Below are 121,274 nucleotides of genomic sequence, written 5' to 3'. Positions count from 1 at the left end.
ATGGCATCCAGCAGATGCTTTGTGTTGGATATTCTAATTTTTACAAAGCTTTGTGTTGGATATTCTAATTGTTTGATACAGGGTCTTGCTACATTGCCCCGGGGCTGGACCTAACCTCCTAGGCTCAAATGATCCTTCAGTGTCAGCCTTCATAATACCTGGGACAAGAGGTTTGCACCACTATGCTGACTGGTTTCAAACTAGGACCCTGCTCATGCTACGAAAGCACTTTATATCCAGCTCAAATACTTTTTCTATCTTTGAGATGACCATGTAAGTTTTGTCCTGTACTTATTGTGGTAGTGTGAACATAAATGGCCCCATAATCTCACAAGGAGTGGCACTACTAGGAGGTGTAGCCTTGTTGGAGTAGGTGTAGCCTTGTTGAAGAAAGTATGTCACTGTGAGGGCAGGCTTTGAGGTTTCCCAGTGTTTCAATTGACTTCCTGTTGCTTGCAAGATGTCGGACTCTTGGCTAGTCTGCCTGCACACTGCCATGCTCCCTGCCATGATGATAATGGATTGAAACTCTGAAACTGTAAGCCAGCCACCCCAATTAAATGTTTTCTTTATAAAACTTGTTATGACCTGGGCGGTGGTGGAGCACGCCTTTAGTCCCAGCACTCCGGAGGCAGAGGCAGGTGGATCTCTGAGTTCGAGGCCAGCCTGGTCTACAGAGCGAGTGCTAGGATAGGCTCCAAAGCTACACAGAGAAACCCTGTCTCGAAAAACCAACAACAACAACAAAAAAAGAGTTGCGGGCTGGAGAGATGGCTCTGAGGTTAAGAGCACTTGCTGCTCTTCCCAGAGGTCTTGAGTTCGATTCCCAGCAACCAGATGGTGACTCATAACCATCTGTAATGAGATCTGGCGCCTCTTCTGACCTGCAGGAATATATGCTGCAGGCAGAACACTGTATACATAATAAATAAATAAATAAATAAATAAATAAATAAATAAGAGTTTGTTTCATCAATAAACATGAAACAAAATTAAAAAAAAAGTTGCTATGAAAAAAAAAAAGAAGAGTTGCCATGATCATAGTGTCTCTTCACAGCAAAAGAAATCCCTAACTAAGACACTTATTTATTTAATTTTTTTTTTACGGCGTTTCTCTGTATTGTTTTGGAGGCTGTCCTGGAACTCACTCTGTAGACCAGGCGGGTCTCAAACTCACAGAGATCTGCCTGCCTCTGCCTCCTGAGTGCTGGGCAAAGATACTTATTAACCTAGAGTTTCAAATAGTAAACTAGTCTTGCATTCTTGTTAAATTAAATACTATGTAGTTGTGATGTTTGATCTACTTTACATGTTGCTAAATCAGATTATATATTCTGTTGAAAGAGTTTTTGTGTCTGTATTCATAAGGAATATTGATCTGTAGATTCCCTGTGATGTCTATACCTGGCTTTGATGTTAATGTTGAACTTAGTAGAATAAGTTGGAACATCTTTCTGACATTAGTCAGACTTCACAGCTGTGACAAACTACCTGGGACTCTAGGTATGGATCACAAATTCAAACCACTCTATACTACATATGAAAAAATATCCTGGAAAAACACTGATGGAATATGGTTGTCAATTTGAATGTCAGGCAGTGGGGTGTGCAGCAAGGTGTGGTTTTGTACAAATCCAGGGCCTCAGAAGCTTTTGCCTCAAACAGATGGCCTGGCAATTTCATGTTCACCACAGAAGGGAATGATGGTTCAGCAGTTAAGAGCATTGACTGCTCTTCAGGAGAACCTAAGTCCAGGTCCCAACACCCACAGGCAGCTCACAACCATCTGTAACTCCAGTCCCAGGGGATCTGACACCCTCTTCTGACTCTGTGAGTGATACACACACACACATGATGCATACACACAGGCAGAACATCCATAAACATAAAATAAAGGAAACTCTTTTTTTGTTTTTTGGGTTTTTTTTTTTTTTTTTTTTTTTTTGGTTTTTCAAGACAGGGTTTCTCTGTGGCTTTGGAGCCTATCCTGGCACTCGCTCTGGAGACCAGGCTGGCCTCGAACTCACAGAGATCCACCTGCCTCTGCCTCCTGAGTGTTGGGATTAAAGGTGTGCACCACCAATGCCCGGCAAAGGGAAACTCTTTTAAAGTCACTCCACCAGTAAATATTTTCCTTCTATCCAACCCAAAGTTCAGTGACGATGAGCCATATTTATCCTGGAGCCATAGGACCAGGAATTGGGTCATTGATCACCAGCATAGAGCAAAGCTATTGAAAACTGAACTCTGAAAGATCCACTATGTAAATAAGTTAAAACCCTGGGAATGTGAATGTAGAGGCTCTGAATTAGCTGGGATGGATGCACCTTGAGCAAGGCCCTGAGACTCTGTGTCCAGCTTCCTCATCTGCCAAATAGCGTCAGATCAAGGTGGTTGTGACAGGAATAAGTTACACTGTAAACATGCTTTGTAAGCTCTATTAAGAGGATGGCTATGGGGCTGGCAAGTTAGCTCAGTGGGAAATGGTCCCTGCCACCAAGCTAGGTGACCTGAGTTCGGCTTCTGGGAACAACAGTAGAAGGAGAAAAGTCTCAAAGGTTATCCTCTCACCTCCACACACATGTTGTAACACGCAGACAACCATACTCAAATACACACATAACAGCAATAATTTTTATAAATAAAAATGCAAGTATTGCCGGGTGGTGGTGGCGCACGCCTTTAATCCCAACACTCGGGAGACAGAGGCAGGCGGATCTATGTGAGTTCAAGATCAGCCTGGTCTACAGGAGCTAGTTCCAGGACAGCCTCCAAAGCCACAGAGAAACCCTGTCTCAAAAAACCAAAAAAAATGTAGGTATTATTAATCATGGATACAAACTACTATGGTGAACTTGAAGTTGCCAGGCCATCTGTTTGAGGCAGAAAAAGCTCTTGAGGCTCTTGGTATTGAACAAAGATACACACCTTATTGCTGGTCTTGTCCTCACTGCCTGACATTCATATTCTATTAGTGTTTCTCCAGAAACCCATGCATTCCACCTGTGCCTCAGCAGAATTTCCAAAGGGGTGACATCTGAGACCGTGCTGACTCCAGGGTCAGGGACTACACCAACTTCAGAAAAGCAAAGTATGGCTTGCAAGGCCATGATTTAGAATGGGTGAGTAACCTTGGTGGGCATTTGGCTGTGGTCTGAATGCCAGCCTTTGATTAGGCTTCAGCTAGGCCCTAAACACCATGGCAATTTGCTGCCTTCCTGCTCCATTGTGGCCTGTTTGTTTAGAGGCAGGCTTGTTCCCAGCAGGACTCAAGTCAGCCAAGGGCATCCATCACATGCCCTCCTCTTTGTCTGCCTTGTCCCTGACTTGGCCCCAAGTCACATGGGTAAGCATGGTGGGCCCTGGAGCTGGCCTCATCCTCTCACACTGCCCTAAAGTATCTCTGTAAGGCACACCTTTCTTCCTGAAGGTGTAGCCTTAGCTCACTCCTCTATGATACTGCCAGTGGCACCTGTCTGGTGAATAGTTACTTCCTGCCTATGTTTAATTCATGGCTGGGGGTTTGGGATGAGCGTCCTAAGAAAGGAAAGAACTCCCCTGGGGTCTTGCCCAGTTCCTGCCTGCTTTGTGGGCTCACTGCCAAAGCCCCAGCTTCCTCCTCATGAGTGGGGCTGGGAAATAGAAGCTGTCCATGGGCTTGGAGGACATTGTCCCAGCCAGGGTACAGCCATCGGTCGCTAATCCACAGTCCTGGAATGTCTGTAGGCCAATCAGCAGGGTCTTTGGGGGCTCCCCGAGGGTGCTAATAATCCTACAATGATTAGCAGGGGCCACAGGGTCAGTGCACACTGCTCTGCTTGCTGTTGTGGAGCAGACTGGCCAGACACTGAAGCTGGAGTAAGGCGACATTTAGAAGGGCTCTATGTGTCCTTTGAAGCTGATGCACCACTGAAGGGAGTCTGTTTGGACACAGTGATGATTCATTGGCCTCCTCCTTTTGTCTGGCAGCTTAGCCTGACTCCTTGAGGCCATGAATAGCTTCAGGAAGCCACGGAGGCTAGTTGGATTGCTGAGAGAAGCCATGCCTGCAGCACCAGGCAGGCCAAAGATTCATCCAGAGCCCTCCCTGGGTCTGGGAGGCCAGAGCCGATGGCTTGGTCACCTGCTTGTGCTCCTGTCTCTCCTTGGCATCACCTGGACAGAGGTGCAGACACCCCAAATGCCAAAGCAGGGTCCAGCTCTCCAAGGTAAGGGATACATGGGCAAAAATGGGAGTAGAGGTGCTGTTGTGAACCTGAAGAAAGGATGCCAAGGGGTATCTAGTATCAGGTACCCAGGACTGATGTGATATGATGGGGGTATGGTGGAAGGATACTGGGGAGGAAGAAGATGAAGCAGATGGGTCCAGGGTTGGAGTTAGGGGAAGATACTGGTGAGAGCCTGCAGCTAAGACGTGAGAAGAAACACAACAGTAGGAAGGAGCCGCAGCTAGGACTGCTTCTAGTCCAGGGCTGGGTCTCCTATTTCCCCGCATCATCCCCCACAAGTCAGTCACTCACAGCATTGCTGTATACTTGGTCTGTTCTCACGTACTTTCCTGTCTCTCTCCTGGCCTCCCTCCATCTCTCTGCCGGGAGTTCTCCCCTACACACCTACCATTGTCCCCCCTCATCTGGGATCTGTGTCCCTGGGTGGGCCTGCACTCTCACCTGGCTATGGAGATGTCCCAGGTGCTACTGGTCATCAGCTTAACCTTCTCTCTTGGACTCCAGCCCTGAGCAGGAAGGAGAGTTTCTTAATCCTCTCCCTACACAACCGTCTTCGCAGCCAGGTTCAGCCTCCTGCAGCCAACATGCAGAGAATGGTGAGTATGCCTAACTGCTTTGTATCAAGAGGGCTGCCAGAGGTACTGAGCCCCAAAGTGAGCTCAGGAGGCCTTGCCAGTGTCAGATCCCCTTTCACTGGGGGCACCATGGTCTTGGTTGCTGGAGAGCTATGTAGCTTTTTCCTTCAGGGAAAGCCCTTAGTATGGAGGTCAGGGCCCTCAGCAACTCACACTCAATAAGGACCAACCTGCCTTTCCTGGCATCCTGTTGCCACGGAGATCAACAGATATGGAGGAGCTAGGCTTCCCTCCTCCAGGGAAAAGGAGCTACACAAAGGAACAGAAACAGAGAGGTGAAGAACAGGGAGGGAGAAGCATCCCACTGGGCTGTGGGGGACCGGTATGTGACCAGGATTTGTCTAGCAAGTATTAGGGGCCTCTCCCAAGTTCTTCATTCATTCACTTATTTGCAATTTGGAAGCTCCATGGTTGAGGCTGCAGGGTTGGGGCTGATCATGCTGGGGGCTCAGACATACTGTCGTCATAGTCTGGGACCCCAATAGATCCAGCCCATGTGAACAGGCCAGGGAACAAGGGTGGAATGGGTAAGGGAGGGCAAGGTTCCCCATCGCTGCCTCCCATAAAGTCCTCTGAGGCTGACAGCCACAGTGGGTGGCGACCTTGAGAGCTCAGGGGTCAGTTTCCCAGGAGGTGGGGGAGGGCCAGGAGGGAGCGGTTTGCTTTTCTCCCCTGCCCTCCTCTGCATGGCTCTGTCTCCTCCTCTGCCTCCTCCTCTGCCTACTGTCCTGAGCAGCCAGGTCTTCCAAGTGGTAATACCTAGCAGTGAGTCCTTCCACCCCCAGGACCCTGCAGGGTTATGATTAGCTGGCTGGTAGTTTGTCCCTTTCTCAGAGCCCTTTGGTCAAAGGCCTGGAAAAATCACATTTGGCCAGATGGGAGCAGCAGAGTTCTGACTGTGGCCAGGGACAGCTCTTAAAGAAAACACAAAGCTAGCCATCCTGCAAGTCAGGTACTGTCCGGGCTCATATTACAAGATGGGGAACATGACAGCAGAAGTAATTGCCTTGCCTGGGCTGGTGATATTCCCTAGGCAGAGAGCCTAAGGGTGTTGTTGCAAGACTCAGGAAAATGGAGGCACAATTTGCTTTCCTGACGGTTACTTTTGATTCTGTCAACTTGAATAGAATCACCTAGAAAGGAATTTCACTGAGTAATTGTTTAGATTAGGTTGGCCTGGGCATCTGTGGTGGACAGTCTTGATATGTTAACTGACATAGGAAGACCCAGTTTAAAAATGGGTGGTACTAGCTGATCACATTAGCACTTACGCCTTTCATCCCAATGCTCGAGAGGCAAGGCAGGCAGATCTCTGTGAGTTTTAGGCCAGCCAAGGCTACACAGACAGATGCTGTCTAAAAAATACCAAAAGGGGCTGGAGAGATGGCTCGGTGGTTAAGAGTACTGACTATTCTTCCAGAGGTCCTGAATTCAATTCTCGGCAACCACATGGTGGCTCACAACCACCTTGAATGAGATCTGGTGCCCTCTGCTGGCATTCAGGCAGAAGACTGTATACATAATAAATAAATAAAACCTTTAAAAGAAAAAAAAAAAGAAAAAAAAAAAACAATCGGTGGTGGTGCATGCCTTTAATCCCAGCACTTGGGACGGAGGCAGGCTGAACTCTGAGTTCAAAGCCAGCCTGAGTGAGTTCCAGGACAAGCTCCAAAAATTTACAGAGAAACCCTTGTCTCAAAAAAAAAAAAAAAAAACAAAAAAAAAAAAAACACAAAAACCGACCAACCAACAAACAAACAAAAACAAAATACCAACAAAAAAGAAAAAGTGGGTAGCACCATTCCCTGGGTTTGAGTCCTGGACCGTAGGACTGAGCATGCCTGCCTCATTCTCTCTCTGTTTTTGACTGGTTGTGACCAGCAGCTTCAAGTTCTTGTCTCCTTGACTGCTCTGCTGTGATGGATTGTAATTTGAGCCAAATAAACTGTCTCTCCCCTAAGTTGCTTTTGTCACACAGCAACTGGAAAGGGAAAAAAATGAATGGACCACCTGAGGATGTCTTTGTGCCACTCCCAGGACTGGAGCGAGAGCCTGGCCCAAATAGCTCAAGCCAGAGCAGCCCTCTGTAACACTTCAGTCACCCCCAACCTGGCATCTGCCCCACGGCATACCCCACAAGTGGGCTGGAATGTGCAGCTATTACCCAAGGGCTCAGCATCCTTCGTTGAAGTGGTTAACCTCTGGTTTGCGGAAGGACTACAGTATAGACATGGGGATGCTGAGTGTGCCCCCAATGCCACCTGCACCCACTACACACAGGTGAGTGTATTGCTGATGAGTCTAGAGCATGGTCTCCCCAGTCATCTTAGAGGAGGCTAACTTTATCCCTTCAATTTAATATTTTATTTGTTTGTCTATGTGTATGCCTCCACACACATGCAGAGGTCAGAGGACAATTTGGGGGGGTTGGATCTCTGGCCTTTTTCATTGGTCCCAGAGACCAAACTGTCAATTTTGTATAGTTGGCACTTTTACCTCCTGAGCTATTCTCTGGCCCACTGTTTGGTGTTTGTTTGTTGTTGTTTTTTTTAACATTTTGTTTGTATGCTTATTTGTGTGGGTGCTTGTGTGTGTGCACATGCCACAGAGTACATGTGGAGCTCATGGAGAGTCCTCAGAATTAGCAACAGGGGTCTTTATCTGAGGAGCCATCTCCAGACCCTTGTTTTATGTTTTGAGGCAGTGCTTGCTGTTTTCTTAGGTAGACCAGATTGGCCTTGTACTTGTGGTGTTCTACTTGCTTTTCCCTCCCAAGTGCTGGATTACAGGGGTGAGCTACCTTTCCTGCTCCTCTTTGTCTTCTGATGTGGATTTTCATCTCATTAATATGAAATCATTTTGGTTTTGTTTTGTTGGTTGGGGTTTTTTTGTTTGTTTGCTTTTTTGTTTTTTTTTGTTTGTTTGTTTGTTTTTTCAAGACAGGCTTTCTCTGTATAGCTTTGGAGGCTGTCGTGGTACTCACTCTGTAGACCAGGCTGGCCTCGAACTCACAGAGATCCGCCTGCCTCTGAGTCCAGAGTGTTGGTTTAGTTTTTTTTTTTTTTTTTTTTTTTGAGACAGGGTCTCAAGTATTCCAGGCTGGGCTGAATTTCTGGTCCTTTGGTTCCAAGTGCTAGGGTGACAGGCAAGTGGCACCACATCTGGTTTTACAATGCTAGGAAGGCACTCTCCCAACTGAACTACAGCCCCAGCCCCATATTAAGTCTTTTTAAATATTTCTGTTATGTGAATTTAAGATTTTTGAACTTTCAAATTTCTTTCCTTTCCTCTCTACCTTTCCATTTTAAATAGGGTCTTCCAACATAGCCAGACTGGCCTCAAACTCACTTCAATCCTCCTGTCTCAACCTCTCAAGTGCAGAAATTACACCACTCTTTGTTGTTGTTGTTTCTTTTGAGCAGGGGTCTTACTATATATCCCAGGATGACCATGAGTAGGTAACCCTCTTGTCTCTAGCCTCTGGTGCTGTGTCTACAGGGGTGCTCGTGGTCATGGCCAGCTTCATCCCATACATTTTTTTTTTAATGTATGTTGGGGTTTTTCCTGCATGTGTGTCTAAATGAGGATGCCAGATCCTCTGGATATAGAGTTATATACTGCTATGAACTGCCATGTGGGTGCTGGGAATTGAACCCTGGTCCTTTGAAAGAGCAGCCAGTGCTCTTAACTGCTGAGCCATCCTCCTGCTCCCATCCCATAAGGTTTTTTTGTTTGTTTGTTTGTTTTTTGAGACAGAGTTTCTTTGTGTAGCCCTGACTGGCCTGGAACTGGCTCTGTAGACCAGGCTGGCCTTGAACTCACAGAGATCTACCTGCTTCTGCCTCCCAAGTTCTGAGATTAAAGGCATCAGCCACCATCACCTTCACATCAGTGGTTCAAAACCTTCCTAATGCTTCAACACAGTAACACAGTTCCTCATGTTGTGGTGATTCCCCAACCATAAAATTATTTCATTGCTACTTCATAACTGTAATTTTGCTACTGTTATGAATTGTAATGTAAATATCAAATACGTCATAGGGAGAAGTGAAGGCTTGTGGCCATTTTTCCAATTTTATACAAAGTCCTTGATATTAAAGTCTTTCTTTTGTCACTCTTTCCATCTGCTCATAATCTTCCCTCCTTACAACACTTAGTAACCTTCAAAACCCTTCCATTCCTAAAGCTTACCTCAATTCTGATGGCTCTGCTCAGCATAGCTGCCGTTCCTTGGGCCACAGGGAGGTAAAGGAGACATCTGTCTGCATGGTTGAGACCAAAGCCTTCCCAGATGTCACTGCCTGTGCTGCAATCCCCCAGATTGAAGTAAGGCTCACCTGAAAGGGCCTCTGCACCATTGTGTTCTCTGCAGCTTGTGTGGGCCACCTCCAGCCAGCTGGGCTGTGGGAAGCATCTATGCTCTGTGGACCAGGCAGCCATGGAAGCCTTTGTCTGTGCCTACTCCCCTGGGTAAGCCCCTCACCAAAGCCTGAGTGATAACTCCGGGCGGGGTGGGGTGAAAGGACAGGGAGCCTGGGGCTGAAGAGGCAGAATGGATGGATGACTTCCTCTCAGGGTGAGCTATGCACACAGCCACCCAAAATGCATTTGCCCCTTGGTCTGCACGAGAGAGAAGTGGATGAAAGGAAGAAGATATAAAAGATCTTGGCCATGAAGAGCAGGCTTTGTCCATGAATGCTCCTTTCTGCTCTGGGGGAATGTGTCCAGGATTGATTGACACAGAAATCATGTTTTGTTTCCTCTCTGGTCTCACTACCACATCCAACCCCCTGAATCTTTAATTGGGCCAGAGGTGCTAAAGGAGCTCATGGGGAAGGCAGCTAGGACCCATTCCTTCCCCCTCCTTAATTCTGTCCACGGCTGCTGCTCCTGCCCTGCCCAAGGCCGGGTTCTCCAGACCCTCTGATGCTTGCTTTCACAGAGGCAACTGGGATCTAAACGGGAAGACAATCGCCCCATATAAGAAAGGGTCCTGGTGTTCACTCTGCACTGCCAGCGTCTCAGGCTGCTTCAAAGCCTGGGATCATGCAGGGGGTCTCTGTGGTATGTATCTGGAACAGCAGGGGCAGAATCGGTGGGATCGAGCAGTCTGAGGGGCTGTCCCGGAAGCCATGGTCTCAGCAGCCAGGAAAGATCCTGCCTGACCTGCTGGAGAGAGGCCCCCTCTCAGAATTAGCTACTCTTCTCACCAGAGGTCCCCAGAAATCCTTGTCGCATGAGCTGCCGAAATCATGGACTTCTCAACATTAGTACTTGTCACTGTCACTGTCCCCCTGGCTACACAGGGAGGTACTGCCAAGGTGAGGACTCAGCGCCTACTCAGGCTGCCCTGAGGGGTAAGTGGGGGGTTGGGATGCATCTCGGTGGGTGTACATTTGTCCTGTGGTGTATACTGGAGCTGGTACAGCGGGATAGCTGGAGGGCTGAGGTGGCCCGAGATTCAGAGTGTTCTGAGGGTGTCTCAAGTGCATTTAAAGTATTGAAACTACTGGGTTTTTGTACTTCATGCATTCATTCATTCATTCATTCAAAAAAAAAAAAAAAAAAAAAAAAAACCTCACTAGGCCCAGCTGTGTGGCGTACCCTAAGCTATATATACAATTTTAAATGCTTAGGGCTATAATCCTAGTACTTGGGAGACTGAGGCAGTAGGACTGTCATGAGCTCCAGGCCAACCTAAGCTATATGCTCAACTATAGGTCAGCTAAGGCTACAGAGTAACACTCTGACTTAAAAAATAAATAAAAAGAATCAGACTTGTCCCTTTAGACTATCTATTGAAACTAAGATAGGATTAGGAGACAGAAGGGGTCTGTCTTGTCCCACTGCACCTGCTTCCTGGCCTTCTGAACCTCAGTCTGCTTCTCTCTACAATGAGAATCAAACCAAAGCAGCCAAACGTGGCAGTAGCTGGACGCCCCCGCAGGCTCTGTCTCTGGGAGGGTCTTCTTGTTGTGGTTGGCCTGTTGAGGCAGCGTGAGCACCAGGCGGTTAGAGGTTGAGTGCTCTGCACTTCTGCTCTGTCTTGGCAGTGCGGTGTAGTGTGCAGTGTGTACATGGTCGATTCCGGGAAGAAGAATGCTCCTGCATCTGTGATGTCGGCTATGGGGGAGCCCAGTGTGCCAGTGAGTTCCAACTTGAGGTTGCTTTCAGAATCCTCTTCAGTGGAGGGCTGCATCTGACTTTACCATCTCCTAAGAGTCCATGTGCCGAGCTATTACCAACTCGTTGCTCAGGAGAAACACAGGAATATCCTCAAATTGGCTACAGTGGGGTATTTATAACAATGGAATTGGCAAATGCTACAAGCTATAGATTTTTGTGTTGGGGGGCTCAAGACAAGGTTTCTCTGGGTAACCCAGGCTGTCCTGGAGCTCACTCTGTAGACCAGGCTGGCCTCACTCAGAAATCCACCTGCCTCTGCTTCCTAAATTCTGGGACTAAAGGTGTGTGCCACTACTGGTCACTTTTTTTAAATGACATTTTATTTGTGTGTGTGTGTGTGTGTGTGTGTGTGTGTGTGTGTGTGTGTGTGTGTGTGCCGCACAGCAGGTATGGATGTCAGAGGACAATTTGTGGAAGTTGATTCTCTCCTTCCACCATGTGAGTCCTGGGAATTGAACCCAGAACATCAGGCTGGGCAGCAAGTGCTTTGCCCATTGAACCATCTCAGCAGCCCTAGATTTCCCAGCCCCTCGCCCTTTCTCTCTTTTGAGATTCTCATACTTGCAAATTTACCAGCACACTACTGACTTCTTCCCACTTCCAGTTTGGAGTAGTTAGCTGGAAGTTGAGGTACCTTGAACTTAGCTCAGCCTGGTGGGAAAGGATTCTGCAGTCAGCATACAAACTCGGGCTTTCCTGTTCCTCCTGCCAGCCAAGGTGCACTTTCCTTTTCACACCTGTGACCTGAAGATTGATGGAGACTGCTTCATGGTGTCTTCCGAGGCAGACACCTATTACGGAGCCAAGATGAAATGTCAGGTGAGGGCTGACCCTTGCCTTCCCAGGGCTCAAACAGGGTCGTAATTGGGTGGCTTTGGAGTTGTAGATTCAAGGTTCATACAAGCCAGGAGCCCACTTAACACCCAGGAACAAGGCTCTGCCCCACTCCTATGGAAGGAGTTGTGTTGACTCAGCTCCAGCTTGTGGTGGACATGCTGGGATGCCAGATCAGGAGGGCTAGAACACAGGGTTTTCTGAAGCCAGAAACCCAGGCTTTCCTTAGTCTTTCTTTCTTTTTCCTTTCTTTCTTTCTTCCTTTTAAGATTTTATTTATTTATTTATTTATTTATTATGTATACAACATTCTGCTTCCATATATATCTGCACACTAGAAAAGGGCACCAGATCTCATTAGGGATGGTTGTGAGCCACCATGTGGTTGCTGGGAACTGAACTCGGGACCTCTGGAAGAGCAGCCAGTGCCCTTAACCTCTGAGCCATCTCTCCAGCCCCTCCTTAGTAAGTATTTCTTGACTTGCTAATATTGACAATTGGTCTAAATATATTCAAGATGCCATGGTATTGAGACAAAACTCTTGTGAGAGCAGGACCATGCTTGGGCTATGAACTACCAACTGGGCTCATGTGCACACACACAGGGCATTCTGGCAGGGAGAGGAAAAGGATTTCCATTCTGTTTTTTTTTTTTTTTTTTGGTTTTTCAAGACAGGTTATCTCTGTGTAGCTTTGGAGCCTATCCTGGCACTTGCTCTGGAGACCAGGCTGGCCTCAAACTCACAGAGATCCTCCTGCCTCTACCTCCCGAGTGCTGGGATTAAAGGCATGTGCCACCAACGCCCAGCCTAGGATTTCCATTCTTAAAGGCAGGATGGTTGGTAGGGATGGAGGTAAAGACAGCCCAGCCAGTACATACATTTGGGATCCTGGCCACGGTGGGACAACAGAATGGGTAGACAGTTCTGGGCTTGAGCTCTACAGTGTGTCCCATATGACCCAGAGTGGGGTTACAGGGAAAAGGTGGGGTGCTAGCCCAGATCGAGAGCCAGAAAGTACAAGACATCCTTGCCTTCTACCTGGGCCGCCTGGAGACCACCAATGAAGTGACTGACAGTGACTTTGAAACCAGGAATTTTTGGATTGGTAAGTGCTTGGCAGTTGAAGGATGGTAAAGGGGAGGACTTGAAGTTCCACAAGGCTTCAGGTGGACTATGGCAACCCACATCATCCACTAACAGATAGCAAGAGTATGGAAAGGGTTTGGAGGCTGGGATGGGTCAATAGTCAGGATGATTTCCTTCCATGGGAAGAGGGCTGCAAGGAGGGAAGAGCCACAGGGTGGGGAGTGTTCTGGGAAGAGAGAAGTTTAACAGCTGGGAGTGTAAAAGGTGCTAGGCAGCAGGCTTGTGAACTCTCAGATGGTGGGCAACCTTGGCTACCCTGGTCCAGGACTCACCTACAAGGCAGCTAAGGACTCCTTCCGCTGGACTACTGGAGAACACCAGTCCTTCACCAGTTTTGCCTTTGGGCAGCCTGACAACCAGGGGTGAGTCTGGGATGCTTACCCTCCTCTGGGCCCACTTCCCACTTGGGCCTGTCTGGTTGAGCTTCAGATGCCGCTGAAGAACCTTCACCCAGCCTACGAAGGTTTAGCCTTTACCTGGTTTTAGGTGCCAGGGAAGCCTGGGCCCAGCTGATGCAGACACGGGGCTGAGGTAAGGAAGGCATAGAAAGCGCATTACATAGAAGAGGAGACTCAAGAAGTTTCTGACCTAATCCCAGCACTGGGGAGGCAGAGACCGGCGGATCTCTGTGAGTTCGAGGCCAGCCTGGTCTCCAGAGCGAGTGCCAGGATAGGCTCCAAAGCTACACAGAGAAACCCTGTCTCAAAAAACAAAAAAACAAAAAAGAAGTTTGCGACCATATGTCATTAGCATATGCACTTGCTGTCTGTACCCACTCCCTTACCTGCCTACTGCCTGCATCAACACACCATTTCTGGCATCCACCCATCTGTATTCTTCATGTATACCTCCACCAGCTGTTCTGTTCAGAGAACATTCTGGCTATGTGGCATTGCCCTGATCTTCAAAGCCCAGGAGTGCCATAACAGGGACAGAGGTGGTGAGTCTATAGAGTCACCAACGGCTCCAAATATCTCTCTCAGCACACCCTCATTGCAGTCAGGCCTGACTGGACTTTTGGCATACAATCTCTTGGTGGCAGAAGGATGTGGGCTTGTCTATTCCTGCTGTGGCTAAGTGCTAGACTGAGCTGAGTGGGGTGCTATAGACTTCCCAGTCTTTCTCTGGAGAGCTGTGGTGTTCTGGGAACAGAAAGGCACTGCTCCCAGCAGCCCCATCTGCATGTGAAACACCTGGGTCTCACAGGTGCAGGTGGCCTAAAAGGGTGTAGGGTTGAAGACTCTACTAGATTCCCAATTTCATTCCTCTACTTAAGCACTCTTTATCCTGGGTCCTCAGGTTTGGGAACTGTGTGGAAATGCAGGCATCTGCTGCCTTCAACTGGAATGACCAACGTTGTAAAACTCGGAACCGCTATATCTGTCAGTTTGGTGAGACCATGCTCTCAGTTTTCCTCCTCTGATACCTGACCCCTTATGTGCTAACGGTCTGCTCCATGTTGCTTGGATATCCAAATCATAGGAATAGAGTGTGTCTGGGCACACAGAGTCAGAGAGTTTCCTGCTCTGGGCCTTGTATTTACAGTTGTCCGAGGCTGAGAGGATGATGATAACCCAGCACTGCATACCATGCCCATGCAGAGAAACAGGACTGGGCCCACATCTTGCTCTTGAGTTCTCCAGGGTCCTTCTCCTCCTATCATGAAAGCTATCACCTGGGAATCTATCAGATTCCTTACTGTTCCCTAATTGTCTACAGCCCAATAAGCTATGGAGGAGGGGCAGAAGTGAAACCTGGACCAGCCAAGCCCCCAGCATCCACCTATTTGAATTTGGAGTTCCCCGAGAGAACACAGCCATGGCTACTTCTAAATGAGTACAGCAGAGTCCCTCTCCTAGGAGGACTCACTCTGTTATGCTTCCTTTCCAGCTCAGAAGCACATCTCCCTGTGGGAGCCAGGGTCCTGAGCCTGGCCAAGCAGCTCTTCTGCCAGCACCTGAGTTCACAAGTCAGTTTGTCTGATTGCTCAACTGTGTGAAACAAGGGCCTGGCTGGGACTGAATGTCCAACATCTAAAGAGGTCTCAGAACTTGCATAATGCTGGACATTGGGTATTGAAGCCCCATGAGAAATGTATAGGGGGTCGTAAAGGAGTCTAGGGTGGGAAGGGAAGAGCCAGGGACCCTCATCCTGCTTTTGAATGGAAAGATGGGTTTCCATGGGCCCCCGAAGCAAAAGCCAGAGCCAGTTGCCAGAAGCTGTTCTGCTCCATCTGGACCAAACTCCCCTGGGAAGCTGGAATTTTCCAGACCAGAGCCTTTACAAAGAATTAAATGAAGTTATGAATCAGTTAGCTTTGCAATTGATCAAAATTTTCCTGTTTTCCCTGTGTGTATTTTGTTTTGTTTTTGTATCATTGTCGTCATCATTGAAGCTATTGTTTTGTTGTGTTGTGCTGGCCAATTTCAGGCTGGCCTTGAATTTACTATGAGGCCCAGGGTGGCCTCCAACTCACAGCAAGCCTCCTTCCTTGGTACAGGGACTTCCTGCCTAGCCAGCTGCTGGCTTTGAAGGGGAATTCTGATGGTGGAGAAGATATCCCTGGGAAGATCAAAAGGGATTGGGGCTGCACTGTCAGTTTCCTACTAGTCCATCCTCAGGACCTAAGCCACACTCTGGGTGTTTTCAGGCTCCCTGGTAACTAGATTCTTTGCCTCAGAGACTTCTTCCTCCTCTTTTCTTTTTCTTCTAGCAACTCCCAGCATTGTGCCTTGAGCAGCAAGGTTAAAACCAACAAACAAAACCCCTGAAAATCTGGGAAACGGCGTGTGTTGTCTCCACCGTCATCACATATCATTTTACAGTTGAGGAAATGTCAGCAGAGAGGTTGAGTGACTTGCCCAGCGTAACATAGCTGAGAAACAAACCTACTCAATGTGGGTATCATTTAATACTTCTATTTTTTGCTGGGCGGTGGTGGCGCACACCTTTAATCCCAGCACTTGGGAGGCAGAGGCAGGCGGATCTCTGTGAGTTCGAGACCAGCCTGGTCTACAAGAGCTAGTTCCAGGACAGTCTCCAAAGCCACAGAGAAACCCTGTCTCGAAAAAACAAAACAAAACAAAACAAAACAACAACAACAACAAAAAACTTCTATTTTCTTTCACTGATTTAACCTGCTTAATGAAGCCAGGAAGGCACACAGGAGGAACTGACTTCTGATGTTCCCTCACTCACAGTGGAGACACTTGAGGGATCTATCATATGCCTGTATGTGGGATTTCATCTGGGGACTTCATTTTTCCTTGGTGTGGCAAACTCTTCTAGGTCAGCTTATCTGTTTTCCCCAGTCTATAAAAGTTCATTTTGCTGCCATGTCTGCCAGAACCAGGCCTGAAGCACTGCCCACTGCTTCCGATGCCTGCTTGGAGGCAGAAGGGCCTTACCTTCTTGCGTTGGCCCCCAGGCCTGTAGTTGGAGGCCTATTGGGGCAACAAGAATGTGAAGCAACTTTAAGCTGTTCAGGATTCCTATACCTAGACGACAGCTGGATAGGAAGAGGCCCCGCCCACGGCCTTGGCCCCACCTCCCCCGTGTGAGATAGTCCCGCCCACCTCTCGGTAATTCAGTCCCTCCCACTGCTCCTTGAGTTTGTCACCTAGCCTTAGCTCTTGCTTGGTGCATCATTGGGAAGTTGCATGTTGCAGGGTGGGTCCTCGGTGGGCAGGTGTGTTGGAAACCGTAGCGTGCTCATAGAGACCGGAGAAAGGGGACCCTCAGGCGCCAGATCCTTCCACCTCAAGCCCTGTGCTCAGGAGACTGATTGGGTTTTGAGAGGTGGCAGATGTCCGGTGGACACTGCTAGGGTCTCATCACGGGGTAGAGACATATAGCCCATTTAGCCACCAATCCTAGGGAAAAATACAGGTTTGAATAAGCATGTGTTGGCTAATAAATCAGAAAGATTTTGTGCTTCATAGTGGATTTTCATAGTAAATTCTGGAAAATTTACAGGACTTGGCTTACCATATGCCTATCTCTGTGGAATTTCATCTGGGGACTTTTATTTTTCCATGATGTGGCAAGTTCTCCTAAATCAGGGTGTCTGTTTCCCCAGAATATAAAAATTCACTGTGTTGCCAGATGTGGTGGCACAATCCTGTAATTCTAGCACTCAGAAGGCTAAAGCTGGAGGAATTCAGTTATCTCTAGGACAGCCTGGGCTTTATAGCAAAGTCAAGGCCAATATGGGTTATGGCGTATGATTCTACTTTAAAAATAATAAATAAATAAATAAATAAATAAAATAAGTCAGGGCAGCAAGATAATTCAGCAGATGAAGACACTTGCTGTTAAGTCTGGTGACCAGAGTTCAATACCTGGGACTTGCATGGTGGAAGGAGAGAACTGACCCCTGCACGTTGTCTTATGACGGCCACATGCACACATACGTTGTATAAATATAAACAGCCACATACTTCCTTTCTGCACTGGGGGAACTGATAAGCAGTAGGAACTGGATCTGATTCTTCCAAAAAGTTCTGCTTGTAACCTGGGTTTAGTGTCATATATCTGTGATCTGTGTTTGGGAATCTAAGGCAAGAAGATTTTGCATTTTGGGCCAACCTGAACTCCATAGTAAAGGAGGCTGTGTTTCTCCAGGGAAAAGAGAGAAACAACACCGGCTAGGTGTGGCCGAAACTCAGAGTAACAGGTTCAAGTCCAAGGGCAGAAAAAGAATGTAGAACAATAGAATAAACCAGCTGAGCTGCTCAGGAGAAAGATTTGTTTTCCTCAGAAGCAAGCAGACAACAAAGCAGATACTTTGTGGCTCTGGACCATAGTGGTGCACACCTTTAATCCCAGCATGCAGGAGGCAGAGGCAGGCAGATTGTTGAGTTTGAGGCCTCCAACGGGAATTAATCGTGAAGTCAGACTAGATAGATAGCAGGTATTTAGTAAGGTAAGTAGAACAAGCCGAAGACGAAGGGGAAGAAGGGGCTCCCTCGTGCATGCTCCTCAGTTTTAAACCTCCCTCACATCACCCTGACCATGTTCTAGTGGGCGTTGCCAGGCACACCTGTAACAAGCTCTGAGCAGGCATGGTTAGGGTGTCCCCTAGAGAGGCAAGCCTGGTCTACAGAGTAATTTCCAGGACAGCCACAGGTACACAAAGAAATCCTGTCTCAAAAAACCAAAAACAACCAAAACAAAGAAAAAAAACCTTAAAGGTTAAATATGAAGATTTGTGTAAATGTCTTAATTTTTTCTTTTAGTACTGGATCTCAAACCCAGGTTCTCACACAAACAGGCAAGGACAATATATACCACTGCACTATGTTCCCGACCCACTTACTAATATTTTTGCTTTGCACCTGAAAAGACTGTCTTGGAGTGTGCTTGGGCAGTGTTTCTTGTTTCCTGGAGGCTATGCATAGATAATCTGAGCTTTACTAGCCTAGGGCACCTACAGATTGAGGCCTCCAGTGGGCATCACTTTACTAGATATAGCCGTTAGCACAATCACCCTGACTTGATTTCAGTATGATCTTTGTACACTTTTAGGGCAGGAACCCCTAGGTCTTGCAAAGCTTAGCATTTGTTGGGTTCTTTACTCTAAGGGACCACAGGATTAACTGTCTTATCAAAGCATGCCATGAACTGCTGGAGTCTTTTCCCTTAACACTACCTGGATTTTCACTATCCTCTAGCTACTTACTAGTCTTAGATTGACCACTATTTTCTTTTTTAAGATTTATTTATTCATGTTTTTATGTATATGAGTGGCCTGTCTTCATGCTCACCAGAAGAAGAAATCTGATCCCACTACAGATGGTTGTGAGCCACCATGTGGTTGCTGGAATTGAACTCAGGGCATCTGGAAGAGCAGTCAAGTGCTCTTAACCTCTGAGACATCTTTCCAGGCCTTGCCCACTATTTTCTACTGGGCTTCTTACTCCACATAGTCTTGGTCCTTTTTACCTATCTGTCACCATGTGCACTTTATTGAATACACTGTGGACAGATTATGAAGGTAACATTTGCATATATGTAGGGTAAAGAGAGGGTCAAGGCTTAATTAAGGCTGGGGTGGGCAGCTTTGAACTGTGGAGCACAGGGCAGGACTATAATTCAGAATGTGGTATTCTTTGTGAAAAGACTTGAAAGACTGTCACAGAGGAGACAACAATGATGCAGGCAATGACTGTTAGGATGCTGAAGATCAGGCATCTGATGTTCAGGTATTTGGCAATGGAGGCATAGGTCTGGGCTCAATCACATTGCCCATCATCTCCTTGTTCCTGAACTTCACAGAGTAGGCACAGACAATGAAACCCAGGCACATTCAAGAAGAGTGCATTGAACAGGGACCAGACCATGTGGTCAGGCACAGAGACCTCTCCAGGCATGTTGATCACTGAGGTTTTCACCACAGCTGAGTTGTACTCCCCTTTATTGTCTCATAGCTTGGGAAAGTTCTCCTCATGGGACACCTGTGTGACCGCACAGGTTAATGATCACAAAACCTACCCCTGTACTTGAGAGTATGGGATGGGATCCCACCTGTTTTTGTTATCATTCCACACCAATGAATCAAAAGGGCCCCAATTCAGAGGAGCCCCAATTCAGAACCTTGGTTGCTTATCCTACTATCAATGTAAATTTAAACACTGCTGCAGAGACCCAGCCCCTTATTGAACACCACCTTCCAGGTCACAAGAGAATCTGTGGCAGAACTGAGACCACACACACCCTCCAGATCCCATCTGTTCAGATGATGAGGGGGAATCCATGGTCCTTAGCACCCTCCTCCCAGGTGTGTCCCAGTTCTTCGCTGTTCCTTGAGCTCAGCCAGCCCCACAGGTTCCAAGGGCGCCATCTTCCCACTATTTCTAGGCGGAGAGGTGGTCATGTCAGCAGTACCAAGAGGCATTATAATCAAAACAGTAACTGTGGGATCTTCCTCAGTCAAGAACTTTGGTGTCTGCTTCCTTGACCCTGGCATATCCACTAGGAGCAGGCTGCACAACTCAGAGCTTCTTATATTTTGTTCTTTAAAATGCCTCCAGCTGCTGCTTAATTGGTATGTTTAATTGGCAATGCTAATTGCCTCATAACTATAGCAAGAACGGTTAGGATATCATTATTCAGATAAACACCAGCCAAACGCAAGCCAGAGCGTGCCCAGAGGCAGCAAGCTAGGAGGCCAGAGCCAAGGGGCCCTCCACGTACCTACGGCCCCTTAAAATTTCCCCCACGGCTGGGGGTTTGGTGGTGCACGCCTTTAATCCCAGCACTCCGGAGGCAGAGGCAGGCGGATCTCTGAGTTCGAGGTCTCCAGAGCGCCAGCCTGGTCTCCAGAGCGAGTGCCAGGATAGGCTCCAAGATACACAGAGAAACCCTGTCTTGAAAAAAAAAAAAATTGCCCCCGCGTCATCCTTGACCTCCCCTGACCACGCCCTCATGGGCAAGGCCAGGCACACCTGTAGGGGCTCCTAGGAGGCGGGGCTACAGTGTCTTCCTACACATAACCCTTTTACAAATGTGTGTTGGGGGGTGGTAGAAAGATAGATCAGAGGGTCAGAGTGATTCCTGCACTGAAGGCGTCCCTGAAAATATCATGGCAGACAGGAAAACAAACCACAAAGAGGTGAGAATGATCCAGGCAGTGGTGGTGCACTCCTTTAATCTCAGCACTAGGTAGGCAGAGGCAGGTGGATCTCAGTGAGTTTGAGACCAGCCTGGTCTATAGAGCGAGTTCCAGGACAGCCCGGCTACACAGAGAAACCTTGTCTTGAAAAAAAAAAAAAAAAGAAGAAAGGAAGGAAAGAAGGAAGGAAGGAAGAAAAGGGTGAGAATGAAAACTTGGTTCAACCCGACTTAATAATCAGGCTGGTCAAAATTCTAGAGAGTCTAATGCCAAGCAGTTTGTTGTACACATATTTAAACACAACAGAATTTGGAAAAAGTTTCCAGGCAACAGTCATTCCAGTTCCAGGTGCACAATAAATAAGTTTAAGGCATAACTGCATAGAAACACCTTTACTAAGTAAAGGTCAAGGACAGTGATTCTCAACCTTCCTAATGCTGCAGCACTTTAATGCAGTTTCTCATGTGTGGTGACCACAACCATAAAAATTATTTCATTGCTACTGTTATAAATTGTGATGCAAATATCTGATATTCCACCTCTGTGAAAAGATCATTCATTCCACAGCCACAGACACAAAGGGGTCAAGACTCACCAGTTGAGAACCATTGGCCTAGGATCTGGTATGATCTCTGACAGAGATAGTATAGAGGTCAGCAGACTATGAAAGTACACATGACAACTCTCTAATGATGGGTTCTATTGACTGAAAGATAAAGATAAAGGGCTAGGGAGAGAGCGTCTGGGATATTCATTCTGAGGGATTTTGGTGAGGTCTGGCTCTACAGATAGCAAAAGGTTACCGTGTCATTAACAATAACTACTCCCAGCTTTCTGGGTGAAATGCAGGGTTTTTATTTCCTCCATTGAGGAGACATCCCTGAGTGCTTAAGTTTGGATCCCAGCATCCACATGGAAAAAAGAGAGAAAAATAAAAATAAATAAACAGGAGTTGGAGAGATGGCTCAGGGGTTAAGAGCACTGGCTACATTTCCAGAGGACCCTGGTTCAATTCCTAGCACCCACATGGCAGCTCACAATTGTCTGTAACTCCAGTTCCAGGGAATCTGAAACCTTCAGACCAATGCACATAAAGTAAAATTTTTAAATGATTATAAATAAATACTAAATAAACAGTTATCACCAGGGCTTATAGTCCCAACACTTGGGTTGGGGGGCAGAAAAATTGCTGGAGATTGCTAACTTCTAGCCTAGCTCCAGGTTCAGTAAGAAACAGTCTTTTTTTGTTTGTTTGTCTGTGTTTGTTTTTGGAGACAGGGTCTCTCTATTTAGCCCTAGCTGTCCTGGAACTCCCTTTGCAGACCAGGCTATCTTAGAATTCACAGAGACTGCTGGATATTGATGGCTCACGCCTTTAATCCCAGCACTCAGGAGGCAGAGGCAGGCAGATCTCTGTGAGTTGAGGCCAGCCTGGTCTCCAGAGCGAGGACAGGGCAGCGAAACCCTGTCTCGAAAAACCAAAAAATAAAAATAAAAATAAAAAATATTTTCCTTGTTATGGCAGTCAATGCCTGTGGCTTTCTGCTGGCTAACTAAGGGGAGAGGGTCATGAATTAGAGGCCAGCCTGGTCTACGAGGTAGAGCAGAAAGGTGAGGGGCCCAGAAATGGAGGCATCCGCAATCGGCATTCTCTATAAATTTAACTATGGGACTTGATTACATATGGGCAGAAGGAGCCCCAACTCTTAGGTGATTGGAAAAGCCAGTAATGTTTATGAAATATTATTAAATTATAGTAAATAGATCTGTAGTCCAGGTTGACCTTATATTCTCCATTCTCCATGTCCTGCCATCAGAGTGCACAGGCACGTGCCTCCTTTGAGTTTAAAAACAAAAACAAAACAAAAAGCTCTGTCTGAAATCCGGGAAGCTATTCGACTGAAGGCAAAAATCCTATGAACTTGGGACTTAAAGGGAAAAAAAAGTTCCTTTTTCAGGCCAGTAAGATGGCTCAGTGGGTAAATGTTCTTGCTGGGCAAGCTTGACAAGCTGGGCTTTATCCTTGTGACTCCAGCAAAGTTGTCCCACCACCTCCATATGCACTCTGTAGTGTGTGCCTCACCCCCACTAATAAAAAAATAAGTTTCTAAAAGTTCCTTTTGCTTCTGGCTCCCAGCAACCCTGGCTCTTTGAGGCTTAGCACAGAAGCAGGTGCTGGGCGTGGGCCTGGCAGGGGCAGGCTAGTGCAAGGGTGGCTGGCACAGGCACTCTCCATCCTGGGCTGGTCGTGGGAGGACACTCAAAAATTACCCGGGTTCAGCACTGGGTATCTCCTCAGAGGACACAAGGACCACAGGTATTCTTCCTCCCGTCTTTTGATGGTACCACCCTAAACTCCAGGGCCTGGGCAATGAGGTGGGTTTGGGTCTGAAGGAAACAGTGAAACCTTTCCAGCCCTAGGAAACTTTTGTTTTGAAAGATGAAAAGGGAACCCTTAGGGGACTTCCAGGATGACTCTCTGGAGCTTGAGTATAGCCCTAGATAAGGGTTGCTAGGGTTTTTCCAAAGCCAGGCTGCCTATTGTTGTGTGCTTATGACCCATCCTTCTACAGTCCTTTTTCTTTTTCATCCCCCCACCCCCCGTCTCTGCCCCACTCTTATCTCACCCTCAGATTGAGCATGGCTGGAGAGTCCAGGCCGGGCTCTGTCCATCCAGGCCAGAAGAGGCCACAGGACACGACCATCTTCCGGTGAGTTCATGCTATCAGCAAGGAAGGCTGATCGTCCATTTGTTTGAGATGGAAAAGGGAATCTAGAAGGCTCCCTAAGTGTGCTGCCCACCCAGCAACTCAGGCTGCTTGATTCTGTGACTCATTCTTGAGCCTCAGGTTTTGTCTGTTACTGAGGGAACTGATTCAGTGCATTCCACTTTATCAACCCTATGTAACCTGACATCCTCCAGCCTAGAGTCAGGGAGTCCTCTAAGGAGAACCTCTCCTGTGGGGAGTCAGAAAATTTTTTTCTAAATATAGATGTCTAGGGACATTTCTGGATGACAACTTGTCCTTAGCTTGGCATGGCTAAAACAATTTCTAGGAAAACTTATTTATTTAGTTAGTTAGTTTTTGGTTTTTCCAAACAGGGTATCTCAATGGCTTTGGAGGCTATCCTGGAACTAGCTCTTGTAGACCCCACTGGTCTCAAACACACAGATATCCACCTGCCTCTGCTTCCTGAGTGCTGGGATTAAAGGCATGTGCCACCATTGCCTGGCAGGAAAACTTATTTTTTGTTGTTGCTTTAGAATTTAAAATTTACATTTATTAATTTGTATGTGTGTTGTTCATGCATGTATATACGTGTGTGTGTGTGTGTGTGTGTGTGTGTGTGTGTGTGTGTGTGTGTGTCAGTGCACACAAGTGTATATATTTCATGGCTCCTGTGTGGAAGTCAGAGGACAACTTCAACTTGTAAGAGTTAGTTCCCTTCATCTACTATGTGGGTCCTGGGGATCCAACTCAGGCTGTCAGTGTTGGTGGCACACACCTTTACCCCCTGAGTCACTTTATCCATCTAGTTGTTTTGTATGTGTTTATCTGTATTTTTGTTTTATTTATTTATTTTTGTTTTGTTCTTTGAGACAGGGTTTCTCTGTATTGTTTTGGAGCCTGTCCTGGAACTTTCTCTGTAGACCTGGCCTCGAACTCACTGAGATCCACCTGCCTCTGCCTCCCAAACGCTGGGATTTTGTTTTTTTCGAGACAAGCTTTCTCTGTTTAGCTCTGGCTGTCCTGAAACTCGCTGTGTAGATCAGGCTGGCCTTGAACTCACAGAGATCCACCTGCCTCTGCCTCCTGAGTGCCAAGATTAAAGGAGTGCACCTCCACCATGTGGCTGTTTTATTTAAGACAGTATTTTTATTCCTTGAAAGTTTCATACCTTTATACAATGTACCCTGATCATATCCATCCACCACTAACTCCCTTCAATTACCCCTAATGCTCCCATCCCATCTCTCTCCCTTCTACTTATTTATTTATTTATTTAATATTTAGACAGGATCTCCCTACTTAACCCTGGCTGGCCTGGAACTAACTCACAGAGATCTTCCTGCCTCTGTTGCCCAAGTGCTGGATTAAAGGTTTGGGTGCACCCTTCCTGGAGATAATGAGTAGAGCAAGGGTTATCTCCCTAAACCAAAAATCCATTTACTGGATTGAGGACAAATCAGATATTAAAATAGTTAAGAACAGGCGCTTGCCTTTAGTGGCACTTGCCTTTAGTCTCAGTACTTGGGTAGTAAAGGCAGTTGGATCTCTGTGAGTTTGTGACCAGCTTCGGCTATATACTGAGTTCCAGGACAGACAAAGCTACATAGTGAGATTCTGTCTGGAACAAAACAAAACAAAATAACAAACAAACCAACAAACAAACAAAAACAGAGCTGGTGTGATGATTCAGTGGGTAAGGGTGCTTGCCACCAAGACTGACAACTTGATCCTAGTTCCTGGGATACTAGGCTTCTCTGTTAAAAGGCTCAGAAGCCATCAATCACACTTCTTTGTTTTTTTTAACAAGGCCACTTTGAGGCTATTGGGGGCCTGTACAACTGGTCAGTTCTTGACACTTTTGTAGTTAAATTCCCTATTTTTCACTCCGACTTCTGGCCCACGAAGCTTGAATCCAAGTTTGTTAGCCTCTTTCGGAGCGCTTTAAGGGAAAGGTTTGCACGTGGACCGATGGGGACTCAGGCTCTGTTCAGAAGGGCTTCTGGGCATTCAAGATGTGGGCAGGAAGCAAGCAGAAGTGGCTTTCACTGAGACTGGGGAACTTCTAAGAGGTCAAACAAGTTTTTCCCAGTTGATGGGAACAGCACAGTTTGACCCTCTTGGTTTGGATTGCCCTCAGAAGAGCAGGTTTCTAGCATGCGCTTCTCTGAGCACTAAGAAGCTGGACGTGGTCCATGTGGAGGATGTGGGGAAAGGAGTGGTCCACAAGGGCTCCTTTCTGCTCCAAAGTGAAGCCCTGGAAGATTGGGTTTTGCCTATAGAGCCCTCTCTCCTCCCCGCCGCTTGCTCCCCTTTTCCCCCTCCTTTCTCCCCTCCCCCCACCCCTTTGTGTGTGGGAAGTCTCAAGTTTTTAGACAGACTGCAGCAATTAGCCCCAGTGCAATCAGATTGCTCCCCTTGGGAGAAAAAAGTCAAGTACCGGGGTCGCTGCGTACCCGAAGGAACTAACTCAACCCTGAGGTCCCTTCTTGCTTGCGACAGGCGAGACTGCAGGAGTGAATGCGGTAACCCTGCAGTCTCATATCTGGACGAAATAGTCTCTCTTCACACACTCATTTTTGACTATTTAGGAAAATCATTTTAGAAATAAAGGATAAAGACGCAAAGAAAAACAAGTCATGCATTGGCCGGGAATCGAACCCGGGCCTCCCGCGTGGCAGGCGAGAATTCTACCACTGAACCACCAATGCTGTGCTGTAGGATAGTACCTTATTGGTTGGGATGTTTAGTTTCTTCCCCGTTTAGAGTGGAACAGATATTTCTGAAATTCATCATCTGGAGTCCTGGACACACAACACTCCTCTCTCTAATCGGACCCACATGGCTGGGGAGGGCTGCACGCCCCCCACCTTGATCTGCGCCAGCTCGCTCTTTCATTCTCCTACCGGCCGGAATCCGAAGCAGCTCTGAATGGCCTCAACCACCCACCCAGACCTCCAGCAGCCAGGAAGCAGAGGTGGCCGGAAATCTCATCACAGTTCTGGGAACCCTGAAAAGGCGGACCCGCAAGCTGTCCTTCCTTTGGATCTTGGAGTCTGCCTTTGAGCTGTGCACGAAGGCGACAGCACCTGAAGGGATTCAGTTGCTTAACTTTAGACCCTATTCCCAACTCAACATGCTCACCAGCCTCATCCCCGATAGGACTCATTGCGTTATGTATTCGCACCATCCCTTCTTGTACCGAAGAAAAGGAGGGAGAAAGGGAGGGAGGGAACTGCATACTTATTCTCCCGGGTCTACACAGATCTCTTCGTGTGAAGCGGGGTGAAACCGACCTAGAGCCTGGTACCTTTTAGGAGCTTGCCGTTTTCCATGACCAAGGATAGATGGCTTGGCGGCAGCCTTAACCTTTCCTGCTGGCCCCGAGTTTGCTGACCTCTGCATTCTGGTAGTTTCCATGTTAGGACTAAAGTCTCCATACCCTCACTGAGACCTTGGGCTCTGGCTTAGGTTTTCCCTTTCATCCTCTGCCGGACTAAGATCCCGAAGATCAGCAGTGCCTGGCTCAGGCAGAAGAGCCTTTGGAGGGCCAGGCTCTGGCTGAACAGCGGACTGCAGGCGATTGTCCCTCTACTGCCACCTGCGGGGGCGGGGGTTGGGGGTGGGGGTAACAGAGTCCGATCAGGGAGAAGCTGGTTTGCTGTGGTCTCCCAAAATGACTTTGGGCAAGACCTAGGGTGTCTTCTGGTGAAGAATCCTGACATTCAAAGGAAGAGTGGCAGGTGGGGGTAGGATGGTCAGGAAGGAGTTCAAGGTTAGCCTCAGCTACAAAGGGAGTTTGAGGCCAACCAGGGCTATGTAAGACTGTTGGAAGAAAAGGAGGGAGAAAGGGAAGGAGGGAACTGCATACTTATTCTCCCAAGTTGAGCTGAGGGACAGGTGTCCCTCATTTGTTGCCACAGCAATGGTAACTATGAATTGAACTATGAGTCAAACAGAGAAGGCATACCCTACTAGCTAGTGGGTGGGTTTTTCCTGGGGAAGTGGGAGATAGAACTAGTTGACTTGACTGCTCCCTCTTCTCCTGTCTCTTTAGGGTGGATGGAAGCAAGAGAACCCCTCTATTCATCAACCCGGTGCCTGCCAAGAGCCGCAGGGCCCACCTAAGTCCGAGGGTCAAGAAAACCAACAGTCCTTACAAGGCCTGCAGGAACAGCCATCTGCTCCAGGGCCATAGAAAGAGTGAGTGGGGGACACAGGTCTCAGTGTCAGTGCTAGGGAGGAGTTGGGTGTCCTGATCTGAAGGGAGGGACGGTTGAAAAGCCCTGGCAGTGTTGCTCTCATTCCCTGTGGCCTTTGTGTTCACGTGGGCATCAAACCTGCCCCCTCTCTCAGCAGTCCAGACCGAGGAGCTGGATTCCATCAGGATGGAACTGAGTCAGATCAAAGCCCAGGTGGACAGCCTATTGGAGAGTCTGGAGTCCATGGAGCAGCAGAGGCACCAGCACACAGGTCAGGTACTCAAGAGGGTGCCCAGGTCACACTCGAAGTGGGTCCCGGTTTTCCCTGCTCCTGAAGATACCAACCAGCATTGGGGGTTCTGTCTGTGGCTTTCTCTCACCGTAGGCCTCCTTTACCAGTATTACTTCTCCTTCATTTCACCTGACCTTTCCCATGGCCAGAGGACCTCTGTGACATCTAGGTTGTCCTAGTTACACGTGCTCTCCCCCCCACCCCCATGTCTGGAGTCAGAGCAGCTGTCTCATTCTCTCTTGTTCTCTGCAGTTCTAGATTACTGCTAGGCTCCTGGATGAGTCAGCAGGGACCTCCAAACTGACTCCTATTGACTCTCAGAACAGGAACAAAAGATAGTGACGAGAACAGGTGCCCTGGAAGCAAGGCTCCTCCTGCACAAATGCTGAGCTCCAGCAAGGTCTCCAGGGGCCAGAGGCCTACCAAGAGGCTGCTCAGTGGAAAGCACAGACAAGGGGCCACCAGTGAGTGGCCTCTCTCTGAGCAAAGAGAGGGCACTTTGGCTTCTCTAGGAACCTACAGTTGTAGGGTCCAGACAGTGACTTACAACCTTTACCCAAGAGCAATGCCTAGGACAGCCTCCCCCGCTTTAACTCTGGTATGGTTATCTCAGCTCAGCTATACCAGGTGCTACTGCCAGGCATCTGGACACTTAGGTCAGTCTTGGTTTGAAATATCTTCTAGAAAGGAGGCAGAGGAAATCTGAGCTTTGTAGGATACTGTAATTATGTTCCATATTCCAAGACCCCTGATTAGCTTGTTAAAATTTGAATTTCTGTCACTTTTCTGGCCTCATCCCATTGGTTGCCTCTGCGTCTTGGGGCCGCATTGTACCATGCTGCCCAGGGAAGCTGTGGCATACTAATGTGCCTAGGTTGAGATAATCTTAAATCTGAACTGATAAATGACTATTATATCTATGTAGCAGTAAAGGGCCTAAGTTTTCTCTGCCCTCCCATCTCTTCCTCTGCTACTCTTGTCTCACACTGCTTCCCGAGTCTGCTCATCAAGATCAGGGTTGGTAATGGTGAATTCCCTCATGACTCCCTGCCTAATCCAGGCTGGATGGGCTCAGGAGAGTCCACGATGCTGCCTAGGGTCTAAGTCAAAATTGTCCCAGAAAAAGAATGGGCTTCAGGGAAAGAATGTTTGCTCTTGCTTGCTGGTTCTGGGTTTCCAGGCTTCAGTGGTAGTGGGTATGCTTAGCATGGACAATCACCAACACCCCCTCATCCCCCAAAGAATCTAGAATAGTCTCTGACTTAGCAAAGGTCCCAAGACGTAAGAGTAGAAGGGGAATTGGGGGAACCTAGATTTTGGTAGATGACCTCCTCTCCTAAACTATGCCTCCCACTCGCTAAGCCAGCCTCTCCTATTAATCCTACAGGTGAAGAATCAAGCATTGGACCCGGATAGCCCAGAGGTGGGGACCCTTCCAGGCTCCAGTGTTACTTCTTGGATGGCTTGTTTCCTTATTTTGTGTTTTTGGAAGACCGTTGGTCACACCCATGCAACCTGAAGTAACCTTCCTGGGGCTAGGGCAATGCAAGTGGAAGCATGGTTCTGGCAACCCACCCAGAAAACCTCCCAGTGGTTGTGGGTTTAACGTTTGAGGTCTTTTCCATGAGTCCAGGGGTGGGCAGGGTAGGAAAGTCCCACAGCCAGCAGTATCTCACCATCCTCAGTCTTGCAAGAGGACCCCGACAGGGCCCTGAACCCAAAGAGCACTATTAGCCCTCACTGAATGAATGCAGACTGCTTATTTTCCTTCCCCGTGCACCACTAAACCTGGTGTGGAAGCTCTTTTCTTCAGCCACAGTAGTAAACACACTTGTGTCCCTGCACTGACACTGAACTGTGAGATTATGTGTGTACCTACCTAACCAGCCCCTTTTGGTTAAAGCCACCACAATGTGCCCTACAAAGCCATAAGCTACTCTTCAAAATAAGCAGATAAGTTTTATGTCATTTTTTTTTAATCTTGATTTTCACTGGTATACTAACTTCAGATTTGCTCTACAAAGAGTCATGCCAGAAGGGAAAAAAATAAAAATGTATTTCTCCCTCCTGGTCAGGGGCTCCTATGAGGTCCTCATAAGAGGCTGAACAGACCTCTAGGATAGTTACCTGTAACAGTCATACACAGCTGCCTTCAACTCAGCCTCAGTGAAGATCAGGAACCCTACACTCCTGGTCAGTAAAGCCAGCTCTGCCTAAGGAATAGCCAGGCTGTAAATGTGCCACAGTTTTTAGGAGTTCTTCCTCCTCGTAGTTCATTGCTGCCCTAGCCAAGACTGGACAGGAGACACCATATAATGAAGCCAGACCAGGACTCCACTTTTTTTTTTCTTTTTTCCTTTTTTGCAACAGGGTTTCTCTATGTAGCTCTGGCTGCCCTAGAACTCAGAGATCCACCTGCCTCTGCCCCACCAGTGCTGGGTTTTAAAGGTCTGCACTATCACTTCTGCAAAGTCATGGAAACCTCCAGTTATGCTACCCTACTGGCCAAAGAAGGGAGTGACAGGGCTTCTTTCTAGAGCATAATCCTTTCCAGTTACCCAACTCCTAGACATGATCTTGTGCTTCAAAGGAGAGGATAGGTGTGCACCCAGATTTCTGAGGCTATTTAACTCTCCTGTCGTTTTGTCGGAGACAGGGTTTCTCTGTGTAGCTCTGGCTGTTCTGACATCTCCTCGGTCTTTTCACCTCAGACACTGCTCCTAGGGCAGGAGGTTTCTCCTCTAAAGCACGTTACTCCTTTTCACTTACAGTGAGCTAAGAGACAGGAAAATTTAAGATAGTACTGACAATACAGTCAATACTGGCAATACAGACTCAACACATGCCCAGTTCAAAACGGCATTGTTTCTAACTGTAGTACCAAGAAAAGCCACAAGATGTATTTTCAGGTATAAAAAAGGTTTTTATGTTTTAGTTCGGGTAGTGAGAAGGCAAAGTCCCTTGTCCATCCTCTCAAAAGAAGCAGTTTATCATACACTGGAGCCAATGGCTGGCCTGCACAGGGTCCATCCCTTACAAGAACACAGCTCATTTACCAGGTAATCCAGCCGAAGTCCTTTCCAACTTGGGAGTAAGGCTGCTAAGGCCCTTTAAACCGTTCCAACACAGCTGTCCAGCGCTTCGGTTCAGTGCGCGCTGCCTCCCACTCTCGTTTCTCAGCTCGGCCAAGGCAGGCGACCAGCAGCCGGGCCGTTTGGGAAAGAAGGACATCAGCAGTCATCCGCATCCTTGTTGCTCGGGTTTTCCAATCAGGACGGGGCGGCGGCGCCCCTCCGGCGGGCAGCTCGCACCAAGCACTGCTGCAGCACTGGGTAGAGGCGCTGGCAGCCTTCCAGGCCCAGGCGCACCGCGTCCGTCCAACTCTCAGTCTGGCCGCCTTCCCCGCTGCCCAGCAACCCGGCCACCTGATTGAGCACCGGCATGAGCGCCACCGTGAGGCCGGCTGCGGAGTGCTCCTCCTCGAGCCGCGTGGGGTCCAGCAGCCAAGTGGGCGAGGGTCCCGGTGCGAGGCTCAGGCCGCAGCCCACTACCAAATCATACATCTCCACTCCCGCGTCGGCCAGGGCGAGCGCCGCGGCCGTGAGAGCCGCGGCCAGCGCAGAGCCGCCGTCCTCCAGCAGCAGCGCGGACACCTCGAGCTGGGCGCGAGGGTAGCGCCCCAGGCGCACCGCGGGCTCCAGAGCCTCCTGCAGCGCCAGACTCAGCTCGCGCTCCTCGCCGCCGCCCTGGGGGGCGCGACGCCGGGGGCCGGAGAAGGGCGCGCGGCGGAAGTCACAGAGCAGGCGGCCACGGAGGGCGGCCGGAGCCTCGCCGCCCGCTCCCGCAGGGCCGCCGCCGCGCTCGCCGCCCTCGGCCTGGCGCGGGCCCGACACGGCGCAAAGCACCTTGGTGCCTCCGGCCTCCAGGTAGGCCGAGCCCTTGGCCTGGCTCAGCAGCCCGGCGCGCGCGTACACCGGCCGTAGCCGCGTCGGGTCGCGGGCAGCAGGCAGCTCGTCTTCGTCGGCCGCGTACAGCTGCGGCGGCTGAGACTCCTCCGGCCCGCGGATACGACGGTGGTCTCCCGGCATGGCGGCTACCGGCGCACGAGCCACTTCCGCCTGCTGGGCTACCTTGCGCACCGGCTCTTCCGCTTACTTAAAACAGGCGCGCCCGCGCGCAGCCTGTCGGGAGAGCGGTAGGTGGATGCACTGCCACCTAGAGGTGTGGAGGAGGTACAGCTGGACTTGGCCCGCGCTGTGACCTGGCCTGATCTTAATGACTCTTAACCTGTTAAGGTTATTTCTTGAATTTTGCATTTACACTTTCTTTTTTTACATAAACTTGCACAACATCAGGGCTTTTTGTTCACTCCTGTACTCAGTCCCCCAGCTGGCTTCAACACTTGTTTAATAAACTGATGGAAATTTCTCTTCCTATACTGTGTGTACACAGACACACACACGCACGCACGCACGCACGCACGCACGCACGCACGCATATATGTACATTTCTAACACCCTGAGGAACTGGCATGAGCAGGCAACATCTCTACCTCCCACACACTACTGCTTCCAGACTCTGCTGTTTGTAGACTCAGACTAATTACATTTTAGGCTGGGCCAGGCTTGAACTACTTTAGGTTAAGAAACACAGATAGGACAGTTACTGGGAGACAGACACCTCCATGCTTATACTTCCTATATTAGTTTTCTGACCTCATATCAGCAACTTCAAAAGGAGGTAGAGATGAGACATACATGGTCCAAGGCATTAAGAGGTTGTCCCAAGAGACTGAGAAAGGTGTTTTTCCACTTGAGAATTTCTGTAGAAACCTTCCCCACTCTATTGAATGCCTCAATTCAGCCCTTCCATTATGTCTCTGCCATCCCAGGGGCCACTCCTAAAGTTCAGGGGTCTAGGGATGTATTCTGTGATCATTTCAATCAGAAACTAGCTGGAACTGCAGCCTGTATTCTGCAGACATACAGGGAGTCAGGGTCCACCCCGGGGAGAAAAAGTAGAATGCATTTATCAAGTATTGCACATGGTCCTTTTTATTTTCTGCAACAAAAAGGCTTCCTACCTGCAGATGACCTAGAAGCCTCAGGTCGGCAGAGTGGTCTTATCTAGACATGATCACGGTGATGTTCAACAGCATTCCTGGGGTAGTGATTCTAGACAGATGGTGCTGACAGTATGGCTCAGAGCAGTAACGGAAAGGGGCAATAAGTCACAGGACAGCTCCAGGTATGTTCCAGTTACTGCTGGATTAGGACGGATAGGGCGACTGAAAGGTCCCAAGACTCAAATGTCTTCATGGCAGGGGAGCTCCTGGGTGCACTCCTGCATTCTGACACATTTGTTTGATGGGGAAACGCTTCCCAGTGAGGGCTTCTCTCCTGTCAGTTCTTCACATCTCCCAGGCGGAGCTGGGCAAAGGAGGTAGCCAGCTGCAAGGCTTCCTGGAGGCAGCCCACGTTCTTGCCTGTGGCCTGGGCAGACACATCCTTGCCACCTCCTTTACCATCCATCAGGCCTGAAACCTGCTGCACCCATTCGCTGGCTTTTAGGCCTCGGTTGGCTGCATTCTAGAAGACAGGAAGGGGAAATGGTAGTTAGAATAGAACATGGGATTGAGATGGGGAACAGAGGGACACCACAAGGAGGGGAGCCACCAACACGACTCATATCCTGGGTGATGCTACCAGAGGCCAAGACTGACTCTACAGCTGCGACAGGGGAGCAGCTATGGCCACTGTCAAGGTGAGAACAAAAAGCAATGCCAGGCACCAGCCAGTAGTTAACACATCTACCAACAGGAAGGCCTTGGGACACATACACATACACAGTGTCTTGGCAAATACTACAAAGAACCCCTCTCTGAGAAGATACAGACAGTGCTTCCCATTGGCAAAGGAGTTTGTAGGCTTTTTCCGCCCCTTATGTCCTGGAACTTGCTCTATAGACCAGGCTGGCCTCAAACTCAAAATCTGCCTGCCTCTGCCTGAGTGCTGGGATTAAAGGTGTGCGTCACCATGGCTTAGCTGATCTAGAGTGAGGCTATAGGGAGTTCTGACCTGGGGAACCTGACACAAGCATGTGATCTTGCCAGCCTCGTTGTCCACTGTGAAGAGCATTGCAGACGTCTGAGGAGAATGAGTCTTGAACAGCTTCAAAGCTTCATTCAGGGCCTGTGGGATAACTTCATGTCAGGTCATAGCACCAGGACAGGGAGTCCAGCTTTCTACAAGGGGGTCTGGAACTCCGTCCTCAGAGCACCACCCCTTTTCCTTAGTAGATGCTGTCCCTGGGAGCCCATGCAAAGACGAAAGGCAGGGTCCTGCCCAAACTCTCTGCTAGGGAGCTCATCTTTCTCAGGCTACCAGGTCTCTCCATGGCTCAGCCTAATTTCAGTACTAAGCAGTGGGCCTCAGAGCCACCAGAGGTCTGACAAGGCTGGGAGGGAAAACACACACACAGCTGACAAGAAGGGCAGCCCTGGCCCTCACCCCTGCCTACCTTGGCCGAGGCGCCACTCTCCATCTCCAGGATGACCAGGGGCTGGTTGGGGTTGCTGTCAATCAGCTGCTTTGTCTTCTCTAACACCTACAAGAAGTCCAGGAGAGACATATAGGCCAAGTGCCCAGACTCTAAACCAAGTCTCTGTCCAGGAAAACCTTTGGGCTCTTTTCCAGCTGCCACCACTGCCAAGACTTACTCGCTTCTGAACATCGGCTTTGCTAGCACGGTCTAGGTCATCCATGACCTTCTTCAGGGATTTCAAAGTCTCTCGTTGTTCATCTTTCTGCCACTGTGGGATGACTGCGGTAGCCAGGGCCTGGAACCAAAACAGAAGTCTGTCCTGGTTTGGGCTACTAGGTGGCAGGATGAAATTCAAGCCTACTCTAACCCACCCTACTGTCTTTGAGCCTGTTTTCCATGGTCAGTGACTGAGAAAACAGAAAAACCACAACAATATCGGCTTTAAGACTAGTCACTCTAGCGGGGAGGGTAAAAGAGGAGAGGGGAGAAGGGAAGGCGACAAGGAGAATCCAAAAAATATAAATAAATAAAAATTTGGATTAATAAAAAGGACTAGGCACTCATTGTAGCAGCCATCACAACAGGGCTGGAGAGAAAGTGTCATAAAGAGGGCTTAGCTCTCAACATAGCCTGCAGACTCGCTGGAAGCTTAGCTTACCGAGAAATAACCAGCCATTGTGCTACACACAGTTCAAGGGCAGCATGGGTTGCATAGTGATAGCCTTTCTCAAACAACAGCAGCAACAAAAACCCTACACCCCACCTTCCCCACCCAGCGTGTGGCTCATGTCTGAAGAGAGATGATAAGGCTAGAGCAAATTTGAGACCACCTGAGCTGTGGAGTGTTCTAGGCTAGTCTGGGCTACAGAGTAAGACTTTGTTTCAAAAAAGTACAACAAATAAAAGAAGAGAAGGTCCAAGCACGGGGATAGTCTTACTCCTTAGGATTGCTACGGAGCAAACCCACCCTGAAGCAGACAAAAGCCATCCTCACCTCACCAAGGTCGGCAATCTCCCGCTGCACATCCTTGTTGGGTGCAGTCTGGGCCTTCACTTTGGTCTCCATGACAGACAGAGATCTCTTCAAGCTCTCTGCCTTCCTGAGGGCCTAGGAGGAGAACAATTACAATTAGAGCTGTAAACACCAGGGGTTTCCTTCCTTCAGGAAGCAAGTGCTCCAGCCACACACACCTCACCAGCAAAGGCTGCACTGTGATTCAGGTCCAGGCTAACCAGGTCCTCATGAATGAGAAGCCCTTTCACCTGGTGAGAGGACCATTCCCCAGGGTCCAAAACAAGCTAGAGTTCTCACCACAGAGCAACGGTCCTTTGTGCCATGTAGCTCACATTAGGTGGGGCTTGTGGGCTAAGTGGAGAGGGAAGGGCGTATAAAGCAGGACAACTCTGACATAGATAATGCTGGGAGGGATGTGTGTGTGTGTGTGGTGTGTGCATGTGTGCACGGAACACATGTGGAAGTCAGAGAACACTTTATGGAGCCAGTTCTCTTCCACACTTTATGTGGGTCACTGGCAACAAACTCAGGTTGTTAGTCTTTGTGGCAAGTGTCATTATGTACTGGGCCCAAGATGTGAAAGATTAAACAGCTAGAAATCTTGTACAGTGATAGCTTCCTCTGACAGGCAGGGCCCACACACCAGCCTGATCTCACCTTCTGGGCTTCAGCACCTGTGACAGCAACAATCCTCCGGATACCCTTGGCAATAGCTTCTTCAGTCACTATCACGAAAGCTCCTGCGTGACTGGAATTCCGTAGATGCCTGAAGGGCAGAGCATACAAGGCTATGAAGAAGAGGAAGAAGTCTGGGAGCCCTGGGTGAGATGCCTCCTCCCTATAAAGAATTCAATCCTTCACAGTAGGTAAGTCCTTTTTTTTTTTTTTTTTTTTTTTTTTTTGAGACAGGGTCTCTCTCTCTGTAACCCTGGCTGGCCAGGAATTCACTATGTAGACCAGGCTGGCCTCAAACTCAGACATCTGTCTGCCTCTGCATCCCAAGTGCTGGGATTAAAAACATTCACTACCCCCTACCCCAGTGGCCATTCACTTTGATGGGACTTTAAGATCATAGGCCGGAAGCAATGATCTTAAAGGGAGGGAAGAGAGGGCCGAGCCTAAAGCCAGGGCCTCAGAACATTCAAAGTATGAAAGGGGACATGTCTCCCTCACAAGGCTGTTATGAAAATCAAGTGAGACTATCATCAAAATGCTGATGTTTCTTTCTTTTTTTTTAAAAAAGATTTTATTTATTTATTATGCATACAACATTCTGCTTCCATGTATATCTGCATACCATAAGAGGGCACCAGATCTAACAGATGGTTGTGAGCCACCATGTGGTTGCTGGGAATTGAACTCAGGACCTCTGGAAGAGCAGTCAGTGCTCTTAATCTCTGAGCCATCTCTCCAGCCCATTTTTTTTCTTAAGATTTATTTATTACTTGTTTGTTTATTATATATACAGTGTTCTGTCTACATATATCCCAGCAGGTCAGAGGAGGGCAGCAAACAAACAAAAGAACATGACAGTTTGGTTTAGTCTGTTCATGTCCTCAAAGTGGGGTGCCAACAGCAGGTGAGCTCATCTGTGGCTGTTCCTACCAAGGTACTCACGTTCCTCCACAGAACTCAACAGAAGTGAGGGAGCCGGCAGGCCCAGAGGGGTCATCCAACAGCTCTGACACGGGGACCCCAATGGAAACGACTCGCACAGGGTCAGGATAGGTCTCATCAAACACGGCGCGAAGGCCTTGGATGGCTTTTGCTGCTGCCAGGGGACAGTCCTGGGTATAGACAGGCTGCCATAAAAAGAAGACAAGAGGGGAAAAAAGCTGGAATAATCTCTGAAGGTGAGGGAGCAGTCGTAGAGAGAACACAGGCCTGTAACCCCACTGTGTCTGGCACACACCCTAAGCCTTCTAAAAAAAACATCTCATGCAAAAGCAAAGGAAGCCAGACAGGAATTTCTAACCTTTTTGTTAAACTGTGAGCCAAATCTGAAGTGAAAACACTGTATGTAAGCAAGCACAAAACACTGGCTGTTAAAGGAGGTGGAAGATCAGAGACCCCTCTCCAGGAGGAACGGGTCGCCACTATAAAAGCAGTCAGAGAACCACTGCTGTCAGGGAATCTATGAACAAGTCAGGACATGGTACAATAGAGTGGGAACATCTGGACTGCTGAACCTCCACGACACAAAGTGATGGTGCAGGAAGAGGGAGCACATGGCCCAAGAACCTACCTTAGCTGCCTCAATCATGGCATTGACAATCTCCTCAGCCTCCTTGATTTGCTGGGTGGACATGGCTCCCTTGGCAGTGAAGTCAAACCGAAGGCGATCAGGAGCAACCAGTGAGCCTTTCTGGTCCGCTTCCCCCAGTACGGAGCGCAGGGCGAAGTTCAGAATGTGCGTGGCTGTATGGTTGCTCATGACAGGTCTCCGCCGGGGCTGCAGGGATAGAGATGGCTGCTAGAAAGCTGTTCCCAAGTACTAGAAAAATCTGTTAAATTTAAGGCTGCTCAGGGTAAAAAAACTAAGCTCTGGTCAACGGGGTGTGAGAATGAGGAACCCCCAAGGCGTGTGCCCACCCCTTTCCTCTGCATAGAACAGGGCTGCCCGGTCACATCTGACTTGTTGTCTGTTTGGGTTTTGTTTTTTATGAGTCAATGTCTCACTATGTAGTTCTACCTGGCTCTACCTCCTGAGTACTAGAATTAAAGGCTCAAGCCACCAAGCCAAGCCTGTTGTTGGTTTTATAAATGTGTTTATTGAAACACAACTACATTCATCTGTTTATACACAGCAAACACACAGTACCACAGCACAGCTGAGAAATTGTGATTGAGACCGTGTAGCATGAAGATTCAAAAGTACTTAGCACTCAACCCTTTCCAAAAGGAAGCTTGCTAAACCCTGTCTTGGACAACACATCTCACAACTACCTTTTTGGTTCAGGAAACCAAATCCTGAGCAAAGCCTAGAGATGAGCAACAAACAAGGAGAAACTGGCCCCATAATTCTTATATAATGTGCAACACACAGTACTACTTGCTTTTATGCTATTACTCTGGAGCTACTCAAAAACAGAACCTAGTTCTGTTCTCTTTTTGAGACAGCATCACACTGAGTGACCCAGAGGCAACCTTAAACTCTTGACCCTCCTGCTTAAGCCCAACAACAAGGATGCCAGATGTGCCCACACATTGCCTGGCTTCCCAGATCTTAATACAAGTTCCTTGGCTCCTGAAAAAGTTCTTGGTGTTTGAAAAGCAATCCACGGGAGAAGGGGGTGTTTCTAAGGAAGATAGGATCAAGATAAATTGTATACATGTATGAAATTGTCAAATAATAAATGAAACACTTATGAAAAGATTAACTTGGGACCAAATAGACTTGAGTGTTAGTGTCTTCTTTTACAATCTACAAAATGCACCAAAATTTACTACAGTAGTTTGCTAACAGTTTCACTTAGGACAGGCCAAAGAAATGCTTCAGTGGGCAAAGGTGTTTGCCACCAAGCTTGACAATCTGAGTTCAATACCTGGTACTGATAAGAATTGACTACTTCAAGCTGTCCTTGACCTCCACATGTATGCTATGGCATGTGCACACAGAGATAAAATAAATATGCCTTTTAAAATAGTAAAAATAGGCAGGTATGGTGGTGCACACCTTTAGTCCCACCACTTTGGAGGCAGAGGCCAGCAGATCTCTGAGTTTGAGGCCAGTCTGGTCTTTATAGGGAGTTACAGGAAAGCAAGGGCTCTATAGAGAGACCCTACCTCAAAAAAAGAAAAAAGGGAAAGCCTAAAATCAATCAATCAATCAACCAACCAACAAACATTAATAGTTAAAAACTAAAGGAGGTAATGTAACAAGATCAAAAGGGGAGCTGGGCAGGGTAGCACAGGCCCATGACTGGGGAGGCTGAGGCAGCAGGATTACTGTAAGGCCAGCTTTAACTACAAGAGATTGTTTCAAAACACCTAAGTAAATAAATAAACATCCAGCATGGACCAGCATATGCAACTTACCTCATCAATGAAAAGCCGAACTTGATCCCCCACTTTCAGGTTTCCATATATTGTTCCTATATGCAGCACATACCCGCCTCGGACCTGAGTATTCTTCACCGTAAACTCAGTTTTCTGCAGAGTCAAGGACACCAATGGGTAAATAAAATTTCCAAATAACAAATATCAATTCTCCTTTATGTATACATATACCCCTACCATTAGATGATACACATACTGCACTTTAATGTGCTGGGTAGCCTAGGGACACTTGACTTTAATCTTCCTGCCTTCTCACTCTCAACTGCTAGGATTACAAGACCAGTTCAATACAGTGCTGGGATTGAACCCTTGTTCATGCCAATTAAGTGCTCTACCAACTGAGCTACTTCCTCAGCAAGGAACATCTTGACATTCTATGAAAGGATCCTATCTTACTGGTAGAAATCGGCTGCCAAAGGAGACCAAGTGACTGTCTCATCAGGACCAAACACTCAGCAGTGGCCAAGTCAGAGGTTGAGCTTTCTCTAAGAATGTTTGCCCTTCAAGAGTGGTCTCGGCTGGGTATGGTGATGCATACCTCTACTCCCAGCACAGGAAAGACTAAGGCAGATTACTGGGCATTCAAGATCCACCTGAACTATAAGTGTGAGACCCTGCCTCAAAAAGCCAACAAACAAGCTGGGTGGTGGTGGCACACACCTTTAGTCCTAGTACTCGAGAGGCAGAAAGGCAGGCCATCTCTGTGAGTTCGAGGCCAGCCTGGTCTAGAGGTAGTTCCAGGACAGTCAGGACTGTTAAACAGAGAAAGCTTGTCTCCAAAACCAAAGCAAAAAAGCCAACAAAACCAATCAACAAGTGAAGAGTATCCTTATTATCCTCATTCATAAGGAAGCATGTAGGAAACAAGTGTTAGCATTGCATCCTGGCTGCAAGGATAACCCTACAAGGGTACCTAAGAACTGAGATAGCCACACATATAAGAAGCAGTCTTCACCAGGCGGTCTCGATGTATGACTTCAATCCCAGCACTCAGAAGGCAGAGGCAGGAGGATATCTGAGTTTGAGGCCAGCTGGTCTACAAATAAATCCCAAGCTGGCCAAAAACCTTGTCTCAAAACAAAACAAAACAAATAGAAGCAGTTCTCTTGTCTGCAGAAGATATACCAACAAAAGACTAAATCCCAAACATCTGTCAAATCACCTCCCCATAGCCCAGAGTATGAAGGAGTAAAAGAGGCCACCCAGCTCTATGCCTAGCCTTCCAGAGCCAACAAGAAAGAAGTTTGGCCTTACATCCTCACTGCTGTCATCAACCTTCACCAAGTAGCCTTCATCGTAGATCTGCCCTCCTTGTTCGGCATAGAAACAGGTCTTGTCCAGCACTACTCCACACTCCTGGCCAGTGACCACCTCTTCCACAAACATCTTTTCTCTTCGCAGAGCAAGCACAGTAGCCACTGTGCACTCAAACACTGCTCAACAGACAGAAATGGGGGAAGAGAGGTCAGGGACTTGGTTGATATATATATATTTCCCCTGTGCTGAGACTGACCCAGATACTCACACATTACACAAGCACACCACCACTGAGTTACCATCCCCAGGCCAACTCACATACTCTCTTTGTGGTTGTTTTGGAGACAGGGTCTTAATATGTAACCCTTGCTGGCCTGGAATTCTCTACATAAACCAGGATGGCCTCCAATTCACAGAGATCCACAGAATTCTCTATATAGACCAGGATGGCTTCCAATTCACAGAGATCCACCTGCGTCTGCATCCTGTGTATTGGGATTAAAAGCATGTAACACCATACCTGGCTCCAATCACATATCCTTAGTTGCCTTTTGCTAAACTCATATTTCTCAATACTTAGGTCCTGTCTAATTTTATGTTTGAAAGCCAGCTCATTAGACTTTATAAAATAACTAGCACACTGATTTTCCACCAGAGACTCAATACTCAGTAGGTTGACTAAGTGTTCCAGTTTCTAAAACTCAGGGGTTTCCTAGGGTACAAGCTCTCAGTGTTAACACTGAGGCATGTCTGCACAAACTGGACAATTAGTCACCCTCTATCTTAGACAACAAACTTGGGAAATTTGATTCTGCCTCATACAGTTGTCTAGTTCAAACTCTGTTTCTCTTACACACACTACACACACTTAAAGCTAATGGACTTGGAATGGGCATGGTGGCACACGCCTTTAATATAAGCACTTAGGAGTCTAAAACAGGTGGATTCCTATGAGTTCAAGGCCAGCCTGGTCTACGTTTAAGAAGTTCTAGAATATCAGGGCTACACAGTAGGACACTGTCTCAAAAAATTTAAAACAAAACAAATTTTAACTCTCCTGCCGTTTCTTTGAGATGGGTCTCTCCGTCTCTGTCTCCCTCCCATCCTCTCTTCCTTCTTCCCCTTCCCTTTCCCCAACAGAACTTCCTTCCCTGGGGGGGGGGGAACAAATAAATAAATAACAGCCTCACTATATGGATTTTTGTATAAGATCTCTTCCAGGGCCCAAGTAGTGCATTTTCATTTGTTTATTTAGATTCTTTGAAATTATGCCTGTGCAGAGTTCAACAGATACTATGACTGTTTCAAGGTCAATTGCCTTTTTTTCCCTGTAAAGTGTTACAATTAAGGGAAATTGGTTTAAGGGTAGCTGGAACCTCCCTGTGATGTTTTAAAAAACAACTTTCTGTAACTATATTTCAAAATAGTTAAGGTAACCACCAGCAGAGGATGCCTATGAGACTGATCTCCCAAATTAAAAGGGAGACAGCATGGAAGCAGAAGGAACAGCAACATACCATAGCTACCATTGGAGTCAGAATGGTAGTTGTATTTTGGAGAATCATCTGTCGCCTCCAAACCCTTTGCCCGGAGCTCCTCAATAGCATAAATGTCCAGCATGATGAGGTCTTCCCCACCGGCTCCCTTGCCCTGTGACTTCAGCTGTCAAAACAAGAGAAAAAAAAACCCTGAGTTACCTCAGTATAGAAGAAAAGAGAAGTGAGGCTTGCCAAACTGTAGCCAGTGAAAAACTAAAGAATAGTGTTCTTTAATCTTAGCACTGCTGGCATTTGGAGCTTGACTAGCCTTTGTTTTGGGGCTATCCTCTTGCATGCAGAACACGGAGCAGCATCTCTATGCTCTATCAACAAGATGATGGGAGTATCAGTCTCTAGTTGTGAAAACTAAAAATGCTTTTAATACATTATTGCAAAATGCCCCAGGAAGGATGCCTCCAGCTGAGAGACACTGGTCTAGGGAAAAGACTTTTTTGGGTTTTTTTCCCCCAAGACATTGTTTCTCTGTATAACTGTCCTGGAACTCACTCTGTAGACCAGGCTGGCCTTGAACTCATTGAGATCCCCCTGCCTCTGTCTCCCAAGTGCTGAGATTAAAGGCATGCACCACCCCTGCCCAGCAGGAAAAGACTTTTAAGGGAAAGAAGTCAAACTGATTTGTGCCTGAGTAGATCTTGCCTTTCCTGCCTACACTACACATTCTTTTCTTTTTTTGGTGTTGGTGGTAATAGAAATAGACGCCATTTCTTAAGAAAAAGCAGGCCTGGCAGTAGTAGCACATGCCTTTAATCCCAGCACTAGGGAGGCAGAGGCAGGGGGATCTCTGAGTTCGAGGTCAGCCTGGTCTACAGAGTGAGCTCCAGGACAGCTAGGGCTACACAGAGAAACACTGTTAGAAAAGAAAAGAAGAAGAAAAAAAGAAAGAAAGAAAGAAAGAAAGAAAGAAAGAAAGAAAGAAAGAAAGAAAGAAAGAAAAGAAAAGAAAAGAAAAAAGAGAAAGTGAACTGGGAAGACAGGTGCCCACAAGTCACTCTTCATTCTTTACCTGAGCTAGTTTCCTCTCTTCTTCAAAGCCATCCATATCTACCACCAGGCCCTTCTCTTCAGCAATCAATCCAGTGAGATCCACTGGGAATCCGTAAGTGTCATAGAGGAGCCAAGCAGTATCTCCTACAGCATACAAAGGAACTGTGTCAAAATAACATGGACAAACCCTTCCTTTCCCAGGCCAAGCCCTCCCAGGAGACTGCTGGGAGTGACATTAGTAAATAGAGTTAAGGCAAGTCAAATCTTTTAGGACTGAACAGAAGGTAAATTTCCGTTTCTTGATGTGAGCACCATAAATGAATTCATTAATCTTTCTCTTTAAACATTACACTTCAATAAAAAGAAAATAACCAGAACTGGAGAGATGGAAAACTTGTTGCTCTTGCAGAGGACTAGGTTTGGTTACCAGCACCCATGTTGGACTACTCACAATTACCTACTAACTTTAGCTTCCCAGGGGTCCAGTGCCCTCTTCTCTCCTCTATGGGCACTGCAATCACACGGCAACCCACCCATATACGTATATTTAAATTTTTTCAAATTGGGTGGGGGAAACCCGGTGGTGGTGGTCCACCCGGTTTACGAGAGCTAGTTCCAGGACAGCCTCCAAAAGCCACAGAGAAACCATGTCCTGAAAACTAAAAAAAAAAAAAAATAAATAAAAAAAGGGAGGGGATTGGGTGGTAAAAAAAGCCTTTAAAATTTATTTTTCTCAGATGAGTGGCAGCAGTACATGCCTTTGATCCTAGCACTCTGGAGGCAGAGGCAGGAGGATCTCTGTGAGTTCCAGGACAGCCAGGCTACTCAGAGAAACACTGTCTTAAAAAAAATAAAACAGGGCTGGAGAGATGACTCAGAGGTTAAGAGCACTGACTGCTCTTCCAGAGGTCCTGAGTTCAATTCCCAGCAACCACATGGTGGCTCACAACCATCTGTAATGAGATCCGGTGCCCTTTTCTGGTGTGCAGATATACATGGAAGCAGAATGTTGTATACATAATAAATAAAATCCCCCCCCCAAAAAATTGTCAGCTGGTGAAAGATAAAGCAAAAAATTGCTAGGATTAAAGGCATGTACCACCACCACCCAGGCCCAAATGTTATTTCTATATGCAAACACAGACACCTATTTGCTACTTGGGAGGCAGAAGCAGGCAGATCTTTTTGAGTTTGAGGCCAGCTTGGTCTACACCAGGAACCCCTATCTCAAAATCCAACCAACCCAACCAAGCAAAAAAAAAAAAAAAAAAAAACCAACAAAACCATGCTTATTTTTGATATCATACAAATAAAGAAAAATCCTCAAGTGTTGGTTAGACACCAAAATCTTTTTTGTTTTCTTCTGGCGATCATATTTTGCTCTGTAGCACAGACTTGGCCTTGGGATTCTCCTGTCTCAGCATGCTGAGATTGCAGGTGCCATCATGCCAACTCCTAACAGTGCTCTTGTTGTTTTGCCTCTGAGAAATGTATTTGGAAAATGTATTAGCTTTTCACTTCTATATTGTTTGAATACTTTTACCACAGTAAATTCTTTTATAATTACTTTTGCTTTAAGTCTTACTTTATACCAGAAGCAGTTTAATTAAAATACTTTCAACCATGGAAGAGGTGAGAAACCATTCTTTCTCAGGATTCCCTGTGCCTGCTAGAGGGAGGTGAAAAGTGGGTCTCACCAGGAATGGTCTTGCAGTCTCCTAAGCTCTGAATTTTTCGGTCCAGGATGCGCCGCCCTCTGCTGAGTGTCTTGAGAAACTGTACCTCTTCTTCATTAATAATATCCTTCACCATGTCTGGGTCCTTCTTTAGCTCAGGGAATGCGTCTCCCTGACAAAAAAGGCTCAGTGAGGCCAGACTCTGTTCCATGACACACCCCTTCTTTTTTGAGATGTATATAATCCTGTCTGGCCTGTAACTTGCAATGTAGGTCAGGTTGGCCCCAAACTCACTGGACTCTGACTCCCAAGTGCTGGAATTAAAGAAGTGTACCACCATACCTCACCTCCATAATCTCACTCTTAAAATATCCATTAGTAGGGCTGGAGAGATGTCTCAGCAGTTAAAAGCACTGGCTGCTCTTCCAGAGGTCCTTAGTTCAATTCCCAGCAACCACATGGTGGCTCAAAACTATGTCTAGTGGGATCTGATGCCCTCTTCTAACATACAGTGTACATGCAGGTAGAGCACGCATACATAAAATAAATAAATCTTTTTTTTTTGGTTTTTTGAGACAGGGTTTCTCTGTATAACAGTCCTGGCTGTCCTGGAACTCACTTTGTAGACCAGGCCAGCTTTGAACTCACAGAGATCCCTCTGCCTCTGCCTCCTAAGTGCTGGGACTAAGACATGCACTCCCACTGCCCAGCAAAACAAACATCCTAAAAAAAAAAAAAAAAATGCACCATGTTACCACCCACTACATGCCTCTTGGACTATGGATTTAGAATAGAAGATGAAAGCAGGGACTTTCTCTACATACCAGGGACTGTACGACAACATCAACTAATGTAGCAAAGAAACCCCTGCTGGCATTCAGTTTCTCATGGGAATATCGAACAGCCCTTCGAAGAATCCGCCTCAGCACGTACCTGTGAAAAGCAGATCTTAGTATCCACTAGGAAACACCCCCAGCTGCTGGTTCCATGGTATCCCCTTTAGAATTCTACTCAAAACAGAGCAACATGAACTTTTTGTTCCCCTCTGCTTTTGCAGAAATTTGGTTTGACTACCAAGACAAAACCAGACTGATGTATGAGATCCTAGGCCAGCTTGTTAGGAATGCAGGTTTCTGGGATGAGCCATGATCCTGTCTGACAGCCTTAGTGCTGGCCTTTCCTCAATACTTAGTAGAAACTATCAAATATAGTAGTCTTAAAATAAATTAAAACTCCCTTTAGCTCTTAGAAAGAAGGGAGGGGATCCCTGTACCTTTCCAAAAGGCAACAAAGCAATAATAAAAGTATGGCCTTAAATTCCAGTTCAAACCCTGCCCAGAGAATGACTCACCCCCGTCCTGTGTTATCAGGCCGGCCACCATCGGCCAGTGCCACGGTGATGGTACGAGCATGGTCAGCCAGAACCCTGTAGGCCATGTCAATTCCATCCGCATCCTCAGCACCGACTTTCCCAGTGTATGGCCGGGCACCTGTACCCTATAGGTAAAGAACAGAAGAGGCTGATGAGACAGTCCTGCTTGTGCTGCTCTACCTAAGCAGGCTCCTAGAGGGCAAAGAGGTCTAGGAAAGAAAGGATGACTATCTTGCCACATCCCACAAATCCAAGAAAGTGACAGTGGAAAGAGCCAGGCCCTAGCCGCAACAACTAGGACAGAATTTCCCCTTATTCAGAGAAAGGTATGCTAACAATAATGAAATAGGCAGATGCTGTCAAAGCATATGGCTATTCATCTATGATGGCAGTGCTAAAAGTCCATCCTGCAAACCTCCATAGAAGCGTCCATGCTCACAACAGGATCAGTACCTTCTGAATGGCTTCGAAGTAAGGAACAAAAAGGTCAGTGTCATAGTTGGACATCTTGTTCTGCAGCACAGATACCAGTCTCTCTAGGCCCATCCCTGTATCAATGCTTTTCTTGGGAAGAGGTTTCAGAAGGCCATCAGTTTCCCTGTATGATACAAAGTGGAAGTTGAAGCAGGGACCCAGGCTGCTATTTCTCTGGACCCTCCCTGTTGGTTAAAACTCACTTAGTATTGTTTGAAAGTTATTACTATTCACCATTTGCCCTTGTGTGGTTTGTGAAGAGAGGGGTAGATTCATATCCAGCACCCTTGCCTTATTCTTATTTTGGGGGGCCTGGAGGTGGTGTTGTGATAGGGTCTCTCTACATAGCCCTAGCTGTCCTGGACTTCACTATGTAGACTGGGCTAGCCTTGAACTCATAGAGATCATCCTGCCTTTGCCTCCTGAATGCTAGGACTAAAGGTATACACCACTATGCCCAGCTCCTTATTCTTAAATAGAAGGCAAATGGCTCAGGAAGGCATTATATGACATAAGATTAGCTTTTAAAATAGGTACATCTTGTTCAGGGATCAGAATGGAAACCTGACAATATAATGTAAAGAAGTGACACATGATCCCAGGAGCTTCTGAAGCTGCTCACTGTCTCCAGAAATAAAGATCCCAAACAAATTTAAGCCATGGAGACAGCCATCCAGCTGATTTCTTTCTCTACTTGGTTAAGGAAAAAAGAATTGCTCTTAGCAGGAAGGAGCAGAACCCACACTACCTGTTATACTGGATAAACACAAGGTTCCAGATCTCTAGCACATTAGGGTCATCCTGGTTGACGAGGTGTGCTGCATCCCTACCACCAATCCGGTCATAGTGGATCTCGCTGCAGGGGCCACAGGGGCCTGTGTCACCCATCTCCCAGAAGTTGTCCTTCATGTTGCCAGGGAGAATTCTGGCATCATCTAGTCTGCAAAGAACAAGGAAGATAAACCCACTTGACACCATCAACAGGAATCCTTTTTTTTTGTTTTTGTTTTTCGAGACAGGGTTTCTCTGTGTATCTTTGGAGCCTATCCTGGCACTCGCTCTGGAGACCAGGCTGGCCTCGAACTCACAGAGATCCACCTACCTCTGCCTCCCAAGTGCTGGGATTAAAGGCATGCACCACCAACGCCTGGCCAGGAATCCTTTCAAGACTTGCTTCTACCACACAATGGATCCCTATGATTTCTTAGAAAGAAGTCTCCCTCTCTGGCAATCACTAATAGCCTACATTCAAAGCCTACTAAGGAAGCAGAACATGATTCCTCATAATGAGATGATCAAACCCAATAGAAATATGTCAAGATACAGATAAAGCCTAGAAAAAAATATACAATTAAAAACATTTATTTTGGCCAGGCAGTGGTGCAGCACACCTATAATTCCAGCACTCAGGAGGCAGAGACAGGCGGATCTCTGTGAGCTTGAGGACAGCCCGGTGTACTAAGCGAGTTCCAAGACAGCCTCCAAAGCTACAGAGAAACCCTATCTCGGAAAAAAAAAAAAAAATTATTTTAACTGAAAGTAATTTAAGCAAATGCTTCCTTCCTTCCTTTCTTTCTGAGACAGGGTCTCACCATATAGTTTTGTCTTGGCTGGCATGAACAGGGCTATGTAGATCGGGTTCGCTGACTCAGAAATCCACTGCCTTTGCCGTCTAAGTGCTGGCATCATGTTTTCTTAACAAAAGTTCCATTTAAAAATTAAAAAAAGGGGCTGCAGAGATGGCTCAGTGGTTAAGAACACCGACTGCTCTTCCAGAGGTCCTGAGTTCAATTCCCAGCAACCACATGGTGGCTCACAACCATCAGTTATAAGATCTGATGCCCTCTTCTGGTGTGCAGATATGCATGGAAGCAGAATGTTGTATACATAATAAATAAATAAAATTAAAAAAAATCTGGCTGTAAGGCATTTTCTCAATTGGTGATTGATGGGGGAGGGCCCAGTCCATTGTGGATGTTGCCATCCTTGCTGGTGGTCCTGGGTTCTATAAGAAAGCAGGCTGAGCAAACCACGAGGAGCAAGCCATGGTTTAGATGTGGCATATTCCTGTCAAAACTTAAAATGAAAATATTTTTGTTTATGTTTTTGAGACAGAGTCTTGCTGTATAGCCAAAGGTGACCCTAAACTCAGAACCCTGCTATGTCTCCTACCAGGGTATAAGGATTATAGGTATGTCATCAAACTTGGGTTGTACACTGAAATGTAGTAAGTAACTGCCAAGAAGCTGGAGGTATAGTTGAGTGACTGAGGGTATATTTGGAACCCACTGAGAATAAGGGGAAGGAAGAAAAGAGGGAAGGATTATGGGTGGATGGTTGACCATCCTGAATTTAGGAATCTCTCTCAGTAAGCAGGTTACATTCTTATCCCCAATGCACCCCCCCCTTTTTTTTTTCTTAATAGTTAAGAATTTCTTTAAAGAATTAAAAAAAACTGGCCGGTAATCCCAGCACTCGGGAGGCAGAGGCAGGTGGATCTCTGTGAGTTCGAGACCAGCATGGTCTACAAGAGCTAGTTCCAGGACAGCCTCCAAAGCCACAGAGAAACTCTGTCTGGAAAAAAAAACAAAAAACAAAAAACAAATTTAAAAAAACTTATATATGTATGTATGTATGTATGTCCACGTGAATGCAGGCTCCTCAGAGACCAGAGGTGTTAGATGCCCTTGAGGTTCTTATTGTGAACCATAGCTTCAGGACCAGGAACAGAACTCCAGTCCTCTGCAAGAGCAGTTTGAGCTCTCAACTACTGACCACCTCTCCAGCCCCCTTACCCTAAATTTTGCCAGATCTGTTTACACTCCAGATCTGGCTCTAGGCCAGCTGCTTCATCTCCACCAAAGTAAGTAACATAGAGTCTTTCAACTGGAATACCAAACTCTTGGGTGAGAAGTTCCAGGGCCATCTTACATGCCAATTCCTACAAAAAGAAAAGAGACAGAACATGGATTCAATATATCTTTGTTATAAACTACAAAGATTCAATTTATATAGGAAATAGAAACTAAAACCATCAAATGACAAAAGTTTTCTACAAAGTCTCAGAATTATTAAATTCCCTTCATTCCCAAATCTTCTAAATGATATTTCATGTTAAGACAATAAAAATTAGTAACTCAGTCCCTTTTGTGGAAATTATTCTCGTGATTAAAAAAAACTACCAGGAAGGTGGTGGCGCATGCCTTTTGTCCCAACACTGGGGAGGCAGAAGCAGGCAGATCTCTGTGAGTTTGAGGTCAGCCTGGTCTACAGAGGGAGTTCTAGGACAGCCAGGGCTATTACACAGAGAAACCCTGTCTCGAAAAACCAAAAACCAACAACAAAAAACCAAAAACCTAAGTCACCTATGTTGAGCTTACCTTGAAATAATCTCCAAAAGACCAGGAGCCCAGCATCTCAAAGAAGGTGTGATGGTAGACATCTTTGCCCACGTCATCCAGATCATTGTGCTTGCCCCCAGCACGGATGCATTTCTGGGTATTGGCAGCTCTGCTCAGCTTTGCCATAGGGTGAGATGGGTCAATTGTATTTAGGAAGATGGGTTTGAACTAAAAAAGAGAAAGGAATAGTTTAATTTTTAAAGGACTGCAGGCTATATGTCAAGTGTCCTTATCCTGGCAGGAAGTGGGTACACACAAACTGTCCTTTAGATTTTGTGAGCCTTGATACATAGAAGCAGAGGTATGACAGAACCAAGGCCGAGACCACCATCTGGGAGCGGCTGCTCCCTGGACCTAATTACCCAAAGGTCTGCACTGGGAAAGCAACATCACATCTGAACAGCTACAGGTAGATGTGTGAAATTGTCTGTAACGACTGTGATGTCTTAGATCCGTGGTTCTCAACCTTCCTAATGCTGCCACCCTTTAATCCACTTCCTCATGATGCAGTGATCCCCCAACCATAAAATTATTTCGTTGCTACTTCCTAACTGTAATTTTGCCATGATTATGAATTGTAATGAAATATCTGATATGCAGGATATCAGATATGTGTTCCCCCAAAGGGGTCACAACCCATGGATAGGTGGAGAACCACTATCTTAGATCATCCTTCTAGCAGAACTAATGTGACACTTGGGAGTAAAGGTGACAAAGAAGTAAAACACAGGAACAGATTAGAGAAGTATAATCACCACCAGCTGATGACGGATTGGACATGCAGGCTTGTTATGCCCCTGTCCTGGCAATTCATCCATTCATACTGTGCCGTGTCCACTGCTAATCATACAGCTGTCATTTACTGTTCTCACCAGGCCTGTACAACGTCAGGTTTTCCAACTTAGAGACTAGCAGCTACTTGTGACTATGACAAAGTAATTAAAATCAAATAGGAGGGCCAGAGAGATGGCTCGCATTTAAGAGATCTTGCTGCTCTTACAGAGGAACCAAGTTGAGGTCTTAGCACTTGTGTGGTAGCTCACGACTGTCTCTAACTCCAATTCTAGGAGAATCAACATCCTCCTTTGGCTTCTGTGGGCATAGCATACACATGGAGTACATAAATATGTATAAGCAACATGCATACATATAAAATGAAAATAAATAAATAAATAAAGATTTTTAAGAGGGTGAAGAGATGGCTCAGGGGTTAAGAGCACTTGCTGTTCTTTCAGAGGACCCAGGTTCAATTCCCAGCATCCACATGATGACTCACGACTAGTTACAGGGGCTTTGACAGCCTCCTCAGCAGGCACACATGTAGTATGCAGACAAAATATGCACACATATGAAACAAAATAAACATTAAAAAAAGATTAAACTTTAATCCCAGCACTTGGGAGGCAGAGGTAAGTGGATCTCTGGGAGTTCTAGGCCAGCCTGGTCTACTGAGTGAGTTCTAGGATAGGCTCCAAAGCTACAGAGAAACTCTGTCTCAAAAAACAAAACAAAACGAAAGATTAAAAAAAAAGTTTGCTAAGGCCAGGTGTGGTGGTACATGTCTTTAATCCCAGATATTGGGAGACAAGAAGTAAGTGGATCTCTGGGAGTTCTAGGCCATCCTGGTCTACACAGTGAGTTCCAGGACAGTAAGGATTACATAGACAGGCGTAGTAGCATATACCTTTAATCTCAGCACTTGGAAGACTGAGGTAGGTAGATCTCTGACTTCCAGGGCCAGGTGCTCACACATACACATAAGAAGACAGCTAAAAATATACAGTCCTTGCTGATCACACCTTGAAGCCCCAGGTTCAATCCCCAGTAAGAAAAGAAAGACAACATTGCAAACACTTTTTTTTTTCTTTTCTTTTTTGTGAGACAGAGTTTCTCTGCATAGCCTTGGCTGTCCTGGAGACCAATTTGGCCTCTACCTCCCAAGTGCTGGGATTAAAGGTGTGTGCCACCACCATACCGGCTGTAAACATTTTTAAGAAAAATTTTAATTTTATTTTTAATGTGTATCAGTGTTTTGCTTACATATATGTCTGTGTATCATGTGTTTGCTTAGTGCCCAAGGAGCCAAAAATGGCACTGGATCCATAGAAAGGATGTTACAAATAGTTGTGAGACACCATATGGATGCTGGGAATTGAGCCTAGGTCCTCCGGACAAGCAGCCAGTGCTCATCTCTCTAGCCCCCAAAACTTTACAATAAAAATAGTTTTTTGTCCTCAGAAGAAAGAGACAATTAAAAGATGAAAAAATAAAATCTTAAAACTGTTGTTTTTTGGGGGGTAGGGCATAGCTTACAGGGCTGTAGCTACATACCTTTCTAATTCTGCCCACTTTCTCAATTTCTAAATTTGTCCAATTTCTACCTCTGCTCTGAGCATGCTTTCTCAGATACTTTCAACTTCCTTACTCTCTTTCTCTAAAGCTTCTCTCCCTGCCTATCACATGGCTGTCTGACCAACCACAGCTTAACACAAAAAGCATGGCTTTTTATTCTCCCTTCTCCTCTAGGCAACTGCTACAGATTCACAGATTTGCCTGCCTTGGGGTTCTAAGAAAAATTGTTCTTGAGCTCCAAAAAGAAAAAAGAAAAAAAAAAAAATATATATATATATACACACACACACACACACACACACTTCTTTGACACTGTCTGTGAGTTTGAGGCCAGCCAGGTCTACAGAGCAAGTTCCAGGACAACCTCCAAAGCAATACAGAGAAACCCTGTCTCGAAAACCCCCCCCCCCCAAATTCTTTGAGACTGGGTCTTACTGTGTATCCTAGCTTGGCCTCAAATTCTCCTAAATTCTTTATTTCTTTTGAGACAGGCTCTCTCTACTATGTAGCCCTGGCTGTCCTGGAGCTCACTATGGCCTCAAGCAAAGAGCCACCTTCCTCTGCTCAACTGTTAGGATTAAAGCAGTACACTTCCACACTCAGTGCCTATCACCTGGCCTATCAAATTCTTGATCTCAAATGCTATAATCTTTTCAAGACTCATTAAAAATGAATTTACTGGTCAGGTGTGGAAGCCATCTTCCTAACCCCTCTTAATAAACATGACCTACAAGCAGCACTGTTACTACTCTTCATTTCAGAAACTCGGGTTCACCACGGGAAGCTGCCTTCAGTCACTCGTCAGGTAGAAAGAATGACAACCTTTACCTGGTTCATGCCTGCATTGGCAAAGAGCAAAGTGGGATCGTCCAATGGGATGGTAGCAGAAGAGTGAACATAGGTGTGCTCATTTTTTTTGAAGAAATTTATAAACCGCTCTCGGATTTCTCTTGCTGTTAGCATGGAGTCCATCTTGAAAGGCACCTCAGGATACTAAACAAAAGAAAGGATGGTAGGAAATTAGGGAAATAAAACCAAAAATAGGCATTATGCAAGACTCGTGGCTTCTCAAGCCAAGTCAAAGAATGACAAAGGTTAGCTAGCTTTTTTTGATCTTAAAATCTCTGTGTTGCAACGTCCCAGGGTATAGTTATTGTCAAAGAAAGATTTTTGCTGCACCAGCAAAGCGGCTGGCCGTATCTACACCTGTCAACCTCAACAGACATCAAGCAGAGCAGGTGACTTATTCACTACACAAACATGCATTGAACGTCCAATGCCAGGAATCAGAAAGGAATAATGGACCTCATGGTCTTTACGGTCCCATTGAGGAAGGGGCAGAAGTTTAGGATACCTGGATTCTAATCTGAATCCTTGAGGGGGTCACTTTAACGAAAGGAAGAGTCTGTATCTACTGGCCCCTAAAGATCTTTCAAACTCTTCGTTAACCTGCATCTTAAGAGTTACACACAGTTCCAGGCCCCCAAAGCCAGAGCTGCTAGGTTTGGGCTGATACTTGGGTGTTAGTGGCAAAGAGCTCAAGGATAAGCCTATCTGTTCCATAGGCCACCCTAAAGTATCAAGAATGTACCAATGGGCTGGAGAGATGACTCAGCAAGCAGTAAAGAGCACTTCCAGAGGACCTGGGTTCAATTCCCAGCACCCACATGGCAGCCCACAACTGTCTATACCTCCAGTTCTAGGGGATCTAAAACCCTCATGTACATAAAATTAATAAAAACATATAAATAAATAAAAAGAATGTACCAACCTCTTTGTAGCCTAAAATCTCCAGAGCACTTGCTGGGACAGGGCTTTCTAAGAAGAACTGGGGGTATAGCTCAGTGATAGAGTATGCATTATTTCAAAATGAGCATGCTACAGTAAGAGAAGCTGACTGGATAAGTCCAGGGACTCAGAAGATCAGGGAGTCAAAAAAAGGCAACTTTATGGCTTCAAAGCCTTTTTTTTTTATATGTAATATAATGTCCCTGAAAGGCAGGATGTGTGGAGGTTTTGGTCAGTGTGTCAGTAACTGCCTAGTGTTGTAGTGGCGTGCTGCACTGGGTATCCAGAAAAATGACAACCCTCTCATTCATGACATCCAGCTCTAACCTTAACTGCATCACTTTAGGCTGAGTTTAGTGCCTGTATTGAACAGGATTTGTCGAGGACTAAAACCTAATGAAACAGGTACTATTTGCATCAATAAGCCACACAGCACACAGACATCCTGACTCAGCCAACCACAACTCCAACTGATTTACTTACAATTCAACATATCACTCAGATAGATGCCCCAAAGGGGCAAAAAGATGGTAAAACAGGCTGAATGAAAAAAACTGGACCAGCATTCCCACAGGGTCTTGCAGTTCATGATAAGGATTATCAAGGTCAAGGTTGTCAAGGTCAAGGTTTTCAGAAAAAAAATTTTTTTTTCCGAGGCAGGGTTTCTCTGTGGCTTTGGAGACTGTCCTGGAACTAGCTCTTGTAGACCAGGCTGGTCTCGAACTCACAGAGATCCTCCTGCCTCTGCCTCCCAAGTGCTGGGATTAAAGGCTTGTGCCACCAACGCCCGGCTAGGTTTTCAGAAATCTTGTCACATCGAATTCTTTCAACCATTCCTCCGAACGCCTCTCTGAACAATGGTTGCAAAACTGAATTTACCTTTATAACAAGTCGTAGTTGTTAAAGAAAACTGCTTCTCTAAATAGGTAACTCTAAAGAACATTTGAATTTCCTATCTTTGCTTATTCATTCAACATAATGAACACGTACTGTGTTGAAAACCAAGATGGAGAGTCAGTCAGTGCCCTCCACAGGGAGACCACTATATACAGAAATAACAAGTGTTAACTAGGATCTGACATGTTGGTTATTAGCCCTATAGAGGATGAAGACTGTTCAAAGCTGTGTCCCCAGCCAGACAAAATACCAGCGCTCAGGTACTGAGGGAGGGAAATTGAGAGAGGTGGCTTGCGCCTGTAATCCCAGCACTCAAAAAGCCGAGGCAGAACTCCCGCAGTTCAAGGCCAGCACGTTCAGGCCAGTCTGGGATTAAGGTATGAGAACATAAAATGAACGGAGATGTCTCTCACTGGGAATCCACCCAGATGGGTCACCCTGGTCTTCAGGTCTGCCCCCCACCCACCCCCGCGCGCCCGCCCCAAGGGATTAAAATTAGAGAAGACAAACCCTTAGTTAGCTCTGGGTGGTGACTGAACAGCAATAGCAGGTTGCTTCCCAAGGTCTTGGTCCTCGGCAAGTACACCCGAGGCTGCACCACTTTCAGTACGCAGAGACACCAGCAAAAGCTATTCCCGAGTTCGTGCTCCTACCGAGCCTGGGGCTCGGCTCCAGCCTAGATCCCGCTCCCCAGGCCAGGGGCCGGACGGCGGGACTCGACAGGCTGCTGCAGCTGCCCCTCCCCCTGCAAGTGCCGGCTCTTCTCTTAAGAGCTCTCGAGGCCCTCTTGCTTTTGCCCAGGACCGGGTCCTCGCCCGGAGCCCACGGCTAGACGCCCCCAGTTACCTGCTTCCTCAGATGCTCCGACACTCCGCTGTACCCACCCGCCACAACCGGCGCCAGGCCTGTACCTCGCCATCCAATCAGAGTTCTCTCGAGAAAAGTGCTCCGTTACGCCTAGTCTCCTACATATATTATTGGCCCACTCACAGGCCAATCATCCAGAGCGCGAATGAGTTTGCAAGCCGGTTTCTGGGAAGGCTGCCGGACTCGGCTGATGCAATGAGCAAGAAAGCTGGGACATGGGTGTCACATGACAGTGTTGGCTATTGGCTCCAGGAGGTCGACATTTTGGTAATTCCCAAAATAGTCTACAGTTAAGAGGGATGAAAACATGAATTTGGTAGCGATTACAGATTTTTGTATAGCACTCTTGTTTTAACTGCAAAGTGATACACAGTCCTCAAAGGTTCTTTTTCTGACCTTTTAAAATAGGAACCAGGCTGGCCTCGAAATCAGGGTATTTTCCTGCCACCCTGTATCTCAAGTGCTAGGGTTACACGTGTGAACCAATCAAATGTTCTTATTGTTACCGCAAATAAACTTGTATTTCTTGTTTAACGGTACTTTGGACTGCACTAAGTGCTTTAACTGCCCCCAAAGCACTTTAGCACTTACCAATACCTCCAGCTCTCTCTTTTTGAGACTGGGTCTGGATAAATTGTCCAGGTTGGCCTTGATTTTTCAGTCTTGTCCCGGCCCCCAGAGTAGGTTGTGTCACCAGGCATAGCTTTATATTTGTCCTTCTTATCCCAATTTCTTGGTTGTGAAGAGGTAGAAATGACCTAACACAAGTTACAGGACAGCTGGCTCTCCATTTGTTTTTCTAAACAGTCAACATTCAGAGGAAAGCCTTTAATGGTGACCCACACCTATAATTTCAGCCTTGAGAGGTACAGGCAGGGGGATTGGGAATTCAAGAACACCTTTAGGCTGCAGTAGACCCTATCTCAAAATATCACACGAACAAACAAAAATTAATAGACAAAGCATTACACTAAACATTCCACACAAAGTTTAATTTTTAAACTGTATTGTTATGTCTGCTAGTATCCCCTTTTCACAGAAGAGAAAACCACAAATTACATATTCCAACATGGAGACTGTTTCATTAGTTATACAGAACAAAGAAGTCATAAATCAAGGCAATTTAAAAATACATTGGTGGATATATCAGAGAGGTGAATATAGCAAGGTGGGGAAAGCTTTTCTATAAGTCCAAGATGTTATCTGATGGCATCCTTAGCTTTTGGGTTGGTCTGCTAAGTTAATAGATTCCAAATGGTTTCCATCTATTAGTACAAGAGTTTAGGTCCAACACAAAAATGGGTAAAGAAGGGCTGTTTCTAGAGGGCTAGAAACAGCTCAAAGTAATTAGTCCCTGGACCGGCAACAGTCCAGTCTTTCCACAGTACTGAAATTATATCTAATTAGTCAACTAGTATCTACACACTCAGCCTCCTTTCAGTACTTTTTGTTCACAACTTCATAGTAAAACCATGTCTTTTTTTGTTTTGTTGTGAAGATAGGTCTCACTGTGTAGGCCCCGGCTGTCCTAGAACTTAATATATAGATCAGGATAGCCTCCAATTCAAAGATCTGCCTGTTTCTGCCTCCCAAGCACTGGCGTTAAAGGGCATGTGCCACTACTCCCAGCTGGGATCAGCATTTCTTTTTTGAGACAGGGTCTCTCTGTGTAGCCTTTGGCTGTCCTGGAACTTGCTTTGTAGACCAGGCTGGCCTCGAATCACGGAGCTCCACCTGCCTCTGCCTCCGGAGGGCTGGGCCGGGCTCCAGCTAGCATTTCCTAAAAAATAGACACTGTACTATTGTCAAGGGATTTCTAGTCAGTGGTCAACTCAGCAACAAATGACAAACTCGAGACTTCAAGTGACCTTCTGCAGGAGGTTTCCATGGGTCTTTGGAGGCAAGAGTTCTCAAGTGCGCATGCGCAAGCAAGAGCAGTTCCCTGACCTCTTTTGATTGGCTAGGAGGAGCCGACTTCGCAGCCTCAGCCAATGGAGCTTAGGCTTGGCTCGGACTGTGAGTGGCGGTTGAGGAAGCCTAACCGCCATGTTGAGCCGTGGTGGCCGGAGCTGCTGGCCGGGTCGAGGCCGAGCCCGAGCCCAAGGGCGGAATCCACTTTCCCTGACCTTAAGTGGCGTGAGTATCTGTGCAGGTAGCTCTCCTTCTGTACCTTTAGGTGCTTTCCTCACTGCAAGAAAGAAAGGGAGAAGACAGTAAATGAGTCTTGCCCCATCAGCTAAGCACCAGGCCCGAGGTCCTTGGGATCTCTCAGAACCCAGGTGTCTCGTACCATAAATTAGGAAACAGACTGGCAACCGCTACGTGGTATTAAATACAGGAGGCTGAATTAAAGTGTTTAAGGGGCCTTTCTCCATGCCCTTCTCAGGAGTCTCACACTGCTCAGCTTTATTACAGGTGGAGTTGCCGTTTTTTCAAGCAGGGTGCAGGCACTCGCTGTGTAGAACAGGCTAGCCTTGAACTCACAGAGATCCACCTGCCTCTGCCTCCTGAGTGCTGGCTGCGATTAAAGAAGTGTTTCACCACCATCCGGCTAACACCCGAAATTTAATTCAGGATAGCTGTGCCCCCCGTGAGGTGTTTTTGTTCTTTCCTTTGTTGATATCCAGAAATATCACACTAGCCTAGATTATCCTCAAACTCATATAGCCAACAATGACCTTGAACTGGATCTTTGTTTCCACCTTCCAAGTGCAGCTCTTACAAGAGAGAACCACCTGGTTGGGCTTTGAGGATGCTTCAGTTGAAATTTTGTGTTTGAGGTATGCAAGAACTTTTGAGGTTTTTCAAATACATTCAGGGTCTAGCATGTGCTGCTAGGCAAGAGATCAGTTGCATGTTTTATTTCTTTTTTTCTTTTTGGTTTCTCGAAACAGGGTCTCTGTAGCCTTGGCTGTCCTGGAGCTCACTCTGTAGACCAGGCTGGCTTCAGATTCACAGGGCTTGCCCCTGCCTCCCACATGCTGGGATTAAAGGCGTCCACCAACACAGCCAACTCATGTTTTATTTCTTAAGCCAAGTGGTAGGAGCCTAGGTAAGAGCATAGAACATCAGGTCACATTCATCCCCTCACTCATTAATTTTCCCTCTATCCCCCAGAAGCTGAGGTATTTGTTAAATATTATTCCCTTCATTATCTGAAGTAAAAACAATTTTTTTTTTAGACAGTCTCACTATTTGTAGCCCTGGGTGGCGTGGAACTATGTGGACCAGGCTGGCCTACCTGTGCTTCTAGAGTTCTGGGATTAAAGCATTGTATCACCACATTAAGGTGTTTTTTGTTTGTTTTGTTTATTTTTTAAAGGTTTATTTATTTGTTTATTATGTATACAGTCTGCATCATGTGTCCATGAAGGCCAGAAGAGGGCACCAGATCTCATTACAGATGGCTGTGAGCCATCATATAGTTGCTGGGAATTGAACTCAGGACCTCTGGAAGAGCAGCCAGTGCTCTTAACCTCTGGGCCATCTCTCCAGCCCTAGTTATATTTATTTTTAAATAAGATGGTCATGTTGATCTCCAACTCCTTATTCTCCTGCTTCAGCATCTCAAGTACTGGGATTACAGGTTGCACCACCATGCTTGACTTGTACAATTTTTTTAGTTTGGGTCTGGTTTTCTGAGATTCTGTCTCAAAAGAAAATGAGCACAAGGAAAATAATTTCAGAATTCAAAACGAAATTTCAGATGGGAGTGATGGCTCATGCTTATAATCCCAGCATGTGGAGACTGAGGCAAGCAGATCACTGTGAGTTAAAACCTCTCCTAAATAGTCGTCGATGTGTTTCTGATGACTTTCATTCTGTACACACACCTATGTTAGTTTGTTTCATTTTGTTGAGCAAGGAGAACCTATTCTATATTGCATCTTGCATAATTTAATGTTTAACTTCATTTTATTTTGTTTGGAATTTCTTAACCTTATGTAGCCTTGAAAAATACAAAAAAAAAAAAAAAAAAAAAAACCTCAAATTTTTTTCTAGTTGATTTTTCCCCAGGATTTCTTCTGACTCGCAATATGGTCATGGCTCCCAGCCTGTGCTTGGTTGTCCTCTGCCTGCACCATCCTTACGTACTCACCATTGCTTGACATTAATTTGTCATGTAATATTAGTAAAATGTTTTCATAAAGTTCCAAGAAAATTCTCCAATTCCTTCCAAGAAGTAGCCAGGGATAAAGGCCTATTTGATCCCAGTTAGGGGAAAGCAAGTATTTCAGTCCTTATTTTACTATTCTAAAAACTAGAGCTATTTCCTCCTCTTAAAGATTATCCAGGGCTCCAAAGCTACACAGAGAAACCCTGCCTCAAAAAACCAAACCAAAATAAAATAAAAATTATCCAAAACTAAGGCTGAAGAGATGGCTTAGAGGTTAAGGGTGCTTGCTGCTCTTGCAGAGGACCTGGGTTCAATTCCCAACACCAACATGATAGTTCACAACTATCCATAACTCCACTTCTGGGTATCCAATGCCCTCTTCTGACTTTTCTGGGCTCCAGATACACATATAGTGCACAAAGGCATGCAAGCAAAACACTCATACACATAAAATAAGCAAGTTTTTTTTGTAATTATCCAAAACGAAATAAATAAAACTCCAGCTACACAGCCTTTACATAGGAGAGGAGAGCTGGCCATCCGAAGAAGGCATAGATGATTCCAAAATCCATATATTTCCTTATTAAATGGCTCTTGCCACCAGGGATTGAATTGGATTGGTTGGATAAACTGACTTACTCTTTCTGGTTTCTGATATTTTACCAAAATTTTCAATTTATCAAGAATTTGGTGTTTTCAAAACTCAATTTGGGACAGATCTTTGTTTCACAGGACTGATTGCCAATACTTAGAAATCTTATTAAATTGATAAGAACAGACACTAAGTAAGCTGAGGCATTTTAAATAACCTGAAAAGTTAAAACAGCTATTTGCTTGCTTATGTATTCTGAATGTAATAGTTATATGAGCCCCTCTATACCACCATGCTGGGTGTGAAGGTGATTTCCCTCCTTTAGTCAGAGAGCATTTAGTCTAGGCTACCTCAGTTGGGTAGTAGGGCAATCTGCAGCGAAGTGGTAGAGGCGGGGACCTGAAGACTACCTTAGAGTTGCCAGGACTTTAGGGGCGCAGAGCTGACGCGGGCTCTGACGACACCGCGGTGCGCCGCTTCCGGTCGTCTGCGCCTCAGTGAATGATTTCCCCCGGGGCGGAGCTGGGCCTCGCCGCGACCCACCTGAGCCCACGGCCGCGCCGCCTAATCGGGCGAGCCTGTCAGCACTGCCCCGGCACTGGGGACCATGGCCACGGATTCATGGGCCCTAGCGGTGGACGAACAGGAAGCCGCGGCTGAGTCGGTGAGTTGTCACCAGCCGCTGGAGGACCATGGGACCAGTGCCGGTCAGGATCGCGGTCTCTTGGAAAGACACTGTTTAGGTTGCTCGGTGCAGGGCGGAGGAGCCTGGCGGGAATGGGACTTGGCCCCAAAGCTGGCTTTGCTTACCCAGCCCCTCCCACGTTGTATAAACTCAATTTGGGTGATCCAGCCATCTGCCTGTCTTCCTGGAATCAGGGTTGATAATCGATTGCACTCACAACCTCGGATGGCAATTTTTATGTAGCTTCAGATACAAGTTTCTTGGGCTCACGGACCATGTCTTACTCATTTATAACTCCTCCCACTGGGTTATTGGTGCTGGATGATTGACTGGTTTGGCAGTAAATCCTCTCTTGATTAGCTCTTTTTCTTAGCCTGATACATTGTAGCAAGACGTGAGTTAAATATTGCTATGTACAAGTAATTTACAAACATTCTGAAATTTAGTAGAGATTTGAATGTGACTCTCAGTACATATATCTGTGTATTTTCCAAGAATAAGTATTTGTCCGATTTAACTTTTTTTTAGTAAAGAGTAAAGGTTTCAGCCTGGCATGATCTGGCACCTCTCATCATATCTCTTAGAGGCATAGGCAGGAAGATTGCCTCAAGTTGAAGGCCACCCTGAAAGAAAAAATATTTAGTTTAGCTTAAAACTTTTATTATAATATATATAGTAATATAATTATTTACCCACATGGTTTAAAGAGAAGTAGTGTTTTGGACTTTGTTCACTTATTTGGGTATTTTTAATTTTTTCTTTTCTGAGACAGAGGACCTTGAATGAATGTATGTATGTATGTATGTATGTATGTATGTATGTATGTATGAATGACTGACTGACTGGAACTCCTGATCCTCTGTCTCTTATGTCCTGAGTGCTAGGATCACAGGCCTGCATCACTGTGCCCTGTTTGAGAAAAGTGTTCTTTTTTCTTTTTCTTTTTTTTCCTTGAGACATGGTTTCTCTGTAGCCTTTTTAAAAATTAATATACAAAGTGCTAGGTTTCACCATAGCATCTTTATACATATGTGTATGATTCTTTGTCCTTCCCTTACTCTCCCTCGGGTGGCTTCCCTCCAGCTGGGTTCCCTTTCTTCACCTGTGTAGCCTCCCTCCTGCTTTCCTGTTAACTTTATTTCCCACCTACCATAAGACCTCTTCCTCCTCCCTCATGACCTCCTTTCTAGTTTTGTGACCTATAAATACACAGATAAATAGGTGTACAAACACCAATATATATAATTTTGCATTATGAGCAAAAACATGTGTTTGTTTTCCTTGGTCTGGTTTATTTTGCTTAACATAATGATTTCCAGTTGTACTCATTTTGTGCAGGTAACATGAGTTCACTTTTCTCTATAGTTCCATAAAATTCCACTTTGTATACCACATTTGCTTTATCTATTCATCTATGAATGGACTTCTAGGCTAGTTCCATTTCCTGGCTGTGTAGCTATAAATACAGATGTGTAAGTATCTCTGTAGTATGTTGACTTTGTCTTTCATCCTTTGAATACACAAGAGTGGTATAGCTGGATCATGTTCTATTATCAGTTTTGTTTTGTTAATGTCTGTACTGATTTCTGTATTGGCTTCATTAACTGATCTGGTTAACATTTCCCAAGTGCTGGGGTTACAGGAATGCATAGTTGTCATGCACAGTTCATGCAGTTTGTGGAACTGAACTTAAGAGTTTCCTGTGTGGTAGGCAAGCACTCTACCAACTGAGCTACATTCCCAGCCTCATATTTCTTTTTCTTTTCTTTTTTTGTGGGGGGGATTATCTACTTGGTTATTGGCCCATTCATTAATTGAACAGTTTGGGCCTTGGGGGTTTATTTTTGCACTTCTTTTAAAAAATTAAGACAATTTTATTGATTGCATGTAATTTTATGTATGTTAGCATATATTACAAACTTTAACTCACTATATAGCCCAACTGGAATTTAATTTTCTTCTTTTTTTTAAATATTTATTTATTATGTGTACAGTGTTCTCTCTGCATGTCTGCTTGGATACCAAATCTCATTACAGATGGCTGGGAGTTACCATGTGGTTGCTGGGAATTGAACTCAGGACCTCTGGAAAAGCAGCCAGTGCTCTTAACCTCTGAGCCACCCCCTCCCCTGGAATTTAATTTTCAGCAGTCCTTCTACCTCAGTTTCCCCCAGTTTGAGGATTACAGGTTTGAGCTACCAGGCCAAGATCCCAGTTTTGATTAAAATGTTATCTTTTAATTAAATGGACTTTCTGTATTTATATTATTATTTCCTAAGTACTTTTTTTTTTTTTTTTTTTTTTTTTTGAGACTGGGTCTCTCTACATAGCCCTGGTTGTCCTGGAACTCACTATTTATGCTAGGTTGGCTTTGAACTTACAGAGATTCACCTGCTTCTGCCTCACAAGGGCTGGGACTAAAGGCATATGCCACCATGACTAGCTCTTTAAATTTTTAAAATTACATGTATCTGGCTTTGTGTGTGTGTGTGTGTGTGTGTGTGTGTGTGTGTGTGTGTGTGTGTGTGTGTGTGTATGTGTGGTGGGGAGGGGAGGTCTTGCCATAGCACGAATATGGGAGCCAGAAGACAACTGGTGGAATTGCTTCTTTCCTTGTACCATGTAGGTCCTGAGGATTGAACTCAAGTCTTCAGGTGTGGTGGCAGATGTCTACCCTCTGAGTCTTCTTGGCCATCCCCTTACTTACTTGATAAAACTTGTTTTTCATGGAGTTTTTAATTGGCCTGTGGTTTGCTTGTTCATTTATTATCAGCTCGCTCCTTAGCTTGATGCTGGTAGTCTTTATATCAAGATGTCCAACTACATGTGGGGAAAAAAAAAAGATGTTCAACTACATTAAGCATTCTATTAACTGTTTCTTTCATAACATTTAGTGTGATTCAAGCTGGACTGTCCAGACCCTCCTATTTTTAGAGTACAGCTCATTTTTGTAGGGACAAGGAGAAACAGCAGATTTGCTATCAATCTCATTCAGAAGGATTCCTTCTTCCTTTCTCTTTTGTTGAATATACTCTCTTCTCCCTCCTTTACATCCCTCCTCCTCGTAGACACAGGGTCTCATGGAGCAAGAGCTAGCCTTCAACTTACTATGTAGTCCAGGATGGTCTTGAACTCCTAATCCTCCTGCTTTCACCTGTTGCATTCTGAGATCACAGGTATGGACAACCATGACCAGTAAACTAGCCCCCTCCCCTACCTTGGTTTTTTGAGGCAGGGTTTCCCTGTGTAGCTTTGGAATCAGTCCTGCAATTCACTCTGTACACCAGGCTGGCCTTGAACTCAGAGATTCTCCTTCCTCTACCTCCTGAGTCCTGGGCTGGGATTAAAGGCATGTGCCACTACTGCCCAGCTGAGTGAAGGATTTTTTTTTTTTAAGGTGGATTTTTTTTTTAAGATTTTATTTATTTATTATGTGTACAACATTCTGCTTCCATCAGAAGAGGGCACCAGATCTCATAACAGATGGTTGTGAGCTACCATGTGGTTGCTGGGAATTGAACTCAGGACCTCTTAACCTCTGAGCCATCTCTCCAGCCCCTGAATGAAGGATTTTTATGTTTTAAGATTTCCTTTGTTCTCTCTGCTAATCTCCTTGGTCTACTGTCTCTCATATGTTCCTACTATTCTGTAACACCAATGGGGCTCCTCCATCTGTATCTAGCTACCAATTCAAACAACTTTTTCTTTTCTTTTTTAAGATTTATTTGTTTATATGTATACAGTGTTCTGTCTGCATGTGTCCTTGCAGGCCAGAAGAGGGCACCATATCTCATTACAGATGGTTGTTGGCCACCATGTGGCTGCAGGGAATCGAACTCATGACCTCTGGAAGAGCACTCGATGCTCTTAACCTCTGAGCCATCTCTCCAGCCTAGATTTTTTCATTCTTTATACCCTTTACTAGCTGGTAGCTGAGTCACTACTCAGGACCTTTGGGAGAGCAGCCAGTGCTCTTAATTGCTGAGCTATCTCTCCAGCCCCCTATTAAGATACTTACATCCTTATGGGTGGATATAAGTCATACCAGGATATTTCTAATTTATACTGTTTGACAAAGTCCTGTTAATTATTGCCTTGGAACATTTCTCTGATCAGTTTCTTCTTTTCTAGTCCTAACTGAACCTGTCTTGGTTAATTTTGGTTGTGCCTGGTATCGCAGTGCTCTCAGAATTTATAGTTATAATGTCAGACCCAGTACAAAGCAGCTTGAATGTGAGGCTGCACGTTAGCTGTTGTGGTCTGGCTGGGACCTACCCAGCCATATAACTATGATGGGTCACTGCTGCTCTACTTTGTAATCTTTCCTGCTGGGTATTGGCTGTCAAAAGTGAGACTGATTTTTTTCCCCCGGTCTTTGCATTTCTTTTCTTTCAGGACAGAAGAAAATGACAGTTCTGACAAAATCTTACCGAGAAAGTCTTTGTAAAACAAAGCATTAAGCAAGCTTACAAATTATAATTCTTCATAGAAATTGTAATTAGGAAATGTGAGGTTGGGACTACTATATAATCTTTTTTTTTCTTTCCTACTGCTGTATTTATGGGAAATTTTGTTATTTTCTTTCAACAATTTGAAAGTAAAAGGAACCCAGTAGAACAAGCTAATGAATCATTGCTACTGAATATGCCTAGCAAGTAAGTCTTGAGAATAGTTCTTCCAGTTTAGTTAGGGAGGCTCTGTTGACTCACAGTCTTTTATTTGATTTTCCTGACACTTTCCATCCCCCCATTCTCCATTTAGTTGAGCAACTTGCATCTTAAGGAGGAGAAAATCAAACCAGATGCCAATGGTGAGTAACTAAAGATAGTTTGAAAAGAAATGTGATTTCTCTTTGGTATTTCTATTTTGATATAGCAACTACCTGGAAAATTAGTGCATTATACTAGACAAAGGATATGTATTTGACTTGGGTATCAATAAACTGGGTTGTATAATTAAAGAATGTTTAATATAAGAATGAGAATAACCTAGCTAGCATGTAAATTATTCAGTTTATTGCTTACTGTAGGGCTATATTGACAGGAATGATTGTTTTTTAACTTGTCTTTGATTTGTAGTGGGATGCACATAAAGTTTGAGCAACTTGTCAGTTTACATGTTCTAAATATCAACCTGAATTTATATCTGTTTAAAAATGTAAGGTGGAGCAGTAAGACTTTTGCTTAATGTAAAGTGCTTGCCTACATATACAAACAAGGCCCTAGGTTCCCAAGAACCACAAAACAAACAAAGACCAAGATCAGAGCAATATTAACATTTATCTCACTCTGAACACACAATCTTATGTGTATTTTTACATAATTACAATGTTATTTGACTATATATTTGTTAGTCAATAATTTACATACATGGAATTTTTGTGGCATTGTGTTCACATTGACAATATGATTTGCAGCCAGGCGTTGGTGGCGCACGCCTTTAATCCCAGCACTTGGGAGGTAGAGGCAGGCGGATCTCTGTGAGTTCGAGGCCAACCTGGTCTCCAGAGCGAGTGCCAGGATAGGCTCCAAAGCTACACAGAGAAACCCTGTCTCAAAAAACAAAAGAAAAAAAAAAAAGGCAATATGATTTGCAGGTACTTTGTTGAGCACAAAGATGCTTTCTAATCATTGTTGTTGTGGTCATCATTCTATACTATTTCAGAAATGTCAATGCTGTGGCAGAACTATGCAAGTTTTAAAAATAGTACAAGGCAAATAATCATACATAAGCAGTGTTTCTAAACTTTATTTTTAATTTATGTATTTTATGTGCATTGGTGTTTTGCCATAGGTGTCAGGTTCCCTGGATCAAAGTTACAAACAGCTGTGAGCTGACATGTTGGACCTGAAAATTGAACCTGGGTCCTCTGGAAGAGCAGTCAGTGCTCATTATCATTGAGCTATCTCTCCAGACCTTCTAAACTTTATTTAGAGAGAATAAATTTGTTTTAGTAATGGCTTGTTTTGTTGCAAAAAATTGATAATTTCTCCCCCTAGAATTAGAATTGTCTGGATTGCTAGATATGGGATAAGATTTTGAATAACATCTACTTTGTATCTGATCAAGGTGCTGTTGTTAAAACCAGTGTTAATGCAGAGAAAACAGATGAAGAAGAGAAAGGTAATATAGCCTTCCAGCTATGTAAATGAGGTTCTATGTTCTAGAATAAAGTTATGACAAGGCTTACTTTATTGTTCATTTACTAAGTGTTTTTCAGACAAGATCTTGCTATGTAGCCCTTGCTGGCCTGGAACTCTATGCAGTTTAATTAGAACTTGTGGTAATTTTCTTTCCTCTGCCTTGAGTGCTGGGATTATTGGCATTTGCCACCACAACCAGTTTGAGGTGTAGGTGTAGGTGTAGGTGTGTGCGTGTGTGTGTGTTCCTTAGTGCTGGGATTAAAAGCCAGTGTCACCATGAATGGTCTTTCCACCTTGTTTTTTGAGATGGTCTCTTATTGAATTTGGAGTTCACTAATGCAGCCAGACTGCTGGCCAGCAGGTCCTAGGACCAGCTTGTTTCCTTGCTAGCATGAGGCTTCACTGTTAGACCCAACTTGGGTTGACAATGAGTAGGTGTTACAGTGCTAGGATAAAATTCAATTTAATCAGTATATAAAGAAATTAATGGTTTATATTTCAGAGAAATTTTCCATTTTTTACTATATTTTAAAATCAAAACTAATGTACGTGAATTAGGAAGCCCAGTTTATTACTTCAAATACCTATGACTGTATCGTGTATAAAATATTCTGTTTGCATGTACACTTTTATGCCAGAAAGGGTACCAGATTTTATTATAGATGGTTGTGAGCCACCATGTGGTTGCTGGGAATTGAACTCAGGTCCTCTAGAAGAGCAGCCAGTGCTTTTAACCTCTGAGCCATCTCTCCAGTACCCCAAATTCATGGACTTTAAACACTCCTCTCCTCTTTATTCGCAGAGGACAGAGCTGCTCAGTCTTTACTCAACAAACTCATCAGAAGCAATCTTGTGGATAACACCAACCAAGTAGAAGTTCTGCAGAGGGACCCAAACTCCCCTCTCTACTCAGTGAAGTCTTTTGAAGAGCTTCGCCTGTGAGTATCCATTGCTTTCTGCATTCAGATACAGATCATTGCCTGGTTATACATATTTCTCGTACAGCGTATGTTTGCCTACATGAGGTAATAATATGCATTTAGGTACTTCAGGATGTTAAGTACAATGTTCAGGCAATCTGTAAAAGCTTTAGCTGTATTTGCACATTGTGTTTAGTTCTCAGTGTACCAGTGAAAAAGAGAAAAAAAAATCTCCTATAAACTTTGCTATGTTCCTCAATCTAAGTGACTTTAATCTTTAATGGTTTTTCTAGGAAACCACAGCTTCTCCAGGGAGTCTATGCTATGGGTTTCAACCGTCCATCCAAAATACAAGAGAATGCATTGCCTTTGATGCTTGCTGAACCGTACGTAACTCGATAAAACTACAAATCTATCATTTACTATTTTTAAAAAAATTTAAGCCTGTTGGCTCATGACTAATAATCCCAGATATTTAGGAAGCTGAGGCAGGAGGATGAAAGGTTGAAGGTCTGCTCAAGCTATAAAGTCAATTCAAGGCCAGCTTTAGCAATTAAAAAAAAGAAAATGTATACCAGCTATTTGTCTGGCTTTTGAAAACAGATTTTATTGCAGTGTGTGTGCGCGCGCGCGTGCGTGCGTGCAGCATGGTATGTATATGGAGATCAGAGGACAAATTGAGGGAGTCAGTTCTTGAATTCCACAATGTGGTTCCTAGAAAATCAAATTATGGTCATCAGCCTTGGCAGCAAGCACCTTTATCTACTGAGCCATTTTGCCAGTCCCCAATTGTTCTTTTTACTCTGAATATATTGTTATGAAAAGCCTAAGACATTCAGTGAATTTGAACAGATTTTGTAGGAAATGCCCATAACTACCTAGATTCTACCACTAGCATTTTATTATTTTTTTCGTGTATCTGTCTCCTAATAGATCTTTTTGATGTTTTTTGCTTGTTTTTGGTGAGGTATGAGGTTGATTTTGTTGACAGTAAGTGTTGTTTTGAGACAAAATCTCAGTATTGCCCAGGCTGACCTTAAACTCTCTTTATGTTGCTGAAGATGACTCTTTTTTTTTTTTTCCTTTCTTTCTTTCTTTTTTTTTGGTTTCTCAAGACAGGGTTTCTCTGTGTAGCTTTGGAGCCTATCCTGGCACTCGCTCTCGAGACCAGGCTGGCCTCTGCCTCCCAAGTGCTGGGATTAAAGGCATGCACTGCCAACGCCTGGCAACTTTTTTTTTTTTTCTAATGCATCTGTTTGAGTGTATGCATCACATGTGCAGGTACCTTCAGAGGCCAGAAGAGGGAATTTGCTATATCCCCTAGACTATTGGTGCTGGGAACCAACTGACATCTTCTAGAAGAACAGCAAGCACTTCTAAATATAGAGCCTTCTTTCCAGACTTGATGGTTTTGGATTTCTAATCCCCCAGTCTTCACCTCCTAAGTGCTTGATTTATAGGCATGCACCACCATGCCAAGTTTATGCAATATTGGGGGTCAAACTTAAGGCTTCCTTCGTGCTAGAGGAATAGTCTACCAACTGAGACATCCTCAGCTCCCTAAATTTCTTATTTCTACTTGTGATGAGAAGACTTCCCTGCTCTAGACATTTATTTTCTCAAGTTTTGTCTACTCCTTTTTTTTTTTTTAATTTGTATTTTTGTTAGCTTCTATTAATTGACAAAATAATGGATTTTGGTTTTTTGTTTTTTGTTTCTGAGACAGGGTTTCTCTGTATTGCTTTTTTGCTTGTTTTTGGTTTTTGAAATAGGGTTTCTCTGTGTAACAGCCCTGGATTTCCAGGAACTCACTTTGCAAACCAAGTTGGCCTTGAACTCACAGAGATCTATCTGCTTGCCTTTGCCTCCCGAGTGCTGGGCTTAAAGATGTTTATAAAGGTGTATACCACCACCACCTGACTAAAAACTCAGTTTTTAAGCTTTATTCACTTCTGTTTTTGAAAAAAAAATTAAATTTCTTTTATGTATGATTTGCCTGCATGAATGTATGTGTGCCACTTGCTTTCCTTGGTGTCCGACAATGTCAGAAGAATGTATCATATCCCCTGGAACTGGAGTTACAGATGGTTGTGAACCACCATGTGGGTGTTGGGAATTGGCAACAGCAACAAGTGCTTTTAAACACTAAGCTAACTCTCTAGCCTTTTCAAAACTTACTTGATGGTGGAGCTCCTGAACTTTTTTTTTCTTGTGCAGCCCACAGAACTTAATTGCCCAATCTCAGTCTGGTACTGGTAAAACAGCTGCCTTTGTGTTGGCCATGCTCAGCCAAGTAGAGCCTGCAAACAGCTATCCCCAGGTAAGTCTTTGGAAATTTGGGTTTCCTACTAGCTTATAGGCTAATGGTGATAACAGTATTCCTGGACTAAAAGCCAGTGTATGGATAGTCAAGGTTATTTACACTTGTAATCCCAGTACATGGCAGGCAGAGGCAGGAGGGTTGCTATGAGTTTGAGAGTAGCATGTGCATAAATTCCAGGCTGGCTTGGGCTAGAGTGAAACCCTATCTTTTTTCTTCTCTTTCTAAATGGTTAGCCCTGAAACCTATATGTAGAAGTAACTAGACTGAGCAGGTTATACTTATGTATTTAGGAAAACATACACACACCAGTTAATGAAAAAAGAGGCAATGAATTTGTTTTGTTTGTTTTTCAAGACTGAGTTTGACTGTTTATCTCTGGCTGTCCTGGAACTTGCATTGTAGACCAGGCTGGTCCTGAACTCATAGAGATCCACCTGCCTCTGCCTCCTGAGTGCTGGGATTAAAGGCGTGTGCCACCATCATCCAGCCAGGTAATGAATTTGAAAGAAAGCAATGGGTGAGGTACAAGGGAAAGTTTGGAGGGAGGAAACAGAAGAGGGTAAATGATGGAATTATAATCTGGAATATATATGTATATATATTCCCCCTCAAAAAAAACCTTTATTGAAAATACTTTCAGATAAAAATCATTATGCAGCGATATTAGCCAAACCCAAATTCTACATTTCAATAGATTTATACAATTAGAAAAATCATTCTGGGGGTGGTGGTGGTGGTGCATCCCTTTAATCCCAGCATTAGGGAGACAGAGACAGGTGAATCTCTGAGTTACAGGCTAGCCTGGTCTATAGCGTGAGTTTCAGGATAGCTAGGGCTACATAGAGAATCATTCTGAAACTGTGGTGCTTTACAATGGACTTTTTTTTTTTTTTTTTTTGCTTTTCATGACAGGGTTTCTCTGTAGCTTTGGACCCTGCCCTGGAACTCACTCTGTAGAGCAGGCTGGCCTCTAACTCTCAGATCTGCCTGCCTCTGTCTCCCAGGTGCTGGTATTAAGGGCGTGCTCCACCACCACCCACCTAGATTTTTTTTTTTAATGTTGCTTATGTTAGTATGTTTGTGCACCAAGTGTGTGCTTGGTTCCTATAGAGGCCAGAAAAAAGCATCATATCCCTTGGAATTGGAGTTACAGAAGGTTGTGAACCTCAATGTGAATGCTGGGAATAAAACCCAGGTCATTAACACTTGATTATCGTATTTTTTGTTTTGTTTTCTTGAGACAGGGTCTCTTTATTATGAAGCCTTGGCGGTCCTAAAATTTGTTACTTGGATTCTGTCCTTCTATTATCCAATATTTACCTTTCTTGTTTTCCTTTCTACATGTTATACTGTTTCCACATGTATGCTTGTTTACACATAGACATTATAGGCTAGAATCCCCACGTGAAAGAGAAAGTGTATTTGTTTCCTTTAAGGTTGTATGACCTTCTCTAAGTCCATCTATTTTTTTTTCAAATTTTGGATAGTATTCCATTCTATATAGCTATGAAATTTTCATTATACACTCGTCTTAAACCAAAAGGCTTTTATCAGTTTTTCAGAAAGGGCCGCCCTCCTCCTCCTCACTGTAGTGCTGTTAGACCCCCGGAAAAACTCAGGCCTCCGGGGTCTCAGCCCTGTAATCTGAGAGTTTGAGAGGTGGAGATAAGTTGAGTTTGAATTTAAGGATAACCTAGTCATCTTGAGGTCAGCTTGGTCTATGTAGCAAGACCTTGTCCCCAAAAAGGAAGAAGGAAAAGAAGAGAAAGTTCTGAGAATTTTCTAAATGAAAAAGAAGCTGATCTTAACTGGAATTTCACAACCTTGTTCATCAACTTGTTGAGATTTAAAATCCCCTGGGATATCTACATGCCTCTGGGTGAGTCAGTAAGGGCGTTTCCAACTAAGTTTAATTGAGGAAAGGAAACTAACCTTGAATGTGCATGATGTCATCCCATTATAAAAGGCGATAGGAAGCATTAGCATTTGTGTGTGTGTGTGTGTGTGTGTGTGTGTGTGTGTGTGTGCGCGCGCGCGAGCTCTTCCATTCTTTTTCAAAATTGGTTCGCATTGTGAAGCTCATTATGAAGCCTTGGCAAATCACTCTGTAGAACAGTCTGGCAATGAACTCAAGAGATCCACCTACCTCTGCCTCTTCAGTGCTGGGATCAAAGGTGTTTGCTACAATTCCTGGCTGGCAGTCTCTGTTTTCAAGTGTCTTTACCTAGCCATAGCCTGACCACTAGTAATTCTAGTTACTGTTAGACCCCCGGAAAACTCAGGTATCCGGGGTCCCAGGCCACGTCTGCGGTCACCCCAATCACCAGGCGGATTCAAGAGCTTGCTGCACACTGCATGAGGCTTTATTGTAATTTAATGAGCTAACCCCATGTTAGCTCGGGTCTTTCACCCACCCGCCATAGTGGATGGCTAGCAAAGACAGCTCCTAAGGCCTCCCAAGAGATCTTATAGGGCAGCGTAAGGGGAGTATCTAGGGGTATGCACAGGCTCACTATTGGTGTGCCTCCAGGCTTGGAGAGCTTGCCCTGTGTTGATTGGCCAACTGGTTGTTATGGCCCATAGGCCCTCCCAGGGTGGTTGCTATGCTTTGTACGTCATTACTGTGCGCTTGTACGTAAAGCACACCCAGGGTCATAAAGCATAGCGCCACCAGCTAACTTCTGATTGGTTCCTTGTCACGAGACAGGCATCTGACTTTCTAGTGACTAACTAACTTCTGATTGGTTCCTTGTCACAAGGCAGGCATCTGACCAAGGCAAGTTTATGGCAAGCACGTGTTCGGCTGTTATGGCTGCCGAAAGGGAAGCTGGTCCCTTCATTACGACCCAGCAGTTAAAAAGTGAAATGGTGTGGTTGGCAAGATGGCTCAGCAGTTAAGAGCACTACTGCTTGCCGAGAGGTGGTGGGGCACGCCTTTAATCCCAGCACTCTGGAGGCAGAGACAGGTGGATCTTTGTGAATTCATGGTCAGCCTGGCCTACTGATCAAGTTCCAAGACAGCCCTCAAAGCTACAGAGAAACCCTGTCTCAGGGGGGGAAAAAAAAAAAAGCACACTACTCAGACTACTGAGGACCTGGCTTCAACTTTCAGCACCCACATATAACATAACCATTTGTGACTTCAGTCCCAGGGAACCTGAAACCCTCTTCTGGCCTCTTGGGGCACAGCACATACTTGGTTCAGACTTACATAAAGGCAAAATGCACATATAAGTAAAAATTAAATTTTGTATAGCCAGGCTGTGGTGTGGTGTGGTGTGGTGCACACCTTTAATCCCAGCACTTAGAGGTACTCACTCTGAGAGTTCAAGACCATTGTGGTCTACAGAGTGAGTTCCAGGACAGCCAGGGCTACACAGAGAAATCCTGTTTTGAAAACCAAAAAAAAATTTATGAAGACAAACCTTGTCTCCTGCACATACTTTTTCCTGTGACCCAGATGAATGGGTAGGTTCTAATGTGGAGGCTCCTGGACTAGACAGTCAGGAGTTCTCATTCTGTACTCTTTTCTCTCCAGTGTCTCTGCCTCTCTCCAACCTATGAGCTTGCTCTTCAAACAGGAAAAGTGATTGAACAGATGGGCAAGTTTTACCCTGAACTGAAGCTAGCTTATGCTGTTCGAGGCAATAAATGTGAGTATTGAGTATATGGGACTAGATCATAAATAAATCTAATAACTTCTTTTAACTTTGAGAAACTTCAAAATATACCCACGAGTTAAATCAGTTCAGTCAACACATGTATGCTCCCACCCTGATTCAGAAACTAAACATTTGCCGAATTTTCTTTATTGATGTGTTTGTACATTTTTTTTTTTTTCCGGTATTTTGAGACAGGGTTTCTCTGTATAGGTTTGAAGCCTATCCTGGCACTCACTTTGTAGACCAGACTGGCCTGGAACTCTGCCTGCCTCTGCCTCCTGAGTGCTGGGATTAAAAGCGTGCGCCACCGACCAGCATTCATACATTTTTGTGGAATGCTTGAGAGTAATTGTCTTATTGTAATTCATTCTTCCTAAGTCTTTCAGTATGCACCTCATATGGACATTATATAATATAATGCCCTTGTTACGACAATTAACAGTTCCCTAGAAAACTAACATCTGCTTTACCCTTGCCCATTGGTACTCAAAATTTTCTTTAGTTGCTGAAGTCTTGTCCTACAATCCTGCTTCAGGCTTCTGTGTACTGGGATTAAGGAAGTCCACTGCCATACCTAACTCCTTTTTTATTTTATCATGTTTTGTTACACCCTTATAATTTCATTAATTCTAAATTTGATTAACTGTGTCCATTAGATATTATAAGTGGCATCCAAACTTTCCTTAAAATAGTAACAGAAAATCAATAGTATTAAATACAAAGTAGCTACAAACTATCTCAGAGTGGAAAGCTGGAGAACTGATTTTCCTTTGGAAAACCTGAAGAAAATATGTCTTTTTCACAGTGGACAGAGGTCAGAAGGTCAGTGAGCAGATTGTCATTGGCACCCCCGGGACCGTCCTGGACTGGTGCTCCAAGCTGAAGTTCATTGACCCCAAGAAGATCAAGGTGTTTGTTCTGGACGAGGCTGACGTGATGATAGCAACTCAGGGCCACCAAGACCAGAGCATCCGCATCCAGAGGTAGGAATTGGAGCCAGGAGGAACTGCCAAAGCCTCCTCTTGCATCTTTGGGTTCTTGGCTCTGGTCTATGCAGCAGTATTTGTGTGATGAGCCATTTCCACATGCTCTCACCGTGCTCTCAGCCTGGGCTGAAAAGGGAGAGCTGGAACCCTCACTCAGCCCAGTGCCACACTGGGTCTGCTCCTCCCTCCCCTGGATGCTCTGTATCCCACTCAGCTTGCTGGGGCTGCAGCTCACCGAGGCTGCAGAGGCTGGGCTTGTGTTCTTTCTGACCAAACCATTGGAGTCCTGCAAAGTGCCTGGGCCTCCACTTGCAGGATGCTGCCCAGAAACTGCCAGATGCTGCTCTTCTCTGCCACCTTTGAAGACTCAGTGTGGAAGTTTGCCCAGAAGGTGGTCCCAGACCCCAACATCATCAAACTTAAGCGTGAAGAGGAGACTTTGGACACCATCAAACAGTATTATGTCCTTTGCAATAACAGAGAGGAGAAGTTCCAGGCCCTGTGCAACCTGTATGGGGCCATCACCATCGCCCAAGCCATGATCTTCTGCCATGTGAGTAGCTGCTGCAGGCCTGCAGGGGATGCACACTTTTCTTCCCTGCTGTTTGTAGGTCAGTGAATAGGACTATCATTGGCACCTTGGGAGGCAGTCATCTCTACTGCTCAGCTGAGGAGGACTATTGCAATGAAGGGAAGTGACAGTCCACATCCACCTGCCTGGGCAATAGTCACTGTGGATTTTAGAGTTTATCGTTGATTTGGTTGAGCACACTTAAAGATTTCTTTTAAAAGAAATCCTCCCTCTGGGCAGTAGTGGCACGTGCCTTTAGTTCCAGCACTTGGGAGGCAGAGGCAGGTGGATCATAGTGAGTTCTAGGAAAGCCAGAGCTACACACAGAGAAACGCTGTCACCAAAAAAATAAAATAAAAAAAGGATAATCTCCACATCCAAATCCCAAATAATGAGCTGGCAATGTAGCTCAGTTGTAGCATATTTGACTAACATGCATTGTTCTAGAACTGATATTCAGCACCACAAAAACAAAGCAGAATAAATACCAAAGCCAGGTGGTGATGGTGCATGCCTTTAACCCCAGCACTCAGGAGGCAGGCGATCTCTAAGAGTCCATGGCCAGCTGATTCCAGGACAGCCAAGGCTACATACACAGTGAAACACTGTCTCCAAAAAGTAAAAAAAAAAAAAAAAAAAAAAAAAAGGAAAGGAAGAAAGAAAATCCTGAGATATATATATATATATATATATATATATATATATATATAATATATATTATTTATTTTTTATTATTTTTTTTTTTTTTGTGGCAGAGTCTCACAGTGTTGCCCTAGCTGGCCTTGAACTCAGAGATCCTTCTGCCTCTGCCTCTGCCTCTGAAAGTGTGGGGATGAAAAGCATCACCACCATGTCTTGTTTATACAATTTTATAAAATGGATATGTTTATATGCATGTATCTGTATGCACATATGTGTGTGGGTACCTGTGGAAACAGGAAAGGCCTTATATCCCTCTGGAACTGGGGGGTCCTGGGAACAAGTATTGGTTGTTTGTAGGAGCAACAAGTGTACTCAACCACCAAACCTTCTCTCCAGCCCTGGATTTCAGTGCAATTCAGTGGATGACCGATGATAACCCCAGCTTAATTCCCAGAGCCCACATGTTGCCTGTGTACACACATACATACCTACTAAATAAATATAATAAAAATTAAAAATAAGTAAACTACTTAGGCCACCAAGAAGACTCAATGAGTAAAGGTGATTGCTGTTCAGCATCACTACCGGAATTTGATTCCCAGGATCTGCCTGGTGGGAAGTGAACTGAATCCTGAGTATTATCATTTGACCTCCTCATGTGCTCAGTAGCATGTTCATGCTCCACCCCTACCCTCCTATTCAAACACTACATAAATTTTAAAAAATAACAAGTGTGGCCAGTCATATAACTTTAAATCCCAGCAGGCTGCAGAGGCAGGCAGATGTCTCTGGCAGATGTTCAAGCCCAGCCATGGATACTCAATGAGAGTCCTTGTCTAATAAATAAATAAATGAGCTGGGCCTTGGTTGTGCATGACTTTAATCCCAGGACCTGGGAGACAGAGACCGACAGATCTCGGTGAGTTGGAGGCCAATCTGCTCTACCGAGTGAGCTCCAGGACATCAGGGCTACACAGAGAAACCTTGGCCCGAAAAACCAACCTAAGAAGTAAATTCATGTGTATGTGTGTGTATGTGAACAGCACTGTGACGTAGTTAGAGAAGATCTTACAGTATGGGTCTTCATCTTCTACCTTATGTTTGAGGCAGGGTCTCTCCTGTTGTTTGCAGCTGCAGTCTATACTCCAGGTTCCCTACCCTGTAAGTGTGTGCATTAGACTTTTACATCAGCTTGGATGTGAGCTCAAGTTGTCAGGATTGTTCTAACATTCCCTTTTATGCTCTGAGTCATTTTCCCGACATGCTTATACTTTTTTTTCTTATACTTTTTTAAACATTGAATATTCAGAAATGGAGATATAGCTGGTCTTTGTTTTTTTCGAGACAGGGTTTCTCTGTATAGTGCTGACTGTCGTAAAACTCACAGACATCCACATGCCTCTGTCTTCCAAGTGCTGGGATCAAAAGTGTGCACCTCCATGCCTAGCTAGAAATAGTCTTACATGAAAAAGTAACAGCAGTTAAAAGTTCATCCAAGTTCATTATATGACCAAAATTCCATGCAGGAAAACATTTTAAGCCATTTCTTTTTTTAATCTGGTGTGATCTGCTATGTGGTGTGTGTGGTATGTATATGTGCTCATGTGTGCAGGTCCCTCATGGAGTTGCAGTTATAGGTGGTTTTGAGCCACTTAATGTAGGGGTTGGGAACTGAACTCAGGTCCCTGCAAGAGCATTATGTGCTCTTAAATCACTGAAACATCTCTCCAGTCCTAGGCAAAGATTTTTAAGTGCTTTTATTATTTCAGAATTTCATGCATGCATAAAGTGTATTTTGATCATATTCATACTCTACTGCTTCCTTCCAGTTCCTCCTGACTCCCTCCTCCAGGTCTCCCTTAGAACTTCATGTCCTTTTTTGTTTCTTATACAACTCACTGAGCCCAGTTCATGCAGCCTGTATATTCACAGGTGCCAGGTGATCCAGTGAGTATGCTTAACCTACAGGGACCACACCCTTAATGAAATGCTGACGCTCCTTCTTCAGCATCTGTCAGTTATCAGTAGTTCCTCAATAGGGATGGTGGCTCATGGACACCTGTTTCAGACATTCTGAACTGTTGACTGACTTGATCTTGATTAGATCTTGTTCAGGCGCAGTGGTACTGTCATATCCAGATTATTATTTTATTCCAGTTCTGTTATTTTATTTTATTCCCCCACCCCCCTTTGGTCTTGCCATCTTTCTGAAACCTCTCCATGTGAGAAAGCTTTAAGCCTGGACAGTCCACTGAATTCATCAGAGCCATAAGTACCATATAGGCCACAAACCACCTTTTTGTGGGTCTCTTTGTTTCTGTTTTTGTTTTTATGTTACAGGTCTCTTCATTAAAAACAATTCTTTTCACTCCAGACCCGCAAAACAGCTAGCTGGCTGGCAGCAGAGCTCTCCAAAGAGGGCCACCAGGTGGCTCTGCTGAGTGGAGAAATGATGGTGGAACAGAGGGCAGCTGTTATTGAGCGCTTCCGGGAAGGCAAAGAGAAGGTCCTGGTGACCACCAACGTGTGTGCCCGTGGTGAGCAGACACTGGCCCCGTTCACCAGGCTTGGGGTCCCAGGCCCTGTGAGCAAGAGTATTGCTTGTATCCCTGGTCTCACAGAGGTGGGAGTGTTTTAGGGACATTGCTTTGTGGGAGACTAATTCCCGTTGGGCAGTAAGAAACACTTGGAAGAAGCCAAAGCCAGCAGTCCTGCCTTGGTGGGAAGACACTCAGGCTTCCAGACACTCGCTTTCTTTCTTCTGCCAGAGTTCTGTGCTTCTGCCCAAGCTATAGTCCTATAGGTGTCCTCTTTAGTGCCCACAGCCCAGATGTGACCTGCCTCCAGATGTGACCATGTCTCCAGTGGAAGTGGGTGCGTGTGGTTGACGGTGGCCCCCTTTGTCTCCTGCCTGCCTCCCCTCAACCCCTTTGTGCAGGTATTGATGTTGAACAAGTGTCTGTCGTCATCAATTTTGACCTTCCTGTGGACAAGGACGGGAACCCAGACAATGAGACCTACCTGCATCGCATCGGGCGCACTGGCCGCTTTGGCAAGAGGGGTCTGGCAGTAAACATGGTTGACAGCAAGCACAGCATGAATATCCTCAACAGAATCCAGGAGCATTTTAGTGAGTCCCTGAGTTAGCTATGCCTGGAACCCTCTTCAGAGGGGAGCATGGGAGAGGGGAGGGTTCCTTTGTCCCTGAGGTGGGCTCTGAGATCCCTTCATAGCTGTCTCCACCTGGATGTTGTCAGGGAGAGCACCTGCACATTCAGGGCTCAGGCACTGGAGTACCAGAGCCCTGGCACCAAGCTAGGAGAACCTGACCACTTTCCTGGGAAGTCAGTGTGAGTGACCAGGGACCTGTTGCCAGCTGCTCAGGCTCAGGAAGCTTGCTTTGTGCCTGGAGGAAGAATCATTGTCCCACAGCTAAGCGCTTCCCCAGACTACCTGTCTTGCTGTTTGTTCTAGATGACTTCTGTCTGTTGCATGCATTTCCATGGTCGTCCACGGTGGTCTTCCAATTTGTTTTTCCCTCAGATAAGAAGATAGAAAGATTGGACACAGATGATTTGGATGAGATCGAGAAAATAGCCAACTGAGAAGCTTCACCAGCGACTGGCGCCACCCTCAGCACTGTCCCTGCCTGGGAGCCTAGTGCTTTCATGGCAAAGGCCTTGACAGGCACCTCAAAGACCAAGGCCTGAGTAGAGACTACCTACCTCATTCAGAATTACGTTTGGACTTGACAGAAATTTGTGCAAATGATGGGGGATGGTAGAAAATTTGTTTACACAACTTTGGAAGATTAGGCATGAATACACAGAAATTTACCTTTTAGAAGTTCCGTCTTTTTTTTTTTTTGGCCAGTATTTCTCCATCATCACCTAGTCTAGATAATATGCCCACGATTCCTTATGACAAACTTTAGCTGTTCTTTGACTCAGAGTATGCAGACCAGCCTTGTGGAAGTGACAGCACAAGAGAAAGGAGGGCTCACAGAGGCAGAGTGGCCCAGTAGGTTAGATATGTAAGACAGTGTCAAGAGGATGTCATGAGGAGTTGGCCTGTGAGCTGCTGCTTAGGACTTGGTTGCTATGACTAAGCTGAGTGCCCAGAGCCCTGCTAACTCATTCCAGGAAGAAATTTACTATGTTGGACCAAAATGCCTTTGGGGCCTCTCTATTCAGGTTTGTGCCTCAGGAACATAACCTGTTCTTTTTAGCAGGGAGCAATCTATGTGCAGTAAAAATCTGGTTATTAGTTGGTTCTGGGCTCATACTTTTGCAAGACCCGTGGAAAAGTCATCACACAAAAAGTGTCATGGGTTACTTGCATCATCGTCTTTACATCTGTAACATCACCTTAACCCTTAGTAGTGCCAGACAAATAAAAGGGTACCTGAGATTTGGATACTCAGTGGATACTGTAGCTTCAAGTTTCTGATGGGCAGCTTCAATCTAAGCAAGTCTAGACATGATCAGCAGTTGTCAAAAATTCTTGCTTTGCATGCAGTTCCAAAAGATAGTTCTGCAGAGCTAGGGAATGCTTACAGACATTGGGCATCTTGATTCTAAAGGGATTCTGATCATCTGTGTTCACAGTGCCTGGAATGAATACAAAGGAGTGTGATGAGGGACAAGATGGACCACAGCCATTTATCTGTCCAAGACAAGAATAATCGCCAAGCATTTGCTCCTTTCTTACTTGGCACCTGTGAGTAGAGTAGTAAATGCAAACAATAGAAATGGAGAATTCCTCACACCTGGCTAGGCCATAGCTGCCCACAAAGTGACAGCAGAAACGAAACAAGCCAGAAGGCATCATCTTCAGTTCTTTGACTTGGACATGGAGTGATTCCTCTTTCTAGGATTTTTTTTAATGTATGTGTTGTGCTGGGACTCAAACCCAGAGCCTTACATATGCTAGGTAAGCACTTTACACTGAACTATTATTATTACCAGCCATGGAAGAGGCATTTTCTGTGCTCCTATATCTTAAGGCCAGCTCCATCACCTGGGCATTTGACTGAATAGAACTCTTTGTTTGCTCCTGGCCAACTTTGATCTATCTTAGGAGTCTTAAAAGGAGAGAAGAAGTTTTTTGTTTTCCCAAAATCCTGTGAACCAAACCTGACATAACTAAAAACAAGGACTATACTTGAAGAAGCGTGTAGCCTCTCCCTAAGTATGAAGAGGAGGATGGGGAAGTTGTGCTGCAGACTCTCCAGTGGCTTCTGGTGGAAGTGTAGCTCACCTGGTCTTAACTTAGTGTCTTGGACCTCTGAGAATTCACTGGCTGGGTTCATGATGTCTGTGAAGTGTATGCATTAGTTTGAGTTTAAATAATTTTTTGGGAGGACTCAAAGGATTACACATGTTTTTAAAAAGGTAAGCCCCACAATTGTGGATGATTCTGGAATGTCACTGTGGGCCATAGACCTTCATGGTCCACACTCATTCCTGCCATCACCTGTCCCCCAGGGCCAGCTTAGCCTGTCAGGAGTCTAAGAATATGTTGAGCTTGCCAAGCCTTGGGCCCAGGGATTCTTTGACTGATTTCAATAAAGTTATGTATCTATGGAATGATAAACTGAACCTTAGAACAAAGAAACTCGGGGAAAGAAGAGAGACGCTCAGGGAAAGAAATGTTTTTGTCTAATGAAAAGTTTTGTGATGTTCATTATCTACAATAGGTTTTATTGTTTTTGTTTTTTTTTTTTTTGTTTTTTTTTTTTTTTTTTGCTTCAAACTCCACAGATTCCTGCCTCAGTTTCCTGAGTGCTAGAATTACAGGTGTGCACCATCATGCCATACTGAGGTATTCTGTTCCGAGTATCATTTATTGGTTGTATACATAAGGTCTAATCAATTGTTGAGACATAGACTTTGTTTATTTGAGGCAGGGTTCTCTATAGCTTTGGATATCCTGGAACTGGCTCTGTAATAGACCAGGCTGACTTTGAATTTGGCCTCTGCCTCCCAAGTGCTGGGATTAAAGGTGAGACATAGTTTTTACTGATGTTAATTATGATGTGTTCTTGTTACTAAGACTTTAATGATTATAAGAAGGAAGTAGCATTTTGTGGTTGTTGCTATTAAGTGAAGTCACATGTTTGCCTTAGGCTAATTATTACCTAGTCAAGTCTATTTCAATTGGTACTGTTCTAACATGTGTTTCTGGGAAATCTCCATTGACCCAGGATTCTGCTCACTTGCAAGAGGGACACAAACAGGCACATACCTCCTACCCCACTGCAGTAAAACGGGATTCAGGCTAACTAGCCAGATAAAGGTCATTGCTGGTAAATTCAGTCTGTAGATAACATCCTACTAATCTGAGGGGGCCGGGGAAGGACATAAATAGGGCAATAGGGCTACAGACCAAGAGTGATGGTCCACATCTATCCATCCCAGCATTATCAAGAATGATGGTCCACGCCTGTCAGTCCCAGCATTAGCAGGAGTGATGGTCCACACCTGTCAATCTCAGCATTAGCAGGAGTGGGGTTTGAATATGAGAAAGCAGTCTTGTGACAAGAGGAATCTAGCCCAAAAATATTAAGACTAAAGCTTAGAATGGTGAAACATGCCTGTAATCCCATCGTTTAGGGAGTGATATGAAGATCAAGAGTCCAGGGTCATCTTTAGCTACAAAGAGAATTTGAGGCCAGCCTGGTCTACAGGAGAGCCTATGGCAGAAAGCAAAAGACTAGAATAAAAAGTACTAGGTACAGTGGTGCATATCTATAATCCCAGCACTCAGGAGGCTGAGGAGAATTGCTGAGTTCAAAGTCATCTTGGTTACATAGATGTAGGCCAGCCTTAGCAATATTTGTACTTTTTAACTCCAAAGTCAATTGACAAAGCTAAAAGAGATATACTAGGAAGACGGAGTTCAACCTGGCCAGGTGTGGAAGAGGAAAGTCAAGGTTCACAGAATAAAATGGTTTTTTGTTGTTGTTGATTGTGAGAATCTCACTATTTAACACAGGCTGGCCTGGAAATCAAAGCAATTCTGCCTCAGCGTTCTGAGCACTGGGATTCTAGGCAGGAGTGCCAAGACCCAGTGATTAGATTTTGACTGTGTCATATTCCACTCTCCTGCTGTGACAGAATAGCCAGTGTTGGGTAGTCTGAAGAACAGGTGTAACCACCAGGTCTGGAGGCCAAGGAGTCAACATCAAGCCCTAGCAGTACATTCAGAATTTTTTTTTATTTTTTTGTATTTCTAGACAAGGTTTCTCTGTGGCTTTGGAGGCTGGCCTGGAACTAGCTCTTGTAGACCAGGCTGGTCTCGAACTCACAGAAATCCTCTGCCTCTGCCTTTGCCTCCTGAGTGCTGGGATTAAAGGTGTGTGCCACCAATGCCCAGCTTCAGAAATTCTTACATCACAAATGTAATAAAATTGGACTGATTGCTTCCTTTACCTACACCATCCAAGGTAATGAAGATTTAAGGGACCCTCTTAAAGTTTCTCTTGATCCTCATTAGAGACACCTGGTTCTTGGGAACCTCTTGCAATTTTGCATGAATTTTTTTCTCTGCCTGAGAATAAATATTCTGTATTCTGTTGACCAGATATTGTGGTGTCTTCCATAAAGAACCCTGGGGGCATGAGATTAACCTAATACTCTGCTTTTTTTTTTTATCTATTAGCTGAGATAGGGCTTCCCCAGAACAGCTTTGAAAACGTAGTGTGAAGACACAGACACATGAGGATAGCACATACTTTTCTTGGCCTTCAGACTGTGGTGGCTTTAGAATCCAGAGGGCCAGGGAGGTGGCTTCTCTGTAGTAGTTTCAGTTACTAAATGGGGAATTGGAATGGAAGATGAGGGAAAGATGATACAGGACAAGCTGGTTGTGGTGGCATACATCTCTAATCTTAACACTTGGAGGGGCTGAAAGTTTGAGTACTGTTGTGGGGCTATATAGATCATGTCTCACCAAAATAAAAGGTGAGGTGAAGCTTGACAAAGATGCCTGACGTGTCTACTATCCAAATCGGACACTCATCCATTTGCCTTAGGTATGTAGTTAATGGACAGAAGAGAGTCATGAGTGATGAGAGTGCAGACCTTTTTGTTCCCTTTTAGCCTGGGACTGTGTCTAGCTTTTGCCAAGGTAAGAGACAACTTTCCCTAAAAGACAGTCTCTACTGTTCTCTTACACCCTTATCAATGTGTTTCCATAACAGTCTACTGAGTTTAGGTTATAATTATCCCTGAGGGCAAACCTCCCCTGTTTACAACTCAGGATAGGCTGTGGTTGTGCATCCTTTAATCCCATCATTTAGGAGGCAAAGACAGTCGGATATCTGTGAGTTCTGTCTCAAAGAGAAAGGAAAGGGAAGGAAGGAAGGAAGGAAGGAAAGAAGGAAGGGGGAAAAAGGACAAATCCAGTTATGTGGCCAAATGAGGGGTGTGTGTGTGTGTGTGTGTGTGTGTGTGTGTGTGTGTGTGTGTGTGTGTGTGTGTGTGTGTGTGTGTGTGCATTTTGCTATCTGACAGCAGTAGCTGCTAAATATGCATAGAAATTATCAAGATCTGGCTAGTGGGATGGCTCAGGGAGTTCATCCCAGAAACCAGCTTCTAAAGGTAGACAACCTCCCTGAGGGAGTTGTCCTTAGACCTCATTAGTGGGGCAATGGTGCATATCCACACACAGTTTAATTTTTAAGATTTGCTCACCATTTTAAATAAATATATTTTAAAAAATGTGTGTGGGTGGTTTGTCTGCATTCTAACCCTAACCCTAACCTTAACCCTAGCCAGCAGAGGGCATCTGATCCCTAGAACTCTCCTTTCAGGCAATTATGAGCTGGGAACCAAACCTTGTTCTTCTGAAAGAGCAGTATGTGCTTTTAGCAACTGAACCATCTCTTCATGCCCTATTTTGTTGAGACAAGATCAGGCTGTCCTTAAACTCAAGTCTTTCTCTGCCTTTCTAGTGTTTACATTTTAAGAGTACAGTACTACACCCAGCTCCAGCGCTTGCGCGTTATGGCCAAAGATGTACAAGAGTTTTATTTAATGCATTGATCTCCAGTAGTAATCCCTCTGCAGTTCTGCTCCACATAGCTCTCCTGAAAAAGTGTCCTTTGCAAAGGACTGTGCAGGCCTAATGTGGAACACCCTTTCTATTCATGCTTGACTTCTCAGCGGTATTCAACAATACTTCCTACAGGAATTAGAGCCATTCTAGTGTTTACCATTGGGACATAGCCACCTTTTGGTCTTTTTCTGACCATGTCTCAGGCTCCTTGATGCTTTAGTTCTTGGTCATTTCCTCTTCCACAGGCAACTTTCTTCAATCCTATGGCTCTGTCTGCTGGAACCTGCCCCCCCCCCAAAAAAAAAAACCTATCCCAAGACCTGATTGTTGAATTCTAGGGTAGGAGAAACCGCTGTGCTTATACTGGGATGTTTTCTAATTCTGTTACTATGAACAAGAGCCCAGAAAACACCACCAAACCAAACCCTAAACCTTGCTCTTGAGTTCCTCCAGCTTAACCTCACAAAATGGCATCCAGTTGCCTAATGTTCAAGTTAGAAACCTGGAATTCAACATGAATCTTGCTTCCTGCTTCTGAGCCAATAAAATACCAAGTCCTTTGCATCAGTTGTCCATTGCTGTGTCACAAGTCTTCTCAAAACAATGGTTGTTGGATGTGGTAATAAATGACTTTAATCCTAGTTTTCAGTAGGCAGACATAGGTAGATTAAGTTTGAGGCCAACCTGGTCTATATAGTTCCAAGCCAACCAGAATTACACTGCCTTAGCTGTACTTGGTAGCACAAGCCTGTAATCTCAACAGTCAGAGGGTTGAGGCAGGAGAACTGTGAGGCCAAAATGAGACTGGATCTAAAAAGAAAACAAAAACCACTTTTCATTTTTGGTTCTAGTACAAAATGAGAGGGGCTCTCCAGACCAGGTACCTGCTTCATTCAAATGCATCTTTTGCTTCATACTGTGCTCCAGTTCTGCCTAATTTGATGGGCTTGCATACTTTTTTTCACATCTCCCAGCTCAAACTGAAGCAAGGACAAAAAAATTGGAAGAAACTGCCAAAGTTAAAGGCTGAGTAGAAAATGTCACCTCCAGGCTTCTAGCTGATGTGAATGTGGGGAAATAGGAAATAGGAGTCCTCCAGTTCAGCAGAGAGTCAGGATGCACAATACAAGGAGAAGGGGATAAACTGTCAGTCCTGCTTCTACAAATCCTGTTCTTTTGGAGAAATCTCAAGGCCCAGTGGTTAAGAGCACTGGTGGTTTTGGAGGATCCAGGTTCAGTTCCCAGCACCCAGCACCCACATGGCTGCTCACCACTATAACTCCAGTTCCAGGGGATCTGATACTCGCACAAATATAAGTGCAGGCAAAAACACAATACACAAAGTCATCTTTAAAGAGTTAAAAGAGCTCCCTGGGTGTGGTGGTGCAAGCCTTTAATCCCTCTGGAAAGCAGAGGCAGATGGATCTCTTGAGTTTAAGGCCAGCGTGGTCTATAAAATGTGTCCCGTCAGGGCAGCCAAGGCTGTTACACAGAGAAACTGTCTTGAAACCCCCTTCACCTGGAAAAAAGAGCTCAACACACTGATGACTGTGCAGGCTGGGTCTTCTCTGCCACCTAGATGTTCTAAACAACTTGTGATTCCATTAATTTTTTTAAGATTCTATTATGTATACAAAATTCTGCTTCCATGTATATCTGCACACCAGAAGAGGGCACCAGGTCTCATAACAGATGGTTGTGAGCCACCATGTGGTTGCTGGGAATTGAACTCAGGACCTCTGGAAGAGCAGCCACTGCTCTTAACCTCTGAGCCATCTCTCCAGTCCCATCCATTAATTTTTTTAATCACTTTATTTTATGTGCATTGGTGTTTTGCCTGAATGTCTTTGTATGGGTAGCAGATCTTAGACAGTTGTGAGCTGCCATGTGTGGGTTCTGGGTATTGAACTCAGGTCCTCTGGAAGAGTAATTATTAGTCCTCTCAATCTCTGAGCCATCTCCCCGCTCTCCATTCTTTTTTGTTTGTTTTGTTTGTTGATACATGGTTTCTCTGTGTAACAGTTCCGGTTGTCCTGGAACTAATACTGTAGGTCAGGTTGGCCTCAAACTCAGAGATCTGCCTGCCTCTGCCTCCTGAGTGCTGAGGATTAAAGCCGTGAACTACCATGGCCTGGCAGTCCCATGAATCTTTTTTTTTTTTTTTTTTTTGGTTTTTTGAGACGGGGTTTCTCTGTAATTTTGGAGCCTATCCTAGCACTCGCTCTGGAGACCAGGCTGACCTCTAACTCACATAGATTCACCTGGCTCTGCCTCCCAAGTGCTGGCATTAAAGGTGTGGGCCACCACAGCCGGACTATTTTCTGAATCTTTTTGGCATTTTGTCACCCCTTTCCTGACCTGTTGCTTACTATATGTAGAGGGATCTGACCTGTACTTGATTTTTCGAGACAAGGTTCCTCTGTGTAGTCCTGGTTGTCCTGGAACTCTCTTTAGACCAGTGTGGCCTGGAATTGAGATCCAATTGCCTGTGGAATTAAAGGCCTGTGCTATCACTGCTCGCCCATTTTATTTTTATTTATTTTGTTTTTTTCTCTGTGTAGCTTTGGAGCCTATCCTGGCACTGGTTCTATAGACCAGGCGGGCCTCGAACTCATAGAGATCTGCCTGCCTCTGCCTCCAGAGTGCTGGGATTAAAGTCATGCATCCCCAACGCCTGGCCTCATTTTATTTTTAAATGTGTATGCATGTATATGTCTGTGACCAAAAAGGCTAGCAGAAGGCATTGGATCCCTTGATATCTCGGCATTTGAGAAGTGAAGGAGAAAACCGAGCTCAAGGCAGCTAACTGCAAGAAACCTTGTTTCAAAACCGTACTAAAAACTATTTTACTATGAAATGAAGAGATGCAGTGAATACTAAAAGTTACTCTTTGTAGACAGAGCTCTTGGGCGTAACTCACAATCAGACCTCACCTAGCGAAGCAGGATTTTTGTTTTTGTTTTTTCGAGACAGGGTTTCTCTGTGACTTTAGAGGCTGTCCTGGAGCTAGCTCTTGTAGAACAGGCTGGTCTCGAACTCACAGAGATCCGCCGCGAAGCAGGATCTTAAAACACAGGGCACGCTTACTGTCCAGGGGCGGAGCGCGAGTGGGACATGACAAAGCGAGACAGGAACTGACGTCAACTCCGCGCACGTCTCCTTCCGCTCCGCGTGAGCGGCGCTTAGCGCGGGCTGGGACTCCACGCTGGTGTTGGCGTGGTGCGGAACCTCTGCAGATCCCGCTTGCCTTGGGGACCATGGCCACCGACTCCTGGGCATTGGCGGTGGACGAACAGGAAGCCGCTGTCAAGTCGGTCAGTGTCCTGGCGGGGACGGGGGACTCAGGCGGACGCTGTTTCCAGGACCTCCGAGTCGGGTCGGCCTGCGCGCCGCAGGAGTTTGCTGCGGGCAATCACTTAGTGCTGATTTGCTCCTAGAGTGAAGAAAACCCGCAGCGAGCTTCTTATCCGAATTTGGACTGAAAAGTTTTCCCGTGGTGATTCTGTCCTCACTATGTGTGCGAGGTTCCAAACTGGCTCTTTCTCTTGACCTTTATAACAATTGGCAACATAAAATTTTCTTTTTCATTGTTAAGGGACAGTTTTTGGGTGCATTTATGCTGCTTTCACCTAACTTCTTACGTTCATGCCTAATGTGGTTGACAGTTTGTAGCTCTCCAGAATAACTGTGTGTGTGTGTGCGCTTGCTTGCTTGCTTGCTTGCTTGAATGCCTCACATAGCTACAATACAAAACTGTTTAGTTAATATTTTAGTGACATTTAGTTTCATTTCTTAGATTTTGAGTGTGTGTGTGTGTGTGTGTGTGTGTGTGTGGTTATGGTGTGTGTTGGTGTGTTCGAGACAGGGTTTCCTTTAGTCTGGGTTGGCTTCTGACTTGTTGGATAGCTGAGGTTGTGTACTCCTGTCTTTCTACCTCCTCTTAAGTGCTGGAATTACAGGCTTGCTGCCTTTGTTTTGTTTTGAGACAGACCAGATGGCCTGCAGATCACTGTTTAGCTCGGTGTGGCCTCAAATACTTTTAATATTTGCTTATGTTTGTTTTGTGTTTATATGTGTACTCCTTTTGTCCCTACATATGTTAGAAGAGGTAACTGGAGATAGAAACCGACATGAGCCTCAATGTGGATTCTGGGAACCAAACCTTAGACTCCTGCAAGAGCAGGAAGCTCTCTTAACCACTGAACCGTCACTGTAACTCCAGTATTTATTTTTTTAAACCATTAATTGTACTTATGATGTGTATTATGTGTTTTGAGCATGCATGTATCACGGTGTGTATGGAGGTCAGAAGACAACTTGTGAGGATAGTTTCTGGACCTACATTGTGGTCCCAGGGATTGATTCAATTAATCAGACTTGATGACATGCAATTACCCACTGAGCTATCTTATGAGCTCCAGTCTGAAGTTTCCAATCTAATGTTTAATATGAGCTTATGCCTAAAAGGTAGTGACTGGGAATTGTTTTCAATTTAATTATATGTGTTTGAGAAGGAGATCTCACTCTGGCCAGTCTGGTCTTAAAGCCCCGTACTCCACTAATCCTCCTGTCCTAACTGGAAATGCAGGAGGGTACCGCCATACCCACCTTTCTCATTTTTTAAAGTGTACTATCCAAAGCTGGGGACATAAGTTTTCTAAGTTACAAACTTGCCTAGCCTGAACAAGGCCCTAGGTGGACACCTTGCACTGCAGGGGTAAAAAAATATGTACCTAATCTCATTATGATATGAATGTCACCGGTACCACCTAAACATCCTTAATATTTGACCTAACCATTCTGCTTATCAGAAGACTGATGCCCCTTGAGATATACTTCACCACCACCACCCCAACACACATACACCTTTTGCCACATAGACCTGTGTACATTTCCTGTCCACAGAGGCAATATTAATCATCAGAGGTTGTGTGCTGTGGTGAATCCAGAACAAAGGACAATGGGCAGTTGATTGGCTGGCCTTTCCCATTTGTGGTTGCTGTTCACTCTCAAGACAGGCATACTTGTCTACTAGCAGTTCTTCCTTGAATGCAGCTGCTAGATTCTTGCTTTTGACATCCTTTATCCCTTCAGAGAAAGCTGTTTTTTACACAAATCATGGTTTAATTAACTTAGTTTTCTTTTTTATCAGGCCTTTTGGAGGCCAGTCTTAATGTGGAAGAACTCAAGATGGTCATTATCAAATTTTCAGAACATCCCAGTTATTTATGTTGGTCGCTGCATACATCCTGAAAATAAGGATTAACCAACCAATGATAACTTTTGCTATGCCATGCCTCTCCTGTGTATTTTGGGCTTCCTCTGGACATTCCCCCACTAAAAAAAGAAGTGTGGTCACCTGCGTTTTTGTAGAAAACCTGGTTCCCAAAGAGATCAGATGAAAACACTAACTTTTGTGGTGGTTTGAATAGGTCCCCCATAGGCTTGGAAATTTTTTAACTCTTGGTCCCCAGTTGGTGCCGCTGTTTGGGGAGGCATAGGAGGCATGTCACTGGAGGCAGGCCTTGTGGGAAAATAAAGCCCCATTTCAAATGCAGTTCAACATGAAAGCCCTCAGCTTCTAGCTCCAGTCACCATGCCTCTGCTCTGCCATCGTGGACTCTTAGCCTAGAGTAACTCTTAGAACCACAAGCCCAAGTCAACCCTTCTGTAAGTTGTCCTGATTATGTTGTTTTATTACAGCCGTAGAAAGGATATGAGCCGGGCGTTGGTGGCGCACGCCTTTAATTCCAGCACTCGGGAGGCAGAGGCAGGCGGATCTCTGTGAGTTCGAGACCAGCCAGGTCTACAAAAGCTAGTTCCAGGACAGCCTCCAAAGCCACAGAGAAACCCTGTCTCGAAGAACCAAAAAAAAGAAAAGAAAAGAAAAAGATAGGAAAGATATGCATGTGTGAGTAGATCTTTTCTCAAAGGCCTAGCTAGCAGTGTCAGTTGGAGAGGGCAGCTTGGAAAGGATGTTATCATTTAGCAGAGTATAGCAAGTTTGAGAGCAATATTCCAGGAAAGATAACAGTTCATGGTAGGTGTATTGGCTCACAGTTTTTTTTGTTTTTGTTTTTTTAAGATTTTATTTATTATGTGTACAACATTCTGCTTCCATGTATATCTGCACACCAGAAGAGGGCACCAGATCTCATAACCAGTGGTTGTGAGCCACCACGTGGTTGCCGAGAATTGAACTCAGGACCTCTGGAAGAACAGTCAGTGCTCTTAACTGCTGAGCCATCTCTCTGGTCCCCTGGGAACATCTTCAATACTACTGTATTAGTTGCTTTGATCTTTGCTGTGACAAAATATATGACAAGAACAACTTAAAAGTTTATTTTGGCTCATGGTTTAAGAATGACGGACACATGGTCCATTATGGTGGAAGGCATGGTGCTAGGAGTCACAGGGATCCTCAAGTAAGATGATGATGATGATGATGATGATGATGATGATGATGATGATGATGATGAAGCTTCACTAACCTTCTCATTCAGTCCTGGACTCTAATTCAGGGAGTGGTGCTGCCCACATTCTGTGTAGTGTTGGTTTTCCTCCCTCAGATAAACTCAGAGGGTTATCTTCTATTGATTCTAAGGACGGTTGAGTTGACAGTCAAGATTACCATCTTACCATTTTCAAATCACTCTTAGCAGTTTTTAGAACATAAGAAATATTTGTGAGCTGTGCGTTGGTGGCACATGCCTTTTATCCCAGCACTGGGGAGGCAGAGGCAGATGGATCTCTGTGTTCGAGGCCAGCCTGGTCTCCAGAGCGAGTGCCAGGATAGGCTCCACAGCTAACACAGAGAAACCCTGTCTCGAAAAACCAAAAAAAAAAGAAATATTTGTGAGAGTCTGGAATGATGGCTTAGTGGTTAAAAGCACTGACTGCTCTTCGAGAGAACCCAGTACAATTCCCAGCATTTACATAGCAGCTCACTCCTGTTTGTAACTCCAGTTCCAGGGCCTCTGACACCCTCACACAGACATACATGTAGGCAAAACACCAATGCACATAAAATAAATTTTAAAGTTTGTGAAAGTGGAGCCTTGATTGCAAATTTATTAATTATTGCTCTGATTGTACTTTCTATTATAAATTATCAATTCAGTTTCTGTTGATGAAGACCATGTAGCCAACAGTTAATTAAAAAAAAAAACCAAAAAAACCTTGTATTGAAGTTCTAGAATTTTCATTTTTTTTGTTTTGTTTTTTGAAGGCAAAGTCTCATGTGGCACAAGCTGGCTTCTAACTCATGATCTTTAACTTTATTCTTCCTGCCTCCATCCCCCAAGTGCTGTTTCACTGCACCCAGTTTATTGTAATACATTTTAAAGTAACTTAACATACAGGTGGAGCTGATGGAAGTAGAAGCAGACACCCACAGCTAAACCTTGAACTGAACTGGAATCCAGTTGCAGAGGAGGAGGACTGATGAGCAAAGGGGTCCATACCAGGCTGGCGAAACCCACAGAAACAGCTGACCTGAACAAGGGAGAGCTCTTGGTCCCCAGACTGATAGCAGGGAAACCAGCATGGGACTGATCCAGACCCCCTGAATGTGGGTGTCAGTGAGGAGACCTTGGAAATCTATGGGACCTCCTGTAGTAGTTCTGTATTTATCCCTAGCATAGGTGTGGACTTTGGGAGTCCATCCCACATGGAGCCTAGACACAAGGGGGTTGGCCTAGGCCCTATCCCAAAGAATAAGACAGACTTCTAAGATCCCCTATGGAAGGCCTCACCCTCCCTGGGGAGCAGAAATGGTATTGGATAGGTAGGGTGTGAGTTGGGGGCCACAGGGGAGGAGGGTAGGGAGAGGGACCTGGGATTGACAAGTAAAATAATTTTCTTTCTAATAAAAATTTAAAAAAAGAAAAACAAAACAACAAAAAAAACCTTGCAGGTGTTTGATAGGATAGAGGACTATAATTTATTTGCTGTTGATAGGGTTAAAGAGGTTGGGGCATGACTTTCTAGTAGCACATCTCTGTTAAGGACACAAGCCCTGGGGGCTGGAGAGATGGCTCAGTGGTTAAGAGCACTGATTGCTCTTCCAGAGGTCCTGAGTTCAATTCCCAGCAACCACATGGTAGTTCAAAATGATCTGGTGCCTGGTGCCCTCTTGAGAGGCATACATGCAGACAGAAGACTGTATATAAAACAAATAAATAAATTAAAAAAAAATAAAATAAAGGACACAAGTCCTGTGTCCTCGGTTTACCCCAGCATTACCCAAACCAAGACAAACAAAAACTTAGAGATGTTCTAGAGAGTGTAAGTTTTAAGCTTCCCTCACTAATCCTTATATCATTATGTTTAACCCATGCCCACCTCCTCTTTTTATGCTGCTGAGGCAATGTGAGATGCTTTTGCCCAGGCTTTAGCACTTCTGTATTGAATAGAGCAAAATAGTTCCCCCAGCCACCTCTGCAGTAGTTTCTGGTCACCTTTCACCACGCAGCCCCACTGCTTTCCTTGGTTGGGTCTTTTTGCTTACTGTTTCCTTTTATTCTTACTCAGATGAGCAGTTTGCAGATCAAAGAAGAAAAGGTCAAAGCAGACACCAATGGTGAGTCTCGGGTAACTACAGACTAGGTACCAGATTCACACCTGTGCTTATGCCATAGCTCACAGGTACAGTGAGCAGGGGAACTGTCCTAGTCATTCAGCAGATGTCAGCCCCGCAACGGAGCCTTAAAAACAAAAGTCACAGCCAGTTGGTGTTGGTGTACCTTTAATCCCAGCATTTGGGATGCAGAGGCAGGGGACCTCTGAGTTTGAGGCCAGCCTGGTCTACAGAGCGAGTTCCAGGACAGCTGGTTCTAAGACAGAGAAACCCTGTCTAAAAAAAAAAAAACCAAAGCTCGAGCACAGAACACACACACACAAGTCTATTGGATTGTTCTCCTGTTTACTTGATGTTTAAATCTTTTGAAACACAACTAGGTTAAAGCCAGCTGTGGTAGCTTCCATTTGTAATGCCAGTGGTCAGGATGATTATTAAGGTTTTTTTAGACCACTCTATCTGTCCCTCTCCAGGACTACATAGCAAAATTCTGTCTCAGAAACAAATTAAAAAAAAAAAAAATCAGCTGGGCGTTGGTGGCACACACCTTTAATCCCAGCACTCGGGAGGCAGAGGCAAGAGGATCGCTGTGAGTTCGAGGCCAGCCTGGTCTCCAGAGCGAGTGCCAGGATAGGATCCAAAGCTACACAGAGAAACCCTGTCTTGAAAAACCAAAAAAAAAAAAAAAAAAAAAAAAAATCAACTCAGAAAGTATGAAAGGGAACAAGGCCTCCTTTTTCCCCACTGCTCCAGTGTCTATTTTTCCTGTGCTTACCTGTGTTCATTGGCTGGGGCACCTCTAACCAAGCACCTCAGAGGTGGGTAGTTAAAACCATAGTAGCTGCCAGGTGTGGTGGTGTAAGCCTTTACTCCCAGAAGAGGCAGAGGTGGGTGGATTTCTGAGTTAGAGGCCAGCCGGAGCTACAAAGTGAGACCCTTTCTCAAAAAGCAAAACAAAACCACGGTAGCTTATTGTCTCAAAACTCAGGAGATTAGAATTCTAAGCTCAAGATGTCAGCAAAGTTTGTTGCTTTTGAGGGCTTGTAGAAAGACCTTGTTCCAAGCCATTGCTGGCAGTTTTTTGGGTTCCTTGGGTTTTAATGATTTTATCCAGATCTCACATAGTGTTCTCCTAAATAGCATTCCTTTCTTTATTGATTAATTGATTGATTGATTGGATGATTGGAAATGCTGGGGATCAAACTCAGAGTCTTACACATTCAAGGCAAGTGCTCTGTCACTCCTCAGTCTTAAGTTTCCCGTTTTATATGGGTCCAGTAATATTGGAGTTGGGCACACTTAACCCCATTTTCAGATAAGGTGCCTTTCTGAATTACTGGGGATTAGGATAGGATAAATGAATTTTAGGAATACTGAGTTAAATTTGTAACACATGAGTAACTATTGTTAGGGACATTTTACTTGAGTTTCATTTTGCTTAGATGTTAAGTTTATTCATTATTTATTTATTTTTGATGACAGGATCTTGCTGTGTCCTTGAGCCTGGACTTGAACTCAGTAATCCTCCTGCCTCAGCCTCCCAAGTGCCAGGATTACAGATTTGTGATACCATGCCTGGCATTGAATTTTGATTATTATTCCATAGTTTCTCTATATAAGGCAAATAGAAATAGGGATTCATATTTTCATTGTCTCTGTTCTCTAGTTCCTCTCTCCCTATCACTCCCTACCTCTGAGAGGTGACAAGATAATGCACAGAATGCTTGATTTTTTTTTTTTTATGCAACGGTATTCCTTTGCATGCTCTCTACATTGACCACCATTGCATTAGGTTAATATGTCATTAATCAGTCATATAGTGTTTGTCTCAATTTGATATCATTATAAACAGTATGTCTTAGAATAACCATGAGCTTCAATACTTTATGTTGTGTTGTGAAATGTTTCTACAATAATTTACTCTGAATAGATTTGCTAGGTCAAGTGTATAAGCCTTTGAGAAAAAATTTTGGTGTGCTGGAAAGATGGCTCAGTGGTTAAGAGTTCTCATTGCTCTTGCAGAAACTCATTTCTATTCTCCGCCCACATCAGTTGGCTCACAATCCTATAAGTACTCCCTTTTCTAGCCTCTGAGGACATCTGCACTCATGTGCATAGACATTATATAATTACAACAAAAAATATAAGTCTATAATAAATTTTAGGCCAGGCAGTGGTGGCACACACCTTTAAGTCCTAGCACTCGGAAGGCAGAGGCAGGTTGATGTCTGTGAGTTCAAGGCTAGCTTGGTCTACAGAACAAGTTCCAATACAGGTTCCAAAGCTACAGAGAAAAAACCCTGTCTCAAAAAAAAAAAGGAAAGGAAGGAAGGAATTTTATTATGGGGTGTATGGGGTGTGTGTGTGTGTGTGTGTGTGTGTGAGTGTGACATGTATCATGGTGCACATTTAGAGGAAGAGGACAACTAAAGGAGTTTATGTCTGCTGGGTATAACCTGAAGATTGAACTCAGGTCACCAGGTTTGGCAGCAAATACCTTTACTCTGTGTGTGTGTGTGTGTGTGTGTGTGTGTGTGTGTGTGTGTGTGTGTGTGTGGTGTGTGTCGGGGGTGGGGGGTGGGGGGATTGCCCTCTGTCACAGGTTTGCTTTGTAGACCAGGCTGGCCTTGTATTCACAGATATCTGCTTGCCTCTGCTTCTCAAGTGCTGGTATTAAAGGCATGGGTCACCACCACCTGGCTTAAAAATATTTTCCAGGGGCTGGAGAGATGGCTCAGTGATTAATAACACTAGCTGGTCTTCCAAAGATCCTGAGTTCAATTCCCAGCAACCACATGGTGGCTCACAACCATCTGTAATGAGATCTGGTGCCCTTTTGTAGTAGACTGCTAGATAGCATGCAGGAACATGGGTCCAATCCTTACTACCATATAAATCAGGCATGTAGCTGCATCTTTATACTCTAAGCATTTGGAACTAGAAGCAGGAGGATCACAAATTCAGTATCACTTTCATTCCCTGCTACCTAATAAAGTCTAGGCCAGCCTGGACTACATGAGACCCTGTCTCATAAACAAAACAAAAAATTCTCTAAGATTGTTTTATTTTTAGTGTTTTGGGACAGGGTTTCAATATATAGCCTTGACTGACATGGAATTTATATATAGACCAGGCTAGCCTCAAATTCATGGATGAGCTTGCTTCTGCTTCCCCAGTCCTGGGATTACAGGCATTCACCATCATGCAAGGAAGTATTCTACAATTTTATATTTCCATCGACAGAGCCTGAAAGTATCTGTTACCCTGTAGTCTGACACAAAATGTTTAGTCAGACTTTGAGTTTTTCTAGTCTTATAGGTAAAAAATAGGGAATAGAATTTGCTATGCTATGCTCCCCACCCCACCTTAGGATAACTAAGTCAGAAACCAAATATTTTTGTGATTCTATGTTCAGATTTAAGTTTTTATTTAAGGTGTTTTGTTTGGTTTGGTTTGGTTTGGTTTGGTTTGGTTTTGGTTTTGGTTTTTCAAGACAGGGTTTCTCTGTGGCTTTGGAGGCTGTCCTGGAACTAGCTCTTGTAGACTAGGCTGGTCTCAAACTCACAGAGATCCACCTACCTCTGACTCCTGAGTGCTGGGATTAAAGGCATGTGCCATCAACGCCTAGACTTTAAGTTCTTATATGCTTTGTAAACATAAAATCTATTAAACATTTAAAAAGAAATGCTGGTCGTTTACATTTGTTCACTTTAGTGTTAGTGTTTACATTGTCCCAACCTGTTGGTGGGTTTAGTGTTTGTCTTTCTGATAACTGTTTTCTTATGTAGGTGTCATCAAAACCAGTACTTCTTCGGAGAAGACTGAGGAAGAAGAGAAAGGTAACCACTCTTTGAAGTACTCTTGTGAGATAACCAGGACTTATCTGCCTGAAGCTAGAGACACTGAGTTATAAGACAGAATCAAAAGAATATGTAGGTTTTTTTTTGGAGGGGGGGGATTGGTTTTTCAAGACAGGGTTTCTCTGTGGCTTTGGAGGCTGTCCTGGAACTAGCTCCTGTAGACTAGGATGGTCTCAAACTCACAGAGATCCACCTGCCTCTGCCTCCTGAGTGCTGGGATTAAAAGTGTGCCCCACCAACACCCAGCAAGAGTGTGTAGTTTTCACCCACCTCCCAAATAATCACATGGAAACATTATTTCTTATGAATGCCAAGCCTTAGCTTGGGTTATGTCTAGCCTGCTCTTAAATTATCCAATGCACCTTTTTCCTCTGGGCTTTTACCTTTCTTTAGTTCTGTATGTCTTTCCTGTATATTCCATGTGTGGCTGGGTGGCAGCCCCTGGCATCCCCTCTCCTCCTTATATCTTTCCTGTATATCCATGTGTGGCTGGGTGGCGGCCCCTGGCATCCCCTCTCCTCCTTATATCCATCCTCCCTCTTCTCTTTTCACCTTCTATGTATTCTCTCTGCCTGGCAGCCCCGCCTATCCCTCTCCTGCCATGCTATTGCCCATCCAGTTCTTTATTAGACCAATCAGGTGTTCTAGACAGGCAGAGTAACATAGCTTCACTGAGTTAAACAAGTGCAACTTAAAAGAATGCAATGCATTTGCATCATTAAATGAATTGTTCTACAGTATAAACCAATGCAATGCATTTTCAACTAATATTCCACAAAAGTGTGCTGAACTTGAAGCCGAAGAAATTGCCAACAGTGGTATGGTGTGTCAGATCTGGGAGGATGGCTTCATTCAATAGAGTGGCCTGCCCCCCATGAAGTTGTGACCTGGGTTTGTACCCCCAGTTTGTACCACATGAAAATCATGAGCAGTAGCATTCATCTGTAAGCCTAGCTCTGGTGGTGGATGTAGGAGTGGGTGGTATGACAACAGAGGGATCCTGAGCTTTCTGCCCAGCCAGCCTAAAAAATTGAGAAACTGCAGGCTCATTGAGAGATCCCCATCTCAAAAAATAAGGTGATGAAGCATTTGAGGCAGATGTATGATGTCAATTTCTGACCTCTACACTCATGTACACACATACTTGCGCACACCTTTGTACTCAAAGAAACATACATTACACACACACATACAAAAAGCAAAAGGGGGGCTGGAGAAATGACTCAGTGGTTAAGAGCACTGGCTTCCCTTCCAGAGGTCTTGAGTTCAATTCCTGACAACCACATGGTGACTCACAACCATCTATAATGAGATCTGGTGCCCTCTTCTGGCCTGTAGGCATACATGTAGGCAGAAAACTATATATATAATAAATAAATCTAAAAAATAAAATAAACATTGAAAAAAAAAGCAAAAAGGGAATGTGTGTCAGGCTGGACATGTACCTCAAGGGCAGAACACTTGTCTTGTGTATACTAGACTCTGAGTTCTATCCCCAACACTGGAGAAACAAAAAACAAAAGGGTGTCACTATAGGTGATAAAGTGATTTAGAAGCATCATATGCTTTCAGTCTTAGCTATTTGGGAAGCTAAGGCAAATGACATTTAAAACAAAACAAAAAATAGCTTATTCATTACAAGGGCAGGAATTCCAGAAGTTGGGTCCCTGTGACAGAAGGATGCTGTGAGTTCGTGTGAGACAGTATCTCTAATAAATTAAAAATGGAAAGGGAGTGGAATTTGGCTTTTCTCCAACTGTGAGTGCTCGAAAACGTCTGATGCAGAAACGGGTTGCGTATTTTCTCAAGGGCAGGCCTTACCTCATTCGGATGAAGAAAATCTGTTTTCTTCCTCACAGAGGATAGAGCTGCTCAGTCTTTACTCAACAAGCTCATCAGAAGCAATCTTGTGGATAACACCAACCAAGTAGAAGTCTTGCAAAGGGACCCAAACTCTCCTCTTTACTCAGTGAAGTCTTTTGAAGAGCTTCGCCTGTGAGTATCCATCGCTTTGAACAGCTGTTACCCAGTCCCAGTGAAAAAATATCTCTGAACTGGGCATGATGGTGCACACCTGTAAATGGATCTCTCGGAGTTCAGTCTAGCCAGAATTAGGAAGAGAGATCCTGTCTCAAAAAAACAACAGCAACAACTAAAAGCCAGTGGTGATGGCACATACCTTTAGGAGGCAGAGGCAGGCCTGTCTTCAGGGTAAATTCCAGAACAGTCAGGGTTACATTCTCTGGACTTTAACTTTGGCTTTAAAAAGAAAGGGTTTTTTGTTTGTTTGTTTGTTTGTTTGTTTGTTTTTAATCATACTTATGTCTTTGAGTAGGTAATCTACATGATTTGCCAGGCAGCTGTGGCTCATGCCTTTAACCAAAGCACTCAGGAGGCAGAGGCAGGTAGATCTCTGAGTTCCAGGACAGCCAGAGCTACACAGAAAAGCGCTGTCTGGAAAAAAAAACACAAACTAACAAATAAACCTAATTATTCAAACATTAGTGTGGGAGGGTAGAAGGTTGTAATAGAATAAGTACTTAGCAAATTTGAAGTCGTGTGTTTGATCCCTAGCACTGCACAAAGCAGGCATTAGATGGCACACCTGTAATCCCAGCGTTTGGGAGATTGTGCAGGCAGGAGGATCTTTTTAAAAACTCAAGGTCATTCTAGACTATACAGCAAGTTTGAGGCCAGCCTAGGACAGAGGAAACTATATTGAACACGTTTACAGTGACGGTCTTCTCTCTTGGCTACCCTTTTTCTTCCAGTATAACTTTTTCTTTTTCTTTGGATACTAATTCTCAGTGGCCTGGTAGTGATATAGGCCCATGACCTAGCTGCTTTGAAGTAAGAGATTCAGAAGTTTAGGACCTGCCTGGGTCACAACATGCATGTGGCATCTTGTATGTTGCCCTTACAAGCTTTGGACACCTGGGCTCAAGGAGCCTCCCACCTGAGCCTCACGGGTAGCTAGGACTATAGATGTGGGAACAACAGTACATGATTTTCTTAGTAGAAACTGAAATGCTACAGATTTATTCATCATAGCTGAAAATCTTTTTTTTTCTTTTATACTCTTAGAACTTTGAATAAAAATATTGGCTGACAGGTGATTTCTGGATGTCAGAAACATGTCTTATTAGGTAAGCCCTTTGGAAGTCTACAGGCTTTACAAACATTAGCCTGCTTTTAGAAACTGCCTGAAGAGCCTGGATTCCTGACACCTAAAATACATCGAAGCCTTTGATAGACCAGCTTTGAGGGAAGGAACCCCCTAACGATAAAATGTACTTAATAGCTCTCAGAAGGGGTTTTCTGGGTTTTTTGTTGTTGTTGTTGTTTTGGTTTTTTTTTTAGATTTATTTATCTTTATTATATATGTGTAGGTGTTTTGCTCGTATGTTTGTGTGTGCAATGCCTGCAGACCAGAAGAGAACATCAGATCCTCTGGAACTGCAGTTACATACTGTTGTTAGCTGCCATGTGGTTGCTGAGAATCAAACCCAGGTCCTCTGGAAGAGCTGCAATTGCTTTTAACCACTGAGCCATCTCTCCAGCCCCAGGGTTTTCTGTTTTTAATTATTTGAGCTGTATAGCACTGTGACCGTAGTCAGCACCACTGTGTCTGTAGTCAACACTACTTTGTACTCAACAATACTGTGTCTTAGTCTGCACTACTGTGTGGTCAGCACTACTGCACTGACTACTTGAGAATGCCTAATGCATGGAGCTGTTTTGGCAAATACTGTGTGTGAGAGAGAAACACATTTCTCTCTGAACTTGGAGGACATGTATTCAGCTAGAGATCCCAGGGATTCTTGGGTCTCCGCACCCCTGTTAGCACTGGATTATAGGCATATGCTACACATATAATCCCAAATCCTCTTGCTTGTGTAGCAAGCACTTTACCAACTGAGCTATTATACCACAATCATTTTTTATTACTAAAAAAAATAACCTTTTAGAGATAAGAGTTTCATATAGCACGTGCTGGTTTCAAACTGCTTTTGACTGAGGATGAATTTGAACTTCTCATGTCCTACCCTTATCTGCCGTATGCTAGGTTTATTGGCATGTGCCACCACCAGGTCTGGTTCATTTGATTCTGGGACTGTTCCATGCATGCTAGGTAAGCATTCCACCAAGTAAGCTACATCCCCAGCCCTTATTTTTATTTGTTTGTTTGTTTTGTTTTGTTTTTCAAGATAGTTTCTCTGGGTAGCTTTGTAGACTAGGCTGGCCTTGAACTCATAGAGATCTGCCTGCCTCTACCTCCTGAGTGCTGGAATTAAAGGCATGTGCCACCACTGCCCAACTGATTTTCATGGTTTCTCAGGGAATTAGGCTTGAAAGTGTTTCTTTGTCAAAGGGTTTATTAATTTATTCACCAATTTGTCATCTGTTCCTGCTTTTTTTTACTTTTGAGCCAGTTTCTCAGTATAGCCCAATAGCTCACTTTGTAGACCAGGCTGGCCCCAAACTCAGAGATCCGCCTACCTCTGCAAGTAAAATTGTTCACAACTGCCCTACAGAATTTTTTTTTTAAATTAAGCTGTGTTCTTTTATGCATGAGTGCTTTTGCCTGCATATATACATGTGTACCATTTGTGTGCCTGGTGCAGGTGGAGGTCAGAAGGCAGCATTAGGCCTCTTGGGACTATAGCAGTAGATGGCTGTGAGTCACTATGTGAATGCTATGAATAGAACCTAGGTCCCCTGGAAGAGCAGCCACTGCTCTTAACCACTGAGTCATCTCTGCAGCCCACTTGCTTTTTTTTTTTTTTTTTTTTTTTAAAGATTTCACTACAACTAACTAGTTAGTGTAGGTTAGTCTAGGACTCAGTGATCCTCCTGTCTCTTCCTCCTAAGTGCTGGGATTATAGGTATGAGCCAGTTGTCTCAACTGTTGAATGAATTCTGAGCTCTATGAGTTTTAAATTCCTTTCATTTGAAAGACTTGTACTCTCAATTTAGCTCCTGATGGATTGCTGTTTGTTTTTATAAGAATCTAACTATGTAGCCACATGGCTAGCTTGGAACTCATAGAGATCCTCCTGCCTTAGCCAGCCAAGTGCTACACTTACAGATCTGAGCTACTGCTTGGAGCTTGAGTTGTCCTTTTAGGCAAGTTTTCTCTTACTTATTTATTGGAAGGTAACTGAATGGAACCTAGATTGCCTAGAGTACTTGGGTTATTTTATTGTTTGGGGTTTTCTCATTCTTTGTTTGTGGAGACTTGTGTATGTGTACCTGTGCATGGGAATACATGTGCACACATTTGGAGGCCAGACATTGATATTGGGGTCCTGTTCTTATCATTTTCCATCTTGGTTTTGGACAGGGTGTCTTGATGAACTCATAGCTTACCTGTTAGCTAGACTGGTTGTCCAGGAAGCTGGGAATCCAGTACCTTTGCTCACCCCCACCCCCCAAAAAAGTACTAGGGTCACAGATATGTGCCACCATGCCCAGCTTGGATTATTATTTTATATTTAAAAGTTTGAAATGCAAAAAACAAAACAAACAAACAAAAAAAAACCCTAATGGGCTAGTGGAATCTGTTGGGCTGGTGTATCCCTATTTATTCACTCACTCATTCATTCATTCATTCATTCATTCATTCATTCATTTTTCTTTTGGCAAGCAAGTTAGAGGCTGCCTACATTACCAAATAGAGAATACTAAAAGGTTTTGTTGTTTGTTTTGAAAACTCACTGTGTCTAAAAAGCCACATATGCCAGAAGAGTTTGCCTTTTAGAGGTAGAGAAGAACTAGAGAACTTTTTTTTTTTTTTACATTTTTTATTTAAAATATAAAATCTTCATTTTTATCTGTGTGGGTGTTTTGCCCACATATATTTTTATGCCCGGTACCCTTAGGGGCTAGAAGAGGGCAGTCAGATCCCATATAAGTGGAGTTGTAAGCTGCTAAGAATCTAACCAAGTTCCTTTGGAAGGACAGTTAGTGCTCTTATCTGCTGAGCCATCTCTCCAGCCCCTTTGTCTTTTAATTTTTTTTATTGTGTTTATTTCTATGTGTGTATGCATGTGCAGAGGTTAGAAGATAGCTTGTAGGAGTCAGTTCCCTCTTTGAACCTTGTGGGCCCCATCCGACAGGTCACACTCATATCATCAGGCTTGGTGACAGGTGTCTTTACTCACTGAGTCATCTTGCTAGTCCTCTCCCTACCCCTCTTTCTTTTTTAAAGACAGACAGAGTCTCAGTAGCTTAGGTTGACCTGTGTCTCACTGTGTAGTCCAGGATAGTACACAACTTGAGTCAATCCTTTGCCTCAACTTTCTGAGTATTGGGATTATAGGTGTGAGACATCATGCCCAGCTGTTAGTTTTTCTGTGAAAAGCTGAGCTTTGTTGGGTTTTCTGTGATCCTAGTGCTTGGTAGAGGTGAAAGGTAAACTGATCAGGAATTCAAAGCTACCCTCAGCAACATAATGAGTTCAAAGCCAGCCTGGGTTATGTGAACTCTTTCCTTTAAAAACAAAAGCAAAAAGCCTCCTGGGCTCTCAAGATGGCTCCATGGGTATTAAAAAAAAATCTTTTATTGGATAACCTTAGTCCAGTCTCCAAAATCCATGGTAGAGGGAGAGAACCAGCTCCTGAAACCTCCACATGTACATTGGCCATGACTGTCAAACCCACACTCACAAATGCATCATCAATACACACAGTAATAATAAATAAGTGAAGATTAAATAATCTATAAAAATTCAGGAGTCAATATGAGGGCAAGAATCTGAAGGATCAGAGAAGCCACCAGTCCTCTTGTACCCGCTTCATTCCAAAGAGCCCTGATCCCTCTCCGCCCCACCTTACTATTTTCCTGTCCTATCTGTCTACAGTCTTCCAAAACCTCTGGTTCTGTTTTTGTTTGTTTGTTTTGTTTTGGGGTGGGATCGAGACAGGGTTTCTCTGTGGCTTTGGAGTCTGTCCTGGAACTTGGTCTCTAGACCAGGCTGGCCTTGAATTTATAGAAATTTCTCTACCCCTGCCTTCCAAGTGCTGGATTTAAAGATGTGTGCCACCACCAACTGGCCAACTTAATTGTTCTTTATCAATTTAGGAATTAGGTATCAGGCTAAGAACCTGAAAGATCAGAGAAACTGAGAAGCCACCAATCCTCTTGAACCTGCTCCGTTCCTTCCTTCAAAAGAGCCCTGATCTCTTCCCACATACTTCCTGTCCTATCTGTTCTCAGCCTCTGAAACCTCTGTTTAATTTTGGCTAGCTTATAGCTAGCTTTGCCCTCTGACTTCAAGCAAGCTTTATTTGTCAGAACATGATCAAACTATCATACAACATATAAGTAAGGAATGTTGTATGTTTTTTGTTAAATACTTTGTGAATAGAGAAGTTATTATAAATACAATGTAAATATGATATTAATTGATAATTGTTATGTAATTGTTTAAGAACTTGTGGCCAGGACTGGGAATGTAGCTAAGTTGGTAGAGTGCTTGCCTGGCATGCATGAAGCCCTGGGTATGATCCCCAGCACTGCATAAATCAGAAGTAGTGGTTCAGGCCTCTAATCTCAGCATTCTGGGGGTGGAGACAAAAAAAAAAAAATTAACAAGTTGTTACTTTTCTTTTTTTCAGAGGTGGGTTGGGGAGTGTTTTGAGACAGGGTTTCTCTGCAGCTTTGGGGGCTGTCCTGGAACTCACTTTGCTGGTCTTGAACTCTCAGAGATCCACCTGCTTCTGCCTCCCTAGTGCTGGGATTAAAGGCATGCGTCACTACCACCCGGCTAGTTGTTACTTTTCTACTCTTGTTTTTTGAGACCACTGCTCAGTAGTCCAGGCTGGCCTTGAATTCTAAGAAGTCCTCTTGCTTTAAGTCTACCAAGTGTTGTGATGGCAAGCCTGAGCTACCACACGTAGCACCTCTCCTAATCTTGATTTTTGACAAGACATAATCACTACGTCAGTCTCAACAACCATACTTACCTGGTTACCATATCAACAAATAGAAACTATCTAGTCCCCCCCCCCCCAGAAAGAGTTTCTTTGTGTAGCTTTGGAGCCTATCCTGGCACTCGCTCTATATACGAGGCTGGCATCAAACTCCTGCCTCTGCCTCCTGAGTGCTGGGATTAAAGGCGTGCACCACCAACGCCCTGCTAAATAGAAACTATCTTAATCATTGTTCATCCTTTTTCTTGCCCTGTGCATTCGCCCAGCTGAGCACACAAAATTGGGGCTCACACTTGGCACCTAAATCAAGAAATACTGAAATTTCAGAATGGCAGTGCAGTTCCCTTGTTAGAGTGCTTTCCTGGCATGCACCAAGTCCTGGTACTGCATAACTGTGGTGATACACTCAAGAGACCATACAGGACAGCCTGGGCTACATAGACAGACCTTGTCCCAAGAAATAAAAACAGTGCTGAAAAATAATCCCAGCACTTGGGAGGCAGAGACAGGCAGACTCTGAGTTTGAAGCCATCCTGGTTTACAAAGTGAGTTCCAGAACAGCCAGGACTACATAGAGAAACCCTGTCTTAAAAAAGCATCCCTCCCCCCAGAAAAAGGCAAGATTAGAATAATTAAGGATAGCCTTGGCTACCTGAGACACTAGCCAAAAAAACCTCTGAAAATTCAATTTTTCTAAAGAATTTGTATACTATACTAAGCAGTGTTTATTTTAGGAATTTCCTTTATAATTTATTTCATGACTAGATAGGTGGGCTTGCTGAAAGTGTGGGTTCTTCCAGTCTATTTAAGATACTGTAACAGTCTCAGAATAACATTTAGTAGTATAAGGTGATGCTTTGGTTTTAGATGTTTTTGTTTTGTTTAAGGCATAAAAAAATTGCTTTGGATGGGGTGAGGGCTGGAAAAATGGCTCACCGGTAGCATTAGTTGCTTCTCTTGCAGAGGACAGCACCCACATCAAGCAGCTCATAACTGCTTATTCCAGGGGATACAGTGCCCTCTTCTATGGTGATATATTTTATGATTCAATAAAGATTGCCTGAAGAATCAGAAAGCAAAGCAAAATTGATACAAATTTGAAATTAATTTTGTTAAAACCTACTGTACATATATTTCTAATCTTATTCAAGGTATTGTACCTGTACAGCTCATTTAACAATGTAATGCAAATTTCTAGTCCTTGAAAGTTGTTATTAGTGGCTAGGCGGTGATGGTGCATGCCTTTAATCCCAGCACTCGGGAGGCAGAGGCAGGCAGATCTCTGAGTTCCAGACCATCCTAGTCTACAAGAGCTAGTTCCAGGACAGCTTCCAAAGCCACAGAGAAACCCTGTCTTGAAACACCCTCCACATGTCTGCTCTTGGTAGCACCAATCTACTTCAGAGAAGATGATGGGCATCAGAGAAACTCCACATGGAATTTACTTTCTTTGTGGCAAAAGTAGCCAATGGGCAAGACAGTGCCCTTGCCTGGACTGCTGACAGTATGCTGTCCAAATTGGACAAGCACAATACGAGAGTGACTGCAAACCTGCAAGGAAGGATAGCCTTTCAGAAATCCTGCTTCACAGGATTTTGTGAGATATGCTAGGCTAGAAGGTCGATGCCCCAATGTTGCAGAAGAGCCTTGAGTGTCTTGGCAGCCAGCTGTTTTTGAAAGTTGCTTGCTTGCACTTCCTGTTTACTCAGTTATTATTTCCTTCTTGGGTCACTGAGGGAGTTGAAGACTAGATAGTTATAATTTTCCTTGTTTACCAGACTCAGAAAGGAAACTCACTAAAGAAATGTAAAGTATTGAAATGTAAAGTATTGTAAAGTATTGTAAAGTTGAGAAATAAAAAGATAGATTGATAATGCAAATTAGAATAGAAAATAGGTACAAGACTTTGGACTCACCAAGATAGAATGGATAATGGAGTGTTTTTTCTATATTTGTCAAATGCAAATGGACTAGACATTGTTGACAAACTTATTGCCTGTATATATTATATTTACTTACTGTATTTTTTTTTTTTTTTTTTTGGTTTCTTGAGACAGGGTTTCTCTGTGTAGCTTTGGAGCCTATCCTGGAACTAGTCCTTGTAGACCAGGCTGGCCTCAAACTCACAGAGATCCGCCTGCCTCTGCCTGCTAAGTGCTGGGATTAAAAGCGTGCGCCACCAACGCCCGGCTCTTATTGTATTATTGTATATAGTTTTTCTTACATTAGTTATAGCCTTCTGTATATATTGGACAAAAAGGGGGAATTGTGATATTTATGATTTAATAAAGCCAGCCACAGCCACACTGGTTAGCAGTAGCAGCTAGGCAATGGTGGCACACACCTTTAACTCCAGGATTCAGGAGACAGATAGATGGATCTCTGAGTTCAAGGCCACCCTGGCTTACACAGGAGTGAAGAATAACAGAGCTCACGCCTTTGATCTCAGCACTTGGGATCACACACCTTTAATCCCAGCATTAGGGAGGTGGAGACAGGAGGACATGGCTGGGTGGAGAAAGGAGTAGGAGGGGGAGGGGAAGGGGGGAATTCAGAGCTTTTGCCTCTAAGGATTTTCATGGAAACAGGACTGTCATTTCAGCTGAGTAGAGAGATGTGAGATCTACTGGTTTGGCTGCTTTGCTTCTCTGATCTTCGGCTTGAAGCTTAAACCCCAATATCAGTCTCTGGGTCATTTATTTTTCATGTTACACTCTTCTGCCTTCCATGGGTGCCCACACACTTATGCATAAATGTAAATTCATATACATAGATTAAAAATAAATCTTTTTAAACAATAGTTTGGAGCTGGTGAGGTGGTTCATTGGGTAAAGGCACTTTCTACCAAGCCTGATTACCCGAGTTCAGTCCCCAGGACCTCCATGGTGAAAGGAGAACACTTGACTTGTACAAGTTGCCCTCTATCCTCCACCTGTACCCCATGGCACATGTATACATAGAGAATAAATAAATGTAGATTTTGGAATAGTTTGATTGAGATAGGAGGCATCATGGCTTACTATATGATGAGCCCTGAAAACATTTTAATTGCTAGAAACCCATCTCATCTCTGTTTTTCCTTCTAGGAAACCCCAGCTTCTCCAAGGAGTCTATGCCATGGGCTTCAATCGACCATCCAAGATCCAGGAGAATGCGTTGCCCATGATGCTTGCTGAACCGTGAGTATAGACCCAGCTCTTCATAGCTGATTTAACTGTTTCACAAATGGTTTTATTGTTTCTGGGACAGCCTGTCTCAGGAAAAGAGCTTTAGAAGTGCAAGGAGAATTGCATGGATGTCAGCACTTTTTCTTTTTGGGGGGTTTGTTTGTTTGTTTGTTTGTTTGTTTGCTCATCTTTAGTTTGGTTTTTCAATACAGGGTTTCTCTGTATCCTAGACTGTCCTGGAATTCACTCTATAGACCAGGCTTACCTCAAACTCATGAGATCCAAGGCCTGACCTAGCCTCCTGATTACTGGGTATTAAAGGTGTGAGCTGACACTACCTGGCTCAAATTTCTTTCTTTTTTTTTTTTATATTTATTATGTATATAGTATTCTGCCTACATGTCAGAAGGCATCCTACTATAGATAGAACCACCATGTGGATGGATAGAACCACTGAGGACCTGGAAGAGCAGCCAGTGCTCTTAACCACTGAGCCATCTCTCCAGCCCCTCAAATTTCCTTTTTATATAAATATATTTTTTAAGATTTATTTTTAGGTGCTGGAGAGATGACTCAGTGGTTGTGAATACTGGCTACTCTTTCACAGGACCAGAGCTCAATACCCAGCACTCACATGGCTACTGACAACTGTCTGTTACTCCAGTTCCAGGTGATCTGACACCCTTATGCATATAGGCAAAACAGTACACTGAATACAAAAATAGTAAGTCATTTTTTTCTAAAAGGTTTGTTTTTAATTATATATATAGATGTATATATGTGTCTGTGTGTGGGTATGTGCATGTGTGCACACAGAGTCTAGAAGTGGGCATTGGATCTCTTGGATCTGGAGTTACAGGTGGTTGTGAGCCCTACCCTACATAGATACTGGGAACTGAACTTAGGTCCTATGAAAGAGCAGGAAGGTCTCTTAAACACTGAGCCAGCTCTTCATCTCTATGCACTTAGTTTTTGTTTTTTTATAATTTTTTTCTTATTTTTTATTTAAATTAGAAACAATCAACTCCTTTAGTCCCAGCACTCGGGAGGCAGAGGCAGGTGGATCTCTTTGAGTTTGAGGCCAGCCTGATCTACAAAGCAAGCACCAGGATAGGCTCCAAAGCTACACAGAGAAACCCTGTCTCAAAAAAGGAAAAAAAAAAAAAATTTTAGACCAGTGGTTCTTAACCTTCCTAATGCTGTAACCCTATAATTCCTCATGTGTGTGACCCCAACCATAAAATCTTTGCTACTTCTTTTTTGGTTTTTCGAGACAGGGTTTCTCTGGGTAGCTTTGGAACCTATTCTGGCACTTGCTCTGGAGACCAGGCTGGCCTCGAACTCACAGAGATCCACCTGCCTCTGCTTCCCGAGTGGTGGGATTAAAGGCATGCGCCACCAACGCCCAGCCTTTCTTTGCTACTTCTTAACTAATTTTGCCACTGTTATGAATGGTAATGTAAATATCTGTTTTTTTCCAATGGTTTTAGATGACCCCTATGAAAGAGCTATTCAACCCCCAAAGGGCCTCATCCCAGAGGTTGAGAACTGATGTTTTAGACAATTATAAAATTTTATGTTTAAAATATTTTTCTTATGTTTTAGATAATATTTTGGAGCTGGATATCTGGTGGATCACACCTATAATTCTAGCCTTTGAGACGCTGATGTAGGGAGCTTTTGATATTAAGACCAGAGTGGACTACAGTGATATATTGTCTCAAAATTAATTAAATAAATGAATAAGTAAATCCAGAAATAATATTTGAAAATTACTTTGGAGTTTGGAATGTACCTCAGTGGTAGACCAATTCCTTGGCATTCTTTTTATTTATTCTATTTATTCATTCATTCATTTTGGTTTTGTTGAGACAGGGTTTGACTATGTAGTATTGACCTACCTGGAGCTGGTTGTGTAGACCAGGCTGGCCTCAAGCTCTGCCGAGTGCTGGGGTTAAAGGTGTGTACTAACACTCCTGGCCCTTGCTTGGCATTCTTGATGACCTAGGTTTAATCTCTGCCTTTTCAAAAACAAACAAAAAAAATTGGTTCAAAAACTGTTTTGAGGAGCTGAAGAGATAACTCAGCAGTGTAGGAGCACTTGTTCAATTCCTAGCAACCGCACTGTGGTTCACAACCATGTATATAACTAGTCCCAGAGGATCTGATGCCCTCTACTGGTCCTCAAGGGCACCAGGCATACAAGTGGTGCACAGACATATACATATGTGAAACACCCATACATAAATAATTTTTTAAAAATACTACTTTGAAATTTTTGAGCTTCATAACAAAAGGTATACAGAAAGATACCAGTAATCTCTCTCTAGCTTTAGAATGTAAGATATAACATTAGTACAGCTGCATGTGGGATCTCCCTTAAACCCTCCTTCCCACCCCTTGCCTACCTGCTCTGAAGCAAATCCCATCTGAGATGGGTTATTATCTCCTTGGGTGTTTTGTACTTTCGCTATGTATATAGTTATCTAAGGGCAACTTGCATATTTGTAAAGCTTAAACAAATGATACTCTATTTTGTATAATTTTTTTTTAGCTCAACTTCTTTTTTTAATGACAAAACACCATGGTATTGAGCCAGGTGAAATAGATTGTAAAGGTTCCTTCTAAAACATCCATTAGAGCTAATTATGGACTCAGTATTCAGAAGTAGAATCATGGAACGTCTGTTACTCCAGCCTCCTGGGCTACATAATAAGACCCTGAAAAAGGGAAGGAAAATGTACCGCCTAGCTAGTATTTTACATTATCTTTAAGGATGGGAAGCGAGACCATTCAAAAAGAGCTGAAATTTGGGGACATGTTATATAGCTAAGCAGAAAACATCACGGGGACTTTGGTGGCCCAGCTCTTACTCTGCATTCTTGATCTCCCTGGGACATTTGGGGCATAAAATTAGGACACTGCAGAGTCTGGAATGAGAGTTTTGTTGGTATAAATCTATCTAAATAATCATTTCCTTTTATTGGGGGTAGGTTGGTGTTTTCCAGACAGGGTTTCTCTGTAGCTTTGGGGAAAAAAAAAAAAAAGGAATATAGCTCAGTGGCAGATTGCTTGCATAGCATGTGCCAGGGCACAGGTTCAATTCTCAGCATTCCAAATGAAATAATGTATTAAAGTTAATTTCTATTCAATAGTGCAGAAACATAGATAATATAAAGAAACTTAAGTGGAGAGAGATCATACTATCTAGGAAACATTTTGAAATTTTTGTTTTCTTTTTTTGAGACAGGATTTCTGTAGACCAGGCTGACCTAGAACTCACAGATTTAATCTGCCTGCCAAGTGCTGGGATTAAAGGGGTGCACTAGCACCGCCTGGCAGATGTTTGATTATGTTTTTTGCTTTTCTAAAGATTTGTTTATTTATTATATGCACAGTATTCTGCCTACATACCAGAAGAGAGCACCATATCTCATAGATGGTTGTGAGGCACCATGTAGTTGCTGGGAATTGAATTCAGGATTAACCTCTGAGCCATCTCTCCAGCCCTAGATGTTTGATTATGTTTAACCAATATTAACTTTTTTCCGCCTAGCAGAACTTACTATGGAGTTTGCTCTTGAACTCACAGTAATCTGCCTGTTTCTGACTCCTAAGGGCTGGGGTTAAAAGCATGGATCACCACCTCTTCCTCCAATATTAAATTATTTCTGTTCTTTGTCAATGCAGCCCACAGAACCTGATTGCCCAGTCACAGTCTGGTACTGGGAAAACAGCCGCCTTTGTTTTAGCTATGCTCAGCAGAGTGGAACCAGCAGACAGATACCCTCAGGTGAGCATTAGAAGCCTGGGAGCTCTGGCTTGCCTGCCCTGAGACAGTGTAGTGCCAGCTGATGAGGTATGACTAACCTTGGTCTTTGGCTCCCACAGAGCAGGTTAAATGCTTCAGTCCTTAACGGGGTAGAATTCTTTTGGAGACAGCAGCTTTAAGCAGTGGTTTCTTAAGGCTTCTACCAATACTGAAACAGGGCTCCTACTAGGGCAGGTTTCCCTACTGAAGGCATTCATTCCACAGGTGAGAGGTGGGCCTGCTTAAGGAGGAGGTCCCCTGCACTATTTCAAAAGATAACAGCATCAGTGTGCTTGTGGTCTTATACCTGTTGTCTGTTACTAAACTCACTGATTTCTCTGCCAGTGTTTGTGCCTGTCCCCAACATATGAACTGGCACTTCAAACAGGAAAGGTGATTGAGCAGATGGGCAAATTCCATCCAGACCTGAAGCTCGCTTATGCTGTTCGAGGCAATAAATGTGAGTATATGGGGTGAGACCTGAAAATAGTGTCAGTTTCAACTTGAGCTAGCTGAAGTTTCAGAGAAGTGTCTGTCTGTCTGTCTCTCTGTCTGTGCGTCTGTGCGTGTGTTTGCAGATTTGTCCTTTGGAAAACTAGCTATACATAATAGAATGTCTATAGGACACATACCGAAAGCAGAACAGAGTCTGTGCCAGGATCCTTGACTCAGAGCCACCAGTTTAGGAGGAAAAAAGTGAACTGCCTGGGAAGTGGATGATAAATAGTGTTAAAGAAGAGCTGCCAGGTATTAAATTTAGGAGATGCTGGAGAGAGGGCTCAGAAGTATTAGATAGAGCACTTGTTCTTTCAGAGGACCCACATGGGGCAGCTAACGTGTCTGTTCTTTGAAGGCACCAGGCATACCCCCCCCCCAATTCTAATAAAAAAATTTTTTTCAAAGTTTTCAGGAGAAAGTAGTAACTTGTACATTGTAACATGAAAATTAAAAGCTCAGAGACAGATATTAGGGCTCAAGCTGAAGATTAGAGAAGCAAAGCAGCTGGCCACTAGCTCTTACCTCTACCTCAAGCTGAAAGGGCTGTCCTGTCCTCAGCGTGGCTGGAGAATAATTCCCTGAGACTGAATACTGAATGGCCGCTCCTATCTTATATACTTCTCTAGAGTGATTAAAGGCATAGGGCCTCAAGTGCTAAGGTCTCCTTTGTGTGAGCTGTTTCTCTTTTAGACTGATTCACTCTAATGTAACTTTGGGTGGCCTTGAACTCACAGAAATCCATCTACATTTGTCTCCTGAGTCCTGTGATTAAAGGTATGTACCACCACTGCCCAGCTTCTAGAACCAAGTAGCTTTGCATTTTGATCCTTCAGGCAATCTTTATTAAATAATAAATACTATATCACCACACACATTTTGTTTCTAAAATGCACTGTTACAGGGATTGTCCTACTTCACAGTTGAAGAGAGCAAGGCTTAAGGATGGCATTCATGTGTGTTTTATTTATGCAGTGGCATAATACATTTATGCATGTATTATGGTAGCCACTGTGTGTTTAGGTCAGAGAATAACTTGTGGGAGCCAGTTTTTTTCTTCCACCATGTGGTTCCCAGGATTGAATTTAGTTCTTTAGGCCTGATGGGTACCTTTACATGCAAAGCCATCTTATCAGCTTCCATATATGTTTTGAAATCTAGAGTTGATTTGTTCTGACAGTTCTGAGAGATGTATAAGGCTTTTATTTCGAGAACTGACTTTCCTTTGGAAAACCTGAAGAAAATATGTCTTTTTCACAGTGGACAGAGGTCAGAAGGTCAGTGAGCAGATTGTCATTGGCACCCCCGGGACCGTCCTGGACTGGTGCTCCAAGCTGAAGTTCATTGACCCCAAGAAGATCAAGGTGTTTGTTCTGGACGAGGCTGACGTGATGATAGCAACTCAGGGCCACCAAGACCAGAGCATCCGCATCCAGAGGTAGGAATTGGAGCCAGGAGGAACTGCCAAAGCCTCCTCTTGCATCTTTGGGTTCTTGGCTCTGGTCTATGCAGCAGTATTTGTGTGATGAGCCATTTCCACATGCTCTCACCGTGCTCTCAGCCTGGGCTGAAAAGGGAGAGCTGGAACCCTCACTCAGCCCAGTGCCACACTGGGTCTGCTCCTCCCTCCCCTGGATGCTCTGTATCCCACTCAGCTTGCTGGGGCTGCAGCTCACCGAGGCTGCAGAGGCTGGGCTTGTGTTCTTTCTGACCAAACCATTGGAGTCCTGCAAAGTGCCTGGGCCTCCACTTGCAGGATGCTGCCCAGAAACTGCCAGATGCTGCTCTTCTCTGCCACCTTTGAAGACTCAGTGTGGAAATTTGCCCAGAAGGTGGTCCCAGACCCCAACATCATCAAACTTAAGCGTGAAGAGGAGACTTTGGACACCATCAAACAGTATTATGTCCTTTGCAATAACAGAGAGGAGAAGTTCCAGGCCCTGTGCAACCTGTATGGGGCCATCACCATCGCCCAAGCCATGATCTTCTGCCATGTGAGTAGCTGCTGCAGGCCTGCAGGGGTGCACTGCCCTCCTCCTTCAGCCTCACTTCCCACACTGCATCTTCTCTTAGTACAATTCTTACTGCTCTGATTTTTTTAAATTTAGTTTTGTTTTTTCAAGACAGGTTTTCTCTCTGTGTGGACCTGGCTGTAATCCTAGAACAGGCTCTGTAGACCAGATTGGCCTCAAATTCAGAGAGTCACCTGCCTCTGCCTCCCAATTGCTGGGATTGAATTTGCAATGTATTCTCTTAACTACTGAGCCATCTCTTCAGCCTCGTATTGCTTTATGTTATGTCAAACCTGAGGCAGTCAGGAGTGTGTATTGCATTCACTAGTCCTGTGGCTTGAGACTTCCTTCACTCAGAGCCATCCCCCTCATGTCTCTGACGTAGCATGTCTGACATGTCAGACTCTTGACATGTCCTTTCAGGACAAGGACAACTCAAAGACTGATTTCCCTTACCCCTCTTGTGATCCATGCAGATGTGTTTTGGTTTTGAGATAAGGTCTTACTATATAGTTCAGGCTGTCCTTCAACTTCAGGTATTTCTGCGTCAGCGTTAAGTGTTTTTTTGTTTTTTTGTTTTTTTTTAATTTTGTGTGTGTGTACATGCCACAACATGTCAGGATATCTGGGAAGTTGGAGTCTCTGGACTCAAATTCCGATCATCAGGCTGAGCACCGAGTATCTTTGCCCACTGAACCATTTCTCCAGACACAAGTGTATTTTTATTTATTTATTTATTTATTTATTTATTGGTTTTTCGAGACAGGGTTCCTTTGTGGCTTTGGAGGCTGTCCTGGAATTAGCTCTTGTAGACCAGGCTGGTCTCAAACTCACAGAGATCCACCTGCCTCTGCCTCCCGAGTGCTGGGATTAAAGGCGTGAGCCACCAACAGCCGGCTACAAGTGTATTTTTATAGTGATAACATTGTAAAATTGTTTCCCAGGTGACATTTTTTGCATGTTATTGTACTGTTAGATTGAAGTTTTAGCATATGTAATGTTTACCTGGTAAGTTTCAGATAGTCTTCTAGGTCCACAATAGTCCCTGTAGACACTAATATTTCTTAAATGTTTGGTTTTTGTTTGTTTGTTTGTTTTTGTTTTGTTGTTTTGATTTTGGTTTTGTTTCTTTTTCACAGACCCGCAAAACAGCTAGCTGGCTGGCAGCAGAGCTCTCCAAAGAGGGCCACCAGGTGGCTCTGCTGAGTGGAGAAATGATGGTGGAACAGAGGGCAGCTGTTATTGAGCGCTTCCGGGAAGGCAAAGAGAAGGTCCTGGTGACCACCAACGTGTGTGCCCGTGGTGAGCAGACACTGGCCCCGTTCACCAGGCTTGGGTCCCAGGCCCTGTGAGCAAGAGTATTGCTTGTATCCCTGGTCTCACAGAGGTGGGAGTGTTTTAGGGACATTGCTTTGTGGGAGACTAATTCCCGTTGGGCAGTAAGAAACACTTGGAAGAAGCCAAAGCCAGCAGTCCTGCCTTGGTGGGAAGACACTCAGGCTTCCAGACACTCGCTTTCTTTCTTCTGCCAGAGTTCTGTGCTTCTGCCCAAGCTATAGTCCTATAGGTGTCCTCTTTAGTGCCCACAGCCCAGATGTGACCTGCCTCCAGATGTGTCTGGAGTGGAAGTGGGTGCGTGTGGTTGACGGTGGCCCCCTTTGTCTCCTGCCTGCCTCCCCTCAACCCCTTTGTGCAGGTATTGATGTTGAACAAGTGTCTGTCGTCATCAATTTTGACCTTCCTGTGGACAAGGACGGGAACCCAGACAATGAGACCTACCTGCATCGCATCGGGCGCACTGGCCGCTTTGGCAAGAGGGGTCTGGCAGTAAACATGGTTGACAGCAAGCACAGCATGAATATCCTCAACAGAATCCAGGAGCATTTTAGTGAGTCCCTGAGTTAGCTATGCCTGGAACCCTCTTCAGAGGGGAGCATGGGAGAGGGGAGGGTTCCTTTGTCCCTGAGGTGGGCTCTGAGATCCCTTCATAGCTGTCTCCACCTGGATGTTGTCAGGGAGAGCACCTGCACATTCAGGGCTCAGGCACTGGAGTACCAGAGCCCTGGCACCAAGCTAGGAGAACCTGACCACTTTCCTGGGAAGTCAGTATGAGTGACCAGGGACCTGTTGCCAGCTGCTCAGGCTCAGGAAGCTTGCTTTGTGCCTGGAGGAAGAATCATTGTCCCACAGCTAAGCGCTTCCCCAGACTACCTGTCTTGCTGTTTGTTCTAGATGACTTCTGTCTGTTGCATGCATTTCCATGGTCGTCCACGGTGGTCTTCCAATTTGTTTTTCCCTCAGATAAGAAGATAGAAAGATTGGACACAGATGATTTGGATGAGATCGAGAAAATAGCCAACTGAGAAGCTTCACCAGCGACTGGCGCCACCCTCAGCACTGTCCCTGCCTGGGAGCCTAGTGCTTTCATGGCAAAGGCCTTGACAGGCACCTCAAAGACCAAGGCCTGAGTAGAGACTACCTACCTCATTCAGAATCATGTTTGGACTTGACAAATTTGTGCAAAGAGTAAGGGGAAATCCAAGGAACAGTTTTGCATTTTAGAAAAAGTCCTAGCCTGGTGTGGTGGTGCACACCTTTAATCCCAGCACCTGAGAGGCAGAGGCAGGAGGATCTCAATTCCAGGCCAGCCAGATCTAGAGTTCCATGGTAGCCAGAGCTGCAGAGTGTGACCTTGTCTCAAAAAAAGTCTTCAGCTCTATCTCCCTTTAAAGCCACAGTTTTCTTTTATGGCAATATAGTTGCTGCTGGTGATGTTTGGGCCCAGAACTTGCTGCCCACTCTCTGGCTCCTTGTGTATGGACCAACCCTCCAGCCTTGAATAAATGACAGAGGCAAAAAAGGTTCAAAGAAGCTGGAAGAGCCCTGGCTGTAGCTCAGATACCTTTTATAGAATCAGTAGAGCCCTGAGTGCCCCACCCACCCATCCCTCTTGGTAAGCATCTTGGCTGCTGCTTCATCCTTCAGATTGGCAGACAAGATGGAAGTCAGCAAAATCACAGACTCAGAGGAAGATTGGCGTATCCGCCCTTAGAAGATGGGGCCTGTCTTTCCTCCTGTTCACTCCATCTGTTCTGTATCTGGCTCAATTGTTTGGTTCTAATCCATGGGATTTCATGCCAAGCAGCAATTTAGAAAGGAAGTTATGACCAAACAAAAACTTCATTATGCTGTTACTCCATACATTATATGAATGAGATGAGATAAATCAGTGATAACACATCATTTTCAGAAATTTTAAAGTAATTATGAGAAACATTTTACTAATCATGGTTTGTTATTTGTATTTTTCTGCTTCCTAGACTAATATATACTCATTGAAAAGTGTGTATAATAGTGCTTTGTGTTTACTCAAGATGCACCATAGTCTCCCTGCTTGCTCAACATGTCCCAGTGCTTTTTTTCATTTTGCAGAAGTGTGAGCACTTCACACTATTTTATAGGCATTTTTTTGGAGGTTGCACCACATAAACATACATCTGTTTTACTCTGGAAGGTAGCTGACACCCTAATTTGTGGTCACCCTGGCATGTATTTCACCATCCTCCAGTGATAGTTTCAATAGTGCCAGAGTAATTAGCTCAGGACCTATCTTGGATCATGGTGAGAACTGCTCCTACATTCCTGGAGATAGGATTCTTGGGAAAGTGGGAACGTTTAAAGTCATAATTCACAATTTAAGCCTGCCCCAAAAGCTCTTACCAATTTGTTACTACAGCAATATAAAAAACATTTCACTTACTTAACAAATCTGTAATATCTCCTTTTTATTGTTATTTGAGTCTCACTGTGTAGCCCTAGATATCCTGGAACTCACTATGTAGATCAGGCTGCCCATGAACTCATAGAAATCAACCTGCTTCTGTGTCCTAAATACTGCAGTTTAAGGTATGTGCCACCATGCCTGACTTTACGTTGTCAGTTTTTAAACTTCGCCAAACCAGGAGCTGGAGAGGTGGCTTGACAGTTAAGAGCATGGGCTGTCCTTATAAAAGACTCTTGTTTGTTTTCCAGGGCCCACATTTGCGGTAGGTAGTTCACAACTGCCTATTACATCCAGTCCCAGGGGAAGCTGATGCCTCTGCTCTCTTTGGGCACCTGGTATCATGTGTACCCCACCCCCAGAGACATAATTACCTTTAATCCCAGCACTCTGGAGGCAAGAAGACCTCTTGAGTTCCCAGAACAGCCAGAACTACATGGCCTGTCTCAAAGACAAAACAGAAACCATCTTTCCTGTACAGTTAATTTGTGGGTCATACACATTTTTATGTTCATGTAGATCTTAAGGTAACTGGTATGTTGGTGCTTACCTGTAATTCTAGCCAGTGTAGTAGCTCCCGAGCCCAGAATTCATGAATTTAGTCTGTGCAACAGTAAGATCCCTTTTTTGGGAAACAAAAAGAACAACACCAAACATGCTTAGATGGTCTTTTGTATGTGAGAGGTTTTGGGTCCATAGAAGGGAAGTGTGTGACAGGGATGTAGATAATGGGCCAAAAGTTCCAGCCCTTGAATGAAGGTGAAAACGAAAGCAGGTGTGTGAGATCAATTCTAGGTCTACCTTGGGAAGACAGAAGGTTTGTCTGTGTGCGTGCGTGCGTGTGTATACAGCCATGTGAGCACTGTCAAGTTTCAGAAAGGGGGAAAGGGAGTGAGAAAGCAAGATGGAGCAATAGTTAAAACCTGCACTAACCCTAATCATGTCACTGAAAATGAAGAACATAAACTTAAAAACAAGGCAGATAGCCAGGCAGTGATGGCGCACACCTTTAATCCCAGCACTTCGGAGACAAAGGCAGGTGGATCTCTGTGAGTTCAAGGCAGCCTGGTCTTGGCAAGTTCTAGGACAGCCAGAGCCACACAAAAAACCCTGTCTTGGGGGGGTGGGGGTGGGGGAGACAAGACAGTCTATGAACTGGTAATGGAGCAATGGCTTTCATCCCAGGCCATAGCCAATTCTACAGCCACCCTCGTGTCAGTCCTGAAAGGCTTTCTCTGAATTAAACTGATGCAGCCTCTCTACATTGGTCTCCTATTCCAACAGAAAGGACAGTCCTCCATCCCTAGACTCAGAAGCCTTCATCATGACAGAAGAGTTAAATAACCAGGGTGCAAAGCCACACAGACCAGGATACCAAGGAAGAGCTATTAGTGTTTGGTTAAATGGCATAGCTCCTCAGCCTCCCAAGGACTATAGGAATGAGCAATAGCTGTAAAGAGTACTCTAACAAAATAGAATTCAAATAAAATATTTTTTTTTTAAAAAGCCTTGCATTATAAGGGGAACCAGAAAGCATGGGGGGAAAATCCAACTACAAAACTTGCAATATCTAAGATATAACAGTATATTAAAAAGGATTCCTTGTAGGGGTTTTTCAGTAAAGTTCTGTGATCCGTTTGACATCTATATTAGTGACTAAAAGTACAGGCCCAACAGAACATTTTTCCCCAGTTAACCTCCTGAAATTTATTTAAGCCTTTATCCTAAGCATTATTTATCCTTAATGATATGCAAAGCCGAGGGAGGCACTATTTGCCCCCAGAGAACCACTCTTGTAAAACACCTTGTTGCACTGGCAGCAAG

General features: G+C 44.6%; 6 protein-coding genes, 1 long non-coding RNA gene and 1 other non-coding gene across 13 annotated transcripts; 4 read left to right on the top strand and 4 right to left on the bottom strand.

Annotated features, from left to right (window-relative positions):
- The first annotated feature begins 3,622 nt into the window (after positions 1-3,622).
- Positions 3,623-15,303, top strand: LOC100765595 (C-type lectin domain family 18 member A). Its single transcript, XM_035441451.1, is given in 13 exon segments — positions 3,623-3,694; positions 3,989-4,208; positions 4,734-4,825; positions 6,902-7,144; positions 9,237-9,334; positions 9,807-9,928; positions 10,078-10,185; positions 10,918-11,010; positions 11,763-11,869; positions 12,862-12,991; positions 13,298-13,394; positions 14,332-14,423; positions 14,923-15,303. Coding segments are annotated over 13 exon segments (1,512 nt in total). The 3' UTR covers positions 14,961-15,303.
- Positions 15,304-23,167: 7,864 nt separating this feature from the next.
- On the top strand, positions 23,168-29,717 carry LOC113831282 (heterogeneous nuclear ribonucleoprotein C). Of its 2 annotated transcripts, none has more exons than XM_027406023.2 (4): positions 23,168-23,355; positions 27,431-27,576; positions 27,733-27,846; positions 29,255-29,717. In XM_027406023.2, exons 1-4 carry the CDS (start codon positions 23,285-23,287, stop codon positions 29,281-29,283), a joined length of 360 nt encoding a protein of 119 aa, XP_027261824.1. In that variant the 5' UTR covers positions 23,168-23,284; the 3' UTR covers positions 29,284-29,717. The 2 variants fall into 2 exon arrangements, with proteins under 2 accessions (XP_027261824.1, XP_027261823.1); XM_027406022.2 differs by having other exon boundaries at positions 23,170-23,355; positions 27,730-27,846.
- Positions 26,014-26,084, bottom strand: Trnag-gcc. Its single transcript has one exon. It is a non-coding gene; the product is annotated as a tRNA-Gly (tRNA).
- A 995-nt stretch (positions 29,718-30,712) lies between the features above and the next one.
- Positions 30,713-32,031, bottom strand: Exosc6 (exosome component 6). The gene has a single exon (XM_027406021.2). It carries the CDS (start codon positions 31,953-31,955, stop codon positions 31,137-31,139), a length of 819 nt encoding a protein of 272 aa, XP_027261822.1. The 5' UTR covers positions 31,956-32,031; the 3' UTR covers positions 30,713-31,136.
- Positions 32,032-32,903: 872 nt separating this feature from the next.
- Aars1 (alanyl-tRNA synthetase 1) lies at positions 32,904-56,244 on the bottom strand. 2 transcript variants are annotated; one of them, XM_027406019.2, is made up of 21 exons: positions 56,091-56,244; positions 53,388-53,552; positions 50,187-50,375; positions 49,602-49,747; positions 47,555-47,746; positions 46,786-46,930; positions 46,312-46,457; positions 45,785-45,893; positions 44,982-45,132; positions 43,304-43,428; positions 42,259-42,403; positions 40,739-40,917; positions 39,464-39,577; positions 37,671-37,877; positions 37,043-37,227; positions 36,083-36,191; positions 35,405-35,518; positions 34,586-34,705; positions 34,387-34,473; positions 33,945-34,058; positions 32,904-33,455 (listed from the first exon to the last, which is right to left on the bottom strand). In XM_027406019.2, exons 2-21 carry the CDS (start codon positions 53,529-53,531, stop codon positions 33,270-33,272), a joined length of 2,907 nt encoding a protein of 968 aa, XP_027261820.1. In that variant the 5' UTR covers positions 53,532-53,552; positions 56,091-56,244; the 3' UTR covers positions 32,904-33,269. The 2 variants fall into 2 exon arrangements, with proteins under 2 accessions (XP_027261820.1, XP_027261821.1); XM_027406020.2 differs by lacking the exon at positions 56,091-56,244 and adding an exon at positions 55,755-56,042.
- A 728-nt stretch (positions 56,245-56,972) lies between these two features.
- LOC118237906 lies at positions 56,973-61,355 on the bottom strand. Its single transcript, XR_004769280.1, has 3 exons — positions 61,231-61,355; positions 58,790-59,159; positions 56,973-58,299 (listed from the first exon to the last, which is right to left on the bottom strand). It is a non-coding gene; the product is annotated as an uncharacterized LOC118237906 (long non-coding RNA).
- Ddx19b (DEAD-box helicase 19B) lies at positions 61,331-84,337 on the top strand. Its single transcript, XM_027406018.2, has 12 exons — positions 61,331-61,484; positions 66,267-66,315; positions 67,575-67,628; positions 68,451-68,586; positions 68,862-68,954; positions 70,786-70,888; positions 74,430-74,544; positions 75,359-75,536; positions 75,855-76,092; positions 79,127-79,289; positions 79,691-79,882; positions 80,296-84,337. Exons 1-12 carry the CDS (start codon positions 61,428-61,430, stop codon positions 80,355-80,357), a joined length of 1,440 nt encoding a protein of 479 aa, XP_027261819.1. The 5' UTR covers positions 61,331-61,427; the 3' UTR covers positions 80,358-84,337.
- Positions 84,338-88,963: 4,626 nt separating this feature from the next.
- On the top strand, positions 88,964-119,428 carry LOC100766941 (ATP-dependent RNA helicase DDX19A). 4 transcript variants are annotated; one of them, XM_027406014.2, is made up of 12 exons: positions 88,964-89,126; positions 94,345-94,393; positions 98,179-98,229; positions 100,110-100,245; positions 109,271-109,363; positions 113,042-113,144; positions 113,508-113,622; positions 114,918-115,095; positions 115,414-115,651; positions 116,809-116,971; positions 117,366-117,557; positions 117,971-119,428. In XM_027406014.2, the coding sequence occupies exons 1-12, from the start codon at positions 89,070-89,072 to the stop codon at positions 118,030-118,032; spliced, it is 1,437 nt and encodes a 478-aa protein (XP_027261815.1). In that variant the 5' UTR covers positions 88,964-89,069; the 3' UTR covers positions 118,033-119,428. The 4 variants fall into 4 exon arrangements, with proteins under 4 accessions (XP_027261815.1, XP_035298568.1, XP_035298569.1 ...); XM_035442677.1 differs by lacking the exon at positions 88,964-89,126 and adding an exon at positions 91,704-91,723; XM_035442678.1 differs by lacking the exons at positions 88,964-89,126; positions 94,345-94,393; positions 98,179-98,229 and adding exons at positions 101,335-101,396; positions 102,317-102,382 and having other exon boundaries at positions 100,108-100,245.
- Positions 119,429-121,274: the final 1,846 nt, after the last annotated feature.

The sequence above is a fragment of the Cricetulus griseus genome, chromosome 3 (assembly GCF_003668045.3).
Source record: "Cricetulus griseus strain 17A/GY chromosome 3, alternate assembly CriGri-PICRH-1.0, whole genome shotgun sequence".
NCBI lineage: Eukaryota > Metazoa > Chordata > Mammalia > Rodentia > Cricetidae > Cricetulus > Cricetulus griseus.
The sequence above is the reverse complement of the archived record's forward strand: the minus strand, read 5'-3'. Positions and strand labels throughout refer to the sequence as shown.

Excerpts from the sequence above, each read along its gene's own strand:
- LOC113831282 (XM_027406022.2), top strand. The coding sequence starts at position 23,285 with ATGGCTGGAGAGTCCAGGCCGGGCTCTGTCCATCCAGGCCAGAAGAGG. Across the intron at positions 27,577-27,729 it reads GCTCCAGGGCCATAGAAAGA|CAGTCCAGACCGAGGAGCTG; the intron begins GTGAGTGGGGGA and ends CCCCTCTCTCAG. Across the intron at positions 27,847-29,254 it reads GCAGAGGCACCAGCACACAG|GTGAAGAATCAAGCATTGGA; the intron begins GTCAGGTACTCA and ends TTAATCCTACAG.
- Exosc6 (XM_027406021.2), bottom strand. The coding sequence starts at position 31,955 with ATGCCGGGAGACCACCGTCGTATCCGCGGGCCGGAGGAGTCTCAGCCG.
- Aars1 (XM_027406019.2), bottom strand. The coding sequence starts at position 53,531 with ATGGACTCCATGCTAACAGCAAGAGAAATCCGAGAGCGGTTTATAAAT. Across the intron at positions 36,192-37,042 it reads GTTGAGTTCTGTGGAGGAAC|GCATCTACGGAATTCCAGTC; the intron begins GTGAGTACCTTG and ends TCTGCCCTTCAG. Across the intron at positions 33,456-33,944 it reads GCTTGTGTCAGGTTCCCCAG|AATGCAGCCAACCGAGGCCT; the intron begins GTCAGAACTCCC and ends CCTGTCTTCTAG.
- Ddx19b (XM_027406018.2), top strand. The coding sequence starts at position 61,428 with ATGGCCACGGATTCATGGGCCCTAGCGGTGGACGAACAGGAAGCCGCG. Across the intron at positions 68,955-70,785 it reads CCTTTGATGCTTGCTGAACC|CCCACAGAACTTAATTGCCC; the intron begins GTACGTAACTCG and ends TTTCTTGTGCAG. Across the intron at positions 70,889-74,429 it reads CTGCAAACAGCTATCCCCAG|TGTCTCTGCCTCTCTCCAAC; the intron begins GTAAGTCTTTGG and ends TTTTCTCTCCAG.
- LOC100766941 (XM_027406014.2), top strand. The coding sequence starts at position 89,070 with ATGGCCACCGACTCCTGGGCATTGGCGGTGGACGAACAGGAAGCCGCT. Across the intron at positions 89,127-94,344 it reads AGGAAGCCGCTGTCAAGTCG|ATGAGCAGTTTGCAGATCAA; the intron begins GTCAGTGTCCTG and ends ATTCTTACTCAG. Across the intron at positions 113,145-113,507 it reads CAGCAGACAGATACCCTCAG|TGTTTGTGCCTGTCCCCAAC; the intron begins GTGAGCATTAGA and ends TTTCTCTGCCAG.